At 40.7% G+C, this 144,179-nt stretch overlaps 1 protein-coding gene across 8 annotated transcripts; it reads left to right on the top strand.

Moving 5' to 3' along the window:
* The first annotated feature begins 48,684 nt into the window (after positions 1-48,684).
* On the top strand, positions 48,685-116,233 carry TMEM260 (transmembrane protein 260). Of its 8 annotated transcripts, none has more exons than XM_019923630.3 (16): positions 48,686-48,940; positions 54,279-54,310; positions 55,039-55,190; positions 75,444-75,621; positions 77,017-77,130; positions 80,578-80,757; positions 82,274-82,314; positions 85,375-85,458; positions 86,664-86,778; positions 88,107-88,276; positions 90,619-90,790; positions 93,499-93,647; positions 99,293-99,469; positions 100,959-101,012; positions 102,751-102,841; positions 115,019-116,232. In XM_019923630.3, exons 1-16 carry the CDS (start codon positions 48,781-48,783, stop codon positions 115,043-115,045), a joined length of 1,896 nt encoding a protein of 631 aa, XP_019779189.2. In that variant the 5' UTR covers positions 48,686-48,780; the 3' UTR covers positions 115,046-116,232. The 8 variants fall into 8 exon arrangements, 7 of the variants coding, with proteins under 7 accessions (XP_019779203.1, XP_019779210.1, XP_019779189.2 ...); XM_019923614.3 differs by lacking the exon at positions 115,019-116,232 and adding an exon at positions 107,218-109,523 and having other exon boundaries at positions 48,688-48,940; XR_004525057.2 differs by lacking the exon at positions 115,019-116,232 and having other exon boundaries at positions 48,685-48,940; positions 100,959-101,091.
* The last annotated feature ends 27,946 nt before the right edge of the window (positions 116,234-144,179 follow it).

Below are 144,179 nucleotides of genomic sequence, written 5' to 3'. Positions count from 1 at the left end.
GTGGGGATATTCCCCCACCTTCCTTAATTCTTTCCTCCTTCCCTTCCTTCCTCCCTCCTTTCCTTCCTTAATTCATTACAAAAGATTCAGAGTCGGTGTACAATTCCTGACAAATGCAAAAGCTCTAAACCTCTGATTCTGTGATTGCTGAGGAAGAAGAGTTCCCCTGCTTGGGGCAGCAGGAGACAGCTGTCTGCTGCAGGCTCTGGCACCAGGTCTCCCATCCAGGCGTCCTCCGATGCCTCTGCCCCTAGCCCACTGCCAGCCAAGGGTGCTTCAGAGAGAGCATCTCTTTTCTGCCTTTCTGAAGGGTTCTTTTCCCACTGAGTTGTGCCCCTGCCAGTTCTATCTGAGCTCACTTGCATTGATTCCTAAAAATCATCAACATCTCAGCTTTTTTTCTTTATTCAACTGCTTGCTAATATTAAGCATGGGGTAACTTTTCTGAAAAGTTAAATGGAAAAGGTGAGTTAACAGGGTATTGAATGTAGAATGCCCTGTACTCTTGGTCGAGGGAAAGAGCATTCTAAGCAATAATTTTAAATCCTTTTTAGTGAATACCTTGAAGCAATGAAAAGAGTAAAAAAGCAAGCTCAGTGGAGAGCATTAGGCAATTACCATTGAAAATTATTTAAGCTTAAATAACTAAAATAATTTATTCTATAAAATCATATGAAGTACTGGAAAGGATTCTGCATGGTTAATTTGCTTTCCTACGTACCAGCTAAAGAGGTTAAGCAAAAATGTTGAATTCTGAAACTCTCAACTTAGTGAATTAATATAGATTTGGGAGTGGCGTTAAATACCTGAAGCTGATGAAGAGTGTTTGCCACAAATGGATTAACAAATGGGATTAAATGATTTCCAGTGATATGAAAGCATAATAAAATGGAAACCCTGAGTCCCCCACAAGTGATGAGCTTCTCCCCCCAATTCTTCTGCCATAAAATGAACACTTACTAGTATTTAGAGAGAACCACTAGAGCGTGGTGGTTAAAACATAGACTCTGGAGCCAGATCGCATGAGTTTGAATCGCAGTTCTGCCACTTCAAGCTATATGCCCTTGGGCAAGTTAACTAAGCACTCTGTGCCTTGGTCTCACCTGTTAAGTAGGGCCCATGTGTGAATTACTAGTGTAAGTGCTTAGAGGCGGGCCAGGCACACAGGAAGCACTATGTGTTAGCTATTCCTGTTACACACGCATTCTTTGCTTGTTGGAACTGTGAGCTCTGGTGGAGCTGCGTCCATCAGCACGCTGGATGCAGTGGTCCTTATAGTGGGATGCTCACATCCCGTGGTTCCTCACCATTCCTGGAGCTGGGGGTAGGATTATGAGCACTTATACTGGAGGTGGGGGAGTGTCTTCTCATCTCTCACTGCTCAGGAGGTTCACTCCCATGGTATGGAGGGGTCCAGTGGTTGCCTGTTCCTGCCCTCAGGACTCCACTCGATAAAGATTTCTTAAGTACCTGCCATGTGCCAGTCCCTGCTGAAGCGCTGCTAATACTGAGACTGACAAGCACCACATGTTCTGGAGGTCACAGTGAGACACAGTGTGACATAATGAGACACAGAGACAAACACACAGAGGCAAGCACAAAACACCAGGAGAGCCAACAGGGTGTACCAACTGGGCTTTGGAAGGATGAGGAAAGACTTTACCCAGAGGATGACTTACTAATTGAATGTTGAAGAATTGATGGGATTCTCCAGACAAGCAAAAAAGGATTAGACAGGAGAAACCAAGCACCAAGATGCCTAGAATGTGACTAGTTTGGGGAACAGTAAGTCATGATCTTGCCCTGGTCTTAGGTCAACCCTCTGGCAAGACTGGCTCGTCCACATGAGACTTTCCTAGGTAAGAGGACAGAGTTCAAGTGTGGTGAGTTGAGCACAGGATGGACCACCCCTACTGCTCCTGGGCTGGGAGCCCTGTGCCTTGGTCCTGAGCTCTGGCTCCCATCTGTTGCTGTCGTTCTCCTCAAGGTTAGGGACTACACGTGACTCTTCCCTCTATATCTTCTGTGACAGCATCTCAAACGGGATTTCTCATAGCACCTACAACAGAATCACATGGGAGCATGTTTAAAAATGCAGATTTCCACCCCCTATCCAGCTCTACTGAATCAAATATACTGGGGTGAGTGATAGAAATCTTCATTTTTAATCAAGAAAAGGGCTAGAGTAGAAATATATATTTTAAAACATATTCCACCAGGAATTCTGATACTGTAGTAAGGAAACCACTGCCCAGTAGGGCCCAGTAGAGTACATACTCAGTATTGAATAAATGATAGACTAAGTGGCTATCTAAGGGTGGAATGTGATCCAGACCAAGTAGGGCAGAGGAATGGAAAAGTCCCGGAATAGGATAATGGGCAGTTATTTCCATGAAAAGGAAGCTTGACAACCTAAGTGTCCATCGACAGATGAATAGATAAAGAGGATGTGATACATATATACAACCGAATATTACTCAGTCATTAAAAAGAATGAAATAATGCCATTTGCAGCAACGTGGATGGACCTGGAGATTATCCTACTAAATGAAGTAAGTCAGACAGAGAAAGACAAATATCATGATATCACTTATATGCAGAATCTAAAAAAAAATGACAAAACAGAAATAGACTCACAGACTTAGAGAACGAATTCAGGGTTACCGGGGGGAAGTGTGGGTGGGAGGGATAGATTGGGAGTTTAGGACTGACAATGTACATACTGCTGTCTTTAAAATATATAACCAACAAGGACCTACTGTATAGCACAGGGAACTCTGCTCAGTATTCTGTAATAACCTAAATAGGAAAATAATTTGAAAAGGAATAGATACATGTATATGTATAACTGAATCGCTTTTCTGTACACCTGAAACTAACATTGTTAATAAACTATGCTGATATAAAATAAAAATTTGGGGGCTTCCCTGGTGGCGCAGTGGATGAGAGTCTGCCTGCCAATGCAGGGGACACGGGTTCATGCCCTGATCTGGGAGGATCCCACATGCCGCGGAGCGGCTGTGCCCGTGAGCCATGGCCGCTGGGCCTGCGCGTCCGGAGCCTGTGCTCCGCAACGGGAGAGGCCACAACAGTGAGAGGCCCGCGTACCGCAAAAAAAAAAAAAAATTTTTTTAATTAACAATTACTCTTAAATTTTTCAGGGTTCAAATTTACATGATTGTCTCATAAATATGCATTTCTATATGTATTATATATGTTAAATAAATACACACACACACACATACACACACACACACACACACACACACACACAAGGAAGCTTGAGGTCCTGGGGTGGGGGAGGAGTGGATGTGGTGTGGGCCAATCTGAGTCTCCTTTCCAAGGCAGCATCTAGGTGGAATCCTTGACTCAGAGCCCTCTTCTGCCCGTGCCCACATCTCCTTTCCCAGACCTTGCTCTCCACAAGGCAGATTTCCCCTAATTTCTTCTCCAGGGCAGGGTTAGACAAATAGTTATCTTTGTAGCTTCAGTGAGCACAGAGACAGCATCACTACAAGCACAAGGTTTGCTGTGGTTAGTGACACCCTGGTTTCTCAGGCTCCACCCCACTCCTCTTTTCAAAAAGAGAAAAATCTATTTCTTCAGACCTCTGCAGACCAGCAGATGAATTAGACAAAATTTTCAACAGCTGATAACAAGATGAATATGGTTGACCATTGAATAACACGGGTTTGAACTGCAGGGGTCCACTTACATGTGGATCTTTTCAATAAATACTTCTTACAAGGACTTCCCTGGCAGTCAAGTGGTTGGGACTCCACGCTTCCACTGCAGGGGGCCCAGGTTCAATTCCTGGTCGGGGAACTAAGATCCCGCAGGTCACCCGTCGTGGCCAAAAAAAATTTTTTTTAAAGAAATACTTCTTACAGTACAAAGGTGGTTGAATCTGTGTACACGTAACCATGGATACTGAGGACCACCTGTAAAGTTACACGCAGATTTTAGCCTGTGGGGAGGGTCAACACCCCTAACTCCCATGTTGTTCAACAGTCAATTCCTGATAAATATACCCAAATGAATATATTGCAAATTCCAGGTAAGAGTGCCGTCCTTCCAAAGCCCTGGTTTTCAACCTTGGCTGCACATTGGAATCACCTGGGGAGCTTTAAAAAGTACTCCTGCCAGGTCTCAAGTCCAGAGATTCTGAGCTACTGGTCTGGGGGTGAAGCCTAGGCATTGGGGATTATTTTAAGTTCCTGAAGGGGATTCTGTTGTGGGTTGAGCATGACTGCTGTAGAGACACCATCATCTGAGAAATTCCAGTGGTAGATTCTTTAAGCCTCCTAACAAGTCAGTCCACGGAAGGATAGTTGGGAGCACAAGGGCAAAAAAACCCCTCACTGGGGCCACGAGCTGGATAAAGGGAAGCTCAGCAAAACGTGCTCACAACCATCTAAAACATCTCTAGAAACAGAAGGAGGTGAAGAATTGCAACAGGTTGGAAGGAATTCTTAGATAAATAGCTTGATGTATAAAATGATGAATCTCCCAAAGGGCACGTTATGAGGGGCAATCGATGGTTTCCAAACTGCCTTATAAGAAGGAGCTCCATTAACCATATGGGTTTTGCTTTACTGGGTGGGAATTAGAAATTTGGGGCCAGAGCTGAATTGTTGATACCAGCAGTTGGTGTTCTCCAACCTTCTCACGTAAAGCCTTTGGCGTTTCTACGTTTTGAACAAAAATGTAAAGAATATCACTTTGAAAGGGATCCAAGTTATTAAGTTCTCTTGTCTTAGTCTGTACCTGTCCATCATTCCCTCTACCTCCTTGGAGAAAGGCTCTGGTCCAGGTCCTCCCTCTGCAAAGACAGTGATGTCCAATCCAGACTGCTATTGACAATGAAGGGGGAAGCTCAAAGCACACTTCTTTCTGAGATAGCATTTTTATTACAACTATTGTAAAATCTCTAGCCAATTTAGATTACTTTTAATTGTGCAATTATAAAATACATTAGCCAACATGTTTCCATTTTTTAAGAAATCCTTACTAACGTTGGTACTTAATAAGCATTTTTTGTAAAGATTTTACTTCTTTTTTAAGTCAATTCTTAATCTTTCTTAACAGGCACATAAGTGAAAGGATAGGTTGCCTGAAAAGGGATCCTGAGCAGAAAGTGGCATCTTTCTGGCTATTAGTTGGATGACAAGGTGGTAAACAGCTAGACTCCCCAGTGGAGGGGAATCAGAGATCGTGCAACTGTCATCTGAAGTCAACCTGGTTGCAACTACACAGCTAGTGCATTTTCAATGTCATGACCCCTTAGCTTGCATATAAACTACTAAGTAACCTAATTTAACAGCCACGTATTTGAAACCAAGCCCTGAAGTAAGTGTTCGGCAGGTGTGGTCTCTCTCTCTAACACCTTATAATCTTAATGGGGAGAGAATGTACGTTTTTCCATACTAAGCAGTCATGAAGCCAACTCTATCTCAGCATAGATAGGTGATAGACCATGTACCTACATTTTAACTCCATTATTTCATCTGCAAAATCATGATCCTTACACACTGGGTTGTTACAAAGTGAAATAACTGTACATCATTGAAATAAGATATTTAAATACCTGAGCATTAAGTAACAGCTCAAGAAATGTTACTTCTTCTCCATCTATTAATCAAGGGGAGAAAGAACTTAAAGATCATCTGGTCTAGTACCTTCATTTTAAAGATAAGAAACTGAGGCCCAGAGAAGTAAAATGACTTGCCCAAAGTCACACAGCTAGGAAGAGGCAGAGCAAATAAATAAAGGAATCATAGTATTTTTCTTTGGATTTCTCAGAAAGTGATTGTCAGAGCTCTTCAAAATTGCACATTGTCCTCTAAAATGAGTGCCCCAGAGCAAGGACCTGAGGTCATTTAAATGACAAAATATAAGTCCCCCTTCTAGGTATAAAGCCACATTCATCTGTTTTCAGTTGAGAAATCTGCTAATGGCTCTTACCACGTCTTTCCCAGAGGAAGCACAGAACTAAAGCATTTGCAGCCTAAGGATTCCCTCCCACTGTTTGTAGATCAAACACAAACAAAAACAGTAGGAGGCCGGGCCATCTCTAACTGAGAGAATCAATATCAATGAAACAGACAAAATCCCAAAATCTCAAAAATAATGAAAACAAAGATATCCAAGTAATAAAATCTGCTGGAATCACAAAGACAACACAACCCCGATCTCAGCTGGCTCAAAGAAAGTGTCCATTAACAAGGGATTAACACAAGGGAAGTATACAACCAGTCAATAGGAAATGAAAGCATTTCACAGTCTAGCCCCATTTGAGCCCACCCTCCGATTATGGATGAGGGTGTGCTGAGATGGTGTCGTTCTGACTAGAGAGAGAGTCTCCAGAAACCGTTAGCTATATGCCACCTTAAAGAAACATCCCAAACCGCTATTAGTTGGACTGAAAATTTGGAACTGATGAGCCAGAAGATGAGACAAAGCGCTGATTAATTGCTGTTTTTAGGCTTGTCCGTTGTAATTTTCAGCAGACCCTTGGAAAGAAAGCCTCGATCACCGTAGTACCTTTTAAAATGTGCGTGTTAAAATATCAAATTTCCAGAATGTCAGAGATTTGGGGGTCTCTGGGAGAGAGGGGAAGGGAAAAATGAAACAAAACAAAGTAAAACAAAAAACTGGAATAAAATTTTATTGTCTTATCATAAAATAAGTAAAATGGCATTCCCCATGCCCTATATGAAGATCATGTGGGCATTTGTCAATATAAAATACCATAGTGTGCATGAAATCAGAAGCAAATCTCCAATGAATATAGTTGACCTGTGAGCATAAATTAGTATAATAATTAAAGTCTTAGAATGGTGGTAATACTTCTAGTTAATAGCCACGTAGCCCATAGATTTGCATTAAACGTATGACATTTATGTGATAAAATTCAAACATTTCATCAAGTGTTAACACATAAAAAGTAAAATAATTCTTTTATTTATTTTTTGCTTATTTTATTCGTGGGAGAAGCTATGACTACATCCATTTGATCAGCATATCTGTAACCAGGTACGATGACTTCAGAGGAAATGGATTTTGTGAGTTTGTTTGCTGATCATTAGGAACGCCAAAAAGAGCCTCCATTTAAAAAGATTGCCTGGGACTTCCCTGGTGGCGCAGTGGTTAAGAATCCGCCTGCTAATGTAGGGCACACGGGTTCAAGTCCTGGTCCAGCCTTGAATGGGGGAAGATCCCACATGCCACGGAGCAACTAAGCCCGTGCACCACAACTACTGAGCCCACGTACCGCAGCTACTGAAGCCCTCACTCCTAGAGTCCATGCTCTACAACAAGAGAAGCCACCACAATGAGAAGCCCGTGCACTGCAACGAAGAGCAGCACCCGCTCGCCACAACTAGAGAGAGCCTGCCATGCGCAGCAACAAAAACCCAATGCAAACAAAAGTAAATAAATAAATTTATAAATAAATACATGTTTAAAAATAAAAAGACTGACTGGCACTGTGGCCACAGCAAACTCTGTGGTCTGACCTGCAGAATTGCCCTGGCGTGAAAATTTGACTTTTACACTTGGCAACTTATTACAACAAAAGGAAAAGAGTAAAGAACAAAGAAGAGGGAATGGCCAAACTTTGAATCCCTCACAGACAGCTTAAAGAGGTTCAGGATCATTTTAATTGAAAATGTCCCAATGCTCACCAGTAGCTAAGGGGCCATATTTCACACATGACCGGCTGATCAGGACACACCATCAAATATCTGATCTGCAACAGGACAGAATGTTTAAAATTGGGACTGCCCCAGAAGGTCTGACAAATCTGTGAGTTTCCCTATAATGGATTCTGTTGCTGGCCTAGAAGAAAGTCATGTTTATGATGGCTTCTCCCGTTCCTGGTCCAGGCCAGAAAAAAGAGCACCTATTTGCTAAGGGGCCTGTTTGAGGAATGATAACTGGAGCTCTGCAATCCAGAGTCTAACTCATCATCTTCTGTCCCTGAAAAATCTTTCCTCCACAGCTTTTGTGTCCACGTGTTTGTATACACAGCCTCACACATATCACCCACTTGTTTTCCAATTACTAAAATAGTCCTCATTTTATCTACAGCATCCCATGTCTGCTAAGAAGAAAATGTTCTTTTACCAAAAACGTGAAGCTTAGTTCCAATAACTTGCTACCCAAAGACAAAGGATTTGAGGCAGCTCTTTGGGACTAAAAACACATTAGTAAAAGCTTAGATAGAATAGGGAAAATAATTAGTTTTGGAATTGTTTTCTGTATCTAGCTGTTGGGACAATCTTTTCATGTAGGTGGTCTCCAAACCTTAAAAAAAAAAAATCACTTAGCATTCTGTCTTTAAAAAAAAATTTCTCTAAACAGAGACTATTTTAATATTGCACAACTGAACTGCAGCCAATTGTGCTGCGGTCACCAACATCCAAGGAGGGTTATAAGGAAGGTGGGATACTAAACCTTCTCTGGTGGGATTTCAACATGGTGCCTTAAGTCAAAAAACCTGTGTGCCTACTTACGCCCATCAGTGTGGGAATGTGATAAATAAGATAAGGTCCTCAGGAGGCTGCAAAGCACTTAAGACATGAGCATGGGTTTTGGAATCAGATAACCCTGGAATCCAACCCCAAAGTGATAGATGCTAAAATTTCTTGTCTAATCCGTCTCTTCTTATTCTTTGCTAAAAGAATCCAGCTTTACAGTTCATTGTTCAGATAAAAATACTGATACTGTTTCCTGGCTTTCCCGGCAGACAGAGGTAGCCATGAAACATGCTCTGGCCAATGAGATGCCGGATATGATTCTGGGGAAAGTTTTTAATTAAGAAGGGCAGCTGCAGCTGGCAGGATCCTTCGCCTCTCAATCCTCCTCCCCTCTTCCTGCTAGAGGTCTAGCAGCCACGTGGCAATGACGAACCCAAGGACGAAAGCCAACACACTCTGAATGGCGGAGTGGAAAGACACAAAGAGCTGGGTCTTTGAGCCAATGCAGCAACCCTAGGTGGCCTCCCTTCAACAACTTTTTGCATAGACCAAGTAAACTCCAACTTGCATTAAGCCACCAGTTGTCAGGTGTTCTATTATTTGCAACCAAGCCATTTCTGAATGATAAATCAATGTCTCTGAGCTTCATTTCCTTATCTACAAAATGGAGATCTAATCTTTATCAACTTTGAAGATTTGCTGTAAAACCTGGTTGGTACATGTATAATTCCTAGCCCAATACCTGACTCACAGTAATAATTGGAGGCTATTATTATTATTTATTGGTAAGATTGAAATGAGTATTTCTTTTTCTTTCAGGAAACTTAAAGCAGCAGAGCCCAGCTTTCCCTGAGATGGGGACTCTTCTGGGCAAGGTGCTGAGGTCATACTGGGGTGGAAGCCTTACCTAAGTAGGATGGTCTATAAATGGTCAATATCCAAAAACTGCATCCTTCTGTTCTTACTTTAGGAGATTTTTCTGGCTTATTGCTAATGCACACTAGCTGTTTCTAACACTTAGAGAGCAAGCTGTTGCCTTGTTTATAGTGAAGCTGAATTCCTTGGCTGTGTTTCATTCCTGAGCAGTAATAGCAGCAAACTGCAAAATTAGCATCTAATAGGGCATTTCAATTAAAAACCAGAGAAACATTATTTGGACCACAGAGTTTTGCCTCCAAAGATAGCACTTCTTTTTTTTCTTTCTTTTTTTTTTTTCTTGAGTATGTGGAATTGCTGTTAACTCTGCTTTATTTAGTGTGATATGCTTTCGGCCTCCTGATTTCAATTTTGGGGACAAAATGATCAGTTGTTGCTTTTTCACCTTGTATTAATTAGTTTTAGGAGAAGGCTGTTGAAATTTGGGGTCCAGCACAATCAATACAAGGGGCTTAAAAATAAATCATATGTCGTGATTTAGAGCATCCCTGGCCATGTACATCACAGCAGCAAGGCGCTGGGCGTTACTGCCCTACCCCTTCTGTTACTTTGCTACAACTCAGCCCAATAACTTAACAGTAACACCTCTTTTTCTGAACTTCAGCTAAGCTAAATTTGGAATGCTAGTCAATGAAGGGTGAGATTTGGTCCAGGCCAGAAAAAAGAGCACCTATTTGCTAAGGGGCCTGTTTGAGGAATGATAACTGGAGCACATAGCTATAATGAGTCTCTCTGTCAGTAAAGCAGGAGTTTTCCACACTACAAAAATTCCAGTCAACTTTTCCAAGGTATTTTGAGTTTCTCAGTTTCCTAGAGGCAGATGTATGCTAGCACTGTCCAGCAGAAACGTAATGTGAACCACAAATGCCAGTCACATATGTAATTTTAAGGTTTTTAGTAATCACTTTTTTTTTTTTTTTTTTTTTTTTTTGCCGTACGCGGGCCTCTCACTGTTGTGGCCTCTCCCGTTGCGGAGCACAGGCTCTGGACGCGCAGGCTCAGCGGCCATGGCTCACGGGCCCAGCCGCTCCGCGGCATGTGGGATCTTCCTGGACCGGGGCACGAACCCGCGTCCCCTGCGTCGGCAGGCGGACTCCCAACCACTGCGCCACCAGGGAAGCCCTAGTAATCACTTTTTGAAAAAAGTAAAAAGACACAGGTAAAACTAATTTCAATAATATATTTTACCCCAAAATATATCCAAAATATCATCATTCCAACATGCAATCAAAAAAGTTAATGAGATAGTTTTACCTTTTTTGTTGTTGTTGTATTAAATCCTTAAACTCTGGTGTGTATTTTACACTTACAGCATATCCCAGTGCAGACTAGTCACATTTCAGGTGTTTAATAGCCACATGTGGCCAGTGGCTAACATACTAGATTGTAAGGCCTAAAATTTCATGTGCTGCCTTGATATCTTTGAGCCTCACAGGGCCAAGTCCTAACTCTGAGCTTTCCTGCTCTTGCCAGATATGCCTCCCCCACTAGGGAGGAAAGGCTCCCTAGCCAGCTAGTTCCCCTAGCAGCCAGACCAGCTGCTCCCTACCTGGTCCTCCACCTAATGAGTTTCACCTCTCTGCAAGCCTGTGGCATTATTCAGACAAGAAAATCACATCCTCCTGTGGGAACCAGACATCATCCCACCCTCTTACTACTACAGAGCTTGTCTCCTACAGTCCCTGCTGCTTCACTTTACGACCTGCATGTGGCTCTGCATGGTATGTGGTGTCCTCCCCCAGGCTGTGAGTACATGGGACCAATAAACTGCTGTCAATCTCATCTGTTGTGTCCAGTGTCACTTATTCAGTTTTCCCTGGAACCTTAGGGCAAGACTCTCTCTCGCACCCACGAGGTTAAGAGAAGATGAGCAAAACAATAGCATGAGTCTATGCTTTTAAGGAGTCAATTTTTCAAAATATCTGGAAGAATTTGGACTCATCTATTAGTTTTCCAACTTTTGCATTTATAACACATTGTGATGTACATTGTCTGAAAAAGTTTAGTGGTATCTTTGTCATATATTTTCTTACTTTGTTAACATTTTTGGTATTGCCTCGTCTTTTAGCTCAGATTTATAGGTCGTTCTGTGTTGGTTCTGTATTATCTTGTTGCATCTTCTGTCCCTAATTCCTACCTAAAAGAAATGATAGATTGAATTTAACCTATTAAAAAAAACCCCCACACATTGCAACATCGGACATTGTCCACGAGGAAGCACCTGAGTTCTCCCTCTAGGACCATGCATAATCCCCTCCATCAGCGATGCTAGATAACAGGTAGCTTTGAGTCATCAGCTGCTCCCAACAGATTTATGTGGGTGATTTGCTTTATCAGTAAAAGTAGCTAAAAGGAAAAATTTCATCTATAAACATACGATAAAATAAAAATTGGATTTCACTTCATATAGTCTATTGAGGCTCAGCTTTGTGAGAACCACTCCTAGGACAGTGTAAAGAACACCATTTCTGTGTTCATTCAGAAGGGACTGGAAATCCTAGCTTTATCAATCAGTAGAGATGTTTTACTTCTCTGACCTCAGTTTTCTCATCTGTAAAATGCAGATGGTAAGTTGCCTACCTCCTAGAACTTTTGAAGGATGTAATGAGAAGATCCACATTATGTACTTACACAGAACATATAAATGGTACTATTACTGTATGTCGCATGCTTTTTAAAAAATATTTATTTATTTATTTTTGGCTGCGTTGGGTCTTCGTTGCTGCACGTGGGCTTTCTCTAGTTGCGGCGAGCGGGGGCTACTCTTTGTTGCGGTGTGCGGGCTTTTCATTGTGGTGGCTTCTTTTGTTGCAGAGCATGGGCTCTAGGTGCATGGGCTTCAGTAGTTGTGGCACGGGGGCTCAGTAGTTGTGGCTTGCAGGCTCTAGAGCACAGGCTCAGTAATTGTGGCACATGGGCTTAGTTGCTCCATGTCATGTGGGATCTTCCCGGACCAGGGCTACGAACCCGTGTCCCCTGCATTGGCAGGCAGATTCTTAACCACTGCGCCACCAGGGGAGTCTCCACATACTTATTTTTAATTCTAACAACTATCACAGGAATCTGTCTTAGAAAGAAAACTCTCTGATTGGAAAAAAATACTTTAATAAATGCCCACTATAGAATATGGGACCACAAAAGTCTTTTTTTTTTGGCTTGTTTTTCCATATCACAAGAATGCACTATTTATGACAACCCCACCAGTGATTAGAATCAGAGGGGAGCGGTATTTTGCTATCTCCGGTGACTGGCATCTAATAAAAGCAGAAGCCTCCCTTATCTATAGGCTGGTGACTAGGCTTCTGTTAGAGTTTCTTTCCCCTTGACAGTTATTTACCTACATTTTTCAGCTTGGAGAAATTTCCGTTTTCTTCCTGAAAATAGGTGCTTTAAACAGAAGACACAGGAGCATAGAGACTCACCAGGGAGGGAAAGAAGCATAAGGTGAGGGAATGTGCCCAAAACAAATTTCTCCCCCTTCATCCCTCCCTAAGGCTGGTGCTGAGCAAATTATCATCTTAAATAACAAGGAAGAAGGGAGTGAATATTTATTGAGTGTCTACCTCACACGTGTGTTTTGCTGGATACTTTAGATAATAATTAAAACAACAACTTAGCTATCATTTAAAAAATAAGTATTTGCTAAGTATTGTACTAATTGTCTTACATCTATTTTTTTCAGTCCATCCTCATGACAATGTTATAAAGCAGATAAGTAGTTACCTCCATTTTACAGAGGAGAAAATAGAAGCTCAGAAAGGCTAAGTAACTTATCCAAGGTCACACAGCTAGTTATTCTAATTCCAGCATCTGGAACGGAGAAGTTGGAGCCGCCTGACTCTAGTACACGTGTGTGCTCTTTTCCACCCACCTCAGTACCTCTCAATAGGCAAAGATCTCCGTGGGAAAGACTGCCCTTTCTTATTAATCTTCACATGCCCAGTTCTAGTGGAGTCCCTCACTCATAGTAGGTGCTCAGTAAATGTTTATAGAATGAATAATAGTACAGAATAGACTGGAGAAAAGTAGTATGGTGTGTTAACATACTGCAAAGGAGCAAGCGAGGGAAGGAGACAAGTGGGTGTCCTTCATAATTCAGAGTGACACCATGGAACACCTGCACCATCCTTGGTCGGCTACATTTAATGACGCCCATACCTGATTTGCATGGTCAGAAATAAAGTCAACTGCAGCGACCATCATTTGGTGAGTCTGGTCGGTCTCTTCGTACCTGCTGAATTCCATTAAACGCTGTTTAGAAAAATAATTGTGTGACTCTGCCCTGTTGGCATTAAATATAAATCGTTGGTTTGGCTGCTAAAATACAACATTCAAGGAGTGCAGAGGCATTTTTTTTTTTTTTTAAAGATGCTTTAGCTGAAGACAGGAGTTACTCGATGGTTTCCCATTGCAATCTGCCACACGTGCGCCGCTCGCTTTGCTGGAGGTGCTGTGCTGCCCGTGTCGAAGAGCCATCAGTCACGGATTACGGCTGCAAGGGGTGCCTGGATTTAATCTCACTTTTGAATGAATTAATGTTATTAGTTTTGACAAATTAATGGTATTAAATGTGCAAGGTTAGCATGATTTATGTCCACATCCACCTATTACTAGATGTGCCTCATGTGTATGAAAGCTTATTGAATCAATTCAGTGGAATTCTCTCTCTTTTCTGTTTTCTAAATACTTTATTTGAAGCTTTAAAAAATGGACTAGTATACCTATGGACAAGAGTTTACTGATATAAATCTGTACTTCAGTCCATGCTATAAGGGGCTGTATAACTGAGTCAGTCAACAGAGGAAGATAAGATTTTGTGGTAGTTTATTATATGTCCTTACAAATGTAATCACAGGTATGCTCCATCCAGGGAAATCCTATCCTCTAGAAAAGCTTCAAGTCTCCCCTCCTGCCCTTTTCCCTTCCAATTAAAAAAAAAAAAATCAATGCTAAGATATACACATTTCCTCCACAGGGAAGGAAGGTGGGAAGGAGGGAGGGAGGGAAGGAAGGAAAATAGGGCCATATGCTTCTGTGTATCTTTTTCAATTTGAAACCAATTTTTTTCTAACCTAAGTCTAAATGAAACACATATTGTTAGAGTTGTATGTCAGCAAAACTAAAATTCATGCCCATGGTTGAAGTTTTTGGAGAGATGATGATCAAATGTGAATGACCCCAAATGATTTTTGTAATAGTATTTTTAATTATTAATTTAAGGGGTCATAATGTTGAATGCTGTGAACCTGCTCATTTTTTAACCAGGACACCGCTGCATACGTTGATTGTGGCATACAGCAATTGTCACCTTTATTCCCTGCTTTAAAAACCTCAGATTTTCTTCAGATAATAGGCAGAGATTTCTTGATTTTAAGAAAGGTAGACTCTTCCTACCAGGTCTATGGTAATCTCATTATCCTTTGTGGTGATTCTGGTCAGTGAGATGTAAGAAGAAGGATAAAGCTTTTTAACTCCAATGTCAAGTGCAGTGCCTGGTACTCAATAACCATGTATTGCATCCATGAGATATATTCAATCTATATGTTATTAATGGGTATTTAACATAAAGCTGTTCTATACACTTGTATCTTTAATAACTTCTACAGACTTTTTCCTAGAATGTACATATATGTACTCAAGTGACCTATGATTCCCCTCCTGGATACCTATATCTCTTCGTTTAAAATTTCCACCATTTTCCATTTCATTAAAGCCTTTTGCTGACATTCTACAGAAGTGCTCTCCCATGAAAATATAATTCAAGCCACATACATAGTTTTTAATTTATTGGTGGCCACATTTAACAAGTAGAGAGAAACAGATGAAGTTAATTTTAGTGTTATGTTTAATCAATATATTCAATATTGTTTTATTTCAACACAGAATCAGTATAAAATTTCGAGATATTTTACTTTCTCTTTTTCATATTAAGTCTTTTTTTCCAGTGTGTATCATATACAACAGCACATCTCAATTCACAATAGCCATTAGTGGCCAGACTTTCTTTTTCCCAGTCTAACTTATCCTATTGACCAGATAATTTCATATCATGTTCAATGTTTTGAAGTGTTTCCTTCCCTCAGTTATCAAATTTCTACTCATTTTATATCTTTCAATTTAATAAGTATATATTATTTAGTGCCTACTATAAAAACTGAAGGAAATACTTCCTACTTTTGAGCCACTTACCTGTTTGGTAAAGAGAGCCTACTCAGAACTCCTACTTTTCTCTCCCCATCATGCTTTGTATGCACCTGCCTTACAGTAATTATTAGGCCTTCTGCACTTAGGAAATGGCTAGGGAGACAGAGAGCACCGATTCTGCTTACAGGAGAGATTTTTGCCTATGTACTAGCGATAAATATGGTTTTGTATCACAGAGGTATAAACTGGAAGAGGCTTCAGAAGGTGGGAAGGTTAATTTTATGTGTCAACTTGACTGGGCCATGAGGTACCCAGATATTTGGTCAAACATGACTTGATGTTTCTGTGAGGGAATTTTGGGATACGATTAACATTTAAACCAGTAGCTTGAGTAAATGGAATTGCCCTCCATAATGTGGGTGAGCCTCATCCAATCAGTTGAAGGTCTGAATAGAACAAAAGACTGACCTTCCCCAAGTGAGAGTATTCTTCCTGTCTGAAGGCCTTTGAACTGAGACATCAGCTTTTTTCTGCCTTCCAACTCAAACTGAAATATCAAGTCTTCCTGGGTTTCACATCTGCTGGTCTCCAGACAGGAACCATACCATCAACGCTCCTAGGTCTCCAACCTGCTGACTCACCCTGCAGATCTTGGGACTCGCCAGCCTCCTTAAATCACACAAGCCAATTCCTTATAATAAATAAATAAATAAATAAATAAATAAATAAATAAATCAATAAATATCCTATTGGTTCTATTTCTCTGGAGAACCCTAATACAGAAAGCTTTTCATCCAACCTCCCTCATTTTAGAGCAGAATCAGCTAAAGACTAGAGAGATTAGTGATTTGCTCAAGGTCACACAGCCATCTGGGGATGGATCAGGGTCAGAAACCAAGTCCTCCAATTCCTACGTCAGTGCTCTTGCACCCTGTACCACATGTGTACAGCACCACACTGGGATGCTCACACGCTCGCACTTTTTAAAAATGAAAGCAACCTACTTCAATGAGAATTTTGCTTTTGTACCCAGCAGGAGATATTTTTGGAACTCAAATCATGATAGAAAGTCCATCAGTTATATGAAGAGAATTCATTAGCTAGGAGGTGCAATTAAGGTTGGTGGTGAGAAGTCTGAAGCAGCGGGTGGTTTTTCAATAGCAATGGACAAACCCGCCTGGAGTTGTGGCTGAACCTGCGCATCTGGGTTAATGATTTAATGAGTAAGCTGATCTGAGATCTGAGGTTTCTGTTTGGCACATTCTCCTAGTATACTGTGTTCCAACCCAGAGTATCAGAGCCTTGAGAAGCTCAGGGATCTATGTTAGAAAATAGCAATGCTGGAGTGAGCTGGAGGTCCCAGCACAGAGGAGACACACAGCTGCTGAGACAGCCTGTCTTCGCCAAGGTGGAGTGAGAATAGTAGCCAACATTTACTGGTTGCCATGGCCAGGCACTCTTCTAAGCCTTTTCCTAGAGTTAACTCTTTTTTTCTTTCTTTTTTTGTTTTTTAAGTCGCATCGCACCGCATGCAGCATGTTTGTTCCCCAACCAGGGATCAAACCTGTGCCCCCTGCAGTGGAAGCAGGGAGTCTTAACCACTGGGCCACCAGGGAAGTCCCTGGAGATAACTCATTTAAGCCGACACTAATTCTATGAGGAGGTGCTGTCGATACCCCCTTTTTACATGTGGCAAAACTGAGGGACACAGAGGTCAGGAAATGGTGGGTCTGGGGTCTAGCCCAGGTGGTCTGGCTAAAGAGCCTGTGCCCTTAGCACACAGAAGCCTGGGCATGTTTCCTCAGAAAACCTGAAGTTTTATGTTTAATTCAAATATCTGACTTTCTCCACTGCTTCCTGGGTGAGAGTGAGTAGACTTGATTTGGTCCCAGCTCTGCCACTATTTACCCACCTGCCCTTTGGCAAGTCACACAGCCACTCTAGGCAACCATTTCCTTATATACAGATTATGTTGTTAGTTTACTTCCAACAATCACATCTAGCTATCAAGTTCTATGATCTTAATCACTCATTCTGAGATTATCCTATTTAAAACTTAGTTTTATCGTTACATGGATTCTTACTATAATCTTTTTCATTATATTCAGGAGATACCCTTAATAATACATAGGTGACAACTAATTTGTGAGTAAAACTCTGAGGGTGTATATTTTATCCTTTGAATGATATTTTAATATCATGCCCTTCTAATATTTTCAAATGGGATCAGAAAAGAAGGATTTCAGAAGGAACGTTTCTGAGACAAGGTTGAGCAATGCATTAAGCTAAATTTTCAAAGGGTACATGGAACTGTCATGAGTGGGGAAATACACAGTGCTTTGATTAATAGAGAGTCATTTTTGCCATAGTTTGTATTAATCACTGTCAGTGAAAAGAGCATGGTCTAGGCAGACAGGAACTGTAGCCCCAGCTCTGGCACCAGCTAGACTTGGGATCTTGGACAAGTCCTCTTACCCCCTAGCTCTCAGTGTTTTGGGGGTTTTTTATTGGTTTTTTTTTTTTTTTTGCAGCCGTTGCGGAGCACAGGCTCCGGATGCGCAGGCTCAGTGGCCATGGCTCACGGACCCAGCCGCTCCACGGCATGTGGGATCTTCCCGGACCGGGGCACGAACCCGTGTCCCCTGCATTGGTAGGCGGACTCTCAACCACTGTGCCACCAGGGAAGCCCTAGTTCTCAGTGTTTGAAGAGAGTTGTTTAGTACAACCAATTTCCTTACCAGTATAATGGTGAAGACGTGGGCAGGGCCTCCTGAAAGGGCTCGTTTCTGGGGCCGCTCCCCTAGTGTGGACCACCCGAGGTAATTGCACTCTTGGCATCTTTTACAGGCTCCATGGGATATATCGTTAAAGGTGAAAATTTCAAACTTCCATTGAAATCATGTTGAGAAAAGGGCAAGAGGACATGGTCTCCCTCACCCTCTCTCCAATCCCAAGCACAGGATCCAGGAGAAGCTGCCCAGGGGTCACGCCCAATAGCTAGACTCTAAAGGGTCACCCTTCAAAAGCTAATGTTTTCCTTGAAGTGTAATGGCAGGTTATTGCCTCTTATGACTATTGCCCTTAGAAGCAGGGCTTTCAGAAACTACTCCCTAAAACCCAGCAGAACCACCATTACCTGAATATTTAAATTCATTTGGCCCTTTACAAGGGAGGTTACTTTACATTTCATCTGGTCTTTCCCAGAAATTCAATTTAATTCCATTCTGTTCAGTTCAGTGTAATTTGCCTCTGAGTACACCTTCTAAGGAGCAGCGTCCCAGTCCTAGCTCTCCCATTCTCTAGTCCCATGATGTTGGGCAAATCACATACCCTATAATCTGTTCTAGCATTTCCCAGTAATGCTCCATCAGAATTCCTAAACTAATCTCTCCATTTTTTCCTGGTTGGAGAACTAGTCAATTAACCACATAAAACAACGTTTCTTTATGTAAGTAGAGACAACGGTTCATCTTCATGATCTTTTTGTGTATGTGTGTTCTAAAGCTACTTTCAAACTTGAGTTTTGCCATTCTTTTTTTTTTTTTTTTTTTGCGGTACGCAGGCCTCTCACTGTTGTGGCCTCTCCCGTTGCGGAGCACAGGCGCCAGACGCGCAGGCTCAGCGGCCATGGCTCACGGGCTCAGCCGCTCCGCAGCATGCGGGATCTTCCCGGACCGGGGCACGAACTCATGTCCCCTGCATCGGCAGGCGGACTCTCAACCACTGCGCCACCAGGGAAGCCCGAGTTTTGCCATTCTTAAACAGCTTTTTGGCGCTTCTCTAAAGATTCTGGGTGTTCTTTTTGTACCAGTGTATTTTGTACCAAACCTACTAACCTCCAAGTAGGCACCAATCCCCCACGGTGACTAGCCCTAACCAATATTTAAGTGCTTAATTTTTTTTTCAAGGTCTGTGTGTTTTGCCCATGACACTAATTTACGGTTAGGTTATAACAATGGCTATTTAAATTGCTGGGGACCTTATTTAAGGAAGGAGAAAACCCTAAAGTATTGTTTATTTTTATCATTATTCTTGTTTTAAAATTCTTCCAGGATTTCCTCTCCATACTTCACCTCATTCTAGGTATTTTAGGAATAACTAACAGTGAACTTGTCTGAGTAAAACTGCCCTGAGCTATTCTTTAAGTTAATTATCACTTCTTTTGGTCCTGTGAATTGCTGTTCAATGACTGTCAGCAAGTGGAATGAACCAAATTACTTTAATTATGGAGTAATTGCACGGAGTGATGGTAATTAAATCTTGATCAGTTTAAGTGAGTGAATTAATTGCTCTAACTTGGAATGCACACCACAGCAAGAGGAGTTGTTTTGTAGCTTAATTAACACCATCCACTAAAGTCTTATCATATCTAAAATGTAGACAATTAATGAGTTTGATATTATTCTCACCTTGACAAGAACTAGGACAGAATACATGCTGAGAAAGGTAGTGTACTGGGGGAAAGACAGAAAACTTAATATTCGTGTCACTTGTATAGATACACTGGTTGCAATCTCTACTTCGCCTTCTGGAGAAATGTGCAAATAGAAATATTTCCATATAATTAGCTTCTGGCTCCATCTCATTTCAGCATTCCCTGAAATATGCAACAGTGTACATTTCCAAATTTGTTAACGTCTTAAATTTCTACCACCTGAATTTCATTGTGAACCTATCCATCATTTCTTTCCTTTTAGTTTGGAGGAGTACTGCCCTTATGAAGGTGTGCCTGGGGTCTTCATAAAATTTGATAATTTATCAATCACTTATTCGATATAGATTTCCATGCTTGTTTTATTATCCATTCGCCAGTCCTAGGAAATTCTTTATGTTTTTAGAGGAACTTTCCTGCCTAAATCTAGATCAGTGATGCTCAGCCCTGACTATGAATTAGACCTACAAAACTTTAAAAAGATTATTCATGCCCAGGCAGCCCTCCAGAATTTAGAGGGTAGACCCAGGCGTGGGTATGTTTCAAAAGCTCCTTCTAATGTATGTCACAGGTCGAGAACCACTGATTTAGAAAGTTCATACAGCCCATCCATTAACCCTCAGAGGAAGATGGTATTATCACAAATTTTCAGATGAGGACCCTCTGCCTTGGTCAAGTGGTCAGGACAGAATCTGAGGATTGAGACCTGGCTGTAATCCTCAGACCCTCTATCACTGTCTCTTAAGAGCCAATTCTTTATATATGTTTCACAACCATGCTCTAGAATAAATCAAACTGATAATTCCCAGTTTACAAACTCGAGAAGCAAAGAAAATGAACATGATTTATTTACCCATCTTGGGCATTGTCTTATTAAGCTCCAAATAGGAAAAAGATATATTGTTCTCAGCCCCAGGACTATTAATAGGTGTGCAGTTGGTTTCAGGGTTGTTTCTTAAGTGAGAAAGAGGGTGGTAACGATTAAATAGAGTTCGTTGGGGGAATAGCATTTGCTAGTTCAGCCCTAATTTGAGTAGAAAGTAGGCGTCTCAAGGTCATACATTGCAAAAACCAGAACCTGAATCTGGTCTTCTCCGATTTCAATGTCCACAGAGGTTGAGCCTCTACGTCAGAGGCTCTGGCTGAGCATTAACACAAAACAATGGGAACTTGACCCAAGAAAGTGTGTAGGTTCTTGGAAGTGTTCACACATGACTTGACATGGGAGTTGGATTTTGAAAATTTAGATAGAGTTTTCTATGTGGAGAAAGGGAGGAAAAATATCCTGGAAGCCAAGGGAGCTGCCATGTTTGGGAAACTGCATGTGGGCTTGCTGTGACCAGAGCATCCGCTGTGGAGGGGAGAGATGTGTTAAAGCCCATGGACCAAAACCATCAAGAGCCTACACCTGGGCAAAAAGGATAAATTTATTTAGCTTGTTGTAGCAGGAGAGAATGATCAGCGAAGGTAATAGGAAGTTGAGAGGGGCTCATTCGGGCTTCTGCTTAGTAGTTTTAAGGAGACTGTAAGCAAGTGCAGGCCTGTTCTGGATTGAGTCCCATCCAGAACGGGCTATTCAGTAGTTGCGTATTTAATTGAATCTAGGAGATGGAAGGATTAAAGCGAGGTTAGCATTGTCGTGGTAGAGTCTTCCATGTTAGTTGGGAAGAGGGGATATTTACTCATTTTTGTGGTTGCGGAGCCTCCTTGTCTGTTTCAGACATGGTCATGGAGAGAAGGTGTCTGATCACTGTTCTGTGAACACAGCTTATGTTCAGTTGGGAGCATCGCAGCCTGGCTGCCCCAGATGCTTTTTACTCTCTCGAGCAACCACTCCCTTGCTATACATGTTGGAGAGTTTTTAAAAGTGGAATAACGTAATAACGTTTCTGTTTGGGGAAGACTCCTCTCAGGTGGCTACGTGGAGGATGGTTTTGAATGTGGCAAGACTAGATACAGATGGCGCAACAGGAGCAGAGGAAAGAAAATGCCCTGGGAATGGGGATGGAAAGGAAAGCACTGCTAACAGATGCTTTAAGAGCAGAGAAGAGAAAACTTGTGCTACATAACAAGTCAGAGAGAAATAACAATGTAAACTTACTGGGACAAATCACAGGATGTCTCTTTATCTCCATTGTTTCGTTGGGGAAAACTACTTTGGGGGGAAAATTGTAAAGGGTTTCCTTTTCTTTGAAAACTAAAACCCGGTGCTTATTAAGTTCCTGCAGGGAAAATATAATTTCTCAGGCACCTGAAACTTGTTTCCGCTATGGTAATGGCCCTACAGTAGCGTTTTCTTATTTCGGATGCAAAAAGTTTGTAATCTATTCATCCTGGTACAATTTAGAGCAAATAGACCAAGCACAAAGACTGCTGATTCCAGGTTTTCTTGGGAGATGGACTCTCTTCATCCAAGACTGTGAGTCCTGAATCAGCTGCCAGGAGCCTGAGCGGCAGATAGAAAAGGCTGGTGATAAAAGAGAGTCGGGTCGCCCAGCTCCTCGTCCCCAAGGAAAAGAGTAAATGGGCCATTCTGGAGAAACAAGAGATTAGTAGAATGCAGTAGAACCCTGGAAATTAGGAAGGAAGAAAAAGAGGGAGAAAAGAAAGAAAATTTTCTTTAATGTCAGGCAGGAGATTGGTAGTAACTGAGCATAAAGGAGAGGAGACCATCTTAGAGTGCTTCAGATGTAGAGAACAAACATATGGACACCAAGGGGGGAAGGTGGAGGGGTGTTGAATTGGGAGATTGGGATCGACATGTATACACTACTATGTATAAAATAGATAACTAATAAGAACCTGCTGTATAAAAAATTTTAATTAAATTTTAAAAAGGAGTGCTAATTATATTGTTGTCCGACTTTTTTTATCCATAAAATTGTCGTTTACTGATATAAAAGCAGATGCATAGAGAAGACACACGTGATAGAGGGGAAAGTACAAAGAACAATGAAATAAGTAAAATAATTCATTTAGTATTACAGCCGTTAATGGCCGTAAGATAGAAATTTTAGCCATGTAGAAGGAAAAAGGTTATGGAAAAATCCAGTCTTTCCTTTTAGTCTTGTTTTGTTTGGGGGAGGTTGCCTCAAGGCACTTAATTTTCATCTGTGACAGCACATTTACATAAAGAGCTTTGAGCAGAGTGCTCTTAACATTTACTTCTACTCCATTTAACGTAAATATTTTGAGGAGCAGACATTACTTTGAGAGCAACATTTCCTAAAACTCAGATGGCTTATTTACCCAGTTCTTCTCCAGGCCTATCCTACAGATTAATCTTTTCTAAAACTGTTTTTTTAAAGCCAACGGAAACCCTCAGAAAGTGAGGATTCTGTTAGTTCACGACCTTATGTTTTAGTGGAGAAAAAGTGGCTTTGCAACCCATAAAATGTATTAATGTAGGGCTAGAAATCTTTATCCTTCCACTGATACTAGGTCCAATCAACAGAATGGATTAGACCTTAAGTCATCTGACATTAGTATTAAAACATGTTTAAAAACACGTGTATCCATTACTGGTACACTATGTATGGGGCTTTATTTCTTGGTATTAAGACATATCCTGACCCCAAAAACATTGAGTAGAAATCATGGCTATATGTGAAGTTGGGTAGGGAATACAGATTGTGACTTACATCACTTTTTCAGTTAGTAGCAGAGCAAAGATTTTATGGTCATTTATAACTGATTAGTGAGACAGCGGATTAAAAAGACGGTACCTTGTGACATATTTTGCTTCCCTGCCTTTGAATGTGTCTGATTGCAGTGAAGGACATCTGCCACGTTCAACCAGCGAGTCAATGTTCAGCTTTCACAACCAAACAATGTTTGAACAAGCACAAAAGGCAGGTCCAGGTCTCCAAAAAGCAAAAACCAGCTCTATTATCAACAAATTGCAAGTGGCATTGCAACAGCTATTTGTATGGTTAACTTAAATCATCTTCTGAAAATACGATTTTACGTATTTCAAAATGTACCTCATTTTCCATTCAACTGCCTACATTTTTCCAGTGCCTAATTATGACTAAGTAACTCATTTCTTTAACATATTTTATTTTGAGCACCTGCCATTCATTTTCATGCTGACAAACCCCATGGGGTATATAGATGCACATCACATTGTTCCTGCTCTCATGGAGCTTAAAATTCACATGAAGAATCATTAAAGGTTAAATGGTGGCATGTTAAGAAAATAACTCTGAACACATCTTAAGCCACAATATACTGCTTAAGTGTCAAATAAGTGGAAAAGATCGTATATGTGCCCTCAAGCTGTGGCAGGCAGGAGATCACTGAGTTGGAGTTGAAGTTTTATGAGGAAATGAGTATTAAGCTGGTTCATGAAAGATGGATAGGAGCAGGGGTGTGCTGGTGGGCTGGGGGAGCCTGAGCTGTAGCATCCGCTATTTCCATAAACACTCCCACCATCGCTGATTGAAAGCTACCAACCTGATCTCACTGAACGTGATGTGGGGAGGACTGTTCATAACTGGCTCTTGTGAGCCAGTGCAAGCCGATTACCAACACCACTGAATACAGCTACAAGTGACGAAGATTCATTCAGTTCAACAAGTGTTTTGAAAAAAAGAAAAGATGGTGTTGTCTGAGGTCTTCCTAAGAAGTAACTAGCATTTGCCTTATCTCTTTTCCCTCATCGATCCCCAGTTCAAGCACAGTCCTCATTAGAAGTGGAATACTTTTGAAAACTCCAGAAGGATCTTTCCTATTAAAGGTGGCAGTGCTGACCTAGCACCAGCAATGCCCTTGAGGTGCTTTTCCCAGGGGTGGTGGTGGGCTTGCCCTATGTATTTACCCCTTCTTTCTCAGCATCTCTTATGGGCAGGACCATCGGCCCAGATTAGAAGTTCAGGCTGTGTTCCTAAAACAGATCAGAGTTACACACCAGCGCAGAATTAGACTGGATATAAAACTTGGTAGAACCTGGCTGATTTGCTCTCTCTTAGCTGTACATGTGAAGTGTTCGGTGGGGACCCCAAGTCCTGATCCCATCACTAAAGAAATGTTAAAATGCCTCTAGTGGATCTGATTTTAATTCAATGTGACTGCTAAAACAGAGGCTTTGGAAACTAAAGGAGTAGCAAATCTCCTATGTGAGATCAGAACTGGTAGGAGAATATCCTGCAGCAGCTGCTTTGGCTATATGTGTGGATCCAAAAAAATTAAGTATTTCTAGCAACTTTCCAAGTGCAAATGCATGGCTGAGGGGGTAAAGAGGCAATTCATTCATTTGGTTCTAAAAGGATTAGAACAGACCTCATTTTCCTTGCTTCAAACCTTGCCTCCTTTCTTTTTCTTTTTCCCTTTTTCTCCACGTTATCCCTTTTTTGGCTACCTCCCTTGTCCATGACCTTGATTAACAGGCAACCCCCAAGCTTACACGAACAGCTCTGGAAAGAACGATTCTGAAGGTTGCTGGGGTGAGATTGCTCCAGTGATCTCCAGCAAGAATCATGAACACCCAGAGCAATCGCCAACCATTTGCTGCAATGCAAATTTTGCAGCAGTTAGAGATCAAGAAAATTGCAACTTGGGCCAGACCACAGGGTCACATACTCCTCACTTCTCAATTTATAAGACACCAATGCTGCTTCCTCTTGGAAAGTTTCTGGGTCTTCAGAGCCAGATTTGTATCAGCTGAAGAAAGGCTTTAACCTCTGTTTGAATCACTTGAACTATTTCTTTTTCCCTCCAACACAACAAATATTTATTGAGCATCTCCTCTGGCCAAGCACTAATCTTGGTGCTTTGGGTACACAAGTGAACACTACAAGGAAAGGACCCCAGCCCGCATGGGGCCTACATTCCAGCTATCCACAGTACCATGGGCTAACTGATTTTGGATGAGACGACAGGTTTACATGGGGAGTCGAAAGTAAAGGCTGAAGGCAAAATGCTAGGATTTTAGACCCATTGCCTATTCCCTGAATGTTGTTTACGTACCTAATCCTCTCACTGATGTCCCTAAATTGGAATCATGATCTGACTTTTACCAAATACTGGACTTTCCAGAAAGGTGAGTTGAGAGATTGAAAATAGAAAGCTTAACTTATTTGACAGAAGGAATGGGGAAGTCAAATACTTGAGACAGAAAGACACTGATTTCTCTGAGAGTAAATATAAAGCACCCAGCTCATAGTGTTTTGTAAGAATTACTAGGGCAATAAAGGACTATTACCAGGATAATATTTTATTATCTAGAATTGCTGGTTCACAATGATAATAAAAAGTGGACTGACTTTTAGTTGGTTTTATTGTTTTTAGATTCTCTCCAGAGAACACCTTCCTTGTGCCTGCACCCGGGGGTAACCACTCTTATGAGTCTGGCCCTCCGCCCCTTGGTACACCACTGCTCTTCCTTCAAACATTTTCTTAGGTTAATTTCATCTATAACATCTTTTTTCGGAGCACAGGCTTCGGACGCGCAGCCTCAGCGGCCATGGCTCACCGGCCCAGCCGCTCCGCAGCATGTGGGATCTTCCCGGACCGGGGCACAAACCCGCGTCCCTTGCACCGGCAGGCGGACTCTCAACCACTGCGCCACCAGGGAAGCCCTATAATATCTTTATGACCAGCCCATGTCAAGCTGACTCCTAGTACTTGTTTCTTCTAAGATCTTGTATAGCCATTTTACTCGGTCCATCTTCATTAGCCCTTATCCAAACATAAACTTAAATGTTAATTACCCCTTCCTGTACATCCTGTACCTCCTCAAAAAGCGCATAACAAGGATAGGACTGGGTCCGGCATCCGTCACCTGCTGAATGACCTAACAGGTGCACAGTAATTGTTCATCAGTTGGTAGTGGAAGAGGGTGCGGATGGCGATTTGCAGACCAGCACCCCCCCAGAGGCCCTCCTCCTCTCATGGAGGGGAAGCGCATCAGTGTCCCAGCCTGGCCCAAGCTGTGCTCTCTGCAGAGATTCAGCTCTGTGTGCCCAGCAATGTCTAATGATCCGGTGCAGGTGGGGCACAGAGGGAGTCAGGCCGTTAAGCACAACCTGGTAGCAACAGCTAAGGAATAAAGGGAAGAATATGCTTCTGAGTACAAGGCAGGGGCTTATGCCTGTGTCAGAGGGAGAAAAGGAAGCAAGTAAAAGCTTAGTGAGATTTTGGGGCCCAAGCAGTCCTGCCCCGGGAACCTGCGTAACAAAATGTCTCACAGAAGGCTTGGACTCTGCTCATCTTTGCTACGAGCCCCTGTGCGGTCTCCAGACAATGGTAGGAGCATCGTGAGGGAGCAGTGTGATGTGGAAAAAGCAGCAGCGTCGGGAAGGGACAGCAGGGCCTGGCAAACGGCGTGGTTCCTGGCAGGGTGGCTGAGCCCGGCAGGTGTCACCTATCAATGGTAAAAACCCCTAACATTTACTGAAAACATGCCTTGTTCCAAACACTAGGCTAACGTACATCATGTACGTTATTTATTTACTATTCACAATCCTCTGAGGTAGTGTGAGGTCTCAGATATGGTGCAACAGAACAAGGAAGGTAACAGACTGGATTCGTTCAAGAACACACGTGAGCCCACTGCCCCAACCCCAAGAAACAGACACTTGTGGGGTGAGCTCTCCAGAGGCTAAATATTGGGGGTTTTCTGCTGACTATTTTAATCAAACCCCATTGGATTGCGTGGGTTGGAGAATAAAATAATCATACTGGGTTAAGGAGAAGGTAGATTACCACAAATCAGAAATAAAGTAGTCCTAGCTCAAATATCCGGAGAGAAGGAGCTGTGCAGTGCTGATGTCCCCGGGGCAGAGATGTAACTAGGAAGAAACTGATTAGCCCTGATGGCTGGCAGATTGCTGTTCTGGCAAGTTGGAAAAGAAGAAAGACAAACCTTGGGGGTGTGCATGAGAGGCGGGTGGGCAGCCTCTCCCCCTCCCCTTTTCCTCCCCACCACTCCTGGGGCAGGCTAATTAGCTAGTGCCCATTACTAGGCTCCTTAGCTACAGGTACACCAGTGGTTCTCAATCTAGGCTGAACATTTGAAGCGCCTGGGGCTTTAAAATAGCCCCCACCCACACTCACCCCCTCAGGGATTATCTTTTAATTGGGCTGTAGTGTGGTGGAGGGGGAAGGAGGGCAGAATTGGTTTTTTCTGAACTCCGCCAGGTGATTCTTTTGTGCAGCTGCCGAGGTGCCAAGTTTGAAAACCCGTGGATTAGAGCAAGTCCTGATGGAGTTAATTGCACCTGATATTTATTGAGCAACTACTATCCCCAGGCACTGCGCTGGGCACTTTACATGGATCTTTTCCAATCCTTAAAATCAACTTGCAGGTAAGTATGCTCATCCCGTTTTGAGAAGTGAATACACTAAGCCTTAAGGCTAAATCAGGGTCACAGAGAGTCTGTCCCATCTGCCTGCCCTCAAACCTAATCCTTTCCTGCTCTAACTGCTGCTCCCCTGGAAGGACAGTACCATCATTTCAAACACTGGAAAGAGAAGTAGAAAGAGACCAGAGATGCTCTTCTCAAACATTCTTCATGAGAGACTATAAAGACACGAAGAGAGGCTCTCTGACACCTTTTCTGCCAATATCACGCATTGTCCTTGAACCTAAGGGTCCTTCCTCACAGCTGAGCTGCCATCACCTCTGAAAGGGTTTGCCTCTGAAACTGTTACTTCATCTTTCTTGTTCTGATGATGGCGCTAGGCTATGTGCTAAGGGGTATACCAAGGAGCTAGAATACGCAGTGCTTGTCTTCGGGAGATCTCTTGTTGATTGAATAGCAATTCTTAAATGAAACTACTTTGAAATAATACTGGGGGGGATGATTATTTGAAAAACCAGTAATTGCTCTAGCCCCCAATTATTATTATTATTTTTATTTATTTATTTTTTTGCGGTACGCGGGCCTCTCACTGTTGTGGCCTCTCCCGTTGTGGAGCACAGGCTCCGGACGCACAGGCTCAGTGGCCATGGCTCACGGGCCCAGCCGCTCCGCGGCATGTGGGACCTTCCCGGACCGGGGCCCGAACCCGTGTCCCCTGCATCGGCAGGCGGACTCTCAACCACTGCGCCACCAGGGAAGCCCCGCCCCTAATTAAAATGTGGTCCTCAGACCAGCTGCACCGACATCCTCTGGGAGCCTGTCAGAAATGCAGAGTCTCAGACCCTACCCCAGATCTGCTGGTTCACAATCTGCATCTTACACAATCCCCGGGTGATATATTTACACATTAAAGTTGGAAGGAGTGGTCGGGAGAAATACTGGCATTACTTCTGTCCCACTTTGTTGCTTTAGGAACATCTGTTTTATGCTTTTTCCTAAGAATTTCTCTCATACATTTTTTTTTTTTTTTTAAAGAGCATAGCTGCAATTCTCCCAATTCTCCCTGCCCTTCTTAAAGTACATGAAACCACGATGAGCAGAGAACTGGGATCTTGTTCATAACTAAGTCTTTTGTCAGGTTTCCTTTTATGGCCCCAGGTGCCCTGGCACAGCTGCTGATATTTAGTTACGTTCTGCACCAGCAATTCTAGCATTTGGGAAGTGAAATTCATTTTTCTCTCTCTGGCTTATGAAAGCCTGGGGCAAAGGAGGTGAAGAAAGGGGAGCTTGGAGGAAATCAGCATTGGAAGTACCAGGTGTGGTACTGAGGTCAAACCATTTTCGATTTAGGTTCTAGCGTTTTATTTAGACCTTGGCGATCTATCCCTTTAAATGGAGATGGGAGGATTTCTTCTTAAGGCCACACACAAAGGTTTGTAGTTCTAAGGACTCAACATTTGACTCACAAGTCCTTATGTTGAGTTACACCCTAAACAGGGGTTGTGTGCCGCTCTGTGTCTGGAACGATTACTCTCGGAAATGTTCAGTGAAGTCCTCCCAAGCGTGATCTTCAGACACTTGTAATATTAATTGTTCCATTTAATAAGGGAACCGCAGTCCCCCTGAACCTTACATGAAGCTATGATTTGCATTTAGTCGAGTAATAAGGTGAATGGCTTTCTCAGATCCCAGATCTCCTCTTTCATAAACCTGTTCTGCTCCTTGTTTTAGCATTGAGAATAAAGACCTACCTTTGTTACTGAACTGATTCACAAGCAAAACCTACTCAACGCAAGGAATGAATTTGCACATATTGGGAAACTCTTTGGAGTTTAAGGATGTGGGTGACTGAAAGTACTGTATTATTCTTGCAAAGTTGCAGAATTATGCTATATGATGTTCGCATTTGGGAAAGTTAATTATGATCCTAAGTCATGGGTTAGAAATATAAACTGATTAGTGTCATAGGATAAAAATAAAAAGCAAGGCCTGTGACAGCTTCCCACTTTCCCTTGACTCCCCAGAAAGCCTCTTAAAGGAACATTTAAAACATGAGCCTTTGTTCCCTCAATCTATGGTGCTCAGGTCAGGTGGACCCTGCAGCGTGGCTGCAATATTTCAAGCAGGCACTCACAAATGTGTCATTTGACCTGCTGTTCTTCCAAAGAGGTAGGAAAAATGTGTTCCTTGCTGAGATAACTTGACATCAAATAAACATAATCTCTTTAATTCCTTGTAAATAGTTCCATATTTTAAGTCTAAACACAATAGAACACAAAGCTTCTGGCTTTTAAAAAAAAGTTTTTATTTTTTTATATGTGTGTTGTTGGATTTTTTTCTTCCAGTTTGTGTTTGTTTGATTTTAAGAGTATAATTTACCTTTCAAACCTAGCGAATCTATTTACTTGGGTCAAGAGTAACACACAAAAGATGGTAACATTGTTACTTGGTTAAGTGGATACGGGTGCTTTTCTAAGAGTGCTATCTGTAAGCAAAGACAGATGTTCTTATTTATATTAACCATCACTTGATAGACCAGAGAAAAGTCTAAACCAAGGCGTGCAAAAAATTGAATGATATTTCCTTATGTAAAATTGGTTCTGGTCCATTGTTTTTATTTATCTGCAATAATGGTACTCACTCAAGTTTGTAATAACACCGTCATGGCTGAAGGGAGTTTGTTTTAGGTATTATATCTATTATCTGCTTCCTCTCCTTTCTATAAACAGAATCTCCAAGGAGAAAGTCTGAATGTGGCTTGGATTTAAGAAGAAAAGAAAAAACAAAAGCTTTCCTAAATCCTCACTGGGTAGGGTGTTATTTTAGATTGTTTTACAATTTTGAATAATTCTTGTTTGCCTTCGGCATTGAACATTGGATAAAACAGAACTTGCCTTATTCTTAGAGGAGAATTATAAGGCTTGGAGTCATCATAAATGTTCTACTAATTCCCTTAGCTGTTTTGAGGCAAGCCTACGTAACCTTTTGCCCAAACAAGGAATATTTATCTAGCGTTCCCTTGCAGTGGATAAATTTAGCAGTTTGGAAGTATTTGCTTTGCGTCACCACCACTAGAGGGTGCTCTAGTGCCATAAGATTCAGAATGTTTTCTTTAGGAAGTTGGCAAGGTAGATGAAATGCCTAGGCAAAAAATCTTCTGCATCTAATTTCACAAGTGTCCCTTTAAGTGTCTTCGTAAGGCTGGATTATGTTCGTGGATATGATTAAAGTGGAACCGGAGACTTTACCTTCAATAGTAATGTATACTGTTTTGACTGAGTTCATTTTTTGTATTTGGAATTTGCCTCGTTTAGCTCCAATGGTAAGAAATATTTCCCTCTCCATCTACACGCTATGTTTTCAGGCAGCAAGTCTTGATTTAGAAAATAACCATCACCATGGCCCAGTGCATGGATGTATAGTGACATGACTTGGAAAGAATTCATTCCTTGAGTGTCCCTTGCCCTTGTCTCAAGTTCCTGGCAGAAGACCCCTCCCCCAGTCTTGGACACCCTGATGGTGATGAGAGCACAATCTCAGTCTCCACACTGGGGGCCGGTCATGCTGGAGGACAGCACCGCACTCATCAGTGTGATGCTAGAACGTTTTAGCATCACCTCCTCCTCCTTCAGTCCCACCACTGGAACAGAGTACTGCCTTTCATCTTTACTCTTCCCCAAGAGAAAGTGGCCCCTCATACCTCCACTGACCCACTCTTTTGCTCTTGGGCCTTTAAACAGCTTGAGACCCAGTATAACTTCCTTCTATTAGGCCTCAGTATAGTTGCTCCAGCAAAGTCTGCAACACCATCCTTGTAGCTGGGACCCCTTGTCTGCCTGGATGTCTCAGGCTCACTGCCCAGGGTTCAGCGACCACCACCTCTGGGGCTTACATTCTCCTTCTAACCAGAGGATAGCCCAGCTGGGTGGCTGGGTCCTGCCTAGACAGATGGAGACCCAGCCCAGGTCCCACTCTGGAGGCCACCCTGAAGCAGACTGGCCCTAAAGGGACCACAGCCCAGGGTGCTGAGGTGGTTCAGTGTGCCAGGCTTCCTTTGCCCCTGGAGAGACTCCCCCCCATAGGTGCCTAACCACCCCTGTGTGACTTGTGCCCCCTCTCCCTAGGAACCTCAGATTTAGAACAGACAGCATTCCAGCCCTCTTTTCAGCTGGGAGGTGGTGGTGAACGCTCTTTAGTTCAAAGTTTCTCTTGCACAATGGAGCCACAGAGAGGTAGCTTGGAAGATTTCAGGCCCCCCTCCTCCCTGCAGTAATAGTTACCGAGCAAGGGCTGGCTGCCCGAAATGCACAGAAGCCAGTAACGTGGCACTTTTTGAGAAAAGAAAGAGTATTGCAAGGCTGACTGACAAAGAGACAGGCGGCAAGACTCTCAAACCTATCTCCTAGATCCAGGGTTCCCTGCGAAATTCAAGGAGTTAGGGGAATTTTAAACTCAGAAGCTGATTGGCTAGCCTTGAATCAGTCCATATAAGCTACTCCTGCTGCGCGAAGCCAGGTTTTCCTTATTGAAGGTCTTCTCACTTCGTAAAGGGCACCAGTGGCATCATTTCTATTCTTCGAGCTCCGAAGACGGAAGATTCTTGGTTCTGGGGTCATTCTGGAGGCAGGGTCCCGGGCTGGCCCATGTGCTGTAAAATAACGCAAGGTTTGATCAATCAACTACCTATTGAAGGAGGCAAACCCAGTGTAAGCTGGTGCTGTTTCAATTTGATTAATCAACGACCTATTGAAGGAGGCAAACCCAGTTTAAGCTGGTCAGTGTCTTAGGTGCTGTTTCATAACCTGCACCCAGGCCCTTTCAAAGCCACCCCAAATAAAAGCAGAATCTAAATAAAGGCAGCACACTCGCTACGTCAGTACAGTTTTAAGCCAAGTCACGCGAGGAGCAGCTTCTCTGGCTTCCAAGCAGAGCCCCATCCATGTGGACACAGGAGCCGTCTTTCTTCCACTGCGGCTCCTGAACAGTCGGTCTTTCTGACTCCCCTTCTAGAAACCCAGGGGAACTAGCCTCTGTGGACTCCAGGTCTCCAGGAGCAAATGAGCACCATCTGTCCCACTCCTGACCCCGAGATTCTATCAGGACCAGAAGCCCCTCAAATACCACGGTTCGGGCACCTCGTTGGCTTCTGAGAACACCCATAAGGATGGTTTGTGTGACAGCAAAGCTCCCACGCTGGTGCTGCCTTTTCTCTCACTCTCAAAGTTCCCTCAGCCTTGTGCTCCTGTGACTTTGGGCAGAAAAAACTAACACAAACCCAGCAGCGTGATGCTAGGTATAGAAAGTGCAGGCCCCAAATTTCTCAGCTTGTCGGTTGTGTGATCGAGGTTTACTCAAACTTTCTAGGCCTGTTTCCTTCTTTGTAAAAGAGAGGTCATGTGAGGACCAGGCTTGTGTGGTTCAGTACCAAAAGTGAAAATCAGCTCTGTTAACTCAGGATTCTTCAATCTACAGGATGGTTTCTGCAACCCCATTTGTCAAAAGTGCCTTAAAAAATGAAGATAATTACTCCTTCTAGGGTTTATATTATTTACCAAACAAGCTGTAATTTCAAAAGCAACAAAGTTTTGGCAGACTTAAAAAGAGAAAAGAATTTTGAGATTTGCCCAAAAAGAAATGTTTTCCTACTGAACGTATGTTGCCTTTTTAAAAGTCATTGCGGTTATTTAACATGGGAGAAATTGGCGACATAAAAATGAAAAAAATAATATGGTTCCAGCTTCTGAGCTGCTCACATCCCACTTGAGGACAGAACCACACACCTTGAACTTGTGAAGAGAGACTTACATAGAATGTATATTGTGCATAATTATCGTTACTCCCAGTTTATGATGATGAATACTATATGATAATGGCATACCAAAACACAAATGCACTTATATTGGGGTGTTTTTCCCCCGAAAGCATTGGACCCATTCAATATAGTGACAGGAAGGAAGAATGTTGTGGAAAGAACATTGGACTAAAGCCCAGTTCCACTTCTGCCATCAACCAGCTGTGTGGCTCAGGGGAGACGCTTAACCTCCCTGGCATCTGCTTCCTTATCTATAAAATGAAGGGTTGTAACTTTAGATCGGTGGGCCCCAGACCAAGCTAGTCAACAGGTTCACCTGGGAAGCTTTGAAAACGTGAAGACACCCAAGATCTACCTGGAACTACTAATTAAAATCTCCAGGGGTGGGCCCAGGCATTTACATTTTTTAAAAGCGTTGCCCAATGTTTCTGGTGATCAGCCAGGTCTAAGAAATACCACCTTAGAAAACTGGCCACGCTTGGTCTTTCTTTAACACACCTGTTTTCTCATCCTGATTAAAGAAATCTCTCTCAAATTCATCCCAGTCTCTTCCATCACTTTGCCACTCCTTGCTGAGGGGTTTCATGATGTGCTCCTTTGCACCTGTGGCCACAGACAGACGTCTCTGCTCCTCCTATGTCCTCAGGTCCCTCATCCACTGAGAGCCCCGTCACTGTTCCCACTGCTTGGATTCCTGCCCCGACGGCTCACTACCCTCCGCAGCTGAAGCCACTGATAGGATGAACCCAGTCCCTCGAGCACATCCGTACCACCCACATATCCACATACTCAGGCTCTGGGGCGAAGGCTAACCCAAGACAAGGTCACTTCAAATGCTCATTCAAGGACGTGGTGTCAAAGCAAGGGGTACAGACGAGACAGTTGCCCATCGTGGTTAACGTGTGGGCCCTGAGATGAAATACGTGGCTCCACCACTAACTGGCAAGTTAACTAACCTCTCCGTAGCTCCCTTCCCTCCTCTGTGAAACAGGAATAAAAATGGTTTCTAGCTCACAGGGTTGCTGTAATGTAAAATGAGATCATGTGACACAGCTAACTTTGTTTTAGGTGCTTACTGCGCAGCAGGCAGCGTTCTAAGCATTGTACGAGTATTGACACATGTCACCGGTGGACGCGGGTCTCCAACCCAGGCAGGTAGGCTCAGACTCCACGGCCTCAGCCACTACTCCATAACTCACATAACACACTTGCTAAAGTGTCTGGCACACAGTAGGAGTTCAATGATATTAATTTAAGGAAAATCTGTCCAGACGACTCCAGGGCTGGCCTTTGTTTGTGACATTTGGACTCATGGACGTTGGCTTGTCCTATAGATGGGGAGGAAGGGCACAAGAGCTGAGGATTTAAGAAACAGAAGTAGCCAAACTAGACAGGTGACAGAGATTTCCAGAGAGACCAGATTCTCAAAGGTTTTCAAGCAGGTGGAGATTCAGTTTCACCTGTTAGCACCACCTGAGACTAAGGACTGATGGAGTGGAGTGAGGGGAACAAGTGTGGGGTACATACACAGAGAGACATCTCTTTGGTATCCAGGTGGGAAAATCTCTGCTGGCCCGAACTTGGCGTTGGCGTAGATGACACCTGCCTTCAAGACACCAGGTGGACTTGAACAACGAGCACATCACCAGAGGCCACCATGTAGATCAAGCCCAGAGTGTGGTGGCTGTATAAGCCCCAAGACCCTCATGTGACCTGGGTGGGATGGAAAGGAGCCCCAATAATGACTGGGTGAATTTCCTGACAACCAAGTGGGGTGGAGAAATAATGCCTGCCATACTTATAACTGTTTACACAGTGCACAAAGCCTGGCACACAGATACCCAGCTGAAATTTTTTTTTTTTTTTTTTTTTCCTGTATGCGGGCCTCTCACTGTTGTGGCCTCTCCTGTTGCGGAGCACAGGCTCCAGACGCGCAGGCTCAGCGGCCATGGCTCACGGGCCCAGCCGCTCCGCGGCATGTGGGATCCTCCCGGACCGGGGCACGAACCCGTGTCCCCTGCATCGGCAGGCGGACTCTCAACCACTGCGCCGCCAGGGAAGCCCCCAGCTGAAATTTTTGAAGTGAATAATAATAGAACAACAAACACTGCTGTTCTGGCTTACTCTGTGCCAGGCTGGCTGCTAAGCACTTAACCTAGATTATTTAATTCTGACAATATCACCATTTTATACACGGGAAAAATAAGGTAAGAGAAGTTAAGAAACTTGCTCAGCTCGTAAGTGATGGAGGTGGGATTTGAACTCAGGTAACCTAATTTTACAGCCCATGGACTTAAACACTGCCCTGAAAGGAGCACAGCTCCTGGTAGGCCAGGTACCACCATCTCCCTGGGCTCTAGTGAGACTACCACTCTGCTGAGAGGCCCACCTCACGGTTCATGACCACTTCCTGCACTCCGTGCATACTCTCTGTTCACTCCATGCTCCCCACCTGCTGCTCTTGCAACCTTCCTTTATTTCTACGAACATACATGCTGTATGTGCTACCCTCATGTCCAGGACATTGCCTTCCAAGGTGAACACTCTAGAACTTAGTAACCCCATCTTCTTTCATGTGCACAGGGGAGAAAGGTCTCATTTGCCCCTCAGGTTGCATATTTGAATTTTAATAATAACACTTGATGAATGCTCCCTCAATTAACTCCACTGATTTACCAGCAGCTTATTCCCAATGTCCTGAGCCCAAACTTGTGATTGAACTAAATGATGCACTTCACATGGTGCGTTCCCACAGGGGAGCAAAGCCCTTTTATTGGGTTTGTTGGGGGAAAAATCCCACTAGGAATGGCACTAGTTGCCTAGTCTGCCATACTCCTTCTCCTGACCCCGTGACAGAAGTCTAGTGTGTTCAGGCATTCTTCATCTCGGCTTATCTTTGGCTTCACAGGGACCTGCTGTTAACATCCTTCTAAAATGAAGACTCAACTGTCAGCATCCTCACCTTTTCCTTCTGGAAACGAGTAGGAGGGCTGAATCTGGGGCATCCTCTTACAGGATGTAATGCCAGCCCCAGAAGCCTTGGGGTGTGTAGGGCTCAGGCCCCCAGAAGGGTCCTCTCTCCCTACTCTACTCAAGCTCCCATCCTTCAGAGAAAAGCCAGTTTCCCACTGGGCTCTATTACCTGGGAAGTAAGGGGTTTCTCCCTCACTCCTAAGGCTCAGGCAGAAGAAAGATGATCCATCTTCTCTCACTCAGCAGGACAAATTTAACACTCTTGGGATGTGCTGTGGGTTGTGAAACACTAAGTTGTCCTTTGACTGTCAACATTTTGAGACACTATTTGCCTTCTTCTAAACCCCAGTTATTAGTGTGTGGCTAATTTCTAAAGGGGAAGAAAAGAATCAGTATCAGAAAATCAGTGATTTTACTTTTCTTCTTCTCCAACTTCCAGGATTAGATCATCACAAGCAAATGGACACGTCTGGAGACAATATTCTCAACTTTGTTGTTTCGCGTGGCTGAATGACAAACCATAGAATTTCGGGTCAGGGAGAAGGTAAAGAACAGGATTACAGCCCAACTGACCACCGGGGTCTTGGGTTATTGACCCTCAAAAAGCACCATCCAGGGACTCTGTTGCCTACACCCAGAGAGACCACTGCATAGTCTATGGAAGGTAGACTTTAATTATATGTGGAATCACTACTTGTATGCATATATGTGAAAATACTTAGTTCATCTTATCAACCATGTTAAACTCATCAAGATATTATACATCTGTCCTTTGGTAATTTTTCTTCTGATGTTGAAAGCATCAATGCAGGAAACCTGAGAGAGAAGAAGGTGTACCAGACTGGGAGTCAGGTCCTAGATCATTAACTATGCCTGTGATTCAGAGCTTGTAACTCCTGTCACATGGAAGGTCCGATATTTTACTAACTAAATGCCTTTGGTGACTGTGGTATGCTAGTTTGAGCAAGTACACGTGCTGTGCATAAGTGGGGGAAGAACTCAGAGTTTGCAAAGGCAATTTTGAGACGTAAGGGGATGAGGAAGAGAGTGAGCAGGAAGCGGGGGTTGTTGTTTGAACACTTCTTCCCATTTCACTAGAACTCAAGCTTGTTTGGCATGAGTGGATCTCTGTGGAAACTGGAGAAAGGGCTGAGTTTGGGCTAATGCAGCATGATTAAAGAGCTACAGACAGTGTGGGACATTTACAGCAAGATTTCCCACCCTGGACATATTGGAAAGGGCTTTGGGTTGGGGGTTTCACCCAAGTTAGACTAAATCTGTAGGGAGCAAGGAGCTTCTCAGATCACACCTAGGCTGCAAATGGATGGTTCGTTTCTCTCATATATTTTCATTTCTAGTGAATTAAGTTTTAAATGAAGTAGAAAAGTATGAGTTTTACTTGTCCTATTTAAAAATCATATCCTCGAGTATTTCTTCTAAATTTAGATAATAATAATGATAGCGAATATTTATTGTGGCTCACAATGAGCAAGGCTTTGTTCTTTTCATTATTTTATCTACTCTTCAGACCAAACTTACGAGGATGGCACTACTGTCATTCTCATTTTTCAGATGAGCCATCCGAGGGCCAGAGAAGTTAAGAGACTTGTTCAAGATCACAAAGATAATTAGTAGAACCAAGACTTAACACAGGTGCTCCCTGAACTATTATGAAAATGCTTAATATAAGTTCCATAATTACTTTCTAAATTACCCTGTATAGTTATATGCCTCTTAAATTTCCTTTGTCATTTAATTTATCACAGGTCTGATTTAGGAGAGACCTTCCTTAGGGTGGGTGGTTTAGATATAATCTTTTCTGAAAACAGTTGGCAAAGTTAGATATCCCCTCTACAGCTTTTCTACTGTCAATCATCAAATACTTTTGAGTACATATTATGTTCTAAGTACTATGATAGGCACTGGGGTAAATCCACAGTCCTAGTATTCAATGTTCATTTTCAATCTGATAGATAACTTTTAAATATCATCTTCTTTACTGAATGTAAAAAAGTCATGATTTGAACTGAATTAGAACAAAAAGGTTTTGAAAATAGCTCAAACCATCAAAAACTCTAGTTGAATTAAAGTATAAGCTCACCAGATTTTGGAACAGTTGTACCATAATATTTAAGACTCTTCTGTGTTGGGGCCAGACATTTCTTTTCCTAAATACGTATTGGGTTAATGGTTTGAATTTTCCAGACATCTGCCTCAAATGTGTTTTCTTTTGCTCAGGCAGAAAAAAAATAATGTTTGTCCCATATATTTTCTTTATTTTTGTAAGAGGTCTTACTGGAGGATGTATTAAAGATGGCTGTAGGGCTTCCCTGGTGGCGCAGTGGTTGAGAGTCCGCCTGCCGATGCAGGGGACACGGGTTCGTGCCCCGGTCCGGGAAGATCCCACATGCCGCGGAGCGGCTGGGCCCGTGAGCCATGGCCACTGAGCCTGCGCATCCGGAGCCTGTGCTCCGCAACGGGAGAGGCCACAACAGTGAGAGGCCCGCGTACTGCAAAAAAAAAAAAAAAAAAAAAGATGGCTGTAAATTCTTTCCTACTCCCTTTGATAGGTGGAGTCCAATTCCCCTCCCCTTGAATCTGGGCCGGTTTTAGTGACTTGTCTGACCAATGGAATACAGTAGAAGGAAAATTCTGGGCTTTCTGAGGCTAAGTCATTAAAACAACAATAACGACAAAACAAACACACACAGAGAAACCTTGCAGCTTCCACCCTTGCCTCTTATAAGTCTCTGGTAAACAAACTTGAACAGGAAATAAGTTCCAGTACCCTGAGACTGCAACATGTGACCACTCAGATCAAAAGTTTCAGCCAACCCCAGCATTCCCACCATTCCCACCAAAGCATCAGACATGTAATGAAGGCATCTTGGACCTTACAGACCATCTGCCAGCTGCATACCACAAAGTGACCTCAGTCAATGCCAAACAATGCAGAAGAATCTTCTAGCTGAGCCCTGTCCACATTTCTGACTCACAAAATTGTGAGATATAATGAATGGTTGTTGTTATATGCCACTAAGTTTTGGGGTAGTTTTTAACATGAAAACAGATAATTAGAATCAAGATTTTCAAAATACTTTATGAATTTGTCTAATATGGATAAAACTATTTGCAAATTGAAATAGAATGGCTAAATCAGAGAATTTTTCAAATGTAACTAATTAAGAGGGACAAACTTCCAGTTTCAAAATAAATGAGTCGAGGGTATGAAATGTACAGTGTGGGGAATATAGTCAATAACTATGTGACATCTTCATATGGTGACATATTGCAACTAGACTGATGGTGGTGATCAGTTTGAAAATGTATAGAAATATCGAAGCCCTATGCCGTATAACAAGAAATGATATAATCTTGTAGGTCAATTTTACTTCAAAAACAAACAAAAAATAAATAAACAAACATGGAAAAAGAGATCAGATTTGTGGCTACCAGATATGGGGGATTGGGAGAGGAGGAACTGGATAAAGGCAGTCAAAAGGTACTACAAACTTCCAGTTACAAGGTAAATAAATACTAGTGATGTAACGTACAACATGATAAATACAATTAACACTGTTGTATTCTATATATGAAAGCTCTTAGAGAAAATCCTGAGAGTTCTCATCATGAGAAAGAAACGTTTTTCCTATTTCTTTAATTTTGTATCTATATGAGATGATGCATGTTCAGTAGACTTATTGTGATAATCACTTCATGGTGTATGTAAATCATTATGCTGTACACCTTAAACTTATCCAGTGCTGTACGTCAATTATATCTCAATAAAACTGGAAGAAAAATAAATAAATAACATGTAATTCAAACAGGAAACAATTGCTTTAGGGCAAATATTTACATATCTCCTACTATGTTTCAGGCTCTTCACATATATTACAATCTCTAATTCAAAAAAAGCTATGGTTTTGGCTTTTTCTTTTTCATTCTCATTTGTTCCTTTACAAATATTTTCCTATTTTTTTAATCAAAATAATACAATGCAGATGGCAAAATATATAGTAGTGCAGAACAACTGTAACAAAACCTATATCTCCCATCCTACTTCTCCCCTCCCCATCTCCTGTCTCAGAGGCAACCACTTTTAACCTTTTCTGATTTTGGTTCTTCCCATGATTACCTCCCTAACTAATAGGTCTCTAGAAGATCTGTTGATTTATCACTTTAAGACATTATCTATTAGTCCCCAGACACAATGAGGATGTGGCTCATTGCTACAATCCTCACCTCCACTTCTAACTTTGATAGTTGTAGGTTTAGCTTTTTTAATTGTTTACTTTTGTGCCTTTAAACAATATTCCTTTTTTGTGTGATATCTTAGAGTTTTGTCAGAAAAAAAATTGGTTCATTAAAACTTTGAGGAATACTCACAGATACCAGACTATGAAACCAAGTATTTATTTTTGCCAAAGATTTTTGCCAAATTGAAGCACAATTCACAAAATTTATGTTTAAAAAGTAAATTGGTTTCATGAGAGAGTTTAGTACTCTATTATATTATATCACCAGAAGGGATTTTGGAAGAGAATTTACTTTCATGCTGAAAGTTATTTTCCTTAAGTATAAAACACCTCCATATAACCACTTATATTACAGGGAACTAAACAAATGCAGAAATATTCATGAGTTATTGCATGCTAACTCAGGGTAATATTCTTGCTAGCATTCATTACAAAACTATCCATTAGGTAACAGCTCTGCAATCTTCCTTCCCTCCTGTCTACTTTTTTTAATCATGAGATATATCATATAGATAGGAAAGTATATATTTATAAATAGTTTAAAGAATAATTATAGGACAGTGGAACTTCCCATGTCTGTCATCATTAGAATACCATTTTTTGGATTACTCGTTAGGCTGGTATTGTGATTTTGATTTATTAAAGACTGCAATTTATTTTAAACCAAAAAAAATCAAAAAAGAATAATTATAAAGGAAATACCCATGTAGCCACCACTCAAGTCAAGAATAGAAACACTGAAGAACAGAATAGCACATAAAGCCCAAATGTACCCCTTCCCATCAAAGCGCCCACTCATCTCTAGAGGTAACTACCACTGTCTCAACATCTGAGATGATTTTTTTCTTTATAGTTTAAAACTCTATGAATATATCTCTAAACTATTTATCTTTCAACTTTAAATAACTAGAATCATTCTGTGTATATTGTTTTATCACTTGTTCCTTTTGCTCACTATTTTTTGTGGGAGTCCTCTATATTATTCCATGGTAGCTAGCTGTAGTTTGTTCGTTGTTATACAGTATTTCATTGTATAAATATGCTAGGATTTATTTCTCTATTCCAGCGTTGATGAGTGTCTGAGGTCATTCCTATTTGGGGGCTCTTAGGAACAATATTGCCATAAATATTTTGTATCTGTCTCCTGGCTTCTCTAGGCACAAACATAGAGTAGAACTGCTGAGTTGTAGGCTCTGCATATCTGCGGCTTTACTAGAAAAAAATGTTTGTTTTCCAAAGTGGTTGTACCATTTTGCTCTCCTGCTAACATTTCCATTGTTCTACATGCTTGCCGACTTTATATACAGTTAGACTTTCATTTTTGCTAATCTGGTAAGTGTGTAGTATCCCATTGTGGTTTTAATTTGCATTTCTCTGCTTACTAATGAAGTTGAACACATTTTCATATATTTACTCACAATTCTAGGTCAAATTATATGAGTATCTTACAGATTGTTGATACACATAGGTATATTGCCCTATAAAATGTTATACCAAATTCCTTTATCACCAGTACTCTAGAGATATTAAATATCTTTGGAATGGCCATCATCAAAATGTCTACAAATAGTAAATGTTGGAGAGGGTGGGGAAAAAAGGGACCCTCCTACATTGTTGGTAGGAATGTAAATTGGTGCAGCCACTGTGGAGAACAGTATAGAGGTTCCTTAAAAACTAAAAATAGGGTTTCCATATGATCCAGCAATCCCACTCCTGGGCATATATCTGGAAAAGATAAAAACTCTAATTTGAAAAGATATATGCACCCCAATGTTCATGGCAGCACTATTTACAATAGTCAATATGTGGAAGCAACCTAAGTGTCCACTGACAATGAATGAAGATGTGTGTGTGTGTGTATATATATGTATTATATATATATATATATAAAAAATACATATATACAATGGACTATTACTCAGCCATAATAAAGGATGAAATAATGCCATTTGCAGCAATACAGATGGACCCAGAGATTATCAAACTAAGTGAAGTAAGTCAGACAAAGACAAATACCATATGATATCACTTATATGTGGAATCTAAAAAAAATGATACAAATGAACTTATTTACAAAACAGAAACAGACTCACAGACACAGAAAACAATCTTATGGTTACCAAAATGGAAGGGGGGTAAATTAGGCATTTAGGATTAACAGAAACATACTACTATATACAAAATAGGTAAACAACAAGGACCTACTGTATAGCACAGGGAACTATAGTCAATGTCTTGTAATAACCTATAATGAAAAAGGATCTGAAAAAGAATATATATATACATGTACGTGTATATATATATATATATATACATATATACATATATATACACACACACACATATATATAGCTGAATCACTTTGCTGTATACCTGAAACTAACACAATATTGTGTATCAGCTACACTTCAATTTTTAAAAATCTTTGATAATTAGAAAGGTGAAAATAGCTTTTCTTTCTTTTATTTTAAATTCCTTTGGTTACTAGTATATTTGAATGTTTAAAATTATTTTTCTAAGGCACTTAACAGGGATGTTTGCATCTTCTTGTATTGTCCTATTGTAGATGGCTTATTGGATAGTATTCCATGTATCTAATTTCTATTGTTTCTAATCTAAAATTTCACAGGTATTTGTAAGATTAAGATGCATTTGACTTTATTTCAAGTGGGGTTTTGGGGGATAATGACAACATTTTCAGGTGAATTTCAGTGCATTAATATCTGTGAAGCTGCTCTGAATGTTCAGAAAGAATAAAACAAAGGGGAGGGACTTCTGCTTCCAGAGAGATGGAGTGGCCATAGTTTCCCCTATTCCTCTTGCTAAGTACAACTAAACACCCTGGATATTATATATAAGACAAACGTAACAAGACGGAAAGGTGGAGAGAATAAGGTAGACCAGACAGGAGCCTTGAAACCTGAAGAACAACACGGTGGTGAGATCCCTGGATTTCTTTTTGCTTCGTGCAGCCCAGACCGTGTGCCAGAGAAGTGAGCAACCCAGAGACACCAACAGCACAGACAAAAAAAAAAAAAAAAAAAAGCCTGCTCTCCCTGGTCAGAGGACGAGGAAAAGGCAAGATAGACACATTTAGAAAATAACTCTCTACTGTAGCCAGAAACCAAAGAGAAAACTGTGGCCATCCACCCCCACTCCAGCAAAAGCTGAGTGGGGAACCTTGACCTCCACCCTCTCCAGTCGCCCCAGCACACCCACCAGGCTGATGGCAAAGAAGGCTGAACAGGGAGCCAGACCTTTCATCCATGGCATCAGTGGAGTCCACGTGGGGAGCACACACTCCCACCCACCCAGCAGTAATGAGCTGCCCATCTTCTCCCTGCTGTGGTGGTGTTAGAGGGGCCCTAGAGGAGAGTCAGGACTTGTGCCCAGAAAAAGGAGGGCACTTCCCCACTCTGCCTTCTCCTCACCGTGGTGTCGTGTCGGCGGGAGCTACGGGGGAGCAGTCACGGGCACTCTTACCCCTTTCCCATTTGAGGGAGGTATCTATCAGTGGAGGCCTGGTGGGGAGCTGGGACACCCACCTCTGCCTGGCTGTAATGCGGAGCCCTAGACTGTCCGTAGATGCTAGACTTGGCTTTCCCTGTGGATTTCACACTGGCCTAGCCAGCCCCACAATCACATGAGACAATTCCTTGCAATAAATCTCCTAATATGTATCTCCCACTAGTTCTGTTTCTCTGGTTGGATCCTAAACGATCCACATATTTTTCTGTTGTACAGTATTTTTTTTTTTTTTTTAATCTTTGGCTGTGTTGGGTCTTCGTTGCTGCATGCTGGCTTTCTTTAGTTGCGATGAGCGGGGGCTACTCTTCGTTGCGGTGCATGGGCTTCCCATTGCAGTGGCTTCCCTTGTTGTGGAGCCAGGGCTCTAGGTGCGCGCAGGCTCAGGAGTTGTGGCACACGGGCTCAGTAGTTGTGGCGTGTGGGCTTAGTTGCTCCACGGCATGTGGGATCTTCCCGGACCAGGGCTCGAACCTGCGTCCTCTGCATTGGCAGGCGGACTCTTAACCACTGCGCCACCAGGGAAGCCACACTGTATGTATTATAGTAGCTGTCTCTAACCCACTGTGGAGTGAAACCGAGCATACATAACAGATAAATAATACTCTTTGCATATTTTGCTAGTCTGCCCAAGGATAAGGTCCAACTGTCATGTGTTTCCCTCTTTCTTATACAACTACAACTCTAACATTTTCTGTGTTCATCTCTTCTCTTCTTCCCTCCTTGGTTCCATCCCCTCCATGCTCCAGTACATCTTTATCTCCTCACTATTTCTCTCCAAATACTCCGTTGGATTACCAAAAACCCATTTGACACTTCAATCCCTGTGACTTCCCACACTACTTCTCTCTTTCCCCTCACTGCCAAACTTCTTGCAAATGTATTCTATTTTCCCTTCTTCCATTTCCTCACTTCTTACCCACTATTACCTTGTTTCCATATGTACTACTCTACCGAAACTCCATCCTCAAAGGAGATTAGCCATGAAGCTAACAAAGCTTAAATTTCACAGCCCAAATCTCATGGTTACGAAAGGGGAAGGGGAGGGAAGGGATAAATTAGGAGTTGGGGATTAACAGATATACACTACTGTACATAAAATAGATAAACAAGAACCTACTTATAGCACAGGGAACTATATCGTAATAACCTATAATGGAAAAGAATCTGAAACTAATACAACATTGTAAATCAACTACACTTCAATTAAAAAAAATTTTCACAGCCCGTCACTAGCACAAGCTCCTTCCAATGCCCATACCTAATTTTGTATCTGCAGTTTTGTATTCTTTTGCTTACACGATTCTCCAAATTGTATAAACTTAAGCCCCATAAACTTAGATGTGGCTCTCCTCACCATCCTTCTCCTCTCTGTGACAACCTGACCACACATACATCACTGATATCATTTCATCCTTAGGTCCCTGTGGTGCATCCCTCTCTTCCACTGTTCTCTCCTCTTCTCCTGCCATTCCCTAAATGAAGATGTGGTCTAACATTTGACCTCAACCTTGTTCTCCCTACATAATGCCTCTGTGAACTTATTAATTCATCTCATCCTTACATGACAACTCCCAAATTCAAACTTCCAGCACTGAGCTCTACCTCTCAAACATGGGCAAATAATTATGTGCTTCTTTTTTTAAGGGATCACTTGGAGCCCTTCTTTTTTAAAAATTTTTTAAAATAGATTTATTTATTTTAGGCTATGTTGGGTCTTCATTGCTGCGCGCGGGCTTTCTCTAGTTGCGGCAAGCAGGGGCTGTTCTTCGTTGTGGTGCGCGGACTTCTCATTGCGGTGGCTCCTCTTGTTGCGGAGCACGGGCTCTAGGCGCACAAGCTTCAGTAGTTGCAGCACACAAGCTCAGTAGTCGTGGCTCGAGGGCTCTAGAGCACAAGCTCAATAGTTGTGGCTCATGGGCTTAGTTGCTCCGCGGCATGTGGGATCTTCCCGGACCAGGGCTCGTACCCCTGTCCCCTGCATTGGCAAGTGGATTCTTAACCACTGCACCCCCGGGGAAGCCCCATAATTATGCTCTTTTGAAAGTAATTGCCGTGATAAAAACTTATTTTTTTTATAAAGCTCATGAGCAAAAGATGAAATGGATAAAAAAAGGAAAGAAGCATATGCTTGGCTCAGTCAGTATTAATCACTGGCATGCTCTTTCAGAAAAGAAATTGAAGGCAGGCTGTCTTAGTAATCTATTGCTGAGCAACAAATTACCCCAAATTTAGTGGACTAAAACAACAACATTTATTATTTCAGTTTTTGCAGGACAGTAATCTGGGTGAGACTTAGCTGGGTCCTCTGCATTAGGGTCTGTAGTCAAGGCTGCAGTCAAGGTCTTGGAGGGAGTTAGTTAGTCATTATCTCATGGCTCACGTGGGGAAGGCTCGGCTCCCTAGGTCCCTCGTGAGGTATTAGTGGGATTCAGTTCCTTGCAGGTTGTTGGACTGAGGGCCTCAGCGCCTCGCTGGCTGTTTGGCTGGAGGTGACGTTCAGTTCCTTGCCATGTGGACCTCTCCATAAAGCACCTCACAACATGGTAGGTGGCTTCATCAGAGTGAACAAGTGGGAGGGCAAGAGAGGTAGCACCTGCCAAGGGGAGGGCAGGCAAGATGAAAAGTCGGTCTTTTATAACCTAATCTCCAAAGTGACATCCATCACTTTTTCCTTATGCTATTACAGACAGAAGTGAGTCACTAGATCCTTCCCACACACAAGGAGAGAGGATTACACAAGGGAGTGAATACCGGGAGTCAGGGATTACTGGGGGGTCCATTTAGAAGCTGCCTACCTACTCTCCAGGGCTTACAATATAGCAGAGAAAGCACTATGTAGTCCCTGAGATGCTGACACAATGGCTGCCTATCTATGCAAGTGTGTTAGTCACTCTACATTTGAGACTATGTTCCTGTCAGATTGCTTGTAACACGTTTTAGATTGTCACTGATCTTCTTGTAACACGTTTTAGATTGTCACTGATCTTCAGTGTCTTTTGAGATGCATTCCAGGGAGGTTGCCCTCCTCTCCTCCCACTCCAGAATAATTGCTATAATAATGTAAAATGTAAGCTTAAAGATCTCGCCAAGAGCCATGCTATGTGGTGACCCAAGAGTCCCCATTCTTTTTTGCATCACAGCTAGTTGGAAAATGCAGTATCTTCAGTTCATTTTCCATCGTGTGGTCAAATCTTCATCTAAATACTTCTCTTCATTAAAGTAGGAGACAACTTTATCACGGTGTAAATTATTTGTTTTACTACAGAAACTCAAGTTTCTCAACTTATCTCCCAAGTTTTCCTCATGCTATAAGAAACAAAATAGACCAACTAGCTTATTTTAATCTCTCTGAAAATAACTCAGCGATTTAACAATTAGCACACGAGCTTATAATTACTCGTAGTAAACATGCGATTAATGTATGTATTGGCTTACTCGGCACTTACTGTGCGCACACGTCCCCTCGGGCTGGCGGTCTGGGGCCCCTCGTGTAGTTCCACCCCACACCGCAGGGGGCAGTCGCGGCCCTTTCTCACGCCCGCTTGGCAACCCGGCTCCTGTCTCTGTCAGACCCGACCAAGTCTCTAGGAAGTTGGGGAGGCCATAGAGACGGAGGCCCTGGGCCCAGGCTTCCTTTCTTAAAAGAAGACTGTCGCTTGTGATGCGCTAGTGGAAAGCATATTATAATTCTGTAAACCCTGGCGCGCGGTACGGCGCCAGAAGGCTGCCTGGGCCTGGCTCCAGCGAGACCCCGCATTTTCTCACCCCCGCGCCGGCGCAGAAGGTGCGGTCCCGTACGCCCGGCCCGACCCGGAAGCCGCCGCGCGCCGCGCTCGCCCGTCGGCCTGGGGATACCCGGCTGTCCCGAGTCCTGGGGCCTGCCGTGTCCTCCTTCCTCGGTCCCCTCTGGCCCATGGGTCTCCATGGCGACGGCGGGGGCCCGGCCGGGGGGCGGGCAGCCCGAGCGGGGCCGCGGCGCTCTGGGGGCCTCCGCGGTGGCGTCGCCGTGTTCGCCGCTGTGGCTGCCGTGTTCACCCTCACGCTGCCCCCCTCGGTGCCGGGGGGCGACTCGGGTAACGTACTCTCAGGGTCGTGCCTCCTGCCCCCCTTCTCTGGTCCGCACTGTCCCCACGAGGTCTGGTCAGCTCGACCTCTCCATCCACCCGCCGGGGCCCCCGCAGGGTTTTGCGTTCCAGAACCAATCTGTGTTTCCATTCGTGTAATTTTTCTGTAATTCTGGTCTCTTTAGTTCTCAGGCTTTCGAGACGGGGCTGGTTGGTTTCGCCTGATGGGACTTACCGACCTTTCTCTCCACTTCTCCGATCATTTTCCTGGACCTGAGTTTTTGCTTTCCATTCCTTTTTAGTCCACAAACATTACTTACTGAGTGCTTATCGTGTTCCAGACAAAAAGACTAACAGGAGTGGTGTACAAGTATCTTGGAGAGTGTTGTAATGCGGGCAGAGACAATACTACTGAATAGCCAGCAACGTATTAGGTGGGGAGAATTTAATGGAGACAGTAAGAGGGAAATGTGATTGACAGTGGGGTAGGCAGTGGCTCCATCAGAATGGCTAGTTGGGAAAGGCCTCTGAGGAGGTGATATTTTAGTTGAAACCTGAATGTTGAAAAGGAACCAGCCTTGCAGACTATTTGCGGGAGAACGCCTGAAAGGGTGGAAGCCAGTTGCGGCTTAAAGCTGCTTCTATTGAAAAGCGTGCCCCGTGGGCCATTTAAATCACATGAATAATCGTTATGTATTTGGGATGAGAGACAAGATGCAGGCTTTGTTTTGCTGCCAAATTGACCGTCTAATAATGCCTAATAATGATCCGTAATTTTGTTAGAATGGTGCTGTAAATTTGGGTCATGAATGTATAGACTGAAAAAAAACTGAGTGCCCTAGTTCCTGCATAACAAAATACCCCCAAATTGAGTGGCTTAAAACAAAAAACGTTTACTATTTCACATTTTCTGTTGATCAGGAATCTGGGTGCAGTTTAAGTGGGTGCTTTTAGGACAAGGATGCTGTCGTGGTATGGGGTAGGGCTGCAGTCCTCTCAGGGTTCAGCTTAGCGAGGATTAACTTCTAAACCCCATCCAGCTCTTTGCCAAACGGGTTTCTCTGTAAGCTGACTTTTGTCAAGAGGAAGAGATGGCACCTCTGCCTGACAGCTCTGTCATTTCGTAACCTAATCTTGGAAGTGACAGACCACTGCCCTGTTTTATTCTTGGAAGTGAGTCAATATGTCAGCCCACACTCAAGGGCGAGAGGATTACACAGTGAGAATACTGGAGTTGGGAAGCTTTGGAGGCCGTCTTCAAGGCTGCCTACCACACTGGGGATCCTTGATGTTCCTTTTACACGTCATTACCTTGACTCTTTCTTTCATGTCCTATTGAACAAATAGGAGCAATGTTTCATTAGTATAGTGGGGAACGGAGTTACCGTATTTCTAAGGGTTATACTAAATAATAGAAATAGCTTTATAGTTGTGAGAGTTTTGACATTGGAGAGCATTACTCAGAGGTTGAGGAGTTCTGTAACTTTCAAAAAAACATTGACAGTTCTTTACCATGGTTGTTTGAGCCTGAAGGACGGGATTAGGATGAATAATAATAACACTTATTGAGTACTTACTACGTGCCAGTGCTGTTCCAAGTGCTTTACGTGAATTATTTTAATCCTCCCAGCTACTACCCTGTGAGGTAGGTACTATCAATTTCTTTATTTTTATAGATGACAAAACAGTTAAGCTGTGTCCAGAATCACACAGCTAGAAAGTAGAGGCCGTCAAGGAAAGAAACCAAGTAGACTGACTTTAGAACATGCTCTCTTAACCAACCTGTGCTCTAAATTCTTTGTTAAATCTGTCATCACGTATTTAGTGATAAAGTCTATTTAAAATGTACAGTTGTGTTACGGAGCCCAAGCGTGGTCTGCTCACCACATGACAGGCCAATAAATCGAGAGATGTGTTGTTAGAGCAAGGAATAACCACTTGAATCGGAAAGCTAGCAGACCGAGAAGATGGCTGACTAGTGTCTCAAAAAACATCTTCCCTCAATCCAAATTTGAGCTCCTTTTATACAGATGGGGAGGAGGCGGGGCCCACTGCAGTGCCAGCCAATGGCTGAATGGGGCTGCTATAGCTCACACCTGTCCCGCCCCTATTACAGCTGTTGCCTTGTTTTTATTAATACTGTATTTTTTCCCCAAAAGAATAAAGTTATCTATTCACTTTGAGTTATCAGACTTTTTAGGCATTGTGACTTGTTTAGTTTGACGCTGAATAGTGGTTGCTTCTAATATTTCTATGTTCATTTTTGGGAGTGATAAACTGTTTTCCAAGTGTTGCCAGTAAAATTTGTATAATCATGTCTGATGATTTTGTTTATATGTTGAATGTACTGTTCTGTTTGAATTTTGTGTTTATGAAAAATTTTTTTACCAATAAACAGAACACATCTCAAAACCAACTTAAAGCATGTATTCTTCTTCCTGATAAGTCTTAAATTACACTCCATGAATCCATCGCATTGTGTGGCCTTGCCAGAATTTATTTTTTGCACTGCTTGATACACATAGTTGATTTATGGGCAGGAGCACGCCTGGTCCTGTAGAGGAAAGGGTAGGAATCTAGCCTTCACTTCTATTTGTTATCCTTGGGAAAAATAAATTAGCTTATATATGTGTTTATATATTTTTAAGATACTGTCTTTAACATACTTGATATATGACAATATAATTTTATAATTAATATAAAAAGTATAATACGGAGGGAGCTGGGTTTTGTAAAGGTGAAGCTTCTGCTAACAACTCTGAGCTTGCCACCCATTTGTGTCCCAGATGAAAAAGCTGTGGTTCTCAAACTTGAATGTACTAGAGAATTGCCTGGGAAACTTGGGCCCCAATGCCAGAGGGTTTAGTGTAGGTAGATTTGGGTTATGGTCAAGAAATCTTCATTTTTAAAAGGCATCTGGGTAATTCTGATGCAGGTTGTAGTAGGACTTAACATTTGAGGCAACCCTAGTGTAAAGGGTTGAGGGAAAGCAAGCACCCTTTTATCATATTTACTTTCTCTTTTGTATCATATTCAATTTTAAGAGTCGTGTTTAGCTTTTTATCAAGGGTGCATTCATAGACTTTGAATAGTAGCATCTTTTCTATTTATATTTTAGTTTCACATTTGATAAGAGTTGGTGATGGAGGTTAGTCACATTCCAGATTCATCTTTTTACCAACAACTCCAGCAAAGAATAACAGCATATTGACTTTTCAATGGTAAAAGGAAATTAGAGAAAATAGGCTATTTTTCTTAATGTTAAATGTAATTCTAAGTACATTTTAAATGGAGGAGAATGAATAGCAACCTTGGAAATCTGAACTGAACTGTGCTTCATAGCACCTACAGAAATATAAAAACCAAAAATTGATTAAAACCATTTGGGACTGAAGACATAAAGAGCAAACCCATTCTAGAGTAAAACTATGAAATACTATAAAATACTGGTAACAGCTACAAAGGGAGGAGTTATTTTAAACATTTTAAAACCATAAACAATTTATTTATATAAGATACAAGGCCTTTGGCTTGTAAGATGCTCTTGAATATCTGCAGTAAACGTCAAAGATGTCCTTAAGTAAATGACTTAAGTGAGCAGGATCTGTCTTTGGTGCCCTCGGGATTTCTGTGAAGTGAGCAGTCATTCAACCTGAGATGGGGGTGTCTTGAGTAGCAAGGATGACAACGTGATAGGTCTTTTTGTCAGTCTCTAGGTGCGGGGCTTTTCTGTGTGGCACGAGGAGGGAGAGGTGCTGATGTCTTGACAGAACCCTGAAATGGATAGGATATTTTCAACTTAGTGGAAAAGACAAATGAGAACAACTAACCAGAATAAAAGGCAATCTAAGTGCTAAATAGAGAGGTTCCAGCAGGTTCTATGGAGGAGGAGTAAGTGATTCATTCTGATGGGTGAAGCTGGGGAAGGGTATGTGTAAGGAAAGGTGTCACTGAGAAGGTAGCAACTGAACTAGGCCTTGATGGATTTAGGAGAGAATGCTGGATGAGAAAATGAGTGGTAAGAGGTGCAAAAGAGGACCATTCAGAGGAACAGTGGGTAGTCAGATCTGACAAAAGTGAGCATAGGTTTCATGGACATAAGCCTTGGAAGGGGACCTGGAAGCCATAGAGGGCTTGCATGTCACGCTGAGGAATCAACTTCATTCAGTACACAGAGAGCAGCCATTGAGCAGTTTTAGTCTAAGGAAACAATCTGACCTCTGGGGAGTGGGGATGGCAGTAATTAGTGATTTCAGTAGGAAGATGAATTGGAATAAAACATTGGTCAAAGCTATCGCTGTAGCCCAGGCCAGAGAGAGGAAGGGTCTAAAATACGGTCAGGGCAGTAGAAATGAAGAGTACTGATATCCACTGAAGGATAGAAAATGGACATTAATACATTTCCCAATAGATAATAGTACTTTCATAAATCATCAATTAATATTGATTGATTTCTTACACTGTACTGTATTAAGTGTATAGGGATAATCAGAAATAGTCCCTGTGCTCTGGATACTTAAAGTATTAACAAATAAGCACTGAATTACTACATCATAATTTTAGAAGTAATTACTAATGGTGAGGAATTACGAAGAACTATGTAAATATTATGATTTATTGGTTTGAAAAAAATGTACTTTGGTAGTCAAAGCTTACCAAAATAACCTGGAGTTAATAAGAATTTGGCAATTGTTTAAAGATATCCAACATAATTAATGTAGAGGATGTATCCAAATGTCAGTTTAGGGCAGAATGGCACATTTTATAGACTGTTCAAATCTCCAGTGTCTGCACATTTTACATATCATAAGGTTGCATCTTTACCGACAGTTTTGTACTAAATTCTTGAGGGATAATACAGCATTTTACACTAATGCTCTGTAAGAGTTTTTTTATATTTGCAAGGGAAAACAACTTTCAGGAGGGAAAGTAGGCATATTTTTTAAATTGAAGGATAGTTGATCTACAATGTTGTGTTAGTTTCTGGGGTACACCAAAGTGCTTCAGTTACACATATTACATATTCTTCATTATAGGTTATTACAAGATATTGAACATGGTTCCCTATGCTATAGGACCTTGTTGCTTAAAATAAGCATTTTTAGAAACTAGAATTCACGTATATTTACACTGACCAGTTATTAAAAACTAACAAAGATAGTTTGTTCAGTAATACCTAAGGGAGAACATATTCTGAGACTATTTCATGCTGTTAAATCTCCACAGATTTACAGTTTTATCCAGTCAAATTAATGCAAAACCCCAATGCAAGCATTTGGATTTTGAAAACTTTGGAGGAGTGTCATTTTCTAATAGTAATTATTGGTTTTCCATTATTTTTTCACAGGGGAACTGATCACAGCCGCACATGAGCTTGGAGTAAGTATTAGTTTTATTGTTTAATCAATGCTCTCATTAACAGTTTTAGGAATTAAGAAAGTTTAATTAAGCATGGAGTAAAGTAGATTAATTTATTTTCAAACCCCAGTTTTTAGTAACTTATAAGTACAGTACATGACAATTTACTTTAAGTTTTAAATCCAATTAAACTAAATCATAAAGCAAAGCCTTTACTATATATACAGTAGCTGGCTTATTATCACCCGAAATTTTGTATAAGCTATGGAGAATAAAATAAATCGGGTTAACAGTTTTAATAAGTTTATTATTTAATAAACTTTATTGTGGTGCATGATCCCTTTAGGCAAGACCTTAGGACTGTCAGCATGGTGGTAATCCGATAGCAGTGTGGTCTTTCAACTTACTAACCAATACGATATTTCAGAACCCGTTTTTTTTCAATAGCCTTTTAAATGACCCTAATGTACTGTGAACCCAGAGAACAAACTCCTTAAGAACTGACAATGAAATATGTCACCCTTTCTCTAGGTGACACACCATGTGATAGACCCTGCCAAATCCACTAAAGAAAATATTTATTTGTATTGGCACAAGAGGATTACAATAGAAAACCACTATTCAAACATTTAGTCATTGTCTCTTAATCTTTATACTTGCCTGAGAAAAGCGCTGCTTTTCAATTAAAGCCAGTGTGACTCTTCCTTTACTAGATGAAAACCTTCTGACTGTTGCTAATTTTCCCTTAGGTTGCCCATCCTCCTGGCTATCCTTTGTTCACTCTGGTGGCTAAACTGGCAATTATACTATTTCCTTTTGGTTCGGTTGCCTACCGAGTCAATCTTCTGTGTGGCTTATTTGGAGCAGTAGCTGCAGCATTACTTTTTTTCACCGTTTTCAGGTAAAGTAGTTGATTAGTTAATTTTGACTAATTGGAGATGGCCTATGCACATACATTACAAAAAAAAAATCTTTTGTTGCTTGAATGGTTTTTCCTAATCACTCATGTGATTTCACTTTCTCAATTTACAGTAATTTCATATGCGTTTGACTGCTTAAATGATTACACAGTTGGTTCTGCTTCATACAACGGAGAGAAGGTGTCACCAGTTCATTATCACAGTTCTCTGGTTAGGCAGAACTAATAAGGTTTGTCATTTCAGGAAGATGCAGATGGGCCAGTTTAATTCAACAATATAAAGTTCATCTTTTGGTAAATGGTAAATATCACTTAATTACTCATAGTATTGCTGATGGGCAGCTGCCTATCAGGTCCAGAGCTAATACCTAATTATATTGTATTTTAAATATGCACATGTATACTTTTTGAAATGAGGCTGTTAACTAAGGAAATCAATTTAGGTTGTGGTTTTAGTAAGGTTTCACTTTGTTCCATTATTGCTGTAGGGAAGATAGGCGAATTAGACACCACTTACTTCATGATGGAAGGCTTTCTTAGTTTGGAAGGCTATGCTGCTTTTAAAAAAACAGGTCATTAGTTTAGGATATTGCTAAACACATTTGCCTTTGCTGTTTCTCTCTCCTTCGGTATTAACTCAGTCTAACTTATGCCTAAAAGGATTATAGTCAAAAATACAAATTATTTTTCCTGCAAAGGGGAAACCAAGTTAGAACATTTCTTTCAAAAAGTATTGCAGATTTTATTATAAAAACAAGTAATTTTTGTATGTAAATAGAGTATAATTTGAATAGACAATTTCAGATGTCAGTTTTGGAGACTAATGTTTTTATTTACATTTGTCATATCACTGCCCTTTGACTAAATTCTTTGTAAATTCCCTTTTGATTATTTGTAGAAAGGTAAAAGTTACAATAATTATGGCTAAAGCTTACTATTAAATCTATTTGTGGAAAGCTTTCAGATTTAAAGTTGTAATTGTTGATCATTTACTAAACTTTAATCTGTATTATTTAATTTGTTTCTATTTCGGTCTTACAGGTTTTCAGTGATAGCCATATCTTTAAGTATGAAATGTTTAAAATAACATTTCTGCTTGGATTAATTAGTGTTATGAATACTTTCTCTTTCTAAATGATTAGAATAATCATTATTAGAATTGTTCCTTCTGATCCTTTATAATTAAGACTGTCATTTTCTCTGAGAGAAAAACTTTTTATTTTTAAATATCTAGGTTGAAATTTAGAACTTACCTGTCTTTTATTAAATGTATGAGTTTTCGCAAGACATTTAAGACAAAGACATTTTAAAGAAAACTAATACTTGTATTTGTTTTGTTAGTTCATCTGTATTTTAGATTATTTCTACAACATATACATATATTTAAATGCTGTAGCCAGCTCTTAAGCAAGTAAAGTGATTCGTTTTCTAAAACTTTTCCATGTTTTCCACTATATTAATTGTCAATGCCCTTCCACATAAAAACCACTGTAAAAATCATATATAAAAATCTTTATCTTTCCAGAATCCGAATAGTTTGGGACAATAATTTTCCTTTGAGTTGTCCACATTTTAAAATAGCTTTGATTAGTTATTATGCTTGATTATAATGGGTTTTAGATTAGCACACAAGCCTGTGACCCTTTTCTTTTAATATACAGTCTTAATGATAAATTTGTATACTTGCTGACATATGTTTTAAATCAAAAACTCTTCATAGACTAAATTGGATATTTGCATGCTTTTAGTAATCTAGTACTTTGGAAAAGTTGCTTTCTTTCTGAAAAGGGACCTGACAACATTATCTCTTACATACTTTTAATATGAAAATACTTCATTATTTTGAATACAAATAATTGACAAGGTACACGTCCTTTGGGAACAACCTAGTTCAAGTGGCAAATCTGTTTTGTCAAACAATAGCCACCCTTCAGGAAAGAGCAAGCCATCTCTATGGTAATAGGACTAACAGTAGCCTATTGATCCAGTAGAAGAAGACATTATACAATGTCAGCTGGCTTGTTACAATTTCATTTGTCGTATGACCTGAACCTAGCCTTTAAAACCTTCCTTCTGTGAATATAAGCCCAAGAGCAGGACGCGGTTTTTGTGCAGCCATTACAGTGACGGCTTTTTTCCTGTCCCAGTGTACAGTAAATGTATTCCTTCACAGGTTGACTCCTTCACCAGAACTCATTCAGGAGACATTTCACTACTTTATTCATTTGCCGACCAAGTCATCATTCCGTTTTGTTGTTGAATATTGAAGGGTTTTGATCCAGGAGACAGCTGTATTCTTTCTTTCCCCCATCACTTAAGAGAACATTACTGTACATGTAGGATTAGTGCTGACTGGTGTGCAGGAAATTAATTCTTTCAACAGTTTTAGGTTTTTTTCAGGTAATTGTTCACATAGCATTCACTATATTTAGCTCTTGGGGGGGGTATAAAGACCTTCTGTACCTTTTAAACAAAGATTGTATTTCAAAAGCAAATTTCTGTTTAAATATGTTGATGTAAAAAGCTCCATTTTTTCAGTAAACATGACTTAGATTGAAAGAACAATTTATTCGTTGTTTCCAATTACTTTGTAATTTTTGCTTTTCTTACATCTTGCTTTTAAAAGCCTTTAAGAGGTCATTAACACTGCATATTTTGTCAATCTTTCCTAATGGTTGGCAAGAGCTCTTTTATATTTGCTTTGCCCTGATGTAGAAAGCATATGAGTAAAACAGTACATTGAAAGCTGTGTCACTGTAGTTTATTGAATTAAAAATAGTAAGATTGTGGCAGTTGTTTCTGCATGTATTTATTTATGTATTGTCCCCTTCAGGGGTATTTTAAAGCATGCACTGTGTTAAGGGAGTTTAATCTATTTCATTTATAGGAAAGAGTATTCATTTTATTAATATGTACATCTGTGCATTTGACTGTACTACAATTAGTGATTTAGAGAAACTGGGATTTTCTCTTTTAAGGCCAATGAAGTAAATGATTTTTTAGTATGATATTTAAAATGTCATATTTGAAATTCACAAATCTTATTAATATAAAATTTTAAAAGTTATAGGTATGTAAATCACTAATAGGAACATCATTTAGCTTTCCTTAGTACTTGAATTTCAAAATTGTTTTCTAAGAAACCTCAAACTAGATCCTATATACTTAGTAAGGAAGGAGTACTGAAATCACTGTAATTAATATCAACATGCTTACATTTCATATGTTCTGGTAACACTGAAATAGAATGGAGTCTGTTGATAGTATCATATAAAAATTCTTTACTTGAGGGAAGATTTAAATTGCTTATGATCTCAGGTGAGGGCATGTCTTGTATCATGTATTTTGATAGTTACAGGGCAGGGAATATATTTTCAGCAGGCTTGAGAGTCAGCATATCCTTTTCAAGCTAGTATGGGCCAGATGGAACTCTAGAAGAATTCATTGAACAATATTTGTTACACACTCATATGAATCGAAAGTAAAATTCCTTTAGTTTTTATAATCAAAATTCAGTGCTTATTTTAAAGAAAGTAAGACAAAGTTACTATTCAATAAACAGTTTTTCTAAAAGGCACTGTTTCAGGAAACTTGCATAAAAAAACTTTCTAACACCATTAACATTGTACAGTAAGAAATCAGATCTCTTAATGTCAAGCAGGTTCCCTAGAATATATGAATATTAATTATAATTAAAGGTATCTTGAAACTATGCCTGCTTACTACAAAGAACTTACAACCAATTTCAGTGATATTTAAATATCTCCTGGAAGACTGTTTTGTGCCAGTATTTTATTTATGCATATTTTATTTTTTATAAGTTATGTATTCCTAAACGTTGTGCCGCTGCTAAAAATTAATTTTATTAAACTTTTGGAACAGGAACACTTGATTCTGAGCACTGTGTCTGCTGTTCTTACAGCTTCAGCTAAGATTCCATTCAATAAAAATCGAAAATTAAAATGCCATACCTTAGAGAACGTAGAATCTCCTGCTTAAGGAGACGTTTGGATTTTCCAGCTCAAAGAGTATTTTAGATTATTGCCATAGAGAATAATGTGAAGCTCTTCTAATTTCAGAGGTAACTATGCATAAGTAACAAATAGTCACCAAGTTTTTGTAGTTGAAGAAGAATGGAAAGTACTGGAGTATTAATTTCTATTCAGGAGAATATCTGTCTTGATCCCTGGTTAATTGATCATATATTTCTCTCATACTTGTATTAAAATTGCATTGAATCAGACTGGCTAAGCATATTAAGAGCTTGGTTCATTTGCATTTTCTTATAAGTAGAGGGACATATTAGGCTCAAATAGCATTTCGTTTTGAAGGGAAAAAAGCAGGGCAAAAACTCTTTTTTAAGACTGTAGAGTCTCTTCTGACAGCTAGTCAGAGTTAGAATTAGTTCAAGGAAATGTTAATAATGCATTGCCTGGCCTAATCCCTTTGATATCACCAGGTATCCTCCTGTTCATGGGTTAATTGCTTTAAAAGCGAAGGCAATATTCTGAGCGGTGGGCCGCTTCACCTTTTCACAGCTGTTACCATTGAGTGACAACTAAATCCCATGTGTAAGATGAGGAAGAGCTCAATCTCCAATTGGGAGAAAATTTATGTAAACCACAATCCCTTCAGAATGTGCGGAAGTCATAGACTTTCTTGATTTACTCTGCTTTTCCCAGAAAGCTCTATTGTTCACTTTCCTAAGTCCCATCAACCCTTTGTAGCAGAATATCACAGCGGCAGCAGATAGCTTGAAATATATAAATGCTATCATAGCTCTGATTAATAGCAGTGCTTATGAGTCAAGTCTGATAACAGTGCAGCTCTCCACTCAATTTCAGATACTGCTAATGGAATCTGTCTTCTCCAATTGTAATATGAGAAGGCCTAATTTGCCATGGAGCTTGGAGCTGTCACCAGTAGGGGATTGTGGGGTCAGATGGGAGCTGCCAGGTTTTTGCCCTGCAGCTTGTATCTCTCACTTTGAATAGAGCAGCCCCCTGCCTGCCAGTTAGCTGATAGGCCGCCGTGGGGTTTATGCCACTATATACAATAGGAAAGGGCTACATAGGCTGACTTTATAATTGTGAAGCTAGCTCATATTTCCACAGCTACTGTGCTGCATAATTTCTAATAAGTGGTTTTAACAAACGTCAGATTATGAAAAGTTTCCTCAATTACAGAAACTTATAAAACATTTAAATTGCTAAATCTGTTTCCTGCCGAGATTTTGCCACTGGAACTAGTCATCAGTCATTATGGCTATAATAATAAATGCATATATTTCTTAAAGCTACAAATAAACTTATAAACCATAACTCATATAGATTTGCTGCTTTTCAAAGCCATAAAAAGTAGAAAACAGTCTTAATGAATTGAAATATTACAATATACTTCATAACTTCGCATAGTAAGACTACTTTATATTAAATCTCTGTTGTTTAGTAAGTTAGTGTTGCTGATGAAAGTAGTTTAATACCCTCATTCTGTTGATCTTAGTTATTTGGATCTTTTACGTTTACTTCATGTACCTTTAGTATATAACATTTTAAAAATTATGCAGCATTTTCTAAGTTTTCAGTTAAAAAGGACTTTGAGAATAATATGCTGGACTATACTTTTAACCAATTTCAGTTTTGCTACTGAATACAAAATACACTGTCAAGATTGAGTAATAAGCTAATCTTGAGGCTTTGTGTGCGTGCTTTTTTCTTTTCTTTTTTAAATTAGTTTATTTGTTTATTTTTGGCTGTGTTGGGTCTTTGTTGCTGTGCACGGGCTTTGGGCTTTCTCTAGTTGCGGCGAGCGGGGCTACTCTTCGTTGTGGTGCGCGGGCTTCTCGCTGCGGTGGCTTCTCTTGTTGTGGAGCACGGGCTCTAGGCGCGCAGGCTTCAGTAGTTGTGGTGCATGGGCTTAGTTGCTCCAGGGCATGTGGGATCTTCCTGGACCAGGGCTCAAACCCGTGTCCCCTGCATTGCCAGGCAGATTCTTAACCACTCTGCCACCAGGGAAGCCTAAGGCCTTGTGTGTTTTTAAAAATTTCAAACAAAATTGATGAAAATCTGTAATTTGGGAGTTATTTTAAGCTAGGCTGTACCTTAAGATATTGCCTCCCATAGTGCAAGTCATTTGGCATACTATGGAAACTTGGTAAAATGTAAAGTAAATGATGGTGATTCCTATAAAGCTCAGTTCATTGTTTTCCTTTTAGATATTTGGGTATAAGGTTGATGAGCTGTAATAAAGTGAATTGTTCTAAGCCTTGACTAGTTTCATCATTTATTGGTTAGTGAACAAATTTTAATTCTAATGGAAGTTGTGTAATTACATTTTATTTATGGAAGCTATTCATAATCTTGTTCCTTCCATTTTCACTTGTGCCTTTTTCCTTTTCGAAGCCTTTTCCATTTTTTTCCCAAGTTTATTTAGTGGTTTTAAATCAGGAATAATACTTTGTATTTTTCCTTTCAGTGTACTGGTAGTTGATATTTACGTAGCTGAAAATTCAGGGTAGAACAGTTTTCTTCCTTTTGATAGAATCGCATGGAACAGAATAAACCTTGGTAGGATTTTACCTGGAGTGAAAGTAAATTTTTATAAAATATAGGAAAATGGGATTACTTGCAAATTTACTAAAGATGGAAATGTTTTACATTATTTTTTAGGTGCAGTGATGGTGGCTTCAGAGGTAGAACTTTAATATACCATGTCCTCAATTATTGATTTATGTTTATTAGGTCTAAACTTGAAAATGACAAGAAAAAATTTAGATTCTACTGCTCTCCAAATGCCCACTGACTATAATTTGCCCACCTGGAACATGTTAGATACTCAATACGTATTTGTTGAAAGGGTCTTGAGTGAACTGCCACTCAATGAGAAAGGTTCAGCTGAAACTGAAAACCTTTCTTGTCAGTAGCTTAGCTTCCCAGTTTGACCATCTCCAGGTACATTGAAGAGAGAAATATATGGGTGTTGACTTTGTGAATGGGAGCCAGAGATAACATTTGTATGATCTTCATGAACAAGACCCAGAAAGATAAGAACCTGGGAGGACAGGGGCAGTAGATTTGCCACTAATTGTACCCTGCTTTACCATATGTCTTCCCTGTAATCCACTGCATTTTTTTAAAGTTGTGAATATGAGTTGACACTAATAATAATTTATTTAACAGTAATGCTCAGATGCTGCATTGTGGCCTTCCTACTCGATTCTACTTACTTCAAGTAGGAGTTTTCAGTGTTGAAGGAAAGTAGTGTACCCTCCATGTTGGGTTCTTTGCACACAGGTAACACTGAAGACAAATACATTCATGAATTTTATGAGGCACGTCAAATGTGTGTTCTGAAAGAATTTCAGGTTTCTGTTATTTGCCTTTTGATTGAGGGTTAGACAAACATGTGACTACACATGAAAATCAAATACTGTGTAGCGGAAAGAAAAATATACCTTATCATCAACAGCAAACCTGTGTCAATGGTGTAAATTGTAACCTCCTGATTTATCCATTGTGTCAACAGATGAATAGTATTCCATAAGTGAGAAAACTGCTGCACAGTCAGTACCTTTCTTAGGAATCTCATGTAGGCCTTACAGAATTCTGAGCCTCACATTTGTCAGGATGCTCTTAAAAGCATCACATATTCCTTACCCTACCGGAGAATTTCTGTCAGTGGCATTTTCTGGGGGATATTTTAAATACTTAACCACCTTTCCCATACTATCTGTCATACTCTTGGTATATCTTTTCTCAGTGACTGACCACTGTGATCTCCTGGAATGTGAACTACATGGTTTTAGTGTTAGCCCAAGTTAAAAATAATTAGGAAAATGTATTTACTGCCAATATACTGCAAAATATATTTTATATATAACATATTTGTAAGATATTTATTTATATAAAACATACTTCAATGACTTTTAGATTATTTGTTATTTTGAATCATCCATATCATTACCTTACTCTGTTAATGTGAGACCTTGAAAATTAAGCATGCCTCTCTAATAGTGTAAAAACTTGATTTTGATTGTTGGCATGTGACTATCTTTTAAAATACAATGGTTGTTTTAGTAAAATTTCACAGTAATGTTTGAAGTGTGTGTTCTTCATATAGCCTTGTAAGGTGTTATCTTTCTGTAAGTCAGGTTAGATTCTGAGAACATGTATTTCACTTGAAGAAGTATCTCCCTTGATATCCTTCTATGAGGCTTCATGAGCCTCTAGATTGGGAATAGAAAACAGTTTTTTCTCATATTATATATAACTTATCATGAGGTGTTCTTTAGTTCAACTGGAAAACAGTTTAGATTATTTTGCCATTTATTAGTGAGTTCTGCTGAAAACAGTTCTCATTTTATTCACAACCTCACTTGAATTTCCCCTTTTTTTCCCTCCAGCTTCCTATTAGTGTGGTTGAAGTAGGTTCATCAATTTCAGTAGAAAAATGTACATCTTTTAATTTTAATGAGCTAATTTTAAGATGTCACTTTAGCATATTAAGGGTAAATAAATTCATTAATTCCTTAGTTGCTTTTTAAAAAAATAATAATTACTTAAGCATATTTATTTAAAAGAATGAAATGAAAATTGAAAGTAGGCCTCCTTGACTGCTAAGTGAAAACACAATGGTGTTTTTGATTATGCCAGTTTTCTTTGGGAAAAAAACCCTTCATACTTAGTCTACAGATAGATGACAATTGTTTTGTCTTATTTGGGAGGTACTTATATGTATACTCCATCTGTACATTTGACTTTATGGACGATTCCAAACAGCTCATTTTGTGGGCTTAGGACAACAATTTCATTTAAAACTCATGTTTAAATAACAATATCAGATTAGATATTCCTTTCATATATGTTTGAAAGAAATATTGCTTAGCCAGAAATTTGGACTACCAATTCATGTACCATTATTTATGCATAGTGTTTCACTCTACTTATATAATCTAACTCTGCCAAAAAATTACAAATATATGTTGTAGCCTTTTCGGGGAAAAAAAATGCAGAATGTGTGTTCTGGTTAGAATTATTGCCCAAAAGAGTTAGATTACAACTAACTTGTTTAATCACTCATTTTGGGGAACCCTTCATTGAGAAGGCTCATAATTGGTCCAACTCATAACAAAGGCCCCAGCAATCAAAACAGATGATGGATTAATTAGAGGCTTTAAGAAGTCAGTAGCCAACAAACACATGAAAGAATGCTCAACATCATTAACCATTAGAGAAATGCAAATCAAAACTACAATGAGATATCATCTCACACCGGTCAGAATGGCCATCATCAAAAAATCTACAAACAATAAATGCTGGAGAGGGTGTGGAGAAAAGGAAACCCTCTTGCACTGTTGGTGGGAATGTAAATTGATACAGCCACTGTGGAGAACACTATGGAGGTTCCTTAAAAAACTAAAAACAGAACTACCATACGACCCAGCAATCCCATTAACTGGGCATATACCCTGAGAAAACCATAATTAAAAAAGAGTCTTGTACCAAAATGTTCATTGCAGTTCTATTTACAATAGCCAGGACATGGAAGCAACCTAAGTGTCCATCAACAGATGAATGGATAAAGAAGATGTGGCACATATATACAATAGAATATTACTCAGCCATAAAAAGAAATGAAATTGAGTCGTTTGTAGTGAGGTGGATGGACCTAGAGTCTGTCATACAAAGTGAAGTTAGTCAGAAAGAGAAAAACAAATACCGTATGCTAACATATATATATATATATATATGGAATCTAAAAAAAAAAAAAATGGTCACAAAGAACCTAGGGGCAAGACGGGAATAAACACACAGACCTACTAGAGAATGGACTTGAGGATACGGAGAGGGGGAAGGGTAAGCTGGGACAAAGTGAGAGAATGGCACGGACATATATACACTCCCAAACATAAAATAGATAGCTAGTGGGAAGCAGCTGCATAGCACAGGGAGATCAGCTCGGTGGTTTGTGACCACCTAGAGGGATGGGATAGGGAGGGTGGGAGGGAGGGAGACGCAAGAGGGAAGAGATATGGGGACATATGTATAACTGATTCACTTCGTTATAAAGTAGAAACTAACACACCATTGTAAAGCAATTATGCTCTAATAAAGATGTTTTTTAAAAAAAGTATTCAGTAGATTCATAGAATTCATGCCATTTTTAAAAAAACTGATAAACAGATTTAAAACAGTGCTTGCTAAGTCATCTTTTCTTTTTAATTTATTTATTACTTATTTGGCTGCATCGGGTCTTAGTTCCGGTATGCGGGATCTTTCGTTGCAGCGTGCAGGCTCTTTGTTGTGGTGCACAGGCTTCAGAGCACGCAGCCTCAGTAGTTGTGGCACGTGGGCTCTCTAGTTGTGGCACATGGGCTCCAGAGCGCATGGGCTCAGTAGTTGCAGAGCGTGCGCTTAGTTGCCCTGTGGCATGTGGGATCTTAGTTCCCTGACCAGGGATTGAACCTGTGTCCCCTGCATTGGAAGGTGGATTCTTAACCACTGGATCACCAGGGAAGTCCCGCTAAGTCATCTTATTTGCTTAAAAAGTTTAAGACCAGATTCACCTACAGACATATTTGTCAATGTGATTTTTGCAGCATCACTTAGATAAGTCTTCTGCACATTTAATGTCTTTTTCTATCTCAAATTCGCAGTGGCTTATTTATATGAATGGTTCATTGATATTTGCCTCAAAAAGACATAAAATGGAAACTTTGAGGTATTTCGTTTGAAATTTCACAGAAGTTTGAGAAACTGTAAGGGATCTTCTTTACACATCAGTGTGAAAGGCAATATGAGTAACTGTGAACCTTCCATATTTTATTTTTTGCTTTGAAATATTTGTGTTACAGACAAGGAATAAATCAAGTAATATGAAAAAAACTTTTAAAGTAAATTATTATTTCTATACTGTTACCAAAAGAATATTTAAACACTTGAATTAAAGTACAGAATGATACAATGATTATTCCCTAGTTTCTGAAAGATATATCCATATGGACCTCACTTTATTTTTAAAAAATCAACGTAACAAAATACAATGAATCTTTTAGTTTTTTTCCCTTAATCGCATTTGTTACTAAAACATCACTTTTATAACAGTAAAGAACAGCAGTGATAAAGGACATGGTCCTTAAAAGAAACAAAATTTACTCCACTACCGAAACATCTTTTCTTTCGATTTTTTACAATTAAAAAAGAATAATTTCTAAGTAATGGCATAAGTTATTTTATAAAGCATTACTAGAGATGGTTGGACTTAGGTTGCGGTAATTAGAAACCATTGCTATTTGGATATTTGAAGAGCATTAAAAACTGAAGATAAAGTGTATCTGAAATTATATATATATATATAAACATTTAGTTTTCAAAAAGTCATATAGCTTTTCTATATGGGATACACAAATACACATATATGTAAAGTGCAATATACTTTTACCTTTTAAAAAGTGCTAAAATGCTGACATGGCTATCTAGTGGTATCAGTAATCCAAAAATAATTCTCTTGGAGAGTTTTAAGTTCCTCACATCTGGTTTCCTTCCTATGTTTTGATTAGGTTACAGTTAAAATATTCTGTTCCTCAGAAATACAGAAAAATCTACCTATTCAGTACCCATTTATTATGTTTAATGAGAACCGGGAGATGGAGCAACTACCCTAGTCTTGGTGAAAGTACTTTCGGGAAAACTTCTTGGAAAGGTGATGCCCATATTGAGTTGTACACAATGAGTGGCAGTGGCCAAGTGAAGGCAGAACCATGTTCCAGATACAGAGAACCTCCTATGCAGAGAAACCCAGAGGTGGAGGAGAAAGAGCCTGTGAGCACAAGGACTTAACAAGTCATTCAGTGTTGCTGGAGCACAGCTCGAAATGGGTTATGTCAAAAATGAAGCTACAGGTGGACTGAGACCAGATCACGAAAATCCTTGTCTGTTGTCATGGGGAGCTTGGAATATGCTTGATAGTCAGAGAGGAATCCTTAAAGGGTTGGAGGCAGAAAAGTTCAAGATCAGATATGCTTGAGGTCCCTCACTCTGGTGGCAGTGGTGGGCGTAGCACTGGAAGCAGGCAGCACGCAAAGCTGCAGTATTGGTGTGAACCTGAGGTGTGGATTCAGATGAGCTGAACTAGGGCAGTGGTGATGTGGGTGGAGAGAAGAGCGTGAGTTTTTAAAATGTTGATGAAGTACAGTTGGCAGGATGTGATATGTTTTGCAGGGAGAAGGGGAGAGGAGTTCTGATGATGACTCCTAGGTCTCTTAACTTAGATAACTAAACGAGGAAGATAATGAAATTTACTAAGATAGAGAACACGGGAGCAGGAATTATTTCAGGGAGGGGGATGAGAAATCAGTTTTGCATGTACGGACACTGAGGTTCTATGGAATGTCCAGAGTTGGGGTGGCTTTGTGGTGACGGTACAACAGTAAGTTGGGGATAAGGTAAGTTCAAAACTAAGGGAGAGGCATTCCTGGAGACATTTGGTTCCTTTAGTTTGTAGCTGGCAGGTGAAATCAAGATGGTGAATAAAGTCACCCAGGCAGAGCAGAGTGAGAACAATGTCCTGAGAAAGAAATCTTGGGAAACGCTGGCTTTAAAGGAGTTAAATGCAAGAAGAGGAGCCATTTGGAGAAAACACATAAGGAAGATCCAGAGCCATAGAAGGAAACCCAGAGGATGTGAGGTCCAGATGTCAACTCAATGAGTGTGGCTGTGGGAGTGACCCAGGGCAGCAGAGGGGTCCCCAGAGCCTGTTGTATTTGGCAGTTAGATGGTCATTGGGGACCCCAGTGAGAACAATTTTAGTAGAGAACCAGGAGGGTGAGAACAGAGGGTGGAGGCTGCAGATGTGGACAGTGTGAAGCCAATCCTGAGCCTCACCGTAACCCTGAAACTTGCCTTCAGAAAAGCATCCTCGACATCAGCTTGCTCTTTAGTCATTTATCTCCATCTCAATAAGGTGAAACGAAGCATGCGCAGATAATGTGTATACCGTGAACAATATAATGAGACTGCCTGCCTACAGAGTCAGTGAATGAACTGGATCCTCACCATTCCTGACATTATCCTTTGACGGGTTAGCCAGTCACAGACCCAGCTTGCTGTGTACTCACGTGGGGGGGCACATCTCCTCGTTAGCCTGCGTGTGATGTGGCACTGGGCCACACACCTGTCTTCCTACACCGGGCTCACCCTGCAGACTTATTAATGTATGATGTACTGCTTGTCTTTTGAGAAAAATGCTTAATTTTAATGAATATCGTATGATTTTGAGAACAGCTTTATTAAACTCTTCCATCACAGGCTCCTTTCAACAGTAGAGTCGTCTTACTTTACAGGCCTGTTCCATCCTTCAGCAATTTTCCGTCCCCTTTCCCAACCCACTTCCCACTCCCTGCCTGACTTGAGCTTTCAGCTCCCTCATTTCCTCGATGCCCCTACACTTGTCTTCCATTTAATTGAGACCTAGATCCCTTTGCTCATCTTTTTGATCCCTCCATCAGCCCCCTGCTGGCTCTGCTTCCATCCCCATCCAATGTAGACCCTGTGGTTCATACTTTAACACCTTTCCCTCTTGTCCTTCTGTCCTGCTTACCTAGTAAAGCCCCTAACCCCAGCTCCGTCCAGCCTGCCCAGGCCCAGCTCAGGCTGCTGCAGACCTTTCCACAGCCATGCGGACCGAGGCTATACTGCCGCATATCCATAGCCCCTGCGGTCTCCAGCCTCAGCTGAGCGTTTATTATTACGTGTTATTTGCTACCTACAAGTCCTTGTTATGTAGCCTTCCTCAGCCTGTGGAGTTTTCTCACAACAGATGTTTCAAATTATCTCTACTTTTCTTAATCCATTAATTTGTACATGTTACGTGGTCAGTAAATGTTGGTTGATTCTGAATCTTAGTATGAAGTAACACACTGCCTTTTAAAGGCAGTGTGTTCAAACGTGTGTGTTTGAAGAGACATTCACAGTTTGACTTATAAAAGGCTGTTGGAATCAAAGAACTTCTCACAGGCTTAGCCTATATACCTTATTTTATGGAAAACATAAATAGTAAAATGACGAGGCCTCCAAAATGTCTTAGTATATTCTCTTTATGGATGCACGCGTAACTTTCTGCCCTTAAGCATACCTGCCGTCTCTTCCGTGTCCCACAAAGCTCTGACAAGCATTTATTTTAAGCATTTAAGCATTTATTTTCAGAATTTCCTCACACAGTTTTTCTTGAAGACTTAATAGAAATAATAAACAGGGAAGGCAGGTTGTTTTAGTCAGGATTCTTGATTGCAAGCAATTGACTCTGGCTGTGTTTAGCAAAAAAGAAACATATTGAAAGGAAGAATGCTACAACTCAATAATAAAAAGACAACACAATTTTAAAAATGGGCAAAAGATCTGAATAGACATTTCTCCAGGGAAGATGTACAAATGGCCAATAAGTGCTTAAAAAGTTGTGCAACATCATTAGCCATTAGGGAAATGCAAATCAAAATCTCAATGTGAGGGACTGCCCTAGTGGCGCAGTGGTTAAGACTCTGCGTTCCCAATGCAGGGGGCCCGGATTCGATCCCTACTCAAGGAACTAGATCCCACATGCGTGCTGCAACTAAGAGGTCGCATGCCTCAACTAAGGAGCTGGAGAACTGCAACTAAGGAGCCCGGCTGCCATGACTAAGGAGCCTGCCTGCCACAACTAAGACCCAGCGCAACCAAATAAATGTTTTTTTAAAAAATGCTTTAAAAAAAAAATCTCAGGGAGATACCACTTCACACCCACTAGGATGGCTAGAATCAAAAAATCAGATAACAGGTGTTCACTAGGTTGTGGAAAAATCAGAACCCTCATCCATTGCTAGTGGGAATGTAAAATTATGTAGTGACTTTGGAAAACAGTCTAGCAGTTCCTCAGATGATTAAATGGGTTGCCATAGGCTCCAGCAATTCCACTCCTAGTTACATACCCTAGAGAAATGAAAGCATATGTCCACACAAAAACTTGTACACAAATGTGTATAGGCGCACTATTCATAGTAGGCAAAAGGTGGAAACAGTCCAAATGTCCATCAACGGAAGAATGAATAAGCAAAATTTGGTATATCTATACAGTGGAATATTAATTCATCCATAAAAAGAAATGAGATACTGATACTACAAGTTGGATGAACCTCGAACACGTTGTGCTAAGTGAAAGAAGCCGGTCACAGAAGTCCACATATTCTATGATTCCATTTATAAGAAAGCCCAGAAGAGGGAAATTCACAGACAGAAAGTAGATTAGTGGTTGCTTAAGCCTGGCAGTGAGATTGCGGGTGGGGATGGGGGGAGATAGTTAAAGGAGAGAGAGTTTCTTTCTGAGGTGATGAAAATGTTATAAAATTGACTGTAGTGATCGTTGCATATATCTGTAAATATACTAAAAATATTTAATTGTACACTTTACATGGGTGAATGTACAGTATATGAATTATGTCTCAATAAAGCTTTTTACAAAAGGAAACATTCAAATCTAGTACTGGAAAAAAAAGAAGGAAGTTGCACAGCTTGCAGGATTTCTAGGAGGGATGGATTACCAGGCTCAGAGCCCAAAATATTCAGAGTCCTAGGCAGGTATATGCTAGTGAAACCACCACTGCTGCCATCTCTGGACCCAGACACCCCAGCTTACACCACCAACACTGACCTGGATTCTGAGCACTGCCCTTCCAAGTGCTGCCATCGTTGTCTGTGAAAATGATGCACAAATCCCACCAGGCATGTCTGATTCTGTCTCCATCCCTGCTTCTTGGCCTCACGATTTTCCAGTTCAAAGAATGGAGCAGGTGATTCTGACAGACAGAGCCCAGGTCATACACCAATGCTCTAGCTGCAAGGGGGATTGGAAAAGTATCTCGTATTTTCAGTGTGTATAATAGGAGGGGCCTTGCCTCATAAACTCATATCCCTCAAGCATAGGAGAGGATTTTAGATGTTAAGCAGCAAAACCAAAAGAAAAGAAAAGGTCCACTACCCTTTTGTCTTCAATTTATATTAGGACTACAACCCAAATTCCTATAGACTGAGTTGATTTCTAAGCAAGCTCATTTGAGATGCTAAAAAGATCATGATTATAGGTTTGATTTCCATTACTGGTTTTATAATCAGTTATCTTCTCTTCTATCACCTTACTCAGCAGTCTCACAAATTATTTCTCTGATACCAAGAAAAATCTAATGAAAGAGTATACGGATTATTTGTTGTAAAACCATCCTGACCTTGGCAGGAGGGTGGTGTGGGACAGAAATCAGGTGGGGAGAATTCAGATTATAAAGACCTTGCTGTTGTAGGATAAGTCTTCAATAAAACGCTAATGTACATAACTATCTGTAATAGTCTAAGGTGACTGGATAAATTTTATCACTGAAGTTGATAATTTTACCTTTACTCTTCAGTTTCTAAAACCTTATGAAATATTTGAAAAGGCAGTTAACATAGTTCATAATTCCAATAATTAATGTCAACAATTCAAACACTAGGATGTCTTCCTGAGTATAATAATGTGTTAAAAATCATTGTAGATTAGTGAGTCATGAGTTTTCTTCCTGAGGATTTGTACATATCAGTTCTCTTTAATTAACTGTTTGGTGGTTTTAAACTTTAATTGCCCTTTCAAAAAAAAAAAGGTTAAAATCAATCTTGACAGGTGTGTACAATTCAAGTTGGTAGTATGTTGTGTTGATAAAACAGACATAAACACGATTCTAATAATGGACAAAACTTTTGTTCTGTTCTATTTACTCAAGGAGTGCATAGTTAACCAAGTAAAAGTACAATGTATCATTAGTCTGGAATAAATTATTTGACATTAAAACTAAAAGAACCATCTTTTACCCCATAATGTCATGGTCCTAAATAGCTAGACTAATAATTTCAATCCTGGTTCTGCCACTTAATTACCTACCATAGGACTTGGAAAAATTACTTGGCCTCCCTGAGCCTCAGTTTCTTCATTTGAAAAAAGGAGACAAATCACGTCTACTCATAGGGTTATTGTGCATATTAAATGAATTAATATAAAGAAGGCACTTAGAGCAATACCTGAAACACAGCTAGCAAGAAACTCAATAAATGTTAGCAAATTATCTTGGAAATTTGCTGATTTTTTTTTTTTTTTTTTTTTTTTTTGGCGGTACGCGGGCCTCTCACTGTTGTGGCCTCTTCCGCAGCGGAGCACAGGCTCCGGACACGCAGGAGCAGCGGCCATGGCTCACGGACCCAGCTACTCGGCAGCATGTGGGATCCTCCCAGACCGGGGCACGAACCCGTGTCCCCTGCATCGGCAGGCGGACTCAACCACTGCGCCACCAGGGAAGCCCCTGATTTGTTTTTTTAACTTCTTATTTTGCCGTAATTTCAGATTTATAGAAAAGTGGCAAGAAGAGCCCAACTCTGTCTACCCTTTACCCAGGTTCCCCAGATGTTAGTATTTTACCACATTCGCTTTATGCTTGACTCAGTGAGTATGCATGTATTGTTTTGTTTTGTTTTTTAACCATTTAAGAATAAGCTGCAGTCATAGTATCCTTTTACCCTTAAATGCTTCAAGATATGTTCCTTAAAAACATTTTCTTGTATATCCACAGTGGAGGTCTCAAAGAAATTATCAGTGATACAACACTGGTACCTAACCTTCAGACTTGATTCAATTCTTCCAATTTTCTCAGATAGTGTTCTTATAGTAGAAGAAAATCCTAGATCATGTCTTTTATTCTGTTGTGTATTCCTCTTTAATCTGAAACTGTTCCTCATGATTTTTTTTGTTTTTTGTCAAGACCTTGACATTTTTTGATACATACGGGCCAGTTATTTTGTAGTGTCCTTCAGTTTGAGTTTGTCTTTCCTCTTGCTTAAATTCAGGTAATGCATTTTTGGCAGGAATGCCATAGAAATGATGCTGTATTCTTTTTATTGCAATAGATAAGGAAGCATATGATGTTTGTTTGTCCCATTACTGGGCTGTCAACTTTGATCATGTGGTTAAGATTGTGTCTGTCCAGTTTGCCACTGTGAAGTTACCATTTCTCCCTTTGTAATTAATCTGTTAACAGGATGATACCTTTAGACTATGTACATATTTCTGTTACTGCAAACCTCTTACCAACTATTTTGGTATCCATTGATTATTGTTATGACAGTTGCCAAATGGTGATTTTAATTCCATCATTTCTTCTGCAGTTATTAGTTATTAGTTGACTTTCCATGGACTTTCTCTTCTCACCCAATTTTTGTATCACTATAGATTCATAGATTCTTATTTATTCATTGGGTTACAGTCTATTACTATAATTATCTTGATGACCAAGTTATCCCCAGTTTGGCCATGAGAGCCCTGTAAGCTGGCTCCTATGTCCTTTTGTCATGTCTCCGTTTGAGCACTTCCTTTCTTTTAAGTAGAGGAAGGAATCTTGCATCTTATGCTGACTGTCCAGAGTCATATTGAGAGCTGAAACTTAGTTCCTTTAAAATGTTGCTAACTTGAAGATTAATTCATTCTCTCATTTGCTAAGTTTCCTTTCTGTGCTTGGGGCTAGATGCTTCCAATCTAAGTGAAGTTTAACTCCAGTTCATATTTCAAAAACAATGTCAAAATAATTGTTACAGACAGTTAAATGCTATCAATATGCAGAGATGGGCTAGAAACCAGGGAATTGAAGAGAAAATTGAGAAAAGAGCAGAGTTTTAATAAAGGAGCAGCGAAGATATTCAGTTCAGCACTACAGCATGAGCAAAGGTGCAGAGCTAGGAATAGTCCTGTCTTATTAGGGAATTTTGAGGAGCTTGACTAGTTGGTGGGAGATCATGTTGGTAATTAGTGGCTAGGGGTGTCTGGTTTATTGGGAGCCTGGATTCCAGCCTAACTCATTTCTTACTTATCCTATAGGGATGAAGAGTATTCACAAAGAGTATGTTTCAGAAAGTTTAATCTGATGTTATATTGCAGAAGGTTGGAAAAACATAAGACAAGTTAGGAAACTATTAAAATAATTGAGTGTAAGGCAATAGGAATACAAATCGAAAGGAATCTGGGAAGGAATTTGGAAGGAAGAAATAACTTTAGGGTACTGAATCAGGATAACTGGGAGAATGGGGTACTCTGCAAGAAATAGGAAACTGATGATTTTTATAAGGGAAAGAAAACAGAAAAATTGTAAAGAGAAACTCAAAGAAAAACAAGTTTGGTGATACTGAAATTTTTTAGCTTTTTTTTTTTTTTCTATTAAGATTGATTAAAAGCCATGCAGTCACTCCATACTTTTTATACAAAGCAATACAGCTAAAAAGTAACGCCCTGGGACCATATAATATCATAATTATTAGACACAGAGATGCTTGCTGAATAATGCTTGTAAGCAATAGATTTTCAGTAATAGCTTTAATTTTCATAGCTTTAGATTTATAGTGAAATAGGAAGTTGTTTTGGTTTGATATGCCACACTACCAGTCTCAAATCTTATCTCTGAATTGAGATCCAGTTTCCTTGACTGATTTGAAATGTGGGGCTCTTGTTGGCATTTGGGGGCGAGGAATTTGTTTCCAAGTGTAGCATTTGATTCTTCTGGGTTTCTAAAATTCACATTCCCATCCTTCTCTTTAAAAGATATATCATTTTTAACTTTGACGTTGTGTAAAGAAGAAATCATCAGAAACTAAGAATCTAGCTTACAAGATCTTAAAAGCACCAAATATTGTGACCAAGACATATTTTGCCAAATGTTGGGAGATAAATGTAGGAAGTACCTAGATCCAAACATTCCACAATAAGTGAATGTTCCTGAACAGATATTCTGCCATTTCATTAATTTTTACAATTAAACGCATTTCAGTCTTAACCAGTCGTTATCATTCTTCTTCTTAGATATAGCAAGAAAAATGACACAGGTTTGTTATCTCTCTAGCTACTGTCTCTTCAGGCTTTCTGAACTGGCTTGAATCCTAAAGGTTACATCTGAGAACTAAACCTCATCCAATCCATAGGATACCAAGCAGGTTTGTTCATTTGTTTGTTAATAGGTTAATATATGGACTTCATAATTAAAATCTGTTGAAAGGAATTATTACATGAAGTAATGTATTAACCATCTAATGTGTTGGGATAGTGCTGGGCGACTGTCGTAATTGCTGCTGCTACAGTTCACAAAAAGGAAAGTAAAGTCGGTCCTTTTGGTTGGGAAAGAAGATTTCATGTTATCTGTATTTGCAGGCTTTCTGGCTCATATGCTGGAGGAATCCTTGCTGCGGGGGTGTTTTCATTTTCTCGTCTAACATGGCAGTGGTCCATTGCAGCAGAGGTTTTTAGCTTAAACAATCTGTTTGTGGGGCTGCTTATGGCTCTTACTGTACATTTTGAGGAGGCAACAACTGCACAAGAAAGATCAAAGGTAACCTATTTTGATCAAAGTGAAATCACTTTTTGTTTTAATTTTTAGACAGATGCTCTATTTCTTTTTAACTTTGGTTTAGATATTGTTTATCTATTCTGATTACTGTCAAGGTAATCTAGGCATGTTGAGAGAGAAAATATTCTCAATTCTTTTACTATGAACGATGAGAGCCTTTATAAAACATGCAATTTTTTTTTTCTTTCAGAGTTCAGAAGGTTTTTGAAGAATGAGGGTATTCTGAAATCCCTTTTGAGTCCTATGAGAAAGATAGACTTGTTGGTTAATCCACCATCGCGTGTGTGTGTGTGTGTGTGTGTGTGTGATCTTAAGATGCCAAGTCCTCAGTTGACTACCTTAAATTATTTACCATTATGGCACATTGACTTATTCTCTAATTGCAAAAAAAATCAAATTTGCACTTTTTTTTTTAACTAAAAGGAGAGGATCAACTGTAAAATGAAGTAGTCCCAAAGAGATTACAGTGACTTCTAAGGCCAACACTATCATCAAAATAATTTGAAATGTGGAGGAACCCTGTCTTCTAAGGGCTTACCGTCTATACATTGAAGAGTGCCAGATCATCTTAGTATATGCACAGCCTGTGTCATTAAAGATTATAGAAACAGAAGAATATAAAAGTTTATCTGTGGCTTCCATAAACAAACCTGTGGTGCTATTAGAGTTTATTTATTTATTTATTTATTTTGTGGTACGCGGGCCTCTCACTGTTGTGGCCTCTCCCATTGCGGAGCACAGGCTCCGGATGCGCAGGCTCAGTGGCCATGGCTCACGGGCCCAGCCGCTCCGTGGCATGGGGGACCTTCCCAGACCGGGGCACGAACCCGTGTCCCCTGCATCGGCAGGCGGACTCTGAACCACTGCGCCACCAGGGAAGCCCCTAGAGTTTATTTTTTATTTAAAATAAACTTTTTTCTGATTATGAAAATAACAGATGTTCAAAAATAGCAGAAAGACCACCCATAGAGAACCAGATTTCTAAATAAAAGTGTTATATTCAATTTATTTAATTCAATAGGAGAAAAAGTAAAACAGAATTGTTGAACTTCAGTTCTAGATTTCACTTGAATGAGAATTACACAATATCCTGTTACTGTTAGGACATGTCATCCTATAGGACTTAGTAAAACTTGGTTTGAAGACAGTAATTTAAGGTCACACTCTGCAATGATTTGATGAGAATGAAAAATAATAATGAAAAATGGTGATAAACATTAGTGCATGTTAAAGCATGACTGTTTGCATCTAAGATGTTGATTTTAACCAGACTTATTGTACAAATGCTTAGCTTTAATATAAAGAATAGCTTTTTACTATTGTGCTGTTTTTGGTGAATTTTTAACTTGGATTTTTTTTCTTTTTTTTTCTTTTCAGATAGCTAAAATTGGTGCTTTCTGCTGTGGCCTTAGCTTATGTAATCAGCACACAGTAGTAGTCTATGTTTTGTGCATAATACCATGGATTCTTTTTCGACTTTTAAAAGAGAAGGTAAGTTTTTCTTTTTTTTTTTTGCGGTGTGTGGGCCTCTCACTGCCATGGCCTCTCCCCTTGTGGAGCACAGGCTCCGGACACGCAGGCTCAGCAGCCATGGCTCACAGGCCCAGCCGCTCCACGGCATTTGGGATCTTCCCAGACCGGGGCACGAACCCGTGTCCGCTGCTTCGGCAGGCGGACTCTCAACCACTGCGCCACCAGGGAAGCCCCAAAGGTAAGTTTTTGAGTAAAAATGAAAATTCATAATATTTTATTTATGCCCACTATGACATTTAGGGAATCAGAAAACATGGGGCTTGCTTTATTTATTTATTTATTTCATATAAAGCTTGATAGGAATATCATTGAATCTATAGATGGCGTTGGGTAGTATGAACATTTTAACAATATTAATTATTTTAATCCATGAACATGATATATCTTTTCATTTGTGTCTTCTTCAGTTTCTTTCATCAATGTCTTTCAGTTTTCAGTACACAGATATTTCACCTCCTTGGTTAAATTTATTCCTAAGCATTTTATCTTTTTGATGTTATTGTAAATGAGATAGTTTATTTTTTTCCAGATAGTTCATTGTTATTATATAGAAACACAACTAACTTTTGTGTGTTGATTTTGTATCCTTCAACTTTCCTGAATTTGTTTATTAGTTCTAACAGCTTTTTGATGGAATCTTTAGGATTTTCTATATAAGATCATGTCATCTGCAAACAGAGACAATTTTATTTCTTCTTTTTTTTTTTTTTCTTTTGGCTCTGCTGAGCCGCATATGGGATCTTAGTTCTCCCACCAGGGATCAAACCCCTGCCACCTGCAGTGGAAGCGTGGATTCCTAACCACTGGACTGCCAGGGAATTCCCACTTCTTCCTTTCTAATTTGGATTCCTTTTATTTCTTTTTCTTGCCTGATTACTCTGAGTAGGACTTCAGTACTATGTTGAACATGAGTGGTAAGACTGGTGAGTGAGCACCCGTGTCTTGTTCCTGATCTTAAAGGAGAAGCTTTCAGTCTGTCACCACTGAGTATGATGTTAGCTGTGGGCTTGTCATATATGGCTTTTATTACGTTAATGTATGACCCACATCCATTAAATCAGAATTATTTTAGATTGGGATCAGCCACTGGCTCGGCTCTGCAGACGTGCAGAACTGCTGGCTAAGATCCCTGCTCTGGCACTGCTGCAAGCAGGAACGTGGTCTGCCAAGATGGGAGACTGGTTGCTGGAAGCCTTGCTCCCCTTCTCCGTCTCTATCTGATCCCCAGTGGTTGAGCCCTGAAGATCCCCCCAGTAGTCCCTGCGAGGTGAGAACTGAGTGAGCCTCCTGGGAAGCATCCTGCAACGCTGGGGGAGTGGGATATCCACCTTGGGCTCTCTTTTCCCACTGGAAAAACTGTAGTCCTAGGGGAGTCCTCTTGGTGCAGTGCTGTGCTGGCCTAGGGGCGGGGTGACATGGTCAGGGTGCCCCCTGACACTTCGAAAGTGGTCTTTCTCAGTCTCTGTGGTCCAGGAGTATGCTTTAGCCTCAACCCCAGTTTCTGGGATTTTCACAGTGGGGCCATGTCTACGGATAGTTGCTGATGGTGTTTTGTGAGGACTGAAGTTGGGAATGATTTATGTTGCCATCTTGATGGTGTCAGTCTTAGCCAGTCTTCTGATATCACAGGAGGTGCATTTAGATATCAGAGAGGTACATTCTCTGGCATGAACTTAAAAATCTTTTGTGTTAGTTCTTTGAAGGGAGAGCTGTATTCTTATATAAAACATGCAAGACTCAATAGTTGACAAGTTAGGAGCCTGGTCTGAGAGCCTGTTTACTCTGTACTTAGATCAGCTACTGATGAATGACGAAATTTGGGAAAGTATGACTCTTCAAAGGACCTTTTATTTTCCTTATTTAAAGAGCAGAGGCTAGAAAATAAGATCTACCAGTGAAGTGACAGGGAGTTGGATCTCACTGGTCAGGTGATCTAAGGCAGAGCTGGAGGTCCTGAGTCAGTTGGTTGCAACCCTGACTGCTCACTTAAATTATCTGGGAAGCTTTAAGAAAGTAAGTAAGAGAGAGTGTGCATGTGTGTGTGGCTGTGTGGCTGTGTGTATCTGTGTGTGTGTGTGTGTGATCCCACCACCCTAAAATAATTCTGATTTAATTGATTTGGGGTAAGGCCCAGATATTAATATTTTTAAAAAGTTCCCCAGGTGATTCCAGTATACATGCAGCTGGGACTCAGAACCTCTCTCTTGTACTCTCTGAAATAGATCTCATGTGATTGTTTCCCTTTTTATTTCCCATACAAAAGGAAAATTCTGCAGCAACTGCATCTTGCCATTCTAAACTGAACCTTATAATATGCAGAAACTACCAAAATCTAAACATTTACTTTCTTTAAAGGTACTTTTAAGAATAGCAAAGGCATATTTTTCAGTTAGTTATTTCTTATACTTTTTTCATCCCATCATTTTTATGAATCTCATTACCACTTTAGAAATGTCAAACAAAATTAGTACTATAATAAAAACACTCCATTTTCAATTAAGAATGTATATTTGAAAATGCTGATGTAAGTCAACTGCTTTTCTGCTTCTGGTGAATGCAAACTTTGGTACTCATATTCACTGTCACCTATGAATTTTCCTTTTTTGTAAAGGAAAAATGGGCAATTTCCAATCACAATATTTGTAAGAGACCCTTTTCCCAGTTACTAAAGCAACCACTATTTGAATCTTTCTAGTATACCAGAATTCTTCTGGACTTAATCTTTATAAAAATTTGGCAGTGTTGTCCTTTGTTTTAGAAATGTGAAGATGAGAAATATATTCTCCTTGAGGCAAGACTGTTGCATACAACAACAAGTTTCCTTCCTTCCTGTGTAAATTGAGAAAAAAGAACATTTGGATGAACTGGATGTTACTTAAAAGCTAGCTTCATTTGTGCCAAGTATTTTCATTAAATGTCCAAAACACTTGTAGAAAGAACATATTGTCAGTGTACAATCATAATAAAGTATATAGTTGAAGTCTGCTCCTGATGATGGGAATGAAGTGAATCAGTATTAGAACAATATTTTGGGCATTTTCAAAAACGGCCAGACACCGTAATCACTTCCAAGTGGGTTATCTCAGCTGTGCAATGCTGCATGTCATGACATGGTTTTAAATGTAAAAGATGCAATAGACATGATACTCATGAGTCTTTGCTAATATTATTTGCTTCACTCAGATTTCACCTGCCATGCAAAGGAATTCAGACTGATGCAATTTTCTAGTAATCCACAGTAATCAGAAAGTTTAACATCGTATTCTGTGGTGACTTAATATAAATTGAGAGATCAGCTCTGAGTAAACATATTTGATGTTTTCCTTGATGTGTTCTTGAAGTTCCAGGATGAATCTGACTAAAATAAACATTATTATACATGTGACACCGCGTGCTCTGATGCAGGAACTCTCCCTGGGCTCTTTGTTGAAGTTGGGTCTGTACCTCTCTGCTGGTTTGCTGCCCTATGTCTACCTTCCTATCTCATCCTACCGCCATCAAGCCCGTTGGACCTGGGGAGACCAGACAACATTGCCAGGATTTTTGACACATTTTCTCAGGGAAGAATATGGAACATTCAGTCTGGTAAATTTATATTTCAAGCCCTTTTAAGGAAATAAGTGGCAAAACTTCAGTGTTCTGCCTGGACCTTGAGTGGAAAAAAAAAAAATCAGTGTTTTTGTATCAATGACAGTACCTGGAATTTTCATTTGTTATTTGTATAGCAGACTTGCCCCTTGGAATGTAGCCTTTCACATATGTTAGAAAAAAAAGTGAATCACTTAATCCGACATCATCCTGTTGTATATCCTGAATGTGTTTTTCAGGATAACAAGCAGTAAAAAGACTGCTGCCCGCAGTTGAAGCATTTCAGTCTTGTTAGCATTGGGTATCACTTGGGCTCTTGGTCTGTGATTAAAAATATTTGGAAATGATTAAAGGGAAAAAAATCTCAAAAATTTTAATATACCTTAATGAGTATATTTGTTTCTTTTTTTAAAACATATTTGATGAACAGTGTTCATGTTAGTATTCAGTGGGGGATCTAAATATGTAAATGCTTCATAAAATATGATCTCACTTAATGGAAACTGTATGTTCTAAAGAATTTCAAAAGGCCTTTCTTTCCCTAAGACATAAATTAGGGGAAAACACTAAATGTGGTTGTAGGTAATGGCTATCTGAAAAGTGAAAGCATAAATAGATGGGTTTTTATTTTAAGAAAGACAGTTGTATCTGATTTTTCTTTCATGGTTTGCACTTTCTGTGTCTTAAGAAGGCAAATCTCAGAAGACTACAATATTATATGATACCATTTATACAAAATTCTAAGCCATGCAAAAACTAAACAGTCTATTGCTGAAGGATACATAAAAAGTAGTAAAACTATATAGTAAAACTGTATATATATATACAGTTACCACTGGGGGACAAGAAAGCCCCTTTGAGAGCTTTGTGAGATACCTCATGGTATTCGTGCAGTTCTGTTTCTTCAGTGAGTGGTGAGTCTATAGATTTTTTAAAACTCTTTATTCCCTAAACATATATTACATATGTTTTTTGTATGTAGGAGGTATTTCATAATAAAGTCATTTAATAAAAGGATAATTATTATTTTTTGACTTAGAAAGTTTGGTACTTTAAATTTATACTCTGGTTTACTTACATTGGTTATTCCATTGAAATACTGCTTGAGGGCCATTCCAGATTTGAAATGTGTATAATTCACACATAATTGTGAAATTACAGGCAGGCGATAATGAGCTTTAACCAAAGTGCCCAAAAAAAGAGCTTAAAGAGACTTTGTAATGAAAGTGTAAAATCTGTTAGTTCATTAATGTGTTAATCATTCCTGCTGGAAGAGTTTAACTGATTTTTAGCCAATTATTGTCTCTGAAATTATTCCTAAGGGATATCTGTGTTTAGTTTTCACTGACTTCTCCTAAAAAATCCAATAAGGCTCTGAAGTAAACACTTTGAATGAAGAGACAAGTTGCATTGTATATTTAAACATGTATCTTTTAAATCAGGGTAATTAAAACACAATAGTCTACCAAAGCTTCAGTTTAATGCTTATGCAAATAAACTTTTTTATGTTTAGGCCAAATCTGAAATAGGATCCAGTATGTCTGAAATATTGCTGTGAGTATGAAATATCTTAAACTATTTTTAAATGAATTCTTTATTAGTTCCTTTAAACGATTTTAGGGATTTCTGAGTTTATCTCTTTGTGAAGCAGTACGTCTGAGATGTAGTTTTCACCTCTGTGGTTAACAGTTTTTGTGTATAATGACAAATATTCCAGCATTTCCTTCAATAAGATAAAGCTTAAAATGAGTAATAAATAAAACAGTAAATAAGACTATTAGGAGACTAAATAGAATATATAAAATGAAAATGTTTCAACTTTCAGTTGTATACAAAATTACCCAATGTATTGTTGCTTTAGAAGTAACTTTTTCTTTGTTTATATCTTCTTTCTTTTGGAGACATTTTAGAACATTGTATTTAACACAATTTGAACAATTATTTTCTTGTTATTTTGGTTTGAGCTATATTCATTTAATTCTTCAAACATTAATTTATTTAATGTTTTTTAAGAGTTCCTTTAAGCTGTCTGTAAGCTCTATTTTTGACTTGCATATGTTTAAACATCCAGCCTTATTAGAACCAGCTTAAGCAAATATATTTTCATCTATATTATCTATTAGAGTTCTTTGAAAAATGGGTTAATATTTGCTTTAAAACCTATACAAAGCTGGGATGAAGTGAGAGAGTAACACTGACATATATACACTACCAAATGTAAAATAGATAGCTAGTGGGAAGCAGCTGCATAGCACAGGGAGATCAGCTCGGTGCTTTGTGACCACCTAGAGGGGTGGGATAGGGAGGGTGGGAGGGAGATGCAAGAGGGAGGGAACATGGGGATATATGTATATGTATAGCTGATTCACTTTGTTATAAAGCAGAAACCAGCACACCATTGTAAAGCAATTATACTCCAGTAAAGATGTTAAAAAAAAAAAACCTATACAGATTAAGGCAACTTGAAAAATATACATACCAGTTCTGTAATATTCTTACAATATTTTCAATATAAAATTAGGGATGAATAGGTTTCTCTAACACTAAAGTGATCTCCTAACTATTAATATGGAATTCACAGGACTACTTGAAAACTATTTTTAAAATATGGGGAAAATATTTCAAATCTATATGTGAGGTAGTTCACAGGTTCTCACAATTTCTGTCTTGTTCATTTGCTAGCTTGCTTGCTTCCTTCCATACTTCCTTCTTTTCTTTTTAAATTACTTTCTTTTTACTCCAAGAAATGATACATAATTATTACAGAAAATTCAGCAAATACAGGCAAGCAAACCAAGAAATTAAAATTACTATAATTCCAACATGCAGAGATAACCACTGTTCTTAATCCATTAACATTTTTATCTATATCCTTCCAATATTTTTAATATTTTTGCTTGTTTTTGTAATGTAATCATAATGTATACTCTGTTTTGTTAGCCTGCTGTTTTTCATTTAATACTATATCTTGAAAATATTTCCCTGCCACCAGTTATTCTTATATAACCTTTTGAGGTTCTTACAATTGACTTTAAATATTTCTTTTTATGTCTGACAGAGACTTTTGTGGCTCCTTTTTCTTTTCTGTTGGGAAGAAGGTAGTAAGAAGCTCAGTTCCCCTTTTAAAGATAAAGACAACTTTATCAGTGTCTCTGGGCTTCTCCTTTGTTCTGCTTTTCTCCATGCCAAGACTCCCTGCGGGCTCTTTTCTACCTGCCTTCCAAAGTTGTCACATTCAAGATCACTAGTATATTTTGTCTTAACAATCCCACATGAACTCCAGAGAAGCCTCAAGACTAATCCTAGACCATACATCTAACTCTCATTAGTAGCACATAAAAGTCATTTATTGGGGAACTTTAAGGCCTCCTTTACATTGAAATAATAGCAGTTAGGTCATATACTTAGAAAAAAAGACTTGACAAGAGCGATGACCACTCACACCGACACTGTTTGCTCAAACGAAATCGTAATACGGTATGGGGGCATAATCCTAGCACTCTCTGAATGAGTGAGAGAATTTCTAGTCTTTGTTTCAGGTGGACAAGAGTATTGAGAAAGGCAACTCATAATTAACTTACTAGAAAATCCTTCAACATGATGGAACCTAATCATCTTCTCTTTTCCAGTCAAGCAAATTACATTCTTTCTCCATGCATATCTTTAAATTGCAATCCTGTTGAATTGCATTCTGGAAATTATTGAATCTAACCCTAGGCAGTGTCCATGTTTTAGAGCTTTACATTTAAGCAACAGATCTCCAAGAATAAATTTTGAGACTGACTTCATTCCTTTTGAAGAATGGTTTGAAATGGGCCTCATGCTGGAATCAATTTTTCAAGTGTATTTGAAAATGAGTAAGGATATCTTCTCATAGTAGATAAGTTTCCATTAGTAAAATACACATTGTGTAGTTTCCATAATTATGGCATCACATTTTCTCCAGTAAAATTGCCAGTAGGGAGAAGAAAGTTCTTTGAGATCGTGTATAGAGTCATTTCTTTTTTAAAAATTGGAGACTGCTAGAGCTATTTGAGAACTCAGGTAACACTTAGAAAATGCTTATTAGTTAATGAAAGAATTTAGATTAATTGTAGGGGAAAAATACATTTCTTGGAGATTGCTTAAACATTTTTTGAACCAAATAGTATAGAAAACAAGGAAGCCTTTTACGGAAGAAGATAACCTAGAAAAGGATGGTTAGAGATCACTTCTCTTTCCTTTTTTCTTCATGATTGGATCTCCAGAAAATTATTTGAATTGTTTTATTTTCAGTTTCATATGACTTCTTATCAGACTAATCTAGGATACAAATTGGTTTATAATATCAGTATAGTATACCAATATCAAAAATACCGAATAATTATTTGTTCTTATCTCAGGTCAAATTGTGTAAGTTGTTAACCAAATGTTACAACTGGAAAATATCTTAGACTGTTTAACTCTTTCTTGTGGTACTTTTTCTTCCCAGTTTAAAAGAATACAAAATTTTAAAATCTGACTCAAAGCCTTAAAATTATTCATTGCATAATCAGATATAGTCTATAAAGAATGCTTTATTTGGAACTAACAAATTTGGTTTTTGCCAACAATAAATTAGATTGTCTTTTACAGTTCTCAGGTGACAAATATGAGGACCCAACTCTCATTCAACATTCAAGCCCTTGCAGTTTGGGCAAATATATGTTTAGTAAGAAAGTGAGTAAAGTAATTCCTTTTTCCATTATTTTTCCCATGTTCATTAATTGAATTAATATATTCAATGTCATTATAGAACATTGCCAGTAGTATTTTATATTCCAAATAAATGACTCTAACCAGTTGTATTAAGGCAAATATGTATTGCTTTTTTGCTAGGTTTTTTTTCTAATTATAAATTAATGACTTTGGAACACTGAACAGTATATTATAATCTAACTAAGTGGGCCATCTGATATCTTAAACTTCTGGTTTGATCTCTTACTATCCCATAGCCAATTATTGTTGCTTTGCAAAAGAGGCAAACAATTATTTGAACTCCCCTGAAGAAAAAAGTAACCTCCAATGATAAAAGGAAACCTAAAAAAATATAGCACTATTTACCTCCATTATTTTCTTGTTCATTTACGTTCTAGCCTTTTGAGTGTATTTTATGTAAATATATATTTGTATATACATTTATAGTTTTATTTCCTTAACATTATATTTTGAGCTTTTTCCCATACCATAAGAGATACTTAGAATCATTTAAATTTCTGTATAATATTCCATACTATAACCTAGGACAATTAATTTAAATGTTCTCCTATTTGAGGGTCTTAGATTGCTTCCACTTTTTCCACTATTATAAGTAATACCAAAGCATTGTTGTGGATTAATTCTTATCCACACTTCTGGTTCTTGCTTAAAAATTTATGCCCACATGTCAAATTACTGGGTCAATGAATGTGAATATTTTCTTTAAGGCTCTTGATATATATTATCAAATTAACTTTTCTTGAACATTGTACTAACATATATTCTCATACAGCTGCATTCTCACCAGCACTGAGATTTGTCATTTTTAAATCTTTATTATTTTGATGCATGAAATTACTCTTTTGTTTTGCATATGTTTAATTACATCTTAAATTTAACAAGATTAGTAATTTATATTTCTTCTGCAGATTTTAACTTCGTATCTTTTGCTGCATAGTTCCAAATTATGCTGTCAACAATATGTAGTGCAGCGTATGGTTTATTACTATGCTTTGGTTATCTATTCCAACTCATATTTTTAAACCTAAGATCTTTCTTTTTTCCTACTTAAAAATGGAAAGTTTTTTAGTTCCAAATTTTTTTTTAATAGTTTAAAACTGTGTAATATTATTATTGATATTCATGTCACATAAATAATTTTGGACATATTTTAATTTTTTTTATAGGGACAGACAGAACTCATCATTAGTATGGCTTTTTACTGGAATGTTTTGCATTTATTCATTGTTCTTTGCTTGGAGGGCAAATTTAGATATTTCAAAACCACTTTTCATGGGTGTGGTAAGTTTTACTTAGATATATCCTTTGACCAGAAAGTTAGTGAAGAATGTACAAATTTGTCTTTCGTGAATCTTGTAGAAGAGCAAGTTATCTCAGAAATAGTTAAAATTGTATATACATTATTATAAATCAAAATTTAAATGATTGAACCAGTAAGGCTAAGCCTTCTTTTTTGGGGGGGTGGGGGGAGGGGGGCGGGAAGCATTGTTTAGTTAACACAATAGTTAAATAGAAAAATAAATGTAAGGTAGATTTCAGTGAGTCATTTTATATGTGTGCTTGCAGATATAGGTACTACTGTATTTCTCCTGGGATTTTCTTTTAAAAATAGCAAAGAAATATGGGTTGTAATTAGGGGCTCTAGCAACACATTCCCTTATTTCTTACCTCACCAGTCCAAGCCTGTGCAAAAGAGCAAGTATATTTCTGTTTTTCCCTGACTACCATATCTGAGATTAGAGTATTTCTTCTCCTTACAGAAGAAACTATATAAATGTAGATAGCTCTTTTTTGAACAGCTGAAACAGTGTGGGTGTGGGTGTGGGGGTGTGTGTGTGTGTGTGTGTGTTCAAGAGGCCTGATGATAATACCTTACTTGAGAACCTGAGTTCTGAATCAGTTGAGAACACGATAAACCAGTACATTGGGTGGGAGAATCACCTTTGTTACCCATAATGCTGAGATTGGAGAATGTGGTTAATATCTGTGGGGAAGGGAGTCTCCTCATCCTGCATCCCTGAATGGACTAGTCACAGGCAGTGCTGCACAGGGCAGGCCTCTCCCCTCCCCAGCTCACCTCACCCCAGAGTCTTCCCCTGGACAAGTACTTCCTGTGGGCGGCTCACTTCCAAGAGGAAAAGAGAGGAAAGTGGAGAGCTATGCAGGCCCAGTCCCAGCTCCCAAACTCCCCAGTCAGCTCAGTCCCTACAATCCTTCAGGAAGAAATAAGTGAGGGTAGAGAGAGGCCAGGAGTGTTATACTAGTGGAGCTTCCCTACATGGAAGGAAACATCAGGAGTTAAGCAAAAGCATTTCTCCACCTCTTCTGCTTTGAATGTTAGAATAAAGAGTTCAAGATGAAGTTTGTAGTATAGAAAAGAATGTGTGGATCCAAAAAGGGAGATCCACACGTCAAACAGGGAAGGAGGAATGCTTGAAAATTGAAAAATAAAGTGACATGGAGTTAGGTTGGAGAAGTCAGTTAAGAATACCTAAATGACACAGGCATAAGCAGCTAGATACATGCAATATATTTTAAAAATATATAAATACCTGATTGATTGCATGAACCAGTCAACTGGACGCACTGTTTGCATGCCTCTTTCACAGGTGGAACGGTTCTGGATGCAGAGCAATGCAGTGGTGGCTGTCCTCGCTGGCATCGGTTTGGCTGCACTTGTTTCTGAGAGTAACCGAGTACTGAACACCAATGGGCTTCAGTGTCTGGAATGGCTTTCAGCAACTCTTTTTGTAATTTACCAAATATATTCTAACTATAGGTAACACCTGGTTATTTTTATGAAAAGTAGCATTCAAGCCAGAGGCATTTGGATATTTAGATTCTAGGGGTTTGTCTTATTTTTACCTTCCACTAGTTTTCAAAGTGAGACAGCTTGGTCTGAATGCAGTGGTTCTTAAACTTTTGAACAAGACTCTCAGCATGAGTAATGTGTAGTTTCAGGCCATTGCAAACAAGGTTTTGGCTGGTGCATGTAAACACTCTGTATATTTTCCACTAAGGAATCCTAGAGATACTTTGTAGAATCTGGAGTGTACCTAAAATTCCATGACCTGAAATACCACTTAGATGGAGACTAAAGACATTTGGGGTTTTTTTGTGTGCCCTAAAATAATTCACTTTATGCTTCAAAGATTTCATCTTTTGAGTAATCCTTGGCCCTTATCTCGTATTCTCTGTAGTAGTGTATATTAAGTATTTTAAATAATCAAAGTTCTAGAAGTTTCTTAGCCCTGATGCATTATTAGTATTATATGTGTTTTTCAAAATCTGCTTAATAACCATTATAATGAAAACTTCAGTCTAACATAAAAGATGTAAAAGTTTAGATGATAGTTCATTTATTTGCGGCAGTATTGAGTAAACATTACAGAAGTGGAAGAGTCCATTGGAGTTTTGTTACACTGAGATTTGATTGGTACTTTAAAAGGTTACACTCCCCCTTTCAACTTAACTTGAAAAACTGATGTTCTTTATAATACTGAGGAAGAGCCGGTGTTAGGAAGGCTGTGTCACCAGGAGGCCTTGTGGGAAGGGGATGCAGGTCCCAGATACAACTCCAAGTTCAAGAAGGGTTTGCCGAGCCCATAGTGTGTTTCCCACCCTTTTTTTTAAAAAAAACCTTAACTATTTATTTGTTTTTTTGGCTGCACTGGGTCTTCATTGCTGTGCACGGGCTTTCTCTAGTTATGGCGAGCGGGGACTCCTCTTCATTGCGGTGCAAGGGCTTCTCATTGCGGTGCCTTCTCTTGTGGAGCACCGGCTCTAGGCGCGCAGGGTCAGTAGCTGTGGCTCACGGGCTCTAGAGCGCAGGGTCAGTAGCTGTGGCTCGCGGGCTCTAGGCGCGCGGGCTTCAGTAGTTGTGGCACATGGGCTTAGTTGCTCCGCGGCATGTGGGATCTTCCTGGAGCAGGGCTCGAACCCGTGTCCCCTGCATTAGCAGGCGGATTCTTAACCACTGTGCCACCAGGGAAGTTCCACTCACCCTTTTTTATCCCAGTCTTCTCGTGGCTCAGGTCTTTAGGGCAATTCCAGTTCCACACCAGGGATGCCTGCACAGACTGGGTGGTTTGGTTTGGTTTTGATTCTTTTTTTACCCCAGGTGAATGGAATAGACAGCAACTTTCCTGGGTGGCAAAATGTGAGGCATCACCCTGCAATGTAGGGAATCACAGCAGAAAATGGTTGCATCAGTTACAAAGGCAAGGATAATATTTTGTTTCCGGAAGTATTCATTTGCTTTGTGATGCTAACCCAGTGATTCAACTTTAGGCTGTGTTTTTCAGTACCATTACATGTAATGGACCTGATAATAACAGGAAGGACATTGCTTCTTCTGTTTTTCGATGCGTTTCCTTTCTTGTATTCTTTTTCTTTTTTCACGGAAAGCTCTCAGAATTCATGCCAGTTTTTTCTTTGAAGTTAGAAAGTCCACTTCATCCCTGAAAAGAGTTGTACTGCTGTTGTTGGCAATGGCAGATTATGCCTGGAGAGAAGTAAACATCTCAACAAATTATTCCTTCCCTTCTTTCTCATTGGTCTCATTCTCTAGTGATTTCTCAGTCTAGAAGGGAGAGAGGAACACAGGGAGTCTTTGGTCCAGGGAAGTGGTGGAAAGGATCAACCTCTATGTGCAAGAGAGTCAGACAAACGTGCAAATTTATGCCAGAAACTGGCAGATTTCCTTTTGCATTTCTGAAAATTCCTTTGAGCTAAATGGAATTAACATGAAATTACCTTAAACTCCAAGTGGAATCAGAAACCTTACTTCTTTTTAGTGAAATTGGATATGCTTTTAGGAAAAAAAGTACTTATTATTGACCACTAACTGATTGCCTTTTTTATGGAAATGATAATGAATTCCAGAATTAAAGCAGTATGCTGATTTTTCTCAATTGCACAATTAGTTCCTTCTTTTTTTCCCCCAGTTAATAGTGTTCCCTTTTCAAATATATGCATCCTCTTAGAAGATATGTTAGAATATTTTAAAGCACTAAATGTAGATTGTGTGATGGGAAAGGAATGGAGCAGGAAATAAGCCCAGTCTTATTAAAACTAAAACAATGTGTTGCTATTTTAATATTTTGTAATCCTTTTATTTAGCATTTGTGACCAAAGGACCAACTATGTGATCGATAAGTTTGCAAAGAATCTTCTAGCCTCTATGCCTCATGATGCAATTATCTTACTCAGAGGAGATCTGCCAGGGAATTCTCTCCGTTACATGCATTATTGTGAGGGACTGAGGCCAGATATTTCATTAGTGGATCAGGAAGTAAGTATATGAAAGATACACTTAGAATATAGTAGTAGCCGTCATTTTAAAACATGCTTTTTAAAGAACTATTTTTTTTTAAACATTGAGTGGGTACAGTTTCTATGATCACTCTTAGGTAAAATATATATCACATTCTTTTATTTATTTTAACTAATAGGAAAAGTCATGAGTTGCTTCTTTCCTTTTTAAACTGAATGTTCTAAGAATTAATGTGTTTCATATTAGATTCAAACAGCATCCTAGGTCTGTAGTTCACGTGACAGACCATGACAATGTTGTGTTGTAAATTTATTTCTAAATTGTTCTTTTACATCCAGCTAACTCAGCCATTCAAATGAACACTTCCTAGTGATCCAGGGATTAAATTAAATTAGGCTGACTATAAAATAAGTCATACTGCAGGTTGGTATACATTTCATGCAAAATAGAAATTATTAACCACAATTCTGCTATAGAATTTATTTGTAAATTTTGTTGATCTTAAGACAAAAGTATTTTTGGAGAGGACTTGTGAAAATTTCAAGGTCTATTAAAACAATCTTCTTGAACTGAAAAAAATATATGTAAACTATAGGGTTTATTGTTTAAGCCATAAATAGTTAAAGGGAACAAATCTTTCTCTGGTGTTTTTAGAACGGTTGTCAGGAAAAGAGAAATTCTTAACCTTGAAAAAATACATTTAGTTTGAGCAAACTATTAGGCACAATACTTACTTAATAAATTTCATTCAATTAATGAATAATTAAAATTTTTTGAGAACACTATAAACAGATTTGAAAATATAGGGAAATTTGAAAATTACACATATTTTTAGAAGGAGTTTGCATTTATATCATGTACACAAATGATTAATTTGATCTTCAGTCTAGCGTCTGACCAAAGCTAGATCATTTGTTGAAAATATGGTATCATAATATGATTTTAAATACTATTTGGGATGACAGCTACTATGATTGAGAAGCTTGGATTTCAAAGTTAATTAGACCCAAATTCAAGTCCTCATCCTCTCACTTCCTTGGATGTGTGACTTGGGTCTATTGATTTTTCCTCTCAGAGCTTCTGTTTCCTTATCTATAAAATGGAAATGATCATTAGATAAGTTAGGATGCTTCTGAATGTAAGGAACAAAATCCCTGACTAAAGAGTAGCTTAAACTATGGAGTTTTTAATCTCATAAGACAAGTAGTCTGGAGAGAGGAGGTTTTAGGATTGATAATACAAACAGTTCCATGATGACAGTGTTCTGGGGCAGCTTTTCTGCAGGTCTCTTGAACTGATGGATGCCTGGTTCCAAACATCACATGCAAAGTGCTTCTCCTGGGGTCTCTTTCTCTCTCTCTCTCTGTATTGGGAGTAACATGTACCCCAGATGCCCCCAGCAGACCTCTACTTGGGCCCCACTAACCAGTATTGGGTCACTTGACCACTCCTAAACTACTCACTAGCAAAGGAGAATGACTAGAACTACCTGATTAAAACCAGGATTGTGTTAGTTGGAAAGGATTGGCTGTTGAGTGGGCAATCAACAGTGTCTGATATAACTTAATTATTCTCACATAATAAGGTTATTATGAGAATTAAATTAGAAAGAGTAAGGCCATAGCACACAGTGGGTAGTTAATGTTTCTATAGCCAAGAACTGAAACTATTGGGTAATAAACTAATTCAATAAGTATTTTTTGAGTATTTACAATGTACACTTAGATTAAAATTAATTTGTCACTTCTAGTTAAATAATTTGTATAGACAAGTAAAACATAAGCATAATTGCTCAAACGATGATATCCAAACTTAATGAAGCTTTGAAGGTGTAAATAGGAGTCTTTTCTTTAAAAAAAAAAAAGAAATCTGTACATATAAAAGTATAGAATGAAGTATATATTAAGTATAGAATTAAGAAAAAAATTTTGATACTAATGATTTATTTTAATCAAAAGACTATGTAATTAATTTGGAGCTACTAATAAATTCAGATAATTTAGCCAGAGGGTTTTTAATTTTGAGGCCTAGGTTATCATATAATTGAGCTTCTCAAGGGCAGGGATTGATATCTTCTTCATTATAGGTGAGCAATACTTGTTTTTTGAATGAATGAATGAATGAATGAAAGAACAGAGTAATGACACGTCTCTGTATTTTGCCTAGGTTGTCTAGTCTGGCCATCAGAAAGACTTTTCAGGTCCAGCAAACATAGTTTGGGAAGTATTCTGTGCCAGGCAATGTGATAGGCGCAGAGGCAGTGAGATGAAAACAGCCCTTTTCATGTAGGAGCTTGCAGTCTAGTGAGGAATAGGCTAAGAGCTATAACTGAGGTAGGTACAAAGTGCTATAAGAGCATGGGACCTGGGGAGGGCATCTGAGAGGCAGTGGTGTTTAAGCTGGTTCCGAAAGCTCAGTACACTCTCTAGGCATGAGAGCGGGAGGTCATTCTGGGTAGTCTGGCAAATGCATGGAGGTAAGTGAAACTAGGTGCTGCTTTTATTGATGGCTGATAGTTATAATTGAAGGCATGAAACCTAAGGTCTAAGGCATTAGAAGAAGAGTCAGTGCCACATACCTCAGTTGCATTTGTATGTACTTTTCAATTACGTTTATATTTAATGAGTACCTCCACATTTTAGAACCTTTTCATTGTCCTTGATAAACTTGATTCCTTTTAAAGAAACATATTAAAAGCATGATACCATATTTTATCTTTCTGGCAGATGATGACTTATGAGTGGTATTTACCCAAGATGGCAAAGCATTTACCAGGCGTCAAATTTCCTGGGAACCGGTGGAATCCTGTGGAAGGAATATTACCTAGTGGAATGGTCACATTTAATCTTTATCATTTTCTTGAAGTAAATAAACTGTAAGCACTCTTTTCATATAATAGCTTTTCTAAAATCTTAAGCTTTTCTAAAATTGTTTATGTAGCAGCTGTGCTTCATCCAAAAGACCAATTTTCTACACCTATTTCCCTGTCACCGGTGAGATTATCTCTGTAATTAAATTGAATATCTGTGCATAAATGAGGCCAGGCAGAAATAAATGTTATTGTTCTGGGTAAAAGAAAAATAAAGACAGATTAGCAAGAATAGCAAATAAGATCTTAGTACAATTCAGAGAAATTGGAGATGTGCCTGCCTACTTGAAATCATTGCAGGTAGATCGCAAGCAATTATAGTTTCCCCCTGATCAACACCATGGCCCCCTTTTAAGTTTAATGCAAACGTTTTCCAGGAATAATCACTATATAAAAATAGCTTAAGGATTTTTTTCTAAAGGATAAGCCATTTTTATAAATAAGAAAAACACCTACAGTTATGTTGGCTGAGATAACATATGAGAATTGTGAATTCTATACTTGAGAACATAAAATTATTCATAGTTAAGGTCAAGAATAAATAACTCCTTCAGTGGTAGAGTGTTACATTTTTCCTGTCCGTGAAATGCTTGGGATTGTCCAGAGCGTGAAGAAGAAAACTTATTTCATAATTTCTATTCTCTTATAAAGGGGACTTCAGAAATTCTTTGTAAAAGTTGAACTATTCCTTACCAAGAACCTAATGATGTGGTACTTCTGGTGTTCAGAGCCTGGAGTTTACTCTGGCTCATGAAGTAATATGAAGGTGATAGGTATAAATGTGCTATGAGAGTAATATTTAATTGTTCTATTGTGGAATAAAATGTTAACAATTAACATCTCCAAATCAGCATTTTTTGGTGAATTTTATTTAATCCAACCTTATAAACATTAATTGAACCTACTATGTACCAGTTTGTATTAGGCAATAAAGTGAGACAGTTCCAGATTTAAGTAAGACTACAATCTAGTTGTATCTACACACAGATATGAATACAATTGGCTATAATATGATGGCATAAGCTCTATACTAACAAAGCCTTGTAAAGTGTGAGAGACAGTAAATGTTCAATGTGTGTTTACTAAATAGATGATTTAATTGACAGTATAAGCCAAGTGTTCTGGGAGCATGGATGGGGAAGCAATTAATTCTTCCCAGGGGCATTCATGCAGTATTTATTTAATAAATATTGGGTATTCAAAATGTCCCAAGACCTATACTAGCTGCAGATGCATGGGTGTGAATCCCTGCTGTCGCAGTCTTTCAGAGAGGTGTCAAGTGGTACCTTAAACATGAAACTGATAAGTTATAGTATCAGCTGGCAAGCATGATAATAGTGGTATGGATAAAATGTTGGAGACTTAAAGGCTAAGTAAGAATTTGCCAAGTGGATAGGAACAATTAGGATACAGAACACATCCATGACCCCAGAAACTCCCTTTCGCTGTCCTGTGTCATCATACTGTCCCCGAAGCCCTAACCCTCACAACCACTGATCTATTCTCTGTTCCTATAGTTTTAACTTTTCCAGAATGTCATATGAATGGACTCATAAAGTATGTGACTTTTTGACATCAGCATATTTCACTTAGCATAATGCCTTGGAGATCCATAGAAGTTATTGTTGTATATCAATAGTTTATTCCTTTTCGTTACTGAGTAGTATTCCATTGTATGGATGTACTACAGTTTATCCATCCACCTGTTGAAGGACATTTGGGTTGTTTCCAGTTTGGGGCATTTGTGAATAGAGCTGCTATAAACATTCATGTACACGTTTGTGTGTAAATATGTTTTCATACCTAGGAGTGGGATTACTGGATTATTTGTTTTTTTACTATTGAGTTGTGAGAGTTCTGTGTATATTCTAGATTCAAATCCTTTGTCAAATACGTGATTCATAAATATTTTCTCCCAGTCTTTTTGTTCTCTTCAAAGTGTCTTTTGCAGATAAAAGTTGCTTTATTTTGATGAAATCCAACTATCATTTTTTATTTTATAGATCATACTTTTTGATCTCATATCTAAGAACTCTTTGCCTAATACCAGGTCACAAAGATTCTCTCATGTTTTCTTCTAAGCGTTTTATAGTTTTATGTTTTACATTTCAGATCAATGGCCCCTTTTGAGTTAACTTTGCAAGGGTATTGCTTAGAACAAAGGTCTTTTTCTGCATATGAATATCATTTGTTGAAAACATTATTCTTTCTTCGTTGAATTGCATTTGCACCTTTTTCTATATTTAGAAAAAAATCCTTCTGGGTTTTTGGTTGGTTTTAATTTGATTAGTGTTTTCATGGTATTTCTCTTTTTATCCTTTTGCTTTTAACCACCTATGTCACGTTTAAAGTGGGTTTCTTGTAGACAAGTACATATTTGGCTCTTGTTTTATTATCCATTCTGACAGTGTCTATGTTTTCATTGTGTATTCAGATCATTTGCATTTAATGTAAATATTGATATGTTTTAGATGTACATCTATCATTTTACTATTTGTTTTCTGTTTTGTTTCTCTGTTTTTCATTCCACTGTTTCCCTTCCTGCTTTCTTGGGATACTTTGATTTTTTCTAGTATTCCATGTTAAATTATTTTTACTATGTCTCTTGGTAAATTTTTTCAGCGGTTGCTCTTGGAATTACAGTATACAGACATACTTAACTTTTTACAATCTACTTACTACTTCAAGTGAACTGTAGAAACCTTAGTGGCATATAAGTTCCTTTAACCTCCCCACTTTTGATTGAGTTGTCAAATATATTAGACGTGTGATAATTTTTGTTTTCAACCCTCATACATATATTTTAAAATCTAAGAGAAAAGATAATCTAAAATATTTGTCCACATATTTACCAGATCTGTTGCTCTTCCTGCAATCCTCATATTCCAAGCTGCCCTCTTGTATCATTTCTCTTCATCTGAAATTAGTCCTTTAGCATTTCTTTTAGAGCAAGACTGTTAGCAGTGAATTCTCTTAGTTTTCCTGTATCTGAAAATGTCTTTATTTCACCTTCATTTTTGAAGGATATTTCTGGATATGGAATTCTGGCTTGATAGTTCTTTTCTTTCCCCCCCACTTTAACAATGTTATTTTATATCCTTTTGACATGCATGGTTTCTGATGAGAAATCTGCAGTTATTCAAATCATTGTTTCCCTTGTGTGAAATGTGTTGTTTTTCTCTGGCTGCTTTCAAGATTTTTTATTGGGCTTCCCTGGTGGCGCAGTGGTTGAGAGTCCGCCTGCCGATGCAGGGGACACGGGTTCGTTCCCCGGTCCGGGAGGATCCCACATGCCGCGGAGCAGCTGGGCCCGTGAGCCATGGCCGCTGAGCCTGCGCGTCCGGAGCCTGTGCTCTGCAATGGGAGAGGCCACGACAGTGAGAGGCCCGCATACCACAAAAAAAAAAAAAAAAAAAAAAAGATTTTTTATTTGTCTTTAGTTTTCAGCAGTTTGATTATGATGTATCTGGGCATGACTTTGTTTGAGTTTAACCTCCTTGGGATTTACTGAGTATCTCGAATCTGAAAGATTATGTCTTTCACAAAATTTGGAAGCTTCCTGACATTATTTCTTTAAGTAGTTTTTCTGCCCCACCTTCTTTCTCTTCTCCTTCTGGGATTCTGATGACACCAATGTTAGACCTTTTGATATTGTCCCACAGGTGCCTAAACTCTGTACATTTTTCTCAATATTTTTTCTCTTTGTTTAAATTGTATAATTTCTCTTGATCTGTCTTCAAGTTCACCCAGTCGAGGAGTAATAGGAATTTGCTCCCAACCTTTGGAACCACAGCTCCTCTGATTAGTAAGAAGTGTTCCCCTTCCTCAGAGCTATAGGGACCTGCCCAGCTGCCACTGCTGTAACTGTGCTGCTGCTGGCACAGTATTGCCCGGTGCCCAGGGAAGGAAAGAAGGGAAAACATCCTGGGGATTTCCTCTGCTCTCCTCAGTCCGTACAAGTTCCTTTTCCTGCCCTTTGGACTAGGAAAAAGGGAGGGGGCCGGGCTTTTCTTGGAGTTCTTTCTGTCCTTACTTGGTATGTACTTTTGGGTTTCAGGCTTCCTTTGAGTCCAGGCCAGGTAATCCTGGAAGGGGAAAAGGGATAAACTCACTGCGGATTTGGTGGAACTTAGAACTCTGCTTTCTTCCTTCAATCTTCTTTCTACCATTTACTTTTCAGAGTCTTCAGATAGTTGTTCCAGGTCTTTTGTTCAGAAATTATAGTTGTGTGCAGTGAGAGAGACAGAATAGAATATGATGACTCCATCTTCCCTAGAACCAGAACTCTATTATGTTTTACTTTATGTCAGATATCTTATTTAATCTTAAACAGCTGTGAAAGATAGTTCATACCAATTTCACTGATGAGAAGACCAGACACAGGTAATTAAGTGATTTCCCCAAAATCATAGAGGTAATACATGGTGGAAAAAATCCAAAATTTAAGCCAGAAGTGTCTTGTTTCAAAGTTCATGAAGTTTTTACTTTCAAGGAATTGCTCCTAATATGCTCCTTTATTTTTCTGCTTGGTAATAGCTGTTAAGGTATACACCAAAAATTGGAATAGAACCAGTCAATTATAATGTTTTTGAGCCAAGCTTATTTAAACCATTTCTATTACGAATTTTTGCAGGATTTGAAGATGCTAATAGTTAGTCAAATCTAATTAATTTTATTCAGCAAATATTCTGTATTAGCTATGCATCATGCTATGTGGGATTTCGAATTAATTCAGAGACAGAGAGCCTGTCCTCAGGATGCTTCTGGGCTTCTCAGAAAGATTTATAAATGAAGATAACAAGTTCAATAAAATAATGTTAAAAGAGATTAAAAATAAAATGCAATGGAAATTTGAGGAAGGAGAGATTAGTAGTAGTAGTAGTAGTAGTACTACTACTACTACTACTACTACTACTATGAAGACACATTTCCACCTATAAAATTTTAAAGGTATCAAATCATATGTATATTTACACATGAGACAGAACTACAGAAGCGTTCCTTGTAACAGTGCTTATCCCCAAGTGATTTCTTACAATGTCACAAACAGGTAGTTTTATCATTTATGTCTGTGTGCTTCGCCTCAACCTCCCAAATAGCATTTTTTACACTAATATCAATGTAAATTTATTTACTTTTAAAATTTATTTATTTATTTTTGGCTGCATTGGGTCTTTGTTGCTGTGCACGGGCTTTCTCTAGTTGCAGCGAGCAGGGGCTACTCTTCGTTGCGGTGCACAGGCTTCTCATTGTGGTGGCTTCTCTTGTTGCAGAGCACGTGCTCTAGGTGCGTGGGCTTCAGTAGTTGTGGCATGCGAGCTCAGTAGTTATGGCTCACGGGCTCTAGAGCGCAGGCTCAGTAGTGGTGGTGCATGGGCTTAGTTGCTCTGCGGCATGTGGGATCTTCCCGGACTAGGGATCGAACCTGTGTTCCCTACATTGGCAGGTGGATTCCCAACCACTGCACCACCAGGGAAGTCCCTCAATGTAAATTTAAAACGATCTATTTGGGAGAGATTTAAATAGACCAAAGTGTTCACAAATGGTTTATTGGTAACCAAGGTTTAAAGAGTCAGAAATGACCCTTCATGAGTTATACTTTAACATTTAGAACTTTAAGTTAAAAATGCATATTTTTCTGTTTTCAATAGAAAAGAAACATTTGTTTGCATAGGAATTCATGAAGGCGACCCAACGTGGAAAAAGAACTATTCACTTTGGCCATGGGGTTCTTGTGACAAATTAGTTTCTTCGGAGATTGTATTCGACCCTGAGGAGTGGATTAAACTTACGAGAAACATCTATAACTGGACTGAAGACTATGGAAGGTATGGAGAGCAGTTATGTTTTTCATCAGTGTGTAGCCATTTTGTGTGCCTAAGAAACTTAGAGATGCCTTTTAATTATTTGATGTATTTTGTGTTTTTTTATTACTAGTTAATATGGTTATTTGCTGCCCACAGAGTATTGTAATAGAGAAAGAGAACATATATTTCTTGTCCTCAGGCTTGGAGATGGAGGAAGGGCGGTGGTGGTTGATTGGGCACCACAGTAGTTAAACATGTGCCACTGTCCACCTCCAGCTGTTGTAATGCTACACGGTCCACCATCCTGTAGCTTAGACCCTAACAGTGGAAGAGATTTATTAGCTGCAACAGAGCTTTAAAAGGCGCTCACCCTGTTGCCCATGATGGTTTCCACCTGCATAAACTCATATTTTTTTCCTTCAAGAATGGCAGATCACTCCTCTGTAGGGAAGCCTGGGATTTGAGTAACTTTTTCTTCAGTTGTTTGTCATCAGCCTTGGTCTGTCGTTTTGGGCATGATTAGTCTTCCTGAAAGCATTTCTTCCTAGACTTGACTCTCTCCCATATGGAAGATGAGTCACCATATGAAGACAGGTGTCTCCATTGCCTATTTTTTAAATTATGAATTATTCAAAGATTAGATAATTATTGCTTATAATTTAAGAACAACAGTCAAGATCATATGAACAAATGGTACCAAAGTTTTTTGAGTCAATATGAGCAAATAGACCACATTGCTGGATAAGTAGTTCTACCTCAGAGTACTCTGTGACAGGAATTCCCTGGCAGTCAAGTGGTTAGGACTCAGCGCTTTCACTGCCGTGGCCCAGGTTCAATCCCTGGTCAGAGAACTAAGATCCTACAAGCTGCACGGTGCGGCCAAAAAAAAAGTACTCTGTGACCATTGTGAGGAAAAGTTAGAAAATCACCTGTTCTCCAAACAGCTAACAACAGTACAGGTACATGGCATCACTCTTTATCTCCATTCTGTCAAAATAGATACATAATAAAAGAAATTTTAATTAAGTGAAAAAAAATCAGCAAATGGTTCAGCCAGTGTTTTTGGAGCAGCATCCTAGCTCCAGCAATGATTTATGCAAGCCGGGAGTCCCCTCTCTTTACAGCTCAGTGGCTCTTAGCTGTGTCCATAGAGTGACCCAGGCCTCAGCCCTGCCCCATCGCCCACCTGACAGTTCTTAGGAACAGCTGGCTCCCCAGATGCCTCCAGCCTCTTCCCACTAATCTTTAGTTTGCCCCCATGAGGCACTGGGGCTCATTATGCGGATTAAGAATACATTTACCCAAACCTCAAATTCCTAATGATCAAATTTTTCTAGGAGAATAAGTTTGTTATTTTGGTCTCTACCAAAATAACAAATAAGTTTGTTATTTTGGTACTTCAGGATGCAGCCTATTTTATTTGCCTTGTAAGGTTATAAAACAAGAATTACGTGTCCACAGCAATAAAGGTAGCTAGCAGAAACATGTTACCATTTTCTTGTAACTGCAGGTTTGCTCCATCTTCCTGGGAATCTGTGGCCAATGAAGAGATGTGGCAAGCCAGGTGAATAATGTACACGTGTGTGTTTGCAGTCTGTAATGCAGCAGAAGAGCCTCTGGTGCTTTTCAACTGGGGAGTAGTGGTGCGTGGGGATCTTAAAAATAATACTTATGAGTAATTATTTTGTTTGAGGGATTGTACTAATCATTACCCATGCATAATCTCATTTCATCCTCACGATAACCTGTGAAGAAGTTATTATTATCCCCGTTTTACAAAAGAACAAACCGGAGGTAGAGAGGTTACTTGTCCAAGGCCACATAGTTCTACCAATAGAGTCCAAAACTCACACCTGTCTGACTCTGGAACATTCCTAATTCCTATGCTCTCCTATCTCAACTAAACCAAAGTGAGTGTAATTGACTGAGGAGAAGTTGATAATTACAACCCTGTCTCCATGTGTAATGTGCTAGTTAATTATTTAAGCACTTATTGAAAACTTCGTAGAGACCAGGCACTGTGCTAGGCATGGGAGCTACACATATGAATATGACACAGTTCCTACTCTCACGGAGCTCAGTCTAATGGAATGGACAGACATGTTCAAAGAGATCTGACTATTCATGTGCTAGATACTGTACTTTCCTGTTGTTCCTGTGTGGAACAAACACTTCATGGTGATGCTCTTGACTCTCGGGTTCCTGTCATTCTTTTAAAATATTCAAAACATATAACACTAACAGACTTTGGCCTAAATATTAATGTAAAAGTCTTAAGTGATGCAGACAGGGGTACCAAGTATGAAGTGCTTCCTCCAGTAAAAATGCATTGATGCCCACTCTGGGCCAGGGACTGTGCTTTGCACCAAGAATTGAGTTAGGGTGTAAAGGGCTTACATACATTTAAAGAGGTTTTTTTTAAAAATTGTCAAGAGGGACTTCCCTGGTGGTCCAGTGGCTGGGGCTTTGCCTTCTGGTGCGGGGGGTGCGGGTTCGATCCCTGGTTGGGGAGCTGGGATCCCGCATGCCTCGCGGCCAAAGGGCCAAAGCATAAAGCAGGGGCAACGTTGTGACAGACGCAATAAAGACTTTGAAAGTGGTCCACATCAAAGAAATCTTTAAAAAAAAAAATTGCTAAGAAATGGTTCTTGACAAAACAACAATTACAAAAAAGATACAGTTTTTGCAGTAGTGTTTTTGAAAAAGTCAGCAAATTGCATATTGCAAGTTATCAGCCCAGTTATAGGAACAAATAGTTGCTTTGAAGAACTAATCAAAGATACACCGAATGTCTCCACAATTCCTCACTGTGACTGAATGCGGGAAAGCTGGGGGAGAAATCACATAAAAGAAGAAAGCAGGTCATTATTCAGGCAGGTATTGATTTAATTGGTGTGCTGACTACAATTTGGATGAGTTCATGTGGTCAAAGAGTCCAGCCATCTTTGAAGAAGTGGTCACACGTGGCATGAACTGTCACGATGGGTACCTTCAGGGATATGCTGACAAACTCAGCAAGTCTCCGCCTCCTAGCTGCTCTTGCATAATGAAATGTACATCTGGAGGGAAGATGATGTACAGTAGGGATGATGAACATAAGCTTTTTTCTAAGATTTGGCACTAGGTGTGAATGCAGTGTCTTGGGATGGCGGGGGAGGATTACCGTTGGTTCAGAGTAAACTATTAATACGAGAGAAGTGAAAAGAATACAGTAAATGGTTTTGTATGTTCCTTATCAATGGAAAAGTCTGGCAGATTTAGCTTTGAATGTAAAATTGACATGAACACCCTCCCACTCCCAGGATGAAAACACCGTTCTTCATCTTTAACCTGGCAGAAACTGCAAGTTTGCCTTCAAATGTGAAAGCTCAGCTCTACACTCACGCGTATGACGTATGTTGTACTTTTACATATATAAATTTATTTGGTGGGAGGGTGGTGGCTGTTTGGGATGGAGAAAGGCTGTATCACAGTAGAGTTTTTACTTTTTTGTTTCCAGCTTTATTTGGCATTATAAAGCAGTATAAATGGAAAAATAGTCATGTGTATCACAAATAATATCTAAAGTAAATGGCTGTGGTCTGCAGATTAATGAAAGAAGTTCATGTCCTAATCTCCAGAACCTATGAATATATGGCCTTACATGGCAAAGGGCACTTTGCAGATGTGATTAAGGATCTTGCGGTGGGGAGATTATCCTGGATTATCCGGGTGGGCCCAACGTAATCACAAGGGTCCTTAGAAGAAGGAGGCAGGAAGGTCAGAGTCAGAGAAGGAGATGTGGCATTGCAAGCAGAGGTCAGAGAGAAAGACTTAAAAGATTGCCACACGTACGGCCTGGAAGATGGAGGAAGGGGCCACAAGTTTGGGAGTGCAGGCAGCCTCTGGAAGCTGGAAAGGGCAAAGAAATAGATTCCAGAGCCTCCAGAAGGAACACAGCCCTGCTGATTTTACAAAAACCTTCATTTTTATGACTTTTGACCCCTAGAAGTATTCGATAATACATTTATATTGTTTTAAGCCACTACATTTGTGGTGATTAGTTACAACAGCAATAGGAAACTAATATGATGGCTTTATTTAAAAAAAGAAACAAGTTCTGATGGGTTGCCCTCACGCAAAATCATGACCCTGGCTGCACTTGAAATGATCGGGCCGTGGCTGATTGGGATTTCTTTTTTTTTAATTAATTAATTAATTTTTATTATTTTTTTAAATTTATTTATTTTTGGCTGCGTTGGGTCTTCGTTGCTGTGCACAGGCTTTCTCTAGTTGCGGCGAGCGGGGGCTACTCTTCGTTGCAGTGCACAGGCTTCTCATTGTGGTGGCTTCTCTTGTTGTGGAGCACGGGCTCTAAGGCGCGCGGGCTTCAGTAGCTGTGGCACTCGGGCTCAGTGGTTGTGGCTCGCGGGCTCTAGAGCGCAGGCTTAGTAGTTGTGATACACGGGCTTAGTTGCTCCGGGGCATGTGGGATCTTCCTGAACCAGGGCTTGAACCCGTGTCCCCTGCATTGGCAGGCGGATTCTTAACCACTGTGCCACCAGGGAAGCCCTGGTTGGGATTTTATGAGCGAGATAAAGGGTCATGGAGAGTGGCTCTGTCTTCTGATGTGGCCCCAGGAAACCAAACAGCCTTCACATCCAGCCACACTGAGGCTCTTGCTTAGCTGGTCCTCTGTGATGGCAAGGGGAGTCCAGAGCAGAGGCTTGCTTTGCTGTAGCACTGTGTTAACAAGTCCCTGCTTTTCTGAGATTTATAGCACTGGGCTGTTCATCACCTTCAGAGATAGTCTTGGAGCCTGCTGTGTAGGAAATAGACATCCTGGCGAAGGCCAATAAGAACAGAGCCCAGGAGCTGTATGTCTAAGCAAGTGAGGAGGTATTTCTGCTGTCTCTGGGCTGCTGTAGATCTACTCAGCCAGGGCATTTGTTTGATGCTGAGTCAAAATTGCATGATGTCCAATTAGTATGACAGATTTTACTCCTCAATTTTGTGCTCATTGGTCCATTGTTTATTCATTTATTCATTCACTCATGGAGCATTTATGGAGCACCCAGTCTGTACCAAATACTGTGATGGAGACAATCAGGAATATTCCCTGCTGTCAAAGAGGCACAAGCTAGAGAGAGAGGTGGAAGATAAGGTCCTCAGTTAATTCAGTCGTGAGAGTTACGAGAGGTTTGCAGAGGTGCAGTGGGAGCAGAGAGCAGCACATGAGTACAGCCTTCTGGGGAGGGGCTGGTGAGGAAGGGAGGGAAGGCTCCTAGAGGAGATGTCACCGCAGTGTCATCCTGAAAGATCAGAAGGAACTGGCCAGGCAGATGTGGGGCAGGGTAGCGAGAAAGTGGGGGAGGGCGGACAGTCCGTAACGACGGAACCACAGGGACAAAGGTGGAAACCTCCTAGGTGCCCACTCAAGGACAGCCAGGGACTAGTTATAGGAAGCGGCATGCTGGAGTTCTGTCTGGCAGTCAGGAGGTCCAGGTTCAAGGCCTGCTCCACCATTCACTGTCAACTGTGAGCCAGTTAACCTTTCCAGACCTCTATTTTTTCTTTAAAAAAAAAAGTGGATTGTAAACTTTATAGATTATCTCTCATATCCTGGTCATATCCGGTTCATCTCTAATACCCTGTATAATTCTGTGAAAAACAAGTAGTATTTAGTTGGGAGAAATCTGAGACTTAATATTTTATATTCTCATCAGTGATCTGTTCCATGGTCAGTTAGGCCACCACTGAAGCTAATTCATGGATTTATTGTCCCTTTGGGCCTGTAAGCTTTACTCTGTTCAGTGAACACAAGTCTGTAGCAGTCTATAGGTATCTCCTTCACATATGTCTCCAGATGTGTGACACCATTTGCAAGACAAATGAGGCCAAGTACTCCATGGGTCAACACAAATCAGCCCCTAGTACAGGTTTTTCAAGAACAGTCTTGTTAGCTATAAAAGATATTTTTGTTATTATTAAATTATCCTGCTCAATAGCTTATACAGGACATTAAGTTCAGGTATAGTGGGAGAGCAAGAATGATCTTTGTTATCTTTAGGAATACATCCGATACATTGAAGATTTCCCCCCAAGACAGAATACGTTCCACTAACAGTAATGTCACAGTGATACACGCCTAGAAGGGGAAATGTAATTCCACATGATGAGAAATGACTCTTAGCTTCTTAAGATACAGCACATGTGGCCTAATGGGCCATCCAGAATGAGTCGATGTTCTAGAAAAGGGTAGCGTAGTTGTTCTGATGTCTGCAGACTGAAGCAGGGAGGTCATGAGCTGCCTCTTATTCTCTTGAGCCATTGGGAAATGAAGTGCTAGCGTCTGTCTTGCACTCCAGAACCTTATCAGGATTTTGAAAACTTGGGGAAGAAAAGAACCTGAGCAGTTCCTGAGCACCTGCTTTGTTCCGGGCAGCCTGCCATGCAGTTTACAGATGTCCCTCATCAGAGGGAGGCTTGGGAAGAGGAGCAACGGATAGGGGAAAAAAAAAGCCAAAAACTATGAGGAAAGGTAGAGAAGCTTTGAATATTTTACCAAGAAAATAAACGGGTAGGAGGCTGACTTAATAGCTTTGATGTCTATGAAAGTGCGAGGTGACTCTCCTATTTTATGGAGTGAAGAGAACTAAGGGGAAAATAGCTTTAAAAGGCAGCTTGAGGCCTGAGGGTTATTAAATATCAAAATGACATATCACATACGGATTGGGGACTTTTTCATGGGGATGTTGTTTTGAAACAGATTAGGTAAGCATTTGTCTGCTCTGGAGTAGGGGTTGGGGAAATAGATAATACAATTGGGTCCCTTTCAACTGGATGATGTAATGAGTATAGTTCTAATTCAGAAAGCCCTTGTCCCTGGAGAAAGCATCATTGCTTGTCCTGTGCTCTCACGGAGGCTACTGGTTAACTCAAGTGCCTGTGGATCTGACTCCAATTTGATAATCCCCAAGAAGGCTGTGAAATGCCCAAATATGCAAGGATAATATTCTGTTTTGTAGATTTGCGTCTACTTTTTGGTTTATTTGTTAAATTTTGATGTTTTTCCTCTGGAAAAATCAATATTAAAGATTCTAACCCTATCCGATTAATACTATCTCTGATATTGAAAAACAAAACTCTGAATTCCTGTGGGCAAAGTTTTAACTATGAAAATTGTAATTTTAGGACACTCTGAAGATTTTCAATATCTCACTTTAAGGATGTCTCTTAAATTCTATTATGCCCAGTCTGTTTGATGCTGGATTTGTTTGATGTGTTTTATTGTCGCTATTGTTATTACTGTTGTTTATAATATAGAGAGAAATTTATGTAAAACTGAGGGACAAAATTTAAATTTCTTCAAGTTCTTTTTCCGTGCAGTTTTCTAAAGAAAGCTATCTTTTTCTCCTATAGCTAAATTTAGAGTTTCATCCTTTCTGCCTGTTGAGTAAATAGCTTTCCATGCATTAGAACTAAATCCCTTTCTCAGAACATCTTTCTGGAGGAACAGCATTTTGTCCTGACACAGTGTGTCTTAGGTTCCCTCTGCAACATCCAAAAACCCCAGAAGCAGTTTTAGATGAAGCACATGTGCCTCCTGCTACTGTAATAATTATAGTAACATCCTTGCATTTTCTGCATGGCCTAGCAACAATTAGATTTTTACTGCAGGCTGGTTGGATTTTTTTTTTCTTGTGCTAATTTCTCTGTGTTTTCTGTGGTTTTTTTTGAAAAAAGTCAAGGGATAACAATGGAATACCAACATTTTTGCTGTCTTCCAGCTTTATAAGGAGATTGTCTATTTACGAAAGGAACATCCAGTGAACTGGCATAAGAACTATGCCATCGCCTGTGAACGGATGCTGCGCCTTCGGGAAAGAGGTGCAGACCCTGAAGTCTTGTTATCTGAAACCATCAGACACTTCCGTCTCTACACTCAGAAGGCCCAGAATGATCCACAGCTGGCCGATATTTCAGTTGCTCTAAAACACCTAAGAAAAGAACTGCGAAGTCTGAGAAATATGAAAAATGGCTGAGACAGCAAACTGAAAAACCTGCTTGGCGTTTGGCTTCCAAAATCTAGAAGTTTTTCATCCAAGAAAAGAAACAGCATAAAAAAATGGGGGCCTAAGTCATCTCCCAGATATAAGTACATGGTGCAGCCGTACTGTTTCGGAGGTGGGGGGGGGGGGCGGTTAGAGACCGAGATGTGCTATTTATGCAAATTATATTTAGCCCATGTTACTGAATTAGCATTTCAGCGAGAATATTTTGAAAAATCTTCCTACTTCCACAGTCTTTCACCAAATGAGTTGCTCGATTAGATTCTAGAAGAGAATGAACTGTTTTCATATACTTAAAATATTGACCATGAATCTTAAGGGCCCTGCTTATTGGGATTGGGATTGAAATTAAATTCTTCAAACATTAATACCATACCAAAAACATTCTTTGTTTTCAAGAAGTGAAATCATTTTTTTTAAGAATGAATCTTGTTATGCTTCAAGTTAGAATACTGTTGTGTATTTTTGTTTTTTTTTTTGAGTAGCTGTGGTTGTTACATAATCTCACACTTCAAACTAAATACCAACCAAATGGTATTTTGAAAAGGTTGGGGTTTTATTGTCTTAGATCATTCTCTGAAATCACTAAAAAATTAAGCTAATTGTTGTTTGCTTTTTTTTCAGTTGCTTAAACTGATTGGCAAGTAAAAAGGATTTTGTCTTTCCTTAATTAATTTTATATTCATGTTTTACTTCCATTTGGGCTCATAAATCTGGGCCCAATAATTAGTCCTGCTGCCAAAATGCCAAAAAAAAAAAAAAAGGGGGGCAGGGACTCGGGGGGTGTGGGGAAGTGGTTCAATAAATTCATTTCTGTTACAAGCATCTTTTATACATATTACTAAAGAGAACATAGTAAGAAATGCAAATAATAGTTCTTTATTTTATTATGACAGTTAATTAATAGCAACCTGTTTTAATGAATAAAGTCACTCAGAGTCCTTCAGCACTTCCTAAGTAGAGGCCTGAATCTGTAGGGATTCTTTTCCCCCCAATTGTATAGCTCCTAGACTCCAAGAACTATATAGGCCCCTGTATAGAAATGCTCACTAATGAAGAGGGAGGGCTAGAAGCTTGTCTGCATTCAAAGATCACTGGTGAGTCATTCAGCAAGAAAAGGCCCCTTACCAGGAATAGTCACAGTTCCGTGGCATTGTACTAGCAAAAGGGTCTGATCAAAGGTCTCCTGTGGAGCTTGCATGGTTCCCTTTCATACTACGACCATAATTAAAACCACTAATTCTCTTTTAAAATGCTGCAGGATGCCATGTAGGCATCTGTCTGGAGTGTCCTTTGTGATGTCATAAGCTGTTAAGGACCAGTGCCGAGGGCTTTTGAGTGAAATGCCAGTCATGAAGGTGCTTCAAGACAAGGGTGCCTCTAAAAGCTTGACAGGGCCTTGACTGCACAATTCGAGCTGAATTTGCCCCTTGTCAGCTGCCAGTAAATAAATCTCAAAGGGGGAAAAGCTGAAGTTTCATTACCTGATCCATGGGGCTTTGTTGGTTTTGGCATCACACAGGGGAAGCTCTTGCCCCTCCATTCTCTGGATTTGAAGATGTCCATTGGAGCCTGCAGTGCCTGGACGGGGTTCAGAGCGGAACCTTTTGAAGAGTGTCAATAGTTGTAACAGTTCAGCTGTTAGGAAGACAAATAAATGGAGGAGCTCATTAATCCGCTTTTGGCTCTCGGTGCCTTTTGCCCTTTTATCACAGCCTTATTAGGCTCCTACTCATCTTGAACCAGAAAAAAATGAATTGAAGTTGTTGAGTACTAATTGGCAAAGACTTTTAATCATGGGCCAAGAACTTTCACTGACTTGAAAGTAACTTCTCCACAGGGAAGAACCAAAAACCTGGTTTACCTTAAAACAAAAACCTGTTGGAGTGCAGTGTGGTGTAAAAATTTAAGGGAGCATTGATAAATTGTCTAAGTTGATCCATTTGAAAGAATTATATAAGATGATGATTTCCACTTTTCTTTTAAAAGAGTACAATAAAATTCATATATGCGTTCCCTGAAAATGCACTGTCTTTATTATTTCAGAAAAGAGATTGCATGCGTATGTGAGATGATCATATTGGTTTTGAACACCTACATATTGTATATGGAATAATATGTAAATATTATTACAGCATCTACATACACATCTGGTGTTGGAGTAATATTTCCTATTTATGGCCTTAAGAATGGAAAATGAGGGCCTCTTTTTGAAAATATCTGCATTTTAAATGTGTCTATAATGTGGTACTACATATATGCCTGAATATGCTTTGCGTATTGACTGTTGTCTGATGGTACATAGATTATTCTGTATTTGTGCATCAGTGGCTTTGGACCACTCTCTGTTTGAGGAAGCAATGATATGATGGCCCACAGTAGACAGGATCATAATCATTTAAATTTCCAAAAACCAGCAGTGAATGAAAAAAGAGCAGACTGAGCTGAGATTTTTGGGATGTTGGGCTTCATTCCCAGACCAACTACTTTTTGAAGAATTCTTTCCTTTCTACTGTGTGAGGTTAAACAAGTTGCTTTCTTTTCCTTTCTCTTACTTCTCCTTGGCTAGTACACAAACACCATAAAATCTGACAGAAGGGGTATCCTTTAGTCTAACCCCCGACATGGAAGAGGACATGAAGGAGGTGACTTCTGCAGCTTTTGGCTGGCATTCTCCTAGCAGTGTCCCTGGAGTGCCGAGGGTTGGCAGGATGACAGGAACCCTGCAAGGCCAAGTTCTGCCTGGACTTTGGCCTGAGGAGCAAGTAGGAGCCAGCAAAACTGTCTGCCTCTCCACATGCTGTGGTGCCCTCCTGCCCGGCACCGAGGCTGGCACACACCAGAGAGCGAGTGGAGAGGGAGACTGTGGCTTCCACGTTCCCTAACAAACCTCCCCAGCCCTGTTCCCGCTGATGGAGGTATGCTTGCTTCTTGCTGTTGACTTTCCTCTTCTCTTTGTTTTTTCAAAGGATCCTTTTTTTTTTTTAATGCTTTTGTTCTATGACTCAAAATGCAGCCAAAATAGAAGTGAGTCAATGACTAGTGTCCTATTTTGAAGTCTTCTAATAGAAATTGTGAAATGTTATTTCTGCCTATATTCGTAGTCCTTTCTAATGACAGAACCATGATGTTTAGCCTTTTTATTATACTTAAATAAAGCCATTTTGAGTGTTAGGATTATTGTATGATACCCTGCTGATTTCTTTAAGTCATCAGATTAGGATATGAAGAGTAGTTTTTTAATTTATATTTTGAAAGTTAAACAGTGTGAGTCCTTTTTCATAGTTCCTACCAATATCCCTCAGAATTTAGAAATGTTAATACTTTTAATATTCAGGACAAAAAGTTAACACCAAAGATTTTTTTAAAAAGTGGATCCTATTACAGCAAATCCTTTTACTCTGTTTTAATTCTGGTATATTTTGTAAAAGCACCAATGTAGGGTATTACTTACAATTCTGTTCTTCTAACTGGCTCCAAGCCCTATGGTTCGGTAAAGAAAAAAAAACTCAAACTCAAGAGATTCACACTGCTTTGTTCACCCTCATATTTTGCTGTGAATGCAAACCCATTCTAAGGCTTATACTCACAAACAAATAAGTAATGTTTCCAGGGATTCTGGAAACATCTAAAGGCCAAGATCTTGGCACAGCATTACAGAGCAAACGGAGCTAAAGCTTTAGCCGCGATCATATTCAATGAAGACGTCATTGTCAGTACCCTCTAAAGGTCTGTTTGACTTGGATCAGCGTGGACGGTATAAAACAAGCCTCAGGAATAGCACGATGTGCTTACCTGGATATCGGAAGGTAAACTAGTAGGAATATATCTTGAGGAAGGGATTTTTCTGAAAAAAAAATCTGATTGCTCAACAATGTAACATATTTGTATATCCTGGAAAGATTAGCTTATGTCATATCGCAAAAAGAAAAAGATGGGAGAGACAGGTAGAGGTTACAAAACTGTAAACACAGAGCCTGAAATTATTGCCCTGTAAATAGAGTTATCTGGATCTTTTCCACTGATCCCAAGTGTTATTGGTGAGGGTTAATTTTCAATAGCACAGATATTGTGATGATTTTAAAAAGTTGATAAGGTTGAGAAAGTTTCAAGATACAGATCAAATACAAAGACAAATAATTGGACCATGTTCCCATCCACGTGATCCAACTTCACAGAGCACCTGAGTAGTTGCAAGTCTTTTTGTACATAATTGCCATTAGATGAGGTTAATGTTAAATAAATGTCTAATAAAAGATAAATAGAAATAAGCCCAATCGAAGTTTTAACCCATTCAGAATGTTAATTGTTCAGAATCTGTTATAAATCTGTACAAGTAGTATGGGGGGGGTAACATAGGTGAATTATGATTTTTATATTGGTAAATTCATTATATATTATAAACTAATAAATGAAGATTACATCCTGTTTTTTAAAATATGCAAACAAACTATAACCATCTTCTATTTTAGAAATGTTATCTGGGGACTTCCCTGGTAGTCCAGTGGTTAAGAATCCGCCTTCCAATGCAGGGGATGCAGGTTTGATCCCTGGTCAAGGAACTAAGATCCCACATGCCACAGGGCAACTAAGCCCTTAAGCCTTAACTACTGAGCACATGAGTCACAGCTAGAGAGAAGCCCATGTGCCACAACTAGAGAAAAGCCCGCGCACCACAACTAGAGAGAAACCCGTGCCACAATGAAGAGCCCATGCGCCGCAACGAAGATCCCGCGTACTTAGCTGCGTTGCAACTAAGACCCAATGCAGCCAAAAATAAAAAGTAAATAAATAAATGTTTTAAAAAAAGAAATGTTGTCTGAGGAGTTATTTTATAATATAACCTTTTAAAGAAAATCTTTGGAGATTTTTCTCATATAAATAAGATATTCCCTAATGGTTGAACCATTGGAAATACCCTTAATACCGGTGGTTGTCACTTATATGCAAAAGTATGTGTGATTAAAGCCACAAGGGAACAATGCTTGTGAAGTCAGACCCAATTTTCTCTTCCTTGGATTATAGTGTGATGGAACCTAAATGAATCACTTATTACCGCACATCCTTGAGTACCATCTGAGACACAAGAAATCCCTGTAATATCTGGCATGCCAAGACTTTTACTCAAAAACTGCCACAGAGGATTTGAGGACAGGGTAAAAGATGCAAGGACTAGAATCTTGTTATAGTATCTCCCCAAAAAATGGGTTTTGAAAGTGGAAGGAAAACATTATATAATTGTTTTATTTATTTAAAAAAATTTTTTTTGCCTGCGCCATGCGGTTTGCGGGACTTTAGCTCCCTGACCAGGGATCAAACCTGGGTCCCCTGCAGTGGAAGCACGGATATCCTAACCACTGGACCACCAGGAAATTCCCTAAAATTGTTTTATTATTAACAGTGCTTTTAAAAGTTAATATTAAAAAAAATCAAGGGCTCTTTTAAAATACTCCAGCAAAAGCCACGGAAGCTTTAAAAGGGGTGGTTTATAAATAGAAGATGATTCATTTATCAAAACTCTAGGTTCCTTTGCTTGAAGACTTAAAAGCCAATCTACCAGGTGAGAGGAAGTTTCAAAAATAGATTTGCTTTTAGAAGAATGAAAAACCAAAGTTCAATTATGCAGAGTTTAAAATGGGTAAGTTCACTGATAGAGAGTACTTGTACTTAGTGGTTGTTTCTACTTAGTGTGTCATAATTTTTCACTAAAATTAGAGCATATTCCTTCAATATGTGGACTGGTATCTACACAGTTTTTATATTTTTCTTTCAGCGATCAGAGTGTTAACCATTAACCTGTGCAGTAACCTGCATTCATCTGGAGGCAGCTCCCCAAAGTGCAGGACTGTGCCTACTTACAGTAATAGTAAGGCTGGGTCATAACGTCAATTTAGTGGAAATCGACCAGCTTTTTCATAATGAAATAGAATAAAAAATATAATGCATCAGAGGTAACAAGGGTAGCTATTGTTTCACGAAATTTTGTTTCATTTCACATATATGTGTGTGTGGTTTATGTACAGCACATATATCATACTATGAGATATATATATAGATACAACATTTACATATAAATCTATAAATGTATGTGAACAAGGTCATAACATAAAATGTACTTCTTACTGTGGATCACAGTAAAGAATAAATTTGAAAGCCGCTGGCCTAGGAGAATTTATCCAAATTTATTGAATATTAATGCCAAAAGGGTTGGCTAAGGGATCATCTAGTATAACTAACACAACTAATCTAGTTAGGGACTAGAAACAAGGTTCTTGGCTCAATCAGGTATACTTTCCCCTCTTCCATCACAGTTAAATGAAACCAGTTACATTCTACTATCAACTCTGTGTCACATTGACCCAAATTATGCAGTCATGTTAAAATTATGATAAACTTTTCTAGCTGTAAAAGGTGTGTGAAATCAAGAACTATGTCGTAGGAAATTGTTTAAAAGCCATACACTGAACTTCGTTCTTGCCCTCCTCCAAACCTCTGGAATACAATTCCTTTTTCTTTCTTCCTTTCTACACAGGGCCAGTTGTATCACTGGCTTTTGATAGAGAATTTTCCTACCCATTCTGGACTTAGGGATATATATCCAAATTAAAGGTTTTAGTGTGATAAGAAAAAGTCACTTTGAAATCCAGGAACTTATTAGCATAAATTACATTCCAGCTGAATCAGCTACTGAAAGCTCCATTTGAAAAATGTCGCTCTAGTTTATATTCTCCTTCCCCCTCCTATGCAGGGTTCAGAACATAATAGTATTTCTATGTTTTGCAGAAGGAAATATGTCCCAGCTCCACTGGAATGTTCATTGAGTTGGGAATTAGACTTTTCCTCCCAGAAACCAAAACCACCTAGAGCCAGTGTTCATGATTGTTCTGTTTGGTTCAGCCACTCTATTAAAAATTTCTGACAGTGTCCAGAAGGTCAGAGGCCTCTGTGAAGAACTAAATATCTGTTTTCCTAATTGTGAGCCTTACCAATTCAGTGTTTAGATGATAATGATTTCTTCCAAATTTGGTTCTGAAGTCATAACTATGATTTGTAAAAATGTATAACAACAATAATAACAATGATTGTTATAACAGCTAATTCCATTTAATATCCATTGAATGGCTTCATTCCTGCATTTACTGTCAGAGTTGGAAGTAGTTTGGCTTTTCATCTTTGGGAGGCAAATAAATTTAGTGTCATTCGTGCGACAACGACTCCTTCTGATGTGACCACACAAGCCATGCTGCATGCGTTTATGTGACGATACTTTTCTCCTTTCACATGTCCCCTTGTGAACAATTAAATAGTTGATCTACAGAGCCTAAACCTGTTGAGTACTATGAGCTAATTTGTACAAGATAAATGTGGGAGCCTGTGCAAGAATCAAACAAAACTAGAACTTTATTTTAAATCAATGCCATAAGATTTCTTAATAATTGTGCTTATAATTGTCATGTGAAACATGTGACCTGCTTGAAATTTTGTAAGATAGACCTTTTATGTTCCTTTTTTATTACAGTGCTGCTGGATTAAAGAAATACTTTAACAAACACCTTCATCTCATCTGAAAGCTCCCCCAGCAGTGTGCAGTCTCCTGCAGGAACTCACTGTCACCTCCCATGGAGGGAAGGACAACTCGAGATCTTGTTGCCTGCGTGAAGCAGTACACACACACACACACACACACACAGAGGGACGTGTGCCTGGCGGGGTCATTGTGTCCCTGAAACAGCAGAATCCTAGTCCTTCCCAACTCTTCCATTCACATTTCCAGCTGCCAGGCTGTTCCAGAAAGCACAGGCCTTTTCTAGACTGCACTAGAACACTGTATAGTACAGTGGTTAGGGCTGGACAAGGGTTCTGCCACTTGGTAGCTGGATGACGTGGTGCACGTGTCTGTGTGCCTTAACCTCCTCATCTGGAGAAGGGAGTTATAGCAGACTTACCTCACGGTGTGTCTGTAAGGACGAAATGGGCTGACGCAGACAGCGTGCACGGAAGCGTACCCGGCGCATAGCCACTGTTCAGGGTGCTGACTGTTATTAATGCCAGAACACCAGTGCTCCACTCTCCACACCTGAGTACACTAAGTCTTCAAAGCCTCCTGCTGCTTTGCTTCTCTCTTGAGCGTTTAACAAGTTCTCACTAAATATACATCTGAAAAACAATTCAATTTAAATTACAATGATAATTATAAATAATGTGTTATTTAAATTATACTGGCAATTATAAGAGCATAACCAAGAACTGAACACGTGAAGAAATGAAGGCAGTCCCATCAGTAAGGGAAACACAACTCAACCTGTGAGTACGTGTGTGCGTGTGTGTGCGTGCGTGTGCGCGCACACACACACACACACACACACACACACACACGAGTAAAATCCATTCCATGCAACCCCATTACCATCACTGTCTTCCCTTCTTTACTGGCTTCCCCAAACCATGGTCCACGAGGCAGGAAGCTCCAACATTACTACTATTTGCCTCTTCCCAAAATGAGATTTTGCCATCTACACGTTTGATCTGATTCCACTTTCCCCCAAAGAGTGTAGATTCCGTTGTAGATTCCCAGGACCTCTCAAAGAACAGCCTCCCCACAACACAGCTTCGCCAGGCACTTTGAGGACAGATACGGGTCGGAAAGCTTGGAGCCCTGAACTCACAGCCACCACTGGGCTTCCAAAACCATGCTGGGGGCGGGGCCACAGACTTGCAATAAAGAATGAGTGGAGTGCCCGTCAGTGTGTTTTGTAAATGAGTATCTCATCCACTCAATTTTTTAAAACTCATTTTTAGGGCTTCCCTGGTGGCGCAGTGGTTGAGAGTCTGCCTGCTAATGCAGGGGACACAGGTTCGAGCCCTGGTCTGGGAGGATCCCACATGCCGCGGAGCAACTAGGCCCGTGAGCCACAACTACTGAGCCTGCGCGTCCGGAGCCTGTGCTCCGCAACAAAAGAGGCTGCGACAGTGAAAGGCCCGCGCACCGCGATGAAGAGTGGCCCCCGCTTGCCACAACTAGAGAAAGCCCTCGCACAGAAACGAAGACCCAACACAGCCAAAATAAATAAACTCCTACCCCCAACATAAAAAAAAAAAAAGTTTAAAAAACACCAGGAAATTAAAAAAAACCTCATTTTTAAAAATTCATTTAATCAATAAACACCTTTTGAGCTCTACAGTGTTCCAGGCCCCGGGTACTAGGTTTTCAGAGGGGGAGGGGAACCAGACAGACTAGGGCCTGTTCCCTAGGGAACTTCCAATCTAGAGAAGGAGAAAACCAAAATGCAAGCATTTAAAATCTACCCGAGGGTCCTTTTGTACCACCACTACATTTAACCCCACTGAGGAAATCAAACCTGCCGTCTCATAGTTACAAATGCTGATTGAGAAATGTTTACCACCACTGCCTCAACACAAATTAACACGGTTCCCACCCACGGAGACGTCCTCATCTCACTCCTAGGTCATAGAGAGCCCTGCTGAATCCACAAACGGCTTTCCTTTCCCCACACTTCCATCGTGGTCCTCCTCTCCCCACACCTCTTCTCCCCCCAGCATCCATAATACTCTGCTTTCCTTGGCTACACCTTGTCCTTCTGCACCGGATTAAGAAAACACTAGTGCTATCTGCCTACAGAGAAGAAACCTTCTCACTTCTCCATTGCCACCATGGTAACAGAGAAGGGAAGAGACAGGTAAGAAAAGCATGCTGAGTGCTCTCAGGCTCAGTGCCTGACTCTCTGGGACCCACCACCCAGGTTCTAAGAGGTGCAGTGGCTCCCTCAGGCCCTCAGCACATGCTGTTGCTTCACTCCGTTGCTGGAAGAGAACAGGCCCCTCTTCCACAAAGCAATGAGAAGGAATCAGCACTTCTGTAACATTCTTGCCAAAAATGCATAACCTCAATGTAGTCACAAGAAAATAGCACCCAAACCCAAATGAAGGGACACTCTGCAAAATACCTGACCAGTACTCTTCAAAAGTGTCAAAGTTGTGAACGACAAGGAAAGACAAAGAGTGTGACACAGATTGAAGGGGACTGAGGAGTTGGGACAACTAAATGCAATAAGGGATCCCGGATTAGATTCTAGAACGGAAGAAATATTAGTGGAAACGCTAGTGAAACCGAATCCAACTCTGCCGTGTAGTTAATACTTAATAATGTTGCACTCATGTCAGTTTCTTGGTTTTGATCATTGTACTGTAGTCACGTAAGCTATTAAATTAGGTGGAATCGGGGGACGGGTATACAGGAACTCTCTGAGTTATTTTTGCAACTTTTCTATAATTCTAAGATGATTTCAAAATAAAGCGGTTTAAAGAATTTTTTTTAAGGCAAAGCACTTCTTTTCTCTCTTAGTCCTTGTCGTTCTTTATTGAAAGCTTTAAGCCTCAAGATGAGCAATAGCTAGCACAGTGGTCTTTACTACCTGGGCGCACCAATGATCAAAGAGACAAGATCCTTAAGGCCAAAGGCCACAGCCCTGCCATTCGGGTAGGTGGTCCTCACTGGCCCTGGGCCTGAGTCCCCTCCTAGGGGCTGTCCAGTGGGACCTGGGTGAGGATTGGGCATCTCCAGGGAGCCTGAGGCCCTGTTGCAGCATCTTGGCAGAGGCTCAGGAGAGGTCTGTGGGATTAACTTCCCCGAAAAGCCACTGGACTCACACCCAGTTTGAAGACAGCAGGATCTCGCCTTGGATTATTCCTGTGGTCTGGGTTTCTCTCTTCAGGCAGTCCTTCTCCAGGAGAAGAGGGAGTGAAGGCAAAGCACCCTTAATTCCCTAATTCTTTCCAAAGATGATTCAGGTTTTTGCAGCTCCATTAGCATTTGCAGATAGAAATACATTTTAAGTGGCATTATGCTAAGTAATTATTCTTACAGGATGTGAAATTAAACACATTTTTCTCAGCATGAAATTATTCCTGCCATGTACAGAGTTTGGTGACAGCTTGAGAGTTGGGACAGTGGGTTGCACGAAGGGGAGAAGCAATCTATGTATTAAAAAAAAAAAAAAAAAAAGGCCAACCCAAAATATTCCACCAAAGGTAAGTCCTTGTAGCAAAATAATTTTGGCTGGATGGAATGTTAAACATGCTACTATAAATTTCACGCCTTGCATTCTTAAAGCAGATGCAGAGGGATGATGCCAAAAATGAATTGGAAATAATGCGACTTGTCTTGTGTACTCTATCCAGTAGAGGGCATAGCAGATAAGCGTTGTGTGTGTTGGTGACTTACCGACTGATAAGGCTTGTTTGTAATTGCTTCTGTAAAGATATGTGGCAGCATGCTTGGTTGCTTATTTACATTTAGGAATGTGGTTCGGAATAGGAGGTTTAGATTTATAACTTTGTTTTTGTCTGTCAGCACACGGGAGACTTTGGGTCGTCGTGAGCATTATATTTACCAATGCGTAATGTTAAATCGCTGGATTTAATTGTTACAGTACAGTGAATTATTCTATTATTTCTTACTTTTTTATCCTAAGGAAAATTCAAACTTTCCAGGCTTTAGGGCAGGATAAAATGGCTCTGAGCATGTCAATGTCTCAAGAGCACATTATTTTCTTATTGGATTGTATTAACTTTACAGATGGAAATTTGAAGGAGAATTAGAAGGCTTAGAGATGGGAAATTTGGAGAAGAAAAGAATAACGTCTTAAGATTTCTGGAGGGGTTAACTGGTAAGTCATTTTGAAAGCTGCTGATGCTAATTCTCATAGCAAGAGACAGAGCAGACGCTAAAGTTATCAGGAACGAGGCACGGAACTGCTAAGAAGGAAGAGAATCTTGTGTCACACTCAGAACTGCCAGAGGATTATTCAGGTTTTCTGTCTCTGTGTCAGTCTCTGGCTCTGGCTCTCCCTCCCTCCTCCTCTCTCAATACCTGCTATAACTGGCACCGATTTTTCTTCCGTAAACTCCTAATAGGGCAACTTTCCATGATCTGGGCAGAGGGTGTGTGGCAGTTCCACTTAGTTTAAAAAACAAACACGGCCTCCCGCCTCAGATGCATGTATTTGGACCTGAAAGGACAGCAACATGACATATATAAACAAACATTCATCCATAAGCACTCTAATTTGCAGCTGAAGGGAAAGCTGTGGGAATAAACCGCAACATAATAAAACCTAGCAGACAATACCCTTAAAAGGAAAACGGCACAGGCCCGCCTCCTGCCAGGGAACCGGCTATTTCCTGAGGATCAAGCGGCTGGGAGGCGGAAAGCACAGGTGTCCTGTCCACGCTGCGGGATCGGATCTCGGCCAGGCACCAGCCGGCTGGGCTGGAGTCCTGGCCGTCACCGCCTCCGCCACCACCACGGACGCCCCTTCCTCCACCTTTACCCCCAGAGCTCTTCCCCACCATTTCGGAGGCTTCCACGCAATCCCCAGGTCAGAAGTGCCCCTCTGGGAAAACGAGCTGGGGAAGAAACTCACCACAGTTCTGGCTTCTGAGTCAGGGACGAGGAGTGTGGGCTCCAGGGTGGCAGGAGACTTGCTGTGTGCCCGTTTTTGTACCATGAGCAAGTATTGCCTAGTCTTAAAAGTGTAGAGAAACAGAACCTGAACCTAAGAGAGATGAAGAGAGACTTGCCCGTTCTCGGACCTGCTCTTGTCTACTTGGACCTGCTCTTGTTTACTGTCTCCTTGCCACATTTTCTCCCCTTGTGCTTTTCATAAAGAAACAATGAGCCTTTCTCCCCGGGACAGACTCTACTGCAGATCTTGTTATTTCTCCCTGGAAACTTTAATTTGTTGTTTATAGCACTCTGTTTCTTTACAAATGGACTCCTCCCTTGTGTGTGTGTGTGTGTGTGTGTGTGTGTGTGTCTGTGTGTGTCTGTGTGTGTCTGTGAGTGTGTGTGTCTGTGTGTGTGTCTGTGATGGGTGACTAGAGGTGGTGAAGGACCCCTGTAGGAGGGGAGGGAAGGAACCAGAGAGATGACAGGGAGAGAATGGGGAGGGGCTGCTCATCATTGGAAAAGTTGGAGCAGGAGAATGCGACCTGAAAGCTTATAAACTTAGGGTTGAGTTTTAGGATAAATTCAAGTTAATGTGAAAGTTAGGGCCTCCAGAGCTCTGCCTCCCATCCATCACTCAAACCCGTATTGGCACAGAAAGTTATATATACACCCAAAATGGCAAGAGCCTCGATTTGGTTCCTACATAGTTGCAGCTGCCAATAAAAAGCCTGAATCAGGCTTCCCTAGTGGTGCAGTGGTTGAGAGTCTGCCTGCTGATGCAGGGGACACGGGTTCGCGCCCCGGTCCGGGAAGATCCCACATGCCGCGGAGCGGCTGGGCCCGTGAGCCATGGCCGCTGAGCCTGCGCGTCCGGAGCCTGTGCTCCGCAACGGGAGAGGCCACAACAGTGAGAGGCCCGCGTACAGCAAAAACCAAAACAAAACAAGCCTGAATCTTGCCTCTCTTCTTAGATAGCTGCTTCTCTTGCCTTAAAATCTTTCTAAGCAGAAGCTATATTTAATATTGCAAATAACTACTCCCATGGTTTATCGGTCAGGGTCCCCCTTGCAAAATCCGGAATCCATTCCAGCTAGTGTCAGCAGAAAGGGCCTTAGTACATGGCATTAAATGGCTCACAAATTAGCAGAGACAGGCTCTAGGTTGGTCCTTTCCAGGATGAGCTCAACACTGCTCTGCAGAGCTGGGTCACCAGCAGAACTGTGGCTTCCACCACCAGGAAGCTCCCTGCCAAAGCAGGAAGCTACTCCAGAACCACAACACCCCTGCTGCCCTCGGGAAGCCACCGTGGTCAGGAAGCCCCTGCATCTGCTACAGCCTGAACCACCCGAGTGGACACTAGAACCCACACCAGGAAACAGCTGACCTGCCATAGCTTTCAACACACAGAGCCAGTGATCAGACACAGCGAAACTAAATGTGCATGACCACACCTCCTGCGAAAAGAACAGAAGCAAGGGCTGTGTCTCACTGCTGCCTTCCAAACCCCACGCATCTGAATGGCTGGATGGAGCTCACTTCCAGAACCCCAGCTGCAAGGTTGGTGTCTGAGAAATACAGTTTTCATTTCCCAGCCTCTGCAGTATGGAAGGCATTCTAGAAGGCGGTTGGAATAAATGTCAAGCATCAGTACACTGTATCTGCTACACTTCAAAGAGTTACAGTGCTGAAAACATGGTTTTTTGGGAAAAGCTTATTTACAAATAAGAGAAAATAGTTTCTTTTGAACCAAAAATAAATGTGCATTCTGAAATGGACAAATTCGTAAAGCGGGATTGTCCCAACCAGAATTTATAGGTATTGAGGTCAACACACAAAGAAGCTGGGGATGGGAATTCTTTCATTTCCTCTATCCTAGTAATAGAGAAATCAGCAAAGGCCAATATACTGTAACTGTTTATGTGATATCTGGAGCATGGTAAACAGTACATTATTAGAAGATGGAGCAGAAGGGCAAGTAGCAGCTGATTTCACCTAGTAATGGCACAGGAACTGGTGTGGACTCACCTGTTGTGAAGGCTAGAACTGAGAAAGGAAACTATTACATCACCAATAGAACGGGTTAAAGATGTAAAGTGGTCACGGTGGGAATTGGGTCTGCATACAGGAGTAGTGGAATCAACATGCCTCCAACAAGATCAGAGGGCCTGCTGATAGGAGAGAAATACGTGCTGTATTTCTTTTCCATTGTCACTTGAGAAGCCATCTGAGGACAACTTGGGCATGAGTGGGAGTATCTCCCTGGGCCACTGCTGGAAGGCAGAGCAGGAAGTACCACTCAAGAGTCGGAACTAGGACAAAGTTGTTTTTGCTGCAGGAAAAAAGCAGCTTAAAAAAAGAATTTCTGAGAACTCAAAATCCAATGACCCAAGAGACTACAATACACACACTGTCCCAAGACTTACAGAAGCTGGAAGACCACTTATAAAGAAAAGCATAACCTATAACCAAATAACAGAGGCCACAGATTGTGGAAGGAGATGGATAGAGCAAAAAGACAGCAGAGATTATCCTGTGGGGAACCCTTACAAAGCCTCGCGCAATTTATGATGGAAAGTCAGGAGTCCAACTGAGAACCAGAGCGTGAAACAGGTAGCTGAGTTGTGATGGCCATGCAGAGTGAAGTTCCCTGATGTCACAGCATAAAGTTCAATCGCATCGTGCCTTGAGGGGAAGCAGAATCAACTGCTCTAAAGCTTTGCATTACTGACGACCTTCAGCATAGACATTAACTTGTCTTAGTCTTTTCATTTATTTACTTTTTTAATAGATTTTTTTTAAGTATCCACTATGTGTAAAGTAATATGAAAACCATAGGTATGGTACTTTAGGGGGGTTATTGCTTTATGAGGGCCAAATAGAAATGAAAAAGCAATTACATTTAATGTGGTAACTGAAGGAGAGCACAGAGGGTTATGCAGGAAACCCACCCAAACTCGGAGTGAGGGAATGGCAGAGAAAGCTGCCTGGGGAGGAGACACTGAGAGGGGAGAAGGAGAGTCAACCAGGCAGACAGCGGAGGGGGCTAGAGCAGGAGGAGAAAGTATTTCAGGAAGAAGGAATAGTGAGTGAAAAGCCTCAGAGTGGAGAGAGAGTGGAGCACATTCAAGAATTTATAGTAATCTTGGATGTTTGAAATGTGGAATTTGAAGTAGTAGTGGCAAGAAATGAGGCTGTGAAGTGAGCATGGACCAGCCCATAAAGGACCTGAAGACTCACATGAAAGAGCTTGGGTTGTATGTTAGGGTGATGGGAAACTACTGGAAGAGTTCTACGCTGGAGTGTGATGCCACGTGAATTTAGGATGATCAGAGCGGCAGCAGTGTACAGAATAGACTGGAGTAGGGGCAAGGTTGAGAAAGAGGAACCCATCAGATGTGGCTGCAGTCACATAGAGGTGATAATGTGGCCTGAGCTGGGGTGACAGTGAAAGGCAGAAAAATGGGCATATTCTAGAGAACCACAAACCTGGAAAGGGCTCTTAACTCTCCTAGCAATCCTGGTAAGCTTGATCTCTCTCTCTCCAAGACAACTATCACAAGTTTCTTCTCTCCTCTAAACTCCAGCTCCTTTCCTCCTTTCCTCTTAGCTATCTCCTATTTAATTGAAAAAATAGAAGCCATTAGAAAGGATTTCTCTTTTCCTCGCCATCACACCTACCTGCTCCTGTGCCCATCTTCCCCTTCTCTGCTTTTGAACCCTCCTCCTATCACAAGCCAACCCTGTCCCAACCGTGACATCCTACGATGGCCACCTTCTCAAGGACTCTGATCCTTCGGACTTCTTATCTTCCACATCATTCGTACCTCATTCCTTCCCTCTCCCTCTCCCTCTTTCCTCCACGATCTGGCTTTGCCTCTCTCTGCAAGCTTCCGTGGGTCTGTTCTACTCCTTACACCTACACTTTAGCCACACTGGCTCCAAACACTCCAAGCTCCTTCCTACCTGAAGGGCCTGTATAAAAGCTGCTCCACCTACTTGGAAAGGATCTTGCCATTTGTACTGGGTTGAATCGTGTCTCCCCCAAAATTCATGTCCACCTAGAGTTTCAGGATGTGAACTTATTTGGAAATAGGACCTTCATAGATATAATTAATTAAAATTAAGTCATACTGGGTAAAAGTGGGCCTAAATCCAATGACTGGTATTCTTATAAGAAGAGGAGAGGACATATAAAGATACAGACACAGAGGGAAGGGGACCATGCGAAGATGGAGGCAGACGTTGGAGCGGTGTGTCTACAAGCCAAGGACTGTGGGTAACCATAGCAACCAGGAAGGGGCGACAAAAAATCCTTCCCTAGAGCCTTTGGAGGGAGCATGGCCCTGCTGATACCTTGGTTTCTGACCTCTAGCCTCGAGAACTGTGAGGGATAAAACTCTGTTGTTTGCAGCTTCCCAATTTGTGGCCCTTCGCTATGGCGCCATTCTCACATGACCCATCCCTTCTTAGCCCTGTGCCTTCCCTAGGGGACTCTTCCCTGGCCACCTTATCTAAGAGTTTCTCTCATATTTTTCTTCTTTGCTGAAACAAGTTCATTTTCTTTATAGTCCTTATCATGAGAGGATGTCATATGTGTATTAGCTTATTTTTGTCTATATTATCTATTTCCCACACTAAACTCTAAGCTCCAAGAGGGCAGGGATCACATCTGATTGTTTACCTCTCTAGTACTGGCCTAAAACCTGGTAAGTATTCAGTAGATAGTTGGTAAATGAGTGAAATAATAAATAAAGGAAGGAAGCAATGAGGTACTTAGAAGTTGGAGTGGACAGGATTCATGACTGGTTAGATGGAAAGGAAGAGGGCTGGAGTGGTCAGGGATTCCAGGTATCCCACTCAAGTCCTTGGTGGATTCAGCTGCCTTTCACTGAACTGCAGAGCATGGGAGGAAGAGCAAGTTTGGGGAAAGGTACTGAGTTCGGTTTTGGAGTTTTGAGTCTGAGGTGTCTGTGGGTCATTCAAAAGTAGAGGTCAACTAACTGGCATCCCTGTTTCTGCCTTCCCACCTCCCCCAGCCTGTCTGTAACACAGCAGGCCAGGGGAGCCTTTAAAAACACGAACAGATGACATCCCTGCTCTGCTTACCACCTTCCAGTGGCTCTCACTATTTATTTTACTGGTTTATTCATTCTCCAACTTCTCTGACTCTAGCAAGATATTTGTTCCATGAGGGCAGGGCTTTCTGTCTGTTTTGTTCACTACATATATCCAGTACCTACAACAATGTCTGGCAGGTAGGAGGTACCCAATAAAATGTTGGATAAAGCAATAGGATTCCGTTAGGACTCTGGGTTATGGGTCTGGCACTCAAGGAGTGAATTCTGGGCTGAAGATGAGGATTGAAAGCCGCTGACAGATGATAGATTAGATGGGTAGATAGATAGGTAGGTAGAGAAAGCTCCCGCAGTGGATGTGATCTCCCTTGGGCAGGACATAAAGTGGAAGAGAAAGTGGGTTAGGACCAAGCCCCAAGAAACATGAACCTTTAAGAGAAGGGCAGAGAAAGTGGTATCCTCAAAGGAGACTAGGAGGCAACAGCCGGTGTGGTATCAAACAACCAAGGCTAGAGAGCATTCCATAGAGGGAGTGATCCACAGTCACGTACGACTGGGAGGAAGCAGACAAAGAATGGCAGCTTCATGAGATGGTAGAGGTGACGATCCACTTTCAGTGTGGAGGAATGAGTTGGAGGGAGGATATGCAGACAGGAAGTTTAGCAGCTGGTATGGACAAATCTCCAAGAAATCAAACTGAGAAGAGACTGGATGATTACTGGGGTCAATATGGAGGTTTTCATTTAATGACTGGAGAGAGTAGAGCCAGCTTCAATGCTGATGAGAAGGAATAAGCAAAAAGAACAGTTGGTGGACGTAGCTGAGAGCCTGAAGTGCCTGTTCTACAGCAGTGAGAATGGGCTGTAGAACAGGTAAAGAAAAGGGACAAGTCCTGTGAAGGAGGGGTCAGAGAAAGGTGGGGCAGTCGCTTACAATGGCAAGAATTTGTTTCTCGCTCACAGTCTGTAATTAGATTGGAGATCGGCCGATCTAAGTTGGAGCTGGCCCTTGGCTCCAGGCTGTTCAAAGAATCTCTCATTTTCTGGGACCAGCAGAGCATGTTCTTATTGCAATGGCAGAAGCCAGTGGAGAAAACCCAGCCATACAAGCACATCTCTAGCCTGTGCTGACATTCCATATGCTATCATCCCAGCAGTGAATGAAAGTCACTTGGCCAAGCTCAAAATCAAGAGTTGGGGAAAGGATACTTTGCCAGCTTGAGGCCATGGCAAGGCTGTGAATGTGTAATTCTATTATGGGGGTGGGGGCGGGTGAAGAATTGAGGATGATATTATCATTTTTATTTTTTATATTTTGGCCACACAGCTTGCAGGATCTTAGTTCCCCGACCAGGGACTGAACCCACACCCTCAGCAGTGAAAGCACAGAGCCCTAACCACTGGACCACCAGGGAATTCCCGATATTATCATTTTAATGACTATCACCTCATCTAGGCTGTATGTGGTACAATTGCTGTAGCTCCCAACCAGCCTTCCCACTTCTGATTAATCCTTTAAGGCATCAGATTCATCCTTCTCACATGCCATTATCATGGTGTCACATCTCTTTCCAAACCCTGCCTATAATATAAAGTCCAAAGTCCTTGGCCAGGTATCCAAAGCCTCCCAACCCAACTTGTGCAGTGTATCCCTTCACTCTCCAAGATGTACACTCCGCTTGGGCCAGTTTAATACTACTCACCCTCCCCCAAACACTTCATTTCTTAACCACTTCACCACTTATCTAAAGTTTCCTTATCCAAGGTCTAGCTTCCATGAATTCATCCCAAACTCCTCCAGCCCCTCTTCTGAACTCCTATAAGTAAACGTCAACTGAGTTTTTACTACCCTTTTAAAAATTAATTATATAGGAACTTAAATATAGTGACTTAAATTATGAATATGTTTTGTTTACATATTTGCTAAACAAATAGTTGCTCTTTTCAGCCTCCATTTGTCAACCAACTAATATTGTGATTGGCCTCCTACCAGGAGCTGAATGCTTATTGGAAACCTGGCAGAGCCCTGCCCCTCAGGAGTCTCCAGTGGAGTACAAAAACAGGGCAACGGGTACTTGCAATGCAATAAATGCTACCCTGGGGGGGAGCATGGAGAGTCCGTAGGAGGGCACTATTCCAAGTTAGAGGAAATGGGAGGCTTTCCAGAGGAAGGTGAGATAGATCTGGATGGTCAGGGGCTAACTAAGTCTAAGAGAGGGTAAGGTGGTCCAGGCTGAGAGGACGGCGCTGGTAAAGGCATGGAGGCTTGAAGGAAGGCAGTGTGTTTAGGGAATAAGGTCTGTGTGATTCCTAAGTAGGAGCGAGGGCTAGAGTAACAGGGAGACGGCATGGAATGGTGGGTTGAGGCCATCTGCTGAAGGATTTTGTGTGCCACCCGCAGGAGTTTGAACTTTATCGGGGAATGGGGACGAGATGAGGCCAGAGAAACATATGGGGTGGACGGGCCTCCCCTTTAGGTTTCTTCTCAGGGTTACGCATGGCAGTATTTGCCCTCCAAAGGGCAGCCAAGGGATGAACATACAGCGAGAGCCCCGTGCCATCCTGGAGCCTGCTTCCCCTCTCAGCATGTCTCAGCCCTAAATTGAAAGGGGGATCTTTGAGATGATTTAGCAGTTTCCCATTGCCAGACAGTCCCCAGATCCTCTGTCCTACCCACCTCCCAGGATGATGAGCAGTGGGTCCCCATTCTGGGGTAGGGCTGCATCAACACCTGCACGGCCCTCTTCACTCCTGCCCGTGGCAGCCAGGGAGTGGGCTGTCCTTTTAGGACCTGTTAACGTAGGCTTGATCTCCAATTTATCCCTAATTTAGAGGCAGGGAAAAGTATTTCATCTCCCTCCATCTTTTCAAAGTGTTTTCAGGCACCGTCCATAGGCGCCTCGGCTGCCTGGCAGAGAGATCCCTTTGGAAACTGGAGCCCTCTGAGGCTGGCGGCAACTGGAAGTCCCCATCACAGGGTCACCTCTCAACCTGGCTCTGTGTGTTCTGGAGTTTGATAAATACCAGGAAAGACAAATTTGATAAATACCAACATCACAACGCTGTTTCCTTTGTTAACTCATTCGTATGCTGTCACCCTTCCTCTGATCGTTCCATGCAGGTGTGCATGGTTCATTCACAACGTTGTCCCACTGCCCCCAGGCCCTTCATGCCCTGGCCCTGTGCTTGATAAGGTGGACATTGCCTTCCTCTCATCTGCCAGAGACAGAAGCAGGACCTCCCCAGCATCTACAGTTCCATGGTCCCCACTTAGGAATGCCCCACTCAATACTGCTTTCTGGCTACAGCCCCTTTCTTTGCCTTCAGAGACTGGCAGAAAGCTTCCCACATAGCTCTCTACCTACACATTCAGAATGACATGTGTAATTTTATTGTAACCTGAGATGTTTCTAGAGGAGGTCAGTGAACCACACTGAGCCTTCGAACATTCCTCACTAAGTCTTTTGCCCAACACACCTTTACATCTTACCGCCACAACCTGTTTGCTTTCTTGAGATGACTGCGCATCTCCCTGGTTATGAGGACGGAACGGGGCCTGCCGGCTCCAGCCTCCAGTTTGCGTCTCTAGGCACTTCTTCCAGGAGGGCTAGCCCTGGGTGAGGACCTGGCGTGTGGCATGTGGTCAAGAGCGTGAGCTCTGAGCCCGGGGGACTTGTGATGCCACCCTCCCTTCTCATTTACCAGCTATGGGGGTCTCTGTCTGAGTTGAAGCCACCAGCAGGTGGTAGGAATTCTGTTCTTCCAAAGCCCTAAGTTTGAATACCAACTCTGCCATCTTCTGGTTGAACAATCTTACCCAAATTCCTGAACTTCCCTGAGCTTCTTTTGCTACCCTGTAGAATGGGCACACTACTTCCATGGAACTTATACATTGGAAATACACACGGGAGTTAATACTACAATATCCGTTTCATCCCTCTACCATTAGGTAGTGGCAATGTTACCATCTGGAGAAACAGGGAAGCTACCAGAAGCCATTCTACAACTACAAGGAGAGTTCAGACTCTGTGGAGTACAGTCAGCAAGACTGAATGAACCCAAAGTCTTTAGTAAAATATTTATAATGGTTGTTTGAATTGTTGTCCCTCCAACAGACTGTAGGCTTCTCTAAGATAGGGACTTTGATAGGTCTGGCACATAGGTAGTATCAGTCCTCAAACTTCATTCTTCTTGAATATTGTGTTGACTCTTCCGGGTCTTTTGCCTTTCTATATAAAGTTTCTAATCAGCTTGCTAATATTCACTTGCTGGGATTTTTTTTTTTTTTGGCGGTACGCGGGCCTCTCGCTGTTGTGGCCTCTCCTGTTGCGGAACACAGGCTCCGGACGCGCAGGCTCAGCGGCCGTGGCTCACGGGCCCAGCCGCTCCGCAGCATGTGGGATCTTCCCGGACCGGGGCACGAACCCGTGTCCCCTGTATCGGCAGGCGGACTCTCAACCACTGCGCCACCAGGGAAGCCCTCTTGCTGGGATTTTGATAGGAATTACATTAAATCTATATAGATCAAGTTGGGAAGAATTGACTTCTTAACAATGTTGAGTCTTCCTAGCCATGAGCACTGAATACCTCTCAATTTACTTAGATCTTCTGTGATTTCTTTCATCAGAGTTTTTTGTTTTCCTCATATAGATCTTGCACACGTTTGTTAAACGTATACCTAAATATTTCATTTTTATGTGCTACTGCAAAGATTGTTAATGTTATGTTGTAGGCAATAGGAAGTCAAAGAAGTGGCTAAACAGAGGAGTAACAATGTACATTAATTTTTAAGGAGATTGTTCTACTAACAGTGTGAAAGATGGATTATATTTAAGTAAAATTAGAGGTAAGAAGACCAGTCAGGAGAATTATTCTTCAATGTGTACAAGTGGAAGCAAAGACCTAAGAGAAGTAAGTAAAGGCAGAAGGTATAGGAAATGTTAGATCTGACTCAAGAAATAAGGCGAATAATAAGGATGCTCTTTCTCTGAGAAAGCCAAGCAGACAGATGTTGCAACAGCCTTGACGACTATTCACCTACACCAGTCTGCCCAGGGAAGTGGTATTTAAAGACCCAAAATGGCAGTGTTAGCTGTCTACTCCAGCATCCATTAATCCCCTGCCCTTTTTCCTGCCTAACACAATCCCAGTTTTGCTCAGGAATCCTCCTTCCCCACCTGGCCAAGAACTACAGGGTTGGCCTGCTTGGTCTATGGGTGCCCCTATCCCCCTTGCCAGGACTGAACTAGAAATGGGCAAGTGGGCCAATTCTGGCCAGTGGGACAAAAAGAGCTGTCTGCTGAATGGGGTGGGGACAGCAGCAATAAAATAATTTTCCTCCATCCTAAGTGAAAGCCGCAGGAAGGAATGGTCTCCTACCTTGCTCTGGAGGTTGTCCTGAATTTGTGACTCCTAGAGCTACTGTATCCAAATTGCTATCAGCCTGAGGATGGAGCCAGCAGTGAAGGTGGTGTAGCACAGGGAAAGCACTGTTGAGCTGCTGAATCAAAGAAAGCACATTTCTTTATTGGTTGAGCCAGTATAAGTTGGGATTTCTGAGACCTGCATCTGAACGCATCCTCTCTGTTACACCTGACCTTATTCAGCAGCTAAGCTAAAGAAAGCTCACCTGCTACCCACCCACCCCTCTGAGGATGCTAAGTTCTTTTCTAGTGCCAGGTTAGATCATACCCCTAGAGTAAGGACTTTGCCTGCTTGTTTACTGCTCTACTCTCCACATCTAGAACCTGACATTTAGTAGGAACTTAATAAACATCTAATATATCAGTGAATGAATGAGACACTGAAGAGCTAAAATTTGAATCACATTTGTTTGGCTACTCCCCACCCCACACTCTGTTTTCTCCCATTAAAACTTACCATTATTGGGCTTCCCTGGTGGCGCAGTGCTTGAGAGTCCGCCTGCTGATACAGGGGACACGGGTTCGTGCCCCAGTCCAGGAAGATCCCACATGCTGTGGAGCGGCTGGGTCCATGAGCCATGGCCGCTGAGCCTGCGCGTCCGGAGCCTGTGCTCCGCAACGGGAGAGGCCACAACAGTGAGAGGCCCACATACTGCAAAAAAAAAAAAACCAAAAACTTACCATTATTGAGTTGTGAATGTTGTATGCCTTTGACAAGTGACAAAGATTATAGCAAGAAATAGCTATATCAGAATAGCCTCTGCATTTGCTATATGAAAAGACAGTCCAACACACATGTATGATGTTTTCAGAGTTCCTATACAAAGTCTTCTACAAGAAAATTAATGCCAGAAAAAAAGCATATCTCTCTTGGAGAATTGTTCTACTTCCTTCCAGTAGGTTGTATGGATGATCTAATTGAATGTCCTTTTTCACCCTGGCTGCCAGGAAGCTCAAAGCCTAATCTGATGCTAAATCACAGTAACTCTATTACACTTCACAGTCAATGCTTGCTTCTTCTTCCTTTCCATGGCTCTGCTTTTCTAATTTTAGTTGAATGACCTTATTGTGTTTGCCTTTATTGTAAGTTGCTTCAAATCCTTTTCAGAAAGAGGTGCGTATTTAAAAAAAAAATTAACAACTCAATTCTAAAAAGCCATGCAGAGCCTGAGTTGGCACCACTTGCTCTTTGTAATAGCCTGGAAGGGCCCCCAAAGTAGCCTGGTGCTTTATCTTTACAAACACATGTCAGCCAGAGCAGCGGTGCTCACCGGAGATCTCCCGAGACAAGGGCAAAAATCACCCGTCATTTTCTAGTGAATGGGTGTCTGGAGGACCATTCAGTCTCCTAGTGGCTGGATTTGGTGGGGCGGATTAACGTGGAGAGCCCTTGGAAAAATCAGCATCGCCCCTGCCTAAACCAGCTATTGTTCCAGAGGTGAGTGTTCTGTCTAGTTTTGGAGATAGAATCTCTTTCCTGCCTGGCCCCCAGCCCCGCTGGCTTTGTATGCAGAGTCCCGTGCCCTTCCCCTTCCCCGCGCACCCCCTCCCCCGACTCTGGACCTCAGGTCTCTCCAGCCAGCCCTCTGTGCCAACTGGCAGAGGGTGCTCTTGTATAGCAGATCTGAATCCCTCCCCACCAATGAGCTCCCGATGCCTTCCCGCTCCAGCCAGGCTGTCTCCACCAGCTGGAGGCCCTGGAACCCTCACGTGGGGCAAATTGCTGTTTTTCTTTCCAAAGACTGGCCTAGGCCATGCCCCCAAACACTGCTGAGCTGGCCTCATTCCCCTGCAAGCTTGTGTGCCCCTCTCTGCGCTCCAATTTCCCCACAGGTGGAACAGAATGAAGCGAAATATGGGAGGACATAGTTTGATTTGTGATATCTATGTTGAGTCAGAGAGAGAGAGAGAGAGAGAGAGAGAGAGAGAGAGAGAGCCCTCTCCGAGCTCTGCAATAATACATTCTGTGATTTAATTGGAAATTTAGTAAATCTGCTAAAACATTTAGTGGTTTAAATTTTTCCTGTTCTGCAAAGAAACAAAGGCTTCTGGTTTACCCTGTGTCTTTCAACAACTTTAATTTCATTTGTAGATTACGGATGGAAGTAGCATTTCCACTCGATTGCATACTGGGCATTAAGAAGACAAAAACCTTCATTGTTTGCAGTCCTCGGAATTTTTTTTCAGACATTAAGCTGTAGGTGGCATTCTTTATACCTGACATCAGAGCACTTTTGTCAGGCGTTTAGTTGACAGGATTTACTGCAAGCCCATCCTAGGTGTGTGAAGCAGAGAAAACAAGAAAATATTTCGTTCGGGTGGGCAGACAGAGGAGTGCACAGGCCCATCAGCCTGACTGGGTAACCGCTGCTTTTCAAACTGTGTAATTAAAGATCTTTAGAGTTCTTTGAAGGGAATTAATTAGTAGAGAAAGGCTGTTTTGTTTACAGTCTTTATCATCAACATAATCAAAAGCTAGCCTTGATATTGGTGGCAAATTGGACTGAATTCTCCCGAAGCGAAACGTGCTTCCTGCAGAGCTGTTCTTGTTTTTTGGAGGTTTGTTCCATCTGTGTGTTAGCTTGCCATTGGGTGGAGGGGAGAGGCCGGTGGGGAAACAGAGCACTGTGTCTGGGGCGGGATTGCCAAAACACCCGTGGCCCATGTACAGGCCCCATCACCAATCCCCACGTGTGGATGGTGTGTTGGGAGGTTGCGGTTAGTGTTTAGGTTCACCTGTTTGGATGCTTTGTCCCTGGGTAGCTGTGTTTTCAGGTCTGGGAAGCCCTAAAGAAATCATCTGGTAATGTGTCACAGTGGATCTCACTGTACTGGCCTGGTGGCATCAGTGCTTCGTAGTCAACGCTGACATCTGGGCCCCACTCAGACCTACTGAAGAACCTCCTGGGATAGGAATCAGGACTCTGTGTTATTAACTCACTACCCAGGTGCTTCTGATATGCAGCCAGGTCTGAAATGTCGAACTACTGACTCATGCCCATGTCCTTTTGGTGAAAGGACTAGGGGGAGCTTCGGCCCCATTGCTCCCCTTCCCCCAAGAATCCCATTTCATGGTGCCAGGAAATGTTCTAAAGGACCAGCATCTTAGGGGAGGGAGCTGAGTTGGTCATATGTTTATCCGAGTGAGAAGCAGGTCTCAGTAGAATCTAGGTTTTATAGGCCCAATTTCATCTGATTACGTTATGATCATATTCCAGAAACTATCTTGTCTTGGTCATTACAAGAGCTCAAAGACTTCCTCGGTTGCCCAAATTGTCTTTACCTGGCCACCTCTGTAATCCATACCCACCAGTCCTATCCCTTTACTTTAGTTTCATTTTCAATGAAAAGTTTCTATTGTAGAAATAATACAAGTGTGTTGTTAGAAAGAATTTTCTTAAACGAGAGAGGTGTTCAAAGTGGGGAGGGAAAGCTCTCCCTGCAATCTCACACTTCAGAGAGAATCCCTGTCAAAGGTGTCAACAACCTCATTTTCCAGATGTGGACACGAGGGTCCAGAGAGGTGAAGTCAGTGATTCTGTGGCAAAGCAGGAACAGGGGCCCCTGACCTCTCCGCCCAATGCTCTTCCCACCTATTCCTCTTTGAAGGAGGCCTCTTCCAGCACCCCAAGCTGTCAGAAACTTTTCAATGCTATTGACAAGGAGATGACTTACTCATTTCTCATGAATCAGTAAAGGTGATCAACACACTTCTCTGGAAGCCTGAAGCCACACCTCAAAACCGATTCTTCGGGATTACAGGAAACATCTCCTGTGGCTGATTTCTCTTCCACCCCTCTGGCTTTTATACCCATCCCCTTCTCATCACAAGACTTCACTTTTCTGAACCAGGTTCCCAGAGGTTACAGATCCTCAACTAGGAAAGCAGAACTGAGCATGCGTCATCCCTGTTGGCCCGCTGGGGGCCAAAAGCAGAGCACCTGCAGCCATGCTGAAAGATGCCGTGGCGAAAGGAAAGAGGATAAGGCAGGTGGAGTTCAAGTCCCCTAGCAGAGCCCACTATGCTTTTCTGAGAGTTCTCCAAAGGGATTTTTCACTTTTTCCCAACATTCGTGGGGACTCAAGCCTCCCCAGGGTTGTCACATCTTTATACCACACACAATCTGGTGAAGGGGTCGTGAGTGGAGAATTAAACATTCTTGATTCCCAAGTCCTGGGGGGCATCCAGGCGCAGTTTGGTTACAGTGAGAGTCTTTCAACTACACTAGAAAAGCGGAGGTTTATGCTTCAGGATGTGTTTTGTTTTGTTTAACAGACCCAGTGCACAGGCACGCTCAGCCCGGTCCCCAGTACTTGCAGAGTCATAATACAACAATAATAAGTTTCATTGCATTAACTCACGTATTAAGAATCAAGCATGTGCCAGGCACTAGGCTAGCTGCTTCACATAAATTACCTCATTTAACCAACTCAAGCAGAGGGAGTTATTATCACTTCATTTATAGATGAAGAAATTGAGACTCAGAAAAGGTACCCAAGGTCACACAGCCAGTTGACAAAAGAGTGAAGTTTCCAGTCCAGGTTGATTTCCTTGCAAAGCCGGGTAGTTTATGAATATAAATGCAGGCCTGGTGTCAGATCTCAGCCTATACCTCTCACACCCTGAGACAAAGCTCACGGGGGAAGGCAAGGTTGGCTAAAGTGAGGACTGGTTTCCCACCCTGCACCCCGAGTGGATGATGAGCCATGTCCACCTGTCGTGTTGGGAAGAACTTTGGGGGCCACCATGTTACCTGAAAACATGACAACTGCAGACTCAGCTGAGGCTGGGAATTGGTTATTCTGCCTTGTTGATTTATTTATTTTACATTTAATCCCGTTTTTCCCTAGAAAAATAATCTCCACCTCTTTTGAAGCCCTTTACCAATAGTTCTGTTAACTGCAGTTATGTATGCTGAGCACAGCAATTGATAAAGAAATAAAGGCTTCTGTCAGATCTCAGGGTGGAGGGAAGCCAAGGGGGCACTAATCAGCAAGGGAGACCTGGCCAGCTTGGAAGTAATTTTCAGGCTAGCCAAGAGCCCAGAGTGGTGGGGTTTTTTTCCTTTCCTTTTCTTTTTTTCTTCTTTTACCATTTTAAATCCATGTCAGCAGAGTCAGGTTCCTGGTGCACCCCTCTGAGAAACTTCTTGCTTTTTCAGCTTAGTCTGAATCTCCCCTGTATCGGCCACGCCATTATTGAAAGAGACCTCAATTTTAATTCTCTTCTCTTCTGTGGGCCCCTCCTTCTTTCCCTCCTCCCCAAATGTTTTAGCATCTGTTAATCCCAGTTGGAAACCTTAGTAGATAAAAGTCGTGTTCTGTGTAGATTGCTTCCAGAACAAATACGGGGTGGTAGATAATTTAGCATTTGGTTTCAAGAGGGCTTAGCGTAGGGGCTGCAGAGGACACCCCCTCTTCCTCATAAGACATCCAGTAAAAGCAAAAGCAAAGTTAATTCCCAAGCTCAGATGGAATGCATGTAGATCAGGTTCATTTCCAGGACGGCGGCTGCCTGCGTTTAGGTGATATTAGAAGCCACCATGATAGCAAAGTAGTTCTATGCATAGCGGCTTAGTGAACACTCGGAGAACTAGTTTTTAGTGAAGCTATCAGGTTGAAAAACACCAAGTCACAAAGTTTTAATGAAACTAAATGTGGATCAACGTATCATAAAGAGCATCCAGGACGACTTAAAAGATCCATGGGTGGAAATTAGAATGGATCTTCAGGATTTATTTGGCAAAGCCCGTCTATTTTGACCTTTTTTCCGTTCCATATTAGGGCTACTCAAAGTGTGTTTTGTTTGGCTAAGGCTGGAGGAGTTCAGCAGCTACTGGGGCTGTTACACTGATGCCGCCACTGAAGTTTAGCGGCATTAATTGACTGATAAGGGCCCGGGCATCAAACAGCAGAGAGAAAGGCCATCGGAGATTTTCTTGCTTTATTTCTCTCTGCACTTCATTTACATCTTAAGCCATATTGGTGATCCAGATTTGAATAAAGCCACAGCTTAAGCAGTGATTAGATCTCAATAGCTTGGATTTTCTATGAAATTGCAGCATTTTTACTAGATGTATTTAGAAATACTGGTGAAAACTGACACCTTGGGTAACTTTATCATTTAAAATGGAGCTTCGGGTAGATAAAAAAAAAACCAGCTAAGATGTGGGTATTAGTCGCCAGGCCTTTGACTCAAGCAGTGTCAGAGGTTAGAATTAGACAAAAGCCAAGCTCAGCACGACTTGGGCAGGAAAGAATGCAGATAAGTCAACCCACCACCTTCCCCATCAGCCTACTCTCCCCCCAAATGTTAATCGAAGCAGTGATCCCATAACCTGAAGAAAAATAAGGAAGCCGAAAGGAATATATAATGCAACAAGGAGCTTTTTTTATTCTGAGATTTTTTTTTTTTTAATCACGAAGCAATATTTTTAACTCTGAGGTTAACCTGCTAATCCTTAAGCTGGTGATATGACAGTGTCAAATGTGATGGGATTTTTGTGATTCTCATTATTGTTATGTATTGTTCTTTCCCTGGTGTTCCATATTAATATTTATAAATGCCCTTTTTATAGAACCAAGAGGACCAAAACCCATTATTAAATTTTTAAAATGGACAAACCTCACATCCAATATAGTTGATTACAATTTAGAACAAAAAGGATTTGGGTAGTAATCCACTTCTTGTTTCTCATCGTTGTTGATTTGTGTAGACAGCAGAGCTCCTGACGTTATAAACTACTGTTTGCACAAAGTAACATCCAAATGACAGAGAATAACAGAATATCGATTGTGCTCCACAAGAAGGAGGTGAAAGGCACCATGAGTAGGTAAGAGGGCATAATGGAGAAAAGGTGTACATTTAAAATGCTAAGTCACCCACCAAGAGCAAGGGCAAAATGAAAGAACCGATTAAAATTTTTAAAAGAGGGGTTGTTCATTCAGTTGTTTTCAAGTGTCTCGTTTTACTTGACAAGTGGCCTCTGGAGGGTTCGGTAGGCATCCACGTATGTGAAAGAGGAACTCTTGTAATAAAGAGAGGCAAATCAATCATGCCATGGCCTAACCATAGACTACAGTCAAAACTCACAACTAATCTACCCAGTACCTTCTCCTTTCAGCACCACGGGATGATGCAATCAAACATCCTTTGGAGTCAGAAGGAAGAAAAAGTCTCCACCCAGCTCAGGGTAGACTGTGTTCCCAGCACTAGGCAGCCAAGAATAGTCTTCAGCCCCAGAGAGGAATATTCATGGAAGGAAGATATTTCATGGCCGACTGGCCCCACCACTCCCTCTGCATTTAAAAGGACCTAAATAACTCAGCATAATTAGCCGGAGTGTGTAGGGCTAATTGGTTGTGGTTTGGGGGAGGGGTGGGGGGTGGTGGCTAGGTGGCCTGGTTTTGTAGAACAATCAAGAAAGAGAAAAGGTAGCATCTCTGCTCGTGAGGCTGAGAATCCGAAGCAATTATGACAAATTACTAGAAACGTCTCAACTCTTCTTAGCCTTTTGGAGAGAAGGTGTTTTCATGGGGGATATTTTTATTCTTTTTTATAAAAATCATTTTTTCCCAATTCAATGTCCAAAGCCTGGGCTTCAGAATCAGACCTAAGTGTGAGTCCTGGATCTTCCCCTTCAAGCCGTGTGATCTTGGGCAAGTCACTTTGTCAAGCTCTCTTGATTATAAAATTGGGAAATGGGGAAGGATAAATTAGGAGTCTGGGATTAGCAGATACAAACTACTATACATAAAATAGATAAACAACAAGGACCTACTGTATAGCACAGGGAACTATATTCAATATCCAGTAATAAACTATGTATAATGGAAAAGACTATGAAAAAGAATATATATATGTATAACTGAATCACTTTGCTGTATACCAGAAACTAACACAACATTGTAAATTAACTATACTTCAATTAAAAAAAAATGGGGAAATGGACACCTACTTCATGCTGTTGTGGTGAGGATTAAACAAGGAGATGCATGTTATGTGGGGCCTGGCACACAGTGCAAGCATGCAAGAAACGGCAGCTCTAATTAATAAATCTATGACTGGAGATTTGAAACTCCTTCTTGTGGATGATTTTCTCTCTTTTATCCTCTTCTGGTTTAGGAATTACAGCCCATGCATATGGATCTCTGTAGGTTTGCACATGCGAAAAATAAACCACGTGGGATACTGTGGAGGCCCAGGCTGCTTGAAGAATTCCAGGCTATATTTGGCCTTCTGGGATGAAACACCTGGGCATTTATTTTTACTTGCAGTTTTTTATTTTTTAATTTTTTTATTGGAATATAGTTGATTTACAATGTTGTGTTAGTTTCTGCTGTACAGCAAAGTGAATCAGTTATACATATACATATATCCACTTTTGTTAGATTCTATTCCCATATAGGTCATTACAGAGTATTGAGAAGAGTTCCCTGTGCTATATAATTTATTTATTTTTGACTCTGTTGGGTCTTCATTGCTGCGCGTGGGCTTTCTGTAGTTGCGGCGAGCGGGGGCTACTCTTTGTTGTGGTGCACGGGCTTCTCATTGCGGTGGCTTCTCTTGTTGCGGAGCACGTGGTCTAGGCATGTGGGCTTCAGTAGTTGTGGCACGCGGGCTCAGTAGTTGTGGCTCGCGGGCTCTAGAGCGCAGGCTCAGTAATTGTGGCGCACGGGCTTAGTTGCTCCGTGGCATGTGGGGTCTTCCCAGACCAGGGCTCGAACCCGTGTCCCCTGCATTGGCAGGTGGATTCTTAACCACTGCGCCACCAGGGAAGCCTGGGCATTTATTCTTAAACACAACTATGGTATTTTCCAACGACAATAAGGAAAGAAGAGTCAGAACCGATGCCTAGTGGTTCTGACAGTTATTGTATTATAGCGCAGGGTTCCAGCCACAGAGCTGGCTTGTTAGCTCCCAGCTGAGGAATATTGTATGTTCAAAGCAGCAATAGTGTAACTCAATTCCAATGAAACCCAAGTTTGATGAAGCAATGAGAAGGCTATTCATTACGACCAATCTTTGTAGAAACTGGCCTCGCCTTCTGGGGAAACATGTCTTATGTTTCAAGTATGCGCAATGGCCTGGGTTTGCAATGTGGCATTAGTTCAAAAAATACGCTGAGGATGCAAGCTTCTCAGACCTCTCGAAGACTTGTCAGCCTACCTCTTATTGAAGTCCCTGAGTCCTGAGTAAAGTGGCAGAGATTTGCTTTGGGTGCTTTTCTCTTCCTTTTCACAAGAGACCCCAGGCTTCTCTCCATGCTCTCCTCAGGTGACCTGAGTTGGCCTCCTGGGTCTTCCCTCTCCATCATCAAACTGTTCTCCTCCCACTGACTTATCAAAATCTACTGCCCTCTACTCTGTTTCCTCAGGACCCTGAATGAGCAACCCGGCGCTCTTGATAAATGCTTGATCATAGTTGAATACATGTGTTCAGCGACTGGCGCTAGCCTAAAGTAATAATGACTTATTTCCCCTCAGATAACATTTGCTTTTTGCCAGACAGCTTTTGTGCCCTTTCTCATATAGACTAAGGGCACCTTTTCGCTCCAGTGGTTACTGTGGCACACCTGCACCCAGCTGCTGCCCGACAGTCCCTTTCTTCAGCTGGGCCTCCTTTCTCCCACTTTCTGCCCAGGTCTCCTCTCCCTCCCTGCCTGTGGGGACCAGCTTGGCCACTCTAATACAACCACACACAGATCTGGAGTGTGAGGGCGCTGGCACTCCCCAGAGCAAATTTTGACCAATGGAGATAAGAGCCAGTGGGTAAAACTCCCCTCTCCCCTCTCCTCCACGTGGTTCTTCCGAAACTCCCCCGGGGGGCTGATCTCACTTACCCACAGTGGTAACCAGCCCCCTAGTGCAACCCTGGATTGGCTTTCCTCCACTCCAGATTCCTAAGTTCACGTCTCAAAATAAACAACCTGCACATAAGCCCTTATCTCAGACTCTCCTTTTTCAGAGAACACAAGGTAAGACATCCCTTCTAATAGAGAACTTCTCAAGAAGCCTCGCTTCCTTAACCTAAGACAATACATCTCCATAGTGGAATTTCTGTTCTGTGGGATATATGTTTGGGAAGTGCTCTTCCCTGGAGCCCCCAGAGCTACCAAGGCATAATCTCCCATAGCTTTTGTCATGTTAGATTATCACGACCTGTTTGTTTCCCTCCCCAGTATACCGAATTTAGGGACAGTGTCTCTTCTTTCTGTACCCATGTGCCTAGCCGAGTAACTGGCATGCGGTAGATACTTAATAAACATATGTTTGATGGATGGATGAATGAATGAATGAATGAGTGAATGCAAGAGAACCACGGCTGTCCCATATCACACATGGTAGTTAACTATTTACATAAACCCTATCTACATCCTCCCACATACAAATATAGTACAATATAAAAATAATAGAACAGAATTAAATTAAATTTTAGGGGAAGAAAAAAGAAATATAAACTCTCATGGATAATCCCTCCCACACACAAAGAACGCTTCTGTCATTGCACATACCCCTTCAATGGCGTCCCTCTGTCATCACTTCTCGCTCTTGCTACTGACAAGCCAGTCCCATTTCGGTCCCTTTCTTCTGCCTTCCTGGGTGATCCTTTAGGTATAATTTGGATCTGCATAGATTTACCTTCAGAGATTCCTTGAGGGGATCTGTAAGAGAGTCTTCTCTCAAGAATATCAGGTCTTTCCCCTGTGCTCCTGCAGGAACTCTCTGTCTACAGGCCCTTGTGGAACATTCTGGAAGAGTTTTCCAGCTCCAGTTCGATGAATTCCAGATTGTCAGTAGTTCACATGATGACACGATCCTCATCGGGGACTTCCTAAATGATCCAGCTGCCCAAGCCGAACACCCGCTGCTCTCCTTCTCGAACATACACCTGTATCTCGAGATAAGTAATCATACACTGACCTCCGACTTGCCCAGCACCCATTAAAGTTGTGGTATTTAGTGTATCTGCCAATACCAGGATTAGGAACAACAGTAACAATCAAACTACCACTCACTTTCCCCGGACTAGCCTTGGAGCGGGGTTTTAAGACTCCTGTTGGGACACAGTTGGTCTGCAGTCGACCCTGGATGGTCTACTCAGCACAGCTGACTGCTTCCATGCTGCCATCAGATGTCTTTTATCTTTTGTGAATGATTGGAAGTTTTAAACCTCACCTCCCTCACCTCCCCTCCTTCTTTCCCCTCTGCACCCGTTTTTTCCTCATTTGGTCCCAGACAAAGATGACTTATAAATATATTTAGTGTTTTGCCAGGAAAAAAAAAAAAAAAGACTATCAGGTCCCTTCTATGAGGCTTTAAGAACACTCACAACTGGAGTGACAACACACATATTTTACCTGGACTTCCCACAATAAAAGACAAAGCCGTCTTGGGAAGTTGGTACGAGAAGAGAAATTCATCTTACAAGGCATTCCAGAGTGCAAACAAGCTCTGTTGAGATTCCCTTACCTTCCATCTGAAACATCCTGTGCAACTGTGAGATTTTTCTCTGAAACCCATATGTTCCATTTGGGGAGATGCTGAACTAGCAGGTCGGGAAGCAGGATCTCTATGGGAGAATATATCTCCAGGGTTGAGCACCCCTCTGTGGCCAGTAAGACTCAGCATCTCTGTGCCATCCCCACAGCTGGTAGATAGACATATTCTCTCACTGGCTTAAGTGGAGTTTAAGACTTAATTACAATAAAGCATTTGGAACAACTGCAGGTCTGGACATCATCTTACTTTAAATTTAGTTTCCCACTAAATGAGAAATTGAGCTTTTAGCAGTGTTTTTCCTGTAAGAGTAGTAGTTGCAGTGAACTGAAGTAAGTTTAATCTTGCCTTGCTAATAGCCATGATTTATCAGTTACGATGTTTTTGGTTGCAAGTAACAGAAAGTCCAAATCAAACCAATCTGAACAATAAGGAGATTTATTATCTCATATAACGGGGAAGAAAAGTAATATGGTGAGTTCCAAGACTGGTTGATTCTGGGAATTCCCTGGTGGTCCAGTGGTTAGGACTGCTGGGGGTCCGGGTTCCATCCCTGGTAGGGGAACTAAGATCCCATACGCTGCGTGGTGCGTTCAAAAAAAAAAAAAAGACTGCAGCTTAAAGATGTCATCTAGCACCCAAGTTCTCTCTACTCTGCCATCTTAAGTGTTAGCCCCACCTTTGTGCTGTGAGTGAGATAGCTGTAGCAGTCCGCCCCAGGCTTCACACCCAGACCCAAAATCCAGAGGAAAGAGAGAAATTACCTCTTTGTGTGAGTGTGTGTGTGTGTGTGTGTGTGTGTGTGTGTGTATTTAGAAGAGAGGAAACATTTCCTTAAAGTACCCCATCAGACTTTATCTCACATCTCATATCTAGAATAGGATCATAACGTAAGCTAAATTATGCTCTAGTAAGAAATAATCCCCAGGGCTTCCCTGGTGGCGCAGTGGTTGAGAGTCCGCCTGCTGGTGCAGGGGACACGGGTTCGTGCCCCGGTCCGGGAAGATCCCACATGCCGCCGAGCGGCTGGGCCCGTGAGCCCTGGCCACTGAGCCTGCGCGTCCGGAGCCTGTGCTCCGCAACGGGAGAGGCCACAACAGTGAGAAGCCCGCATACCGCAAAAAGAAAAAAAAAAAAAAAAGAAATAATCCCCAAACCTCAGTGGTCTCACATAGCAGTTTATTTCTTTCTTCATGAAAAGTCTGCTGTGAGTCCAGAGACTTTCCAGGGTGGAGATCTCTATGAGTTGGCTCAGAAATCTTGTAGCATCTTCATCCCCAAATATTCTTCCACACTCATTGTGGCAGAGGAATAGAGTGGTAGAGGGTCTTGTGCAATAATCCAATGCTGAATCCTGGAGCGATACTTGCCACTTTCATTCATGGCCCACTAGTCATATGGCCCCATCCAGACACAAGTGGATGAGAAGTGTGATCTTCTTACGTCCTAGGGAAGGAAAGTAGAAACAGATATGGAGGGCGCCGGAAAGCCTCCACCACTGTACCCAGTCCTGACCAACTGCTTGCAAAACTGGTGGGAGTAGAGCAGTGGAATAAGATTAGGCTAATCTAAGGTGGGATGGATGTTGGGAGTAAATTACAAATCTACTCCAGGTAATTTGAAGATTAAGAAGACAACAAACATAAGCCTTTTAGATTCTTGGACGATGACACAGAGATCAGAGAGCAGTTCTTTCCGGATTGCTCATGTACTGATTACCCAGTCATTGATTTGATCATCAGAGAAAAGGAGAAGAATGACAATTCCAGTTTCACGTGTTAGAATCTTACCTAAACACACCACTACCTAAACAACTTGAATTTGGAGATACAGATGTTTTTTACATCAGGATTCATTTGCACACCACAATAGAATATTTGACGGCCCATACCATGCTTTTTGATCCTGCAGAGCTATCTCTATTAAATTAAAACTCAATTAAATCTCTAGCAATCACACTCAATCCTGGATATCAGTAGGAAGCTGGTGGGCAACTTTTGGAAGCTCTTTTTTCCTATAATACCAAACAGAGGACACTATAAAACAGTTCTTCATGTCGTCTCAGTTTCTCAAAATGGGCCTTGGACTCCTCTCTAACAGCATCTGCCACTTCTTTAGAAATTCTTTTAGTCCTCTCGCCCATCCAATGACCAGCTGCGTAAAAATTCCCCAGAGAATTGTAAAACCATGCACGAACAGGTAAAAGCAGATAAAT

Source organism: Tursiops truncatus, chromosome 2, assembly GCF_011762595.2.
Source record: "Tursiops truncatus isolate mTurTru1 chromosome 2, mTurTru1.mat.Y, whole genome shotgun sequence".
In the NCBI taxonomy this organism is placed as follows: domain Eukaryota; kingdom Metazoa; phylum Chordata; class Mammalia; order Artiodactyla; family Delphinidae; genus Tursiops; species Tursiops truncatus.
The sequence above is the reverse complement of the archived record's forward strand: the minus strand, read 5'-3'. Positions and strand labels throughout refer to the sequence as shown.

Bases quoted from the DNA above. Each gene is read 5' to 3' on its own strand.
- TMEM260 (XM_019923614.3), top strand. From the start codon at position 48,781: ATGGGTCTCCATGGCGACGGCGGGGGCCCGGCCGGGGGGCGGGCAGCC. The intron at 99,470-100,958 runs GTATGGAGAGCA...TTGTAACTGCAG, and splicing joins TGGACTGAAGACTATGGAAG to GTTTGCTCCATCTTCCTGGG. The intron at 102,842-107,217 runs GTATGTTGTACT...GCTGTCTTCCAG, and splicing joins TCTACACTCACGCGTATGAC to CTTTATAAGGAGATTGTCTA.